The sequence below is a fragment of the Adiantum capillus-veneris genome, chromosome 21, assembly GCF_014529385.1.
Source record: "Adiantum capillus-veneris isolate H3 chromosome 21, ASM1452938v2, whole genome shotgun sequence".
Taxonomy (NCBI): Eukaryota; Viridiplantae; Streptophyta; class Polypodiopsida; order Polypodiales; family Pteridaceae; genus Adiantum; species Adiantum capillus-veneris.
Genome location: NC_140951.1, coordinates 70,121,472 through 70,265,650, shown reverse-complemented (window position 1 = coordinate 70,265,650; position 144,179 = coordinate 70,121,472). Strand labels below are relative to the sequence as shown.

Genomic DNA, 144,179 nt, shown 5'->3' with positions numbered 1-144,179 from the left:
GAGTGATGATAAGTGAGGAACTAATTCTTTCATGAAATGTTTCTTCTTCCTCTTTCCTACCCTCATTCCCCGCTAGCTCTCTCCACCTTCAAAGGTGTTTGAGGCCTTAGGATAGTTAATGCTTTCTACAAAGTTTATGTTATGCTCATGATGCATGAATCTTTCCATCTTCATTGCATCACCTAGGTCACAAGGAACACAAAGATTGTATTGTACCAAGTCTCTCTTAATGGGAGAACCTATAATACAAAAAATGCTTATTGGAGGGGGGACCGGCTCCACATAAATCTGGTCCTCAACTGTTGTCGTGTTCTCTAGACTCTCTCTCTTGCAAAAGTATTGTTCATGCCAAGTTAACTAAATACTATGTTTATGTTGCTACAATCAATTAAATTTACCCTCTCTATTCTCACAAAGTAATTTCACAAAAGTGCTTTCTCTAATTTCCACTACTCTCAAAGTTCTTAGGACATTTCCATTACATAATTTTCAGCCATACATAATGTTTGTGCTTGTCATCTTTTACAATTGATACAAAATATTCCAATCCTTTCTTAACCATACATGCTACCCCTCCTTGCCCTCTTCATTGCTTGAGATTCTTTGACCACATCAATGAATGTACATTGTAATCCTCCAAGCCGTTAATCCTTTGTGTATCATGCTCCCAAGTTTTAACAAGAAGTACAACATTGGCTTTGCTTGTTAGTTTATCAATGCCAACCCCCGCATTCCACGGTATCCATTGAAATTCCAAAATCATATTTTCAATTGTAACTTGGTCTCATAGGTCGCACATCTCTATTTGGTCGAGGGACTTGCCTCTTCCTTGTGCACATTTTCTTCATGAGACATCTCCTTGTTTTTCATATTCTTTTTCTCATATGCCTTGCAACGCATATTTTGTTGCTTAATAGTGCTATCTTTACATACAAAACATTTTGTATCCATCAAATAGATCCAACTATTATCACGGATAATCTTTCATTTGGTCTCATTCGGCATGGGTCATACAATTGGTCGTTCTCCTGAGCAAAGAGCTCATTGCTTACCCACTCTATGTGCTCCATAGACCATAACTTCAGACATGTCAAAGTGGATTTTGAAGAAATATTTGATAACAATGGAAAGAGAAGGAGGCTTCTCTAACTTCTCTTCAAGAATTCCACGAATAACAATGTTTTTGGAATGTCTCTCTCGTTCCTTCAACTCCTCCACATCCACATTCTCAACATTTTGTGTTTGATTTCATGTTGCATACATCCCGGCTCATGGTGTCAAATTTCTCCTCTTTCAATACATGGTGATGCTCTACTTTTCTCATGCGCTCCTTCAAAACATTCAAGTCCAAAAGAGAGCGTTTACATTCCTTGACTTCCTCTTCAAGTTGCATCAAATATGTTGTTTGCATCTCAAGTGTCCTCTTGAGATTCTCATTCTCAACCACGGGTACCCTTAGCATGAACTTCTCCATTACAAGTTCCCGTAAGTCTTCTCCTTGTTTGTTTACGGTCTCTTGCAACAATACCAAGTATGCCATGATTATAGTTTTTGATGTCGTTGGTTGAGTGGTTGTGTTACTATCTCCACACTTAGGAGATCTTGGATCATTTTCCACAATGGTTGTGGACCTTGTTGAAGAAGAAGAACCCTTGCGAGTGCCGAAAGACATTGTATGTAAAATACGAGATGAGAGTCAACTTATTTGAACCTGTTCACTTCAAAAATTCTGCTACAAAAACACCTTCCATAACTCTGAATTTTTTTGTCTTCACATCCATGTGTAGAGGGCGTCGTGCTCTTCGATTGAAGCTATAGATCACCTAAATCAGAGTTTGGATAAAGAAGTTATGATCAAAAGAGTGAACTATTGTACACTAGGTCAAAAAACGGCTGCTCTATTGTGTATATATATATATATATATATATATATATATATATATATATATATATATATATATATATATATATATATATATATATATAGAGAGAGAGAGAGAGAGAGAGAGAGAGAGAGTCTGAACTAGCACCCAATGTTGTTGTTGTCTATGGAAGCCTCCTTCTAAGTCGTGGCCTCTTTGCCTATACTAGAAGTTCAAGCAAAGGCTCTTTTTCTTGGGAGGATCGAGTGGAGGAGCTTTAATGGTTGTGATGTATGATCTCTTGTATTTGTAACCCAATATCAAAAACCTATGTAAGGCTATCAGGTGATTCGGCTTTCCCTTTTGTAGTTGTATTTAGTATTCATTTTGTTGCAACAAAGAAGGTATTTTGGACATCCCCATTGTTGGTAAGCATGGTTGCTTCAACAGTTTTTGTGGGTGCCTATTTACATGATAGAGTCTTAAAATGCTAAACCCGTGTGGAAGGTTGATCATGGGGTGCTTCAATGTTCATTTTTGTCTAGTGTTAATAGTGACATTTCAACAAGATGTCTGCTTCACTATGGAGATACCCATTAACTACTAGATGATCACTTATTACATGTTGATGATAAATTCTTAGAACCTTCACACTTATGATTTTAAGGAAAGGGGTAGTGGACAATTTCAACTTCCAAAGTAATAAGGGCAAACGCAAGGGGGGTCACAACATAGGCCAAGGGCTGGTTGCTAGTTGAGCAATTTTCCTACAAAGTTTAACCAAGAGGTTTGACAATGTCGATTTTAACCAAGGGGTTTGGATTGCAAAGGCAGCACCTAACATTACATGCGGGAAATTTGGGTAGGTCCCTTGGTCTACAAGTAAGTGAACACTATGTTCAAGATCCAAGTACGCATCTCATTTGGTTTTGTTTCATTTTTGAATATGTTGTGCTTGACTTTTTCAAGTCGGATGAATACACTTGAATGCTTTCATCCATTTTTGCTCTTCAGCCAGATGACAACGTCATGTAAGATTCATAAATTTTGGGCCGTATTGTCCAAGATACATTTCTGCATTACACAGTTATGGACCCACTTGTAGGGTTTTATTTGGCCACATGTCATCACATGGGATACAACATTGTTAGGAACTCAAGGAGTTTGGTTTAGCCAGTGTGGAGCAAGGCTAATGAGGGTCCCTCTCACTCCCATCGTATAGTGTTTGTAGTTACCTCCTGTTGATGGCGGGTCAACAGCACGACATAACTCAACAATCCTTATTCTCTGAGAGTTATGGAATGCTAAGGATTATGGTTATAAACATCATTTGTAATAAATAGGTAGTCTAGTAGCAGAAGCCGAGGTGCAATGGCACTTCCAGATTGTAAAGACCAAGCCATTTGATCCCTCAAACTCTATTTTTGGTAGCCTTAATATATAAGGTACCTAGGTCATTTTTGTAAAAAAACTTTATCATAATCATAAGTTTCAAGCTGCCGTCAATTGTGTGTGTGTGTGTGTGTGTGTGTGTGTGTGTGTGTGAGAGAGAGAGAGAGAGAGAGCTTCATCCTGGCGCTACTCCCCGCTCGCTCATCACAATGGAGATCCGACAGCACCATTGCGGTAGCCTTAGCAAGAGCTACACGACAATGTCAAGCATTCCTTGCGGAATGGAGCATATGCACTTGCACATCTACGAGCTGTATGTGGTCATAAGTATATCAAACGATGTCTATTTTTTGCTTGCAAGTAGTCATTAGAATCGTAGCGACATAAGCTACGTATAGGTACTCATAGATTTCAGTTTTGGGCACTTTCAAAATTTTGCTTTGTCTTTATACGGGTTTTTTGCAGATGGGTTTAGAGCTAGGGTTTGAGTGTAGAAGCTTAGGGACAGGTGTATCCTAGTGAGGGGATGGTGTTCCTTAAGTTTCATACGATTCTGGTATGATTTAGTGAGTTTCCTTCCGTTGTGTGTATGTGGCTAGGTGGTGTAGTTGAGAGCAGTGAGATTCTAGGTTGTGGTTTAGTTGGCTTCCAGAGTGTTGTATGTGTAGAATGGTCTCATCCTGACAAGCTAAAGAGATTTCCTCCATGTGCCTATCGTGTCATCTGTGTCCTTGATTGACATTATGTTGATCTAGGTTGTGTTGCATGCACTTTATAGGTGGTGTGATTCGCTCTCGCAACATTGGCGTCGTTGGTTGCCAGGGAGACAAAGATTTAGGTAGGTTTTCCTACTAACACTCGTGTGATGGTTGCTTGCTTTAGTTTTGGCTAAAGAAAGCATTTTTCTTAAGTGGATCCGGAAGAGAGTATTCCGCGATCAAGTGGATAGCCAGGAAGCGTGTGTCTTGTCGAGGGTCTTCAACTAGGTAAATTTTGTTAGGATTTGTAGATTAGAGTAGTTATTGGTGGTAGAGTGGTTTGTGAGGTGATAAAAACGTTTGTTAGTCTGTGTGTGGCACTGAAGCGTTTTTCTACTCATAGATGCAAAACCCCATATGGTTTGTAGGAGTAGCTTTAGGTAAGTGATGTGATTTTGATCTAGAGCTATTCATCATTGATTTATTTGTTAATCTCTGAAAAGTTTGCTTTTGAGTAAAAAATGCAATAAAAAGAGTTTTGTTGACATTTTTGCATGACTGATTGATGCTGTGCATATAAGAATGCATGTGCAAGGGTTCTATGGACAAAATTTGAAATTCTATAAACTTGGACATTATACGCGTATAATGTCTCAAAGGGCATTTAGAGACCAAATTTGAAAAAATTGACGCACTAGTGTGTTTAGAAGGGGGGTTTTACCCTAAGTTCACATTGAAACTAGAGTTTTGACCAACTCTTGACACTCAAAAGACAAAAGACGAAGTGTCTGAAACAAAAAAAAAGAGAAACTTGTGATTCTGAGCACATTTTTGCATGAAAATTGGTAGAAGTGCTTGAAAACCAATGCTAGCGACTTGGGGATGCCTCTTAATGAATTCTGCCCAAAATTTCATCTGTAGACATCATACGCATATGATGTCTCAAGGGTGATTCTGGCAGCCAAAATGAAGTTTTGACATTATACCCATCTTCTGCATGTTGTGTTGAGCACATACACCAAATCTCATGTCATTTGGACATATAGATTCAAAACTGGGGGGATTTTACTCCTTTTGGGGATTTCCTTCTAAAAAGTGATGGTTTTATGCAAATTTTACATCCAAAATTTGATGTGAGCACATATTCTTAATCTACACACTTAAGAGCACCTCTGGTAGAAACAGAACTAAAATCTGAGCAAAAGACAACATCATACACGTATGATGTCTTACAGGCCAAATCTGAGGTCAAAAGTTACAACTAAGTGTACCCTTGTGATGTCAGCATTTAGGAAGCATATGGGCCAAACAAAATTGGATCACATTTGGGCTTGCAAAGACCAAAAGACACATCTAGGCAAGTGAATGCTTGCATTGGCCATAACTTGCTCAAAAAGTGTCAAAATTCAGTTTTGAAACTTGTTGTAAATTTCTAGTGTAGTGAGGAACCTGTGGAGTGAAATTCACTTCATTCTGATCAGCTAGACATCATACGCATATGAAGGGCACTTTCAGATACCAAAATTGAGATTTGAGCATACCAAGGTGTAAAGAACAACAAGACAAACTCAAATACCAAATTTTGTCAAAATCTGAGCACATAGACATTATACGTGTAAGATGTCTCAAGGCCAGATTTGAAAGTCAAATTTCAATTTTGACCCCACAGGGAGTTGGGAAATTATGTTTTAAGCCTATTTGCAAAATTTCGTGTCATTCTGAGCCAAAAGACTTTATACGCGTATAATGTCTCATAGGCCAGATCAGGGTCAAAACATACATTTCAGTATACCTCAGTGTCCTAGAGCATACAAGAAGTCCCTAGCCAAAATTTCATAGAATTTGTAGCTCATTTGGGCTTGCAAAGAGCAAAAGACAGAAAACTGAAGATATATGCTTGTATAGGTCTTAACTTGCTCAAAAAATGTCCAAATTGAATTCTGAAACTTGTTGAGGGTTGCTTGAGTGATAAGGAATCAGTGGAACAAAAGTCACCTCATTCTACCACAAAAGACTTTATACGCGTATAATGTCTCGAGTGTCAAAATAAAGGTCAAATTCACAAACTGAAACTTGCAATGGGTAGAGGACATCAAGGAGAGCTCACATACCAATTTTTTTCAAATTCTGAGCACATAGACATTATCGCGTATGATGTCTCAAGTGCCAAAGTAGAGGTCAAAAGTTACATATGAGCTCACAGAAGTGTTTGCCAGCATAAAAGAAGCCTAGTGACCAAGTTTCAACAAATTTGGGTCACATTTGGTCAAGAAACAAGCAAAAATCCTTGATCCTGAAACTGTTTTGAGTGTTGTTTCAAGTGCAGTTCACCAAAACTGCTCTAACTTTTGATAGAAAGCTCTAAATTGAGTCAGGTATAGCCAAGAGAAAAGCTTGCGGGTACCCAAAACTTTTAGGGTACCCAGAACCAGTATCCAAGAGGTAAGAAGACCACCCAGAATTGACTTTTAGGGACATGACAAAGGGCCAAAGGTGCTTAAGAAGGACTAACTTGAGAGTATTGAGTGGGCCTGACATTAAGAAAGCTAAGATCATTAGGATGAAAAGCCATCCTACCAATCCTTTGGTAGATATGACCAAAGGTATGCCAAGCCAAGCTAGAAGTGTTGAAATGCCAATCTATCCGCATTTTGACACAAACCCACACAATGCACTAGAAAGAGGTGGACATTTGGTCAATGAAGGACCACAAATATCTTCACCAAGCACGAGAATTCCAAAAAGGGAGCCATTTGGATTCCCTTCTAGAGTGATAATGAGAGATGAAATGATCACAGAGATGGCATGTATGCCTCCTCAAGTGAATCTACCTAATGGACCATGGTTGGACCCAGATGCAACCATAGAACATGACTTTTATACAGGACCATATGCACCATCATCACCCCCTATAAGTTACTCCTATCCAAAGCAGAGCAGAACCTTGAGAAGATTATGATTTTGAGAGTGAGAGTGACACATCTTCTCACAGGAGTGATTCACCAAGAACCCAACCCATAATAAAGCCAGAGGTATCTAGTGAGAAAATGAAGCTTATAGAAGGATTAGCTCAGAGACTTGCTCCTCTAGTTAAATCTAACCTCCAAGAACCTCTATGGTGCAAAGTTGAGAGAAATGGACAAACCATACGAGAGAAGGATGTTACTATAACCAAAGGTATGTACAACTTGTTTCCATGGCACCTACTCCACCCAGATACGCTATGGAAAATGCGCTAGGACCAGTAGGAGTTTCAAGACCACTCCACTACCAGGTGCTAGAATGCCTGTAGACATGAGATACACACAGATGATGGAAGCATCTAACAAACAAGTGCTAGTACCAGATACAATGTGTTATAACAACCAAAGGGGGTACTACCCTTCAAAGCGATAGAAGATGAGAGAAACACATGGAGTGATGAGGTCAGTACAACCTCCACCTCTTGGGTTTTGACATGATGAAAGAAGGTATGAGATGGACAAAGGACATTGCTGTTCAATTTGAATAGAGGCTTAGCTAGGTTAGAGACTATTTATAGCCAAGAGGAATTGCAAGAAGAAGCTCCTCAATAAGAGATAGATTGTCACAAAAGGCGCAGAAACCACTTGGTCAAACAATGTCCTCAGACGAAGATCACACAAGTAAATGCCTACTGTCTTGACTATGGTGTCATTCACTTGATTCCCAAATGTCCAAAAAACCCAAACCAAGTCAGAAAGATCACAATGAATGTCTCAGGAATTGTTTAGCTACCTAGTAGCTCTGAAAATGAAAACATCGTACTAGTTCATGTAGCTACAAGAGCACAGGCTCAAAAGGAAGCTGATAAGAACCCAGAGATAGAGAAAACGGAACCTGACGCATGTCCAGAGACAGGTGAGCCAAAGACCGACTCACTTAGTCAAAAAACCAAGAGTAAACGGAACAGCTAGAAAGCTAAAAAGGCTAGGATGAAAGCACGTAAGGAACGAGAGCAAAAATCCCTAGCTGAAGAGCTTACCTAAGCTAAAGAGACGATAAGACAACGTGAAAAAATGGTTGCACCTTCTCTTATGCAGACAACTCAACCTCCAGAAGAACCATCCACATATGAGAAAACGAGAAGTGTTAGCTCATGAGGATTAGTGTTGATCGAGAAGGTTAATAAGCATTTAGACGCCCTCCTGAAAGCCCATGGGGGGCCATATGCAAAAGAGCAATGTGCAACAATGGGCTTAAAAGACCCTAAGGTTCAGCCCATTAAGACTTCCAAAATGCTAAGGTTCCAAAACACTAGGAAAATTGGATGCTTAGTCAAACACTAGGAAAATTGGATGCTTAGTGTGTGTAAAGGAAAGTCTTCATAATCCCTACATAGGAGGGGGCGAGCCTTGTAAGTAGGGGATGAGAGAGAAACACACACACACACACAAGCTGTTGGTATTAGGGTTGCAGAGAAAAACACACAGCTTGGAGAAGACAAAGGAAGCTCAAGGCACACAATAGAGAGTGTGTTTCTTAGTGTGCAATGGAAAGATAGATAGCCCTAGAGTGATGGGCGTATATACAATGCACGGGGGAAAAAACCTCCTAAAGAGGGAAAAAATGCCCTGACGGTCCTAGTGTGTTCACACACATCACTACCACATGTATATGGTAACAAATCCCCCCTGGAGTGATGCGGTGAACGAGAGCTGGCACATGAGTAAAGGGAAGTGCCATGCCCTGAGGACAGGATCAGTACACAAAGGGGAGTAAGCCCAAAGCTTTGCAAAAAGCTTCAAGCTTCTCACGAGACAATGCCTTTGTGAAAAGATCTCCAAGGTTGTCCTATGTTGGCACATAAGCCAAGCTGATCTCTCCTGCTGAGAGCCTCTCCCTGACATAGTGGTAATGCACCTCAATGTGCTTTGTGCGAGCATGAAAAACTGGGTTTCTTGCAACTGCCAATGCGCTCTGACTATCAGTGTAGATAGTGTTGGCAGTGTCCTGTCCAACACCCAAATCAGCCATAAGGCGTCTGAGCCATACACACTCAATCGTAGCTGTGAAGACAACCCTGTACTCAGCCTCACAACTCGAAGTGGCCACAGTAGGTTGCTTCTTGCTCAACCATGATATACATGAATTGCCAAGCATGAAACAAAAACCACTTGTGGACACTCGCGTGTCAAAACAACCAGCCCAATCTGAGTCCGAAAAAGCATGTAAGTCTGGCGGCAATGAGCCCCCCTTGGGATAAAACAAGCCAAGATGTAAAGTGCCACTAAGGTAGCGGAAAATCCTCTTGACAGCCTGCCAATGCTTAGACCCTGGGCTATGCATAAATCTGCTGACCTGTGAGACTGCAAACTGAATATCTGGCCTCGTGTTGCATACATAAATGAGGCAGACAACAGCAGTTTGGTAAAGAGTGACATCAGCAGGATCACCAGCATCATGTAGACTCAACTTCAAACCTGTTTCCATGGGAGTGGCAATAGGTTTGCAATCCTCAAGTCCAAACTTACATAGCAATGTCTCTATGTAACTTTTATGACACAAGGCAATACCACCATCACACTTCTTAAACTGTATACCCAAATAATGATGCAACAGCCCCAAATCTTTCATCTTGAAAGTAGCATTCAAATCAGCCTTAAATTCAGCAATATGTCTCTCATTTGGTCCAGTGATCAACAAATCATCAACATAAAGAACCACAATGAGAAGTACATCACCCTCACGCTTTACATACAATGTGCTTTCTGTTCGAAAGCCTTGTTTGACCAAATGAGTGTCAGCTTTCTCATACCAAGCACGAGAAGATTGCTTCAACCCATACAAAGCCTTGTTACATTTGCACACTTTGTCCTCTTGTCCTTTTATGACAAAACCGCGAGGCTGCGTTACATAAACTTCCTCAAATATGTCACCATTCAAGAAAGCAGTAACAGTGTCTGATTGATGTACATCCCAACCAAAAATAGCTGCCAATGCACATAGAAAACGCACAGTAGTCATACGACAAGTGGGAGCAAAAGTCTCTTCATAATCTATGCCTTTTTGCTGTGCATAACCCTTTGCAACAAGTCGAGCCTTATGGCAATCGATCTCACCATCCGGCTTGCGTTTCAACTTGTAAACCCATTTCGTACCAATGGCCTTTTTGCTAGGAGGCAAATCACATAAAGTCCATGTGTCATTTTCTATAAGTGCATCATATTCTGATTGCATGGCAGCCATCCAATTTTCTGAATTTTGTGCTTCATCAGAAGTCAGAGGCTCCTCAACATCATGTAAGCTAGACACAGCCAAAGCATAACAATCTGATGCATAAGATGCATGGCGAGAGCCTAAAGGAGTACGGCTAGACAAAGGTGCATCCAATTTACTGTCACGCAAGGTGTGCACCAGCCATTTTGGCATACCTCTAGCCTGCTCATTTCCAGCCCTTTCCTCATCAAGTACATCATGTACATCTGCATCAGTAATAGGCTGATCTAGAACATTTTCAGAAACCCCCATAGGCTGTACATTTGCCTCATTGGAACTTACATTCGTATTTCCATTACTGAAAACAGGCAACAAAGTGTCATAAATGTCCTTTGAGCTTACATTACTGTCTCTAGTACATGACAGCAAGGGCTGAACAGAATCTTCCACAAACACTACATCCCGAGAAACTAAAATACGCTTTGTTTGCGGATGATACAACCTGTAACCTTTGCTTTCAACACTATAACCAACAAAAATACATTTGACAGCCTTATCATCCAATTTTCTGCGCTGCACTTGTGGCACCAAAGCATATGCCAAACAGCCAAAAACACGCATGTGCTCAATAGAAGGCTTTCTATCAGGCCATGCTTCATATGGAGTAATAGACTGCAAAGCTTTTGTAGGACACCTGTTAAGTACATAAGTGGCACACATAATGGCCTCAAGCCAAAAAGAATTCGGAAAAGCTTGACTTTTGACCATACATCGTGCCATTTCCGTAAGTGACCTGTTTTTCCTCTCAGCAACACCATTTTGCTGAGGTGTATAAGGCACTGTACATTGGTGTTTTATCCCATGACTAGCCAGAAATGCATTAAATTCATGAGACATATACTCCCCCCCTCGATCAGAACGAAGGGTGCCCATAGTACATTTCGAGACATTTTCAGCCATAGCCAGAAATTGTTTGAAGCACATAAAAACTTCGGACTTTGCTTTAAGCAGAAATACCCATGCATGCCTGGAGTAATCATCAATGAAAGTCACGAAGTCCAGGTAATTGCCCAAGGACGGAGTTTGCATGGGCCCACAAACATCACTATGCACAAACTGCAACCTGCATGTGGCCCGAACTGAACCATCCTTTGGAAATTTAGAACACTGCATCTTACCCAAAATACAGCCTTCACAAACATGTTTGACAGGTGCTTCAAGAGGCGGCAAAGAAGCAACCATATCAGATTTTTGCAAACGCAGCAAACTGGCAAAATTCAGATGACCAAAACGTGCATGCCAAAGTTTTGCATCTGAAATAGCCCTTGAATATGCAACAGCATTTGCAAAGTTTTGTCCACACTTGTCATACAAAGTGAGTTTATACAGCCCACGACACAAAAGCCCAGATGCAACAATTTCATCACCAAAACTGAGATCATGAACTGTACATCTGTCATCCACAAATTTGACTACAAGTCCAAGTTTAGCAAGTGCGGATACAGACAAGAGATTCTTCTTGATCCCAGGTACATAAAGTGCATCAACAAGTGTGAAAGAACTGCCATCAGCAGCAGTAAGCACAATCTTTCCAACTCCCTAAACTGGATAAGAGGCGTTATTGGCACAAGTGAATGAATTCCCATGAGGGACAGACTCGAGAGAGGTAAACAATTCACGATGTGAGGTAATGTGCTTTGTAGCACCACTGTTGAAATACCACACATGTGAATCTGCAACAACTGACAAGCATGCATCATGGACAACAGGATTGTAAGTGCACTCTGCGCTAAAAGCCCATTCTGCATCAACATCAGCAACACAATATCCTTTCACAGAAGACTCAACAATGGCTGCATTTGTAGTGGAACCAGCATTTGCAGTGGAACCACCCTCTTTCTTCTTAGCCTCTTTGGCCTTCAACTTAGGACACGACTTGATCAAGTGATCATTGGCTTTACAATAATGGCAACGCATCTTCTTTTTGCCGTTATCACCAGAATTGCCAGACGAAGTACTGCCAGCAGAAACATTAGGAACAGTATTTTTGCCACTCGCAGCAGAACCATAAGAAGTGGCTGCATTACTGTTACCACCCTTTCTTTGAGAAGCAATAAAAGCCTGTTCAACTGCACGCTGCCTAGTCCTGTTTTTTCTGGAAAGTGACTCTTGCAACAGCAATGTGTATAATACATCAAACTTGACAACTTCAGGATTTCCTTGGGTCATAAGTCTCCAAGTACTAGCAAAAGTCTGGTAGGAATCTGGTAAGGCATCAAGAACAGTCTGCACAAGGGAACTATCTGAAATGACTTCACCTGCAGAAATAAGCTGCTCATTGATATCCTTGACACTAGCAAGGAAAGTGTCCATATCATCTTCCTCATGCATAATCTTCGACTCCAGCTCTTTACGCAGCAAAGAAATTTTAGCCTCATTGCGGCTTGCATAAAGACCTGCTAAAATATCCCAAGCCTGTTTTGCAGATTTTTCTAAACGGATGTGAGGAACAATGGTGCGCTTCACAGACAACGCAATCAATGCATGAGCCTGCGCATCCTTAACATCCCAACGAGCTTGTTCTGCCGTAGGCAAAACAACTCTAACACCTGCAATCCTTGCAGCAAGACCTGCAACATCCTCAACATCGCCTACATCCTCAGAACCAGGACGTACATCAATGCCCTGCACAATGTTCCAAACACCCTTTGACACAAGAACATGTTGCATCATATAAGCCCACATAGGGTAGTTGTCCCCATCCAACCTGTCCTCACCAGCAAACATCTTGAACACATATGTGTTGTTGTTGCCAGCCATGGTAAATGCTGCACCTGATGTGAAAACTACCCGAAAATAGGAGAAACGGAGCGGGAACAACCTGTGCTATATAGCACAAACCGTAGAAGACTATAAGGCACCTGTAATGCAAAAAAAGGCACTGACAAAAATTCTGCACAAAATGACGAAATAGCCTGTGCAGTAAGTAGCCTGTAGTGGAAACGGAGGCCGAAATGAGCCCAAATCAAAATTCTGAGCACGTAGCTGTTCGAGCTGTCCCAAAATTTTTGTCGACTTGCGAACACTCGCCAAAGCTCACTGAAATCGGAGAAAGTGAGCAGGCGTGTGCTGGAGCAGCTGGCGACTAAGCCCGGGAGGACGTGACCTGCTCTGATACCAATTGTTGGAATTAGGGTTGCAGAGAAACACACACAGCTTGGAGAAGACGAAGGAAGCTCAAGGCACACAATAGAGAGTGTGTTTCTTAGTGTGCAATGGAAAGATAGATAGCCCTAGAGTGATGGGCGTATATACAATGCACGTGGGAAAAAACCTCCTAAAGAGGGAAAAAATGCCCCGGCGGTCCTAGTGTGTTCACACACATCACTACCACATGTATATGGTAACAGAAATTTTTAAAATGTCAAAGAACAACTCATTGATAATAATTTAGAGAGTGAGCTAGGTAGGAAATCCACCGAGTTGACTACTTAATGTACTCCTAATCAAAATACAACACATGTAGTGGAAAGTGTCTACAAACACTGTTTTTTTCCTTTGTTTTTAATGACTTGAGTGTTAAATTTAAGACTCTAATATATTCTAACTCATAAGCCACTCAAAAAAAACCTAATCTATGCCCTCCGTAGAGGTACTACTACCCCCAAGACACCTCTACACAGCTAAAGATGACACTCCTCAACTATGTGATTTCTAAAAGATGTTGTTTTTCCCTAGGTAAACATAGAGGAAGTGATGGACAATGCGATCCAAGCACTGAGATTTTCCTTACTTTAGGTCACTTTGTCCTTGACAATGACGCCAAATGTAGGGTGGATTTCCAAGCCTCGCTCTATCTTATTGCAGACATAGCATCGGCAAGCAAATCTTGATGGTTCACCAAGCAATTGAGCTCCGAAATGTCCCAAGATTGTTTTCGTATTTTGGTTGAGCGAATGTGAGGAGTAATGGTGCACTTGATAGAAAGCACAATAAATGCATGTGCCTCCACATCTCTATTATTTCAACAACAACACTAGCACTAGGAGTAGAACTTTTGGAACCTACAATGAACGTGCTACATAGTAAAAACCATAGTAGATTGTTGAAGACGTGTTTTGTAGAAATTTGCAATGGAAGAAATCCTACACAAAAGGATGACATTGCATGTAGAGTACCTATAGTAGTGGAGACAGAGGCCAAAATGACATGCTGATGCTCACCAAAGCTCACCTAAATTGGCAAAAAGTGAGTAGGGGGTATTAGAGACATTCACACCTATGCCTAGGAGGATGCAACCTACTTTGATACCAATTGTTAGAGCTAGGGTTGCAAGAATGCACACACATCATGGAGATGGAGATGAAACTCAAGGCACACAACAGATTTTGTTATACTAAGTGGGTGAATACAAGATAAGATAGCCCTAGAGTGATAGGTGTATATACAAAGCATGGGGGGGGGGAAACCTCATAGTGAGGAAAAAAAGTGTTTCGGTGGTCCTAAGTGTGCTCATACACCACTACCATATATATGGAAACATGGACAACCTACACCTATCATATGCGACAACATCGCAGTTGAAGCTTTAGCAAAGACCCCAATGATGCATAAAAAGACCAATCACATTGAATTTTGAGATCATTTCATGAGGGAGAAGGTGCAAAGTGGAGACTTAGTCTTGTACCTTTGCAACACCAAGGAGAATGATGATGATAAGCTCTAGGGAAGGAGCTTTCTTCAAGCATTGACGAACTCTTGGCATGAAGGAGCTTCCCTTAAAAGAAGGCTTATCTACAAAGTCTTCACTTTCACCGTTAGAGATTTGGTTTCTTCATTTCTTAGATTTTAGGTTTTATAAGTAGAGATGCTTATGGACTTGAGGGAAGGTGTTAAAGATTCAAGTCTAGCACATCTTCTTCAATAAGGTGAAAGAAAGGGTTAAGCGTGTTGGCATGGTAGTAGGCAACTTAGCATAGTTCTTTGACATACTTTTGGATGGCAATGAACCTCTACATCATCAGAAATACATGTTGAAGGACTCTACAACATCCACCTAGAAGAATTTTGAAAAGAACCTAAAAGGTAAAAGTAGGTAGGAGCAATTTCATGCATGATAGATAGCATAAATTAAAGAGCTAATATCTCTCAGTAAAACCATCAACTTGTGACCTTTACAAAGAGAAAATGGTCCCTTCTATGTGGAGAAGAGCCACAACAAAGGGATCTTGAAGATCTGATTCATAGTGGAGATATGAATCCCACAATAGTGTCAATCAAGTGGTTGCATACTACACACAGGAGCCAGCATATCAACTTGGGAGCTGCCTACCTGGAGATACATTTCCGTGATCTTATCTTCATGAAGTGTGAAGAAGGATTTTTCTCCATATTATAGTACATCTACCTACCAAAGGGATCCACGACTTATGCTTAGACTTGAGAGCTACGGCTATATGAAGATATACAAGGATACTAGTTCCATAAAGAACATAGAGGGAGAGCTGAGAGACATTGTGAGGCATTAGGTCATCTTGTATAGAGTGTTTTTAGTTGAAAAAACACACTTATTGTACTTGGGACTTAAGCCTCTAGCTTGGGTTTGGGGATTAACCATTTAGTCTCTCAGAAAGTACCTACATTGTGTATCAGGTACTTTCAATTCCCGTAGAGTAACTTATGCAACTCTAAATACTTGAATTGCATCCTGTTAGGGTTCAGGCCAACTGCCTGGAAACCCATGACACTAGCCATACTAACCTTACCTATTCTTTTGATCATATGCAACAATAATTACTAGTAAGGCAATTTCAAAACCCTCACTAAGAGCTCTACCCAGTATCCACTTCTTCTTCTCCCTCGCACTCTGCACACACTGCACACTCTTCAAGTGGTATCAAAGCCGGAGTGAAGGTCTTGCATCATTCCAACGTCGCGGTGAAGATTGTAGTAAGTTGTGAATTTTTTTTTACTCTTTTGCAACAAAAAATTTACTGAGTAAAAGGTCAATCTTCAGCTTGATTCTCATAATTCTTTCCAAAAATGCCATGGTCTACGTTTGGAAAACTACATGGAAGTCGAGGGTAGATAGCTATTTGAGAAGTTGCAAATAGATATGCAAACCAGGTATGCATATTGTGGTGATTTAGAGTTCTTTTGGAGTTGACTTGCTACATCGAGAGAGCTTGGATCTGCGAGCATCTTTGATAGTGACATCCATTACAGTTCTAGTGGTTGAGCGCATGTCTTGCAACTTTGTAGCGATAATTCCATGTCTTTGATGTACGTTGTGTTGCAAATACTGCCATTGTATGTTGTTGTGCTTCCAATTTTGGCTTGTTTTGGCAGTCTCCATCATTTTTGAGACTCGATTCGGAAAAGCCCTTTTTTAGACTATGGCTAGTCATGTCTGCATAACCTTTTGTAAGGGTCATTACCTGAGCCGAGCACTAGGGGACGGGTTACCCAGTGTGAGGTGGATTAGGTTGTTGGAGATCCCCATTCATGGTCTCACCATAGGATATGTATAGACGAATATAGGTGCTTTGATGCCAAGTTGGTAGTTGTCGACAGTTTCTTTGAGTAGTATATGCTAACCTATGTCCAAAGAACACTCTTGATGCCAAGTTGGTAGTTGTCGACAGTTTCTTTGAGTAGTATATGCTAGCCTATGTCCAAAGAGCATTCTTGATACCAAGTTGGTAGTTGTCGACAGTTTCTTTGAGTAGTATATGTTAGTCTATGTCCAAAGAGCACTCTATATACTTTATACATTGATTTTGTCTTGATTTGGTTTGAGATTTTGCAGCATGTACAGAGGAGCCTTTGTCAAATTTTTCTTGCAATTCCTCTAGTTTGCCTATCACACTCTTTCGCATTGACATTGCAGTGATTTTGTTGAGTTTCTGAGGAGACTCAGCCATAATTTCTATAGATATTTGGTCATAAATTCGTAGTCTCGCTCTCTTGCATTTTCTCGTGTCAGTCATGGCTAAATTTTTTAGAAAGAAGAGTATTATATCAAGAAGTTTGATGGCACAAACTTCACGATAAGGAAGCAGCATATGCTTGATGTCTTGGTCAATAAGGGCCTTGCAATGCCATTGAAAGAGCATAAAGAGGGTGTTTACATTGTGATGAGTGGGAGGAGCTTGATGCTCATGCTATGGCAACCATTTGCCTACACTTGGTGAGTCCATTTTCTTTACGATTATGGACAAGATTACTGCAAAGGAATTATGGGAGTCTTTATTTTCAGCTTGGGATGGTAAGAGTGCATCTAACAAAGTTTTTCTCATGAAGAAGCTTATGTGTTTAAACAGGAAGAAAGGTAGCAGTGTCTATTTGCATTTGAATGAGTTCAATTGTGTTTTCACACAGCTGATTTCTAAAGTGCTGATTTCAATGACGAAAGGAAAGCCATTTTCTTGTTATGATCTTTGCGTGCATCATGGAATTTGTTTAACACTGCCATTAGTAACACTGCCCCTCAGGGCAAGCTTGTTTTCAATGATGTTACTAGTGCTTTGGTCATGAAAGATTTCAACAGCAATCTCTTGACCCTAATGGGCATGGTGATGCATATATGGATAGTGGAAGTAGCCAAAAAAACCATCAATGGCAAAAGGTTGTAGTGGTAGTCGCAATCGTTCTCAGATGGCAAGAATGCGCGTAGCAAGAGTCATGGATGTGACACAAGGAACATGGATTGCTACCATTGTCACAAGAAAGGATGCATGCAAAAAGATTGTCATTCATTGCAAAGAGAAAAGGGTAAAGCCATTGTTGTAAGTTTTACACCTCCTAAAAGCAGTGTGAAGATAGAGCAGCTCAATGTTGTTGAGTCTCCAAATGCTGCTGTTTTTCTTCACATGCCGTAGTCGTCAGATATACTAGTCTTCACTTCCAATTTGAGTCCAGAGGCATTGTTAGCTCTTGATGAATGTTATGCAATTTTCATTTTACTCCTCACAAGGAGTGGTTCTTCGGTTCCCTAGTTATGCTTCTATACATGGTTCATTTAGGTTGGGTGATTCTCATCAGCTTGAGATATGTGGCATTGGAGATGTGAACTTGTGTATACATAATGGTAGTGAGTTCATGCTGCAAGGTGTTAGACATGTGCCAAAGCTAACTAAGAGTTTGGTTTCAGCAAGAAAGCTTGATGATCTTGGATACATTACAGTGTTTGGCAATGGTTCTTAGTGGATAATAAAAAAGGTAACTTGGTCATGCTCAAAGGCCAAAAGTCTGGCTCATTGTATGTCTCTAGTGTGAAAGAGAACTCTATCTATGTAGCTAAGCTGCCCTCTACTGAGTTGTGGTATAGTCCTCTTGGTCATATGAGTTAGAAGGGAATGAAACAGTTACAACACTTTGGTTATATCTCTGTGTTAAAGTATTTTGATTTTATTTTGTGTGAGCATCGCATATATGGAAAATAGACTAGGCTTACCACTTTGCCATTGGATAGAAAGTCACGGAATCCTCTAGACTTGGTTCATAGTGATCTATGTGGACATATGCCACATAAGTCTTTGGGGGGGATTATATTTATTGACTTTCATAAATGAATCTACTCGAAAGGTGTGGGTCTACCTCTCTCTTGAAGAGGAAAGATGAAGTTTTTGCTATGTTCCAGAAGCTCCTAGCTATGGTTGAGAGACAGTCAGGCAAGAAGTTGAAGGAATCCTCTAGACTTGGTTCATAGTGATCTATGTGGACATATGCCACATAAGTCACGGAATCCTCTAGACTTAGTTCATAGTGATCTATGTGGACATATGCCACATAAGTCTTTGGGGGGGATTATATTTCTTGACTTTCATAAATGAATCTACTCGAAAGGTGTGGGTCTACCTCTCTCTTGAAGAGGAAAGATGAAGTTTTTGCTATGTTCCAGAAGCTCCTAGCTATGGTTGAGAGCCAATCAGGCAAGAAGTTGAAGGCTTTGTGAATTGACAACGGGGGAGAGTATGTCTCCACCGAGTTCGAACTTTTGTAGCAAACAAGGCATTAGGAGCCAATTTACTACACCGTACACACATGTTCATAATGGACCTACTGAGCACATGAATAGAACTATCCAAGCGCGGGCCACTTCCATGCTATCTAAGGTAAACTGAGGAATCCCAATCCTCAAGCGAGTATTTCCAAGCGGACAAGAAATCGAGCGAGCATAAGCAATGAAAAGGATTAGATCAAGATCTCAATAGTTACTCTATTGAGTATAGTGTAGCAAAGTAGCCATGTTGCATCTCAAATAGTGTCAAACAAAAGAGCCATACTCTTCCTTTAATGTGTTCACAAACATTAAAATAGTCTCAAACAAAAGATCCATACTCTTCCTTTAATGTGTTCACACACACATTGATACACAGTCATATCTTGTTTCTGTACCATCTTGCTGAGCACATTCCAAAACTCTATTTGTGCAAACTTATTCTCCATGGTAAATTCACATGTTGCAATTGTCATAAGTTCGTGCACAAAAAGATCAAAAGATGGTAACTCAAATGCCACATGTCCATCATAATGTGTAGGTAGCTCTTGAACTTGAATGATATACTTTGCTTTCTTGAGTGCCATGTGTACGTTGTGAAGGCATTGCATGTAGTATACCAACTACTCTGGAGGGACCATCGGACTATTACTAGTGTGTCCTTCATTCCAATGCCTTGTGTGCTTTCAATAGCAATGCGAACCTTCTAGAATTGACAGTGGCCATGATTGAAAAGTAGGATTTGTTCACCACTAGCAAGTTCAGTAGCCTTTATCTTCACCTGCTCTCCCATTAGAGTTAATGGATGCAAATTGAATGCATTAGTTATTTCATAATGTTGTATCACAAAAGAGACAGAAAGTGCATAGATGTTATCGTCAAACATAAGAACAATCTTGTGGCCACATTGTCGTCCATAAATGGTAGCAGAGAGGGAGTCACAAAACCTTTTGCTGATTTGAGACAAGTAAGAGAAAAGGAATCAAATGGGTGTGTGTGCAGGTGTGTGTGTGTGTGTGTGTGTGTGTGTGTGAGAGAGAGAGAGAGAGAGAGAGAGAGAGAGACAATTGATACTCCAACGTGAGCCCCTCTCCTGGATTGCTTGCTTCCTCTTTGTCGTGGATCTCTCTCTCTCTCTCTCTCTCTCTCTCTCTCTCTCTCTCTCTCTCTCTCATTCAAGCCAGATTTCATTATCTTTATTAACTGGGAGAGATGAAGGGATCGAATGAGAGGCATTTGGTAAGAGAACAGTGGCAAACTTTTGATGTAAATAAAAACCAGAACAGGCATGTTTTGTAATCAAAATTGACTCATGTCCTCAAGGTAATGCAATGAAACATGATACAAGTAAATTGACAAAACAGTAGCAGGCACAGCTTACACGACAAAATAGGACCTTCCAACCAAATAAAAGGTTTTTACGAACTTCTCAATTGGCATACAAAGGAAGTGAGTGTCAATATCTGCTCCAAGTGATGGAGGTACAACGATCATTGCTCACTTGGTCAAGAAAGCCGAGAAAACAATGTTGTGACCAGGGTTGGAAAGATGGGCGGTAAGGTTGTCAATGGGGCTAATGCCCGTGTAGATTGCTTGGAACCAAGCACCCATAACGGCCAACATAGTGAGTATGTCATTCTTTATCTCCTTAGTCCTAAGCTCCTTGATCTTCTCAAGAGAACCAGAGCCCCAGCCGAGAGGGTCGAACCAGAAGCCACCGGGATATCCAACATCTCTTCCTATTAGCTTGTTATTGGTGAAGATGGGGTCAGTATTCACTGATCCTGGAGTAATGATGTTTGCCCATGTTCGGCCCTTAGCTTAGCCTAAGAATATAAGCTCCACTATGAACAGGATAGTCGTAATTGTGAAATACTCGGCCTTTCCAGCTAAGTACCAGGATGGGGTGTTCAAAATTCCTGCTTTGGAATGAATATTTCAACAGCACCCAACATGGCCACAAGAAGATTTAGAAATATTCTCATGTAGGAAAACGGAGTCTTTTTCCAGTGTTTTTCATACCATGCATAACATCATGAGCTTCTGCTCGAGAGGCACCACATACCTAGCTAGGTATGATTGGGGGCAGTAGACCGCCGGCCCGGCGGTCCCCCCCATCGGGCCGGCGGTCCCCTGCCCCCAATCGTACCTAGCTAGGTATGTGGTGTCTCTCTCACAGAAACTCATGATGTTGAGGTAAGTCACAATGTGGGAATTATTGTAAAAATTTGTCTAAAACTTCTTGTGAGCCCACCTACAGTCCACTATCTCTGATTACACAAACCTCTTGAGAAGCTATGGCTTGGATCCAAGACCAAGGGGGTCAAATCCAATGTCCCCACGTAGGCTTCCATCAAGCCATTCCGAAGGAATGCTGCCAGGGAACCGCAAGGCCTGTCGGTTGTCGCCACCGAAACAGTGAGGACCCTCTTTGAGGGGAAAAATGTATCTTTTGCGGGTGCAACACGCAATGCCCGTCCAAACACAAAGGAGCTCCTGCTCATGCTGGATGCTGCCATAGCTATGAGACTGATAGAGGAGCACACCGCGAACGCCATAGCCACAAGCTCGCGGTGATAAATTTCAGATGTTGCTCTCTATTCTGTTGGGCGCCCACAAGCACAATGACTCTCTCTCTCTCTCTCTCTCTCTCTCTCTCTCTCTCTCTCTCTCTCTCTCTCTCTCTCTCTCTCTCTCTCTCTCTCTCTCTCTCTCTCTCTCTCTCTCTCAGTTTTTTGAAAAAAACTCTCTGAAAGAGCACGCGTCGACGCGCTCTCTTTCAGAGAGTTTTTTTTTTAAACTGAGAGACCAAACCCCCATATTCTCTCCGATCCTCTCTGCTGTAAAACTCTCTCTCTCTCTCTTCGTTTAATTATCCTGAGCAGGACCGAGTCCCAGAGCCAGAGTTGGCCGAGCAGGGGCTGCCTACAGAGGTTGCCTAGACGGGGCGGGTCTGCAGAACTGAGAGGGCCGAGCCTCGCATGGAAAAGTGAAAAGGGACGCCTGAAGGAGGCCGCTAGAGGTGGCGGGCTGTAGAGGAAGGAGAGAGAGAGAGAGAGAGAGAGAGAGAGAGAGAGAGAGAGAGAGAGAGAGAGAGAGAGAGAGAGAGCGTTCATATTGTTTTTTCTGCTTGACACTGGCGTGATGTGAGGGACTGTGAACGCGTTTTGATAGTGCCCCCACCCTTCGTTCCCGCATCAACTTGGGACCGCTCTTCCTTTGCACGTCATTGTAGGGTCATATATGATGGCACAGAATGATTCATGTATCCAAGAGTTTGAAGATGCAGTCTGGCTTGCAGAGGATATAGCAGCCTGCATTGCAGAGCAAAACTCCGTAGCCCCCTTTAGCAATGGGTCCCGTGCTACTAACAATTCCCGCCTCGTTTTTGCCACAAGCTAGTAATACATTGCTCTCTCTTTGACCTCCTATGCTCACTCAGTCATCTCTTAGTGATATTGCATGTTTGCTCTTTTGAAACTTTGTGTTGTGGTTGTCTGTGAATCCAAAATTGCCTCACTTACTAATAGATCCCTTAAAGTTGTCCATGTGCTCAATGGCACTCTGATCGTATATGATTGCTTGTTGTGTCTTGACTGCAGACGGAATATCACCATGCTTGGTACCCACCTTGACAGCCTTCAGTCCCTCTTGAGCAATCCTTCCCTCACCAAATCTTTGAATGAAAAGGACTTAAGCAAACAACAAGACAGATTTCTAAGTCTTCATTCTAGGATGAATCAGATGTCAAACAGCCTAAATTCCTCCCGAGCTTCTAACAGGATTAATCTATTGGTCAGGATGGGAGAGGGGAACCTAAAGAGAACAATATAACAACATGCTTAGATAACTATGGAATTGCTCGACTTCAATGACAGTCTGACTGATCATGCGGGAGCAAGATGATGACCTTTTGAATCATGAAGAGACAGTGACAAGCACAAAAAACATTGCCTTGGCTGTAAATGAAATGCTAGATTTGCACACAAAGCTTTTGGATAATTTAGATGACAACACAGACAAAACAAATACACAACTGAACGCTATGCAGAGGAGGCTATGCGTACTGGGGCAGAAGACAAGCAGTGGGTGTTTAGTGATGTCCCTCATCTTGATGGTTCTTCTGATTGTGATACTAGCCCTTGTCATAATTGCGTTGATCCGATATTTGTGAGGTATGCTGGCCCTCGTCATAATTGTGTTGATCGGGTACTGTGTGAGGTGTCTTTGTGCGAGCAAAGGATTGATGGTGAGGTTTCAGTATGTGGCCCTTTGGAATTCACAAGCTGTTGCTAACTTCTAAAGTGAATGCTGGCAAAAAAAAAATGGTTTGACAAATAAGTAATGCATGTAATCATCATGTCTCATGATTCTATCAAAGCCGCCTCAACATTGACCATGGTCGGTGATTCAAAAGGAAGCTATAACATAGCGTGTGTGTATGCTATGGGTAATTTCTTGTTTGGAGGACCACCTTTTATCAAGGTTGAACTACTTTTTGCCTTCTGTGTAAGCAAAGATTGGTATCTGGTTTGTTAATACTGAATACCCAGCAAGACATGAGACGTCTTATTTTGTGTTGTTTGTCTTGAATTAGAGTAACGGATTAGTTTTTTCTTTATCGAGCGAGAGAGAGAGAGAGAGAGAGAGAGAGAGAGAGAGAGAGAGAGAGAGAGAGAGAGAGAGAGAGAGTTATTTCATGCACCATGTGGGGTGCCTCGCATTTTCTTAAAATAAGAGGGAGAGGGAGAGTCAACATGCATTTTTGAAATCGAAAAGGACATGATATTAAGCTGAGACACATTTTTCCCAAACACGTAGGACTATGCCTTTCTAGAAAATTATTGGCATATAACTCTATAAATTTTTGTTTTTGTTTTTGTAAATTGATTAAAAAATTCCTATATTGGTCAATTGAGGAAAAACATGATTTTATTGTAACAAAAGAAGCCTTTCATAATTAGTTATGGTGTTTGTCAGTGATGTGTCGTGTAAGAAGGGTGTCTTTGTATGAATACAGCCTTGTAGAGTATAGATAGGACAAGACGACATGGAAAATATGATTGGTGTATAAATGAACTAATGAGGTGCAATAAATTGCTATCAAATTGATGCGTCTAAGATGAGGAAGGATGCACATGCTCTCAAGTATAAAAAATGACAATCAAGAACCAAAGTACTAGACATAGGAGCACTACAAATGACCTTACAAAAAGAAACTTACGATGACTTGAACATTAAGTACAGGGCTAGAGCTCTTATTATTCTATCAATCTTACTTTATGCTCAAACATGTGAAGCCCAAGCGAGCCTAAGAGAGAAGATAATATTTTCAAATATTGTTTTTATTTTCTTAAAAGTAAACTTTGATGTTTTGGAATTTAGGAGGTAGTCTATTCATCGATAACCCTTTTTGTTGTGGTGCATGAATATATAACAAATGATAAATAATCTATTGACGATAAAATTTACTATATCGTGTCCAAACACTTGCTCGGGTTTGTCCTTGCTCGAAAAAAATCGCTCGGTGCATGGTAACACTCAGGTAAACTTATCTCAAGAGTTTTGGGGAGAGGCTGTTATGACAATGGAAAATACAATCAATAGGTCGCTTAGTCACCATTCAACTACAAGATTCTGTAGGAGATGTAGACAAGAAGCCCAATTATGATAGATTATGTGTGTTTGGGTGTGAGGTATTCTCACATGTGTCTAAAGAGTATAAAAGCTCTGCTAGAGTGATCATACATTGTATAGGAGTTGACATTAATTCATGGAGGCTCTTGGTGCCCATCATCTTTGGAACTAGTTTCCATTGAGAGGACACAACCTTGACCTTGATTTTGTTTTTTGCTCTCCTATAAAAGAAGGTAGAGTTTTCAACGTTTCAGGCTTGCTCTCTGCAAATGCTTCCATTCTTGAATCACCATATAGAGATTGTATATCTCCCGGATTAAACTCATGATCCATATTGATCTCTGTGATAGGTGCATACTTAAAAGTCACACTACCATCTTTGTGGTTCTTGATCATTTCCCATAAAGCTTGTGGCCATGGTTTCTCCACTTCTAGAATGGGAATCCTTCCTTATAACTTGGTGTCATTAGTGGTGTGTGTCACAACCCTTGTTTCCAATGGTGTTTCTGTTTTAAGTTTCGTTTGATCAATCACTTTTTCTTCCTTGTGTTCACTTTCCCTCCCCTTTTCGCGTATCATCACTTCCTGGCTACAGATGTTTGGATGTTTTGGTTGCATTAAAGCTTGCACGGTCTCTATGAGCCGTTTGCACATTTCCAATAGATGCGTTTTGAATTCAAGATGCAAGTATGTCAACCATCTTTACTCTCTGGTTGGTCTTCAGTGTCTTCAGTCTAGCCTCATACACTTGCAATAGAACTTGAAGGGGTTCTAGTACTTTGTCCACTAAGATTGAACCACATGATGATATTTTGAAAGACACTGCTCCTTCTACCCTTTCCTTGTTTTCTTTTTCACGTTTAAGTTTCTCTCGCTCCCTAGTTGTTGCAACTCTACCTCCAAGGTTGTCTTTTCTTTTAGCCTTTTAGCTTTCATTTGATCTCTTTTCGTATTCCAAGATTTTCTTTGAGTCATGGCCGTTAAACTCTCAAATTCAATTTGATCTGGCACTTTTAGCTCTTCCTCGATCAACATATTTCGTGCAGCTTCCTGAGCCTGATCTCTAGTTACCACATTGATAGGAATCATTGGTTCAGTCTCTGATCCACTCAAACAAGGCAAAACTCCAATGACATTCATAGTCACTTTTCCTTTGTTTTCATGATTCTTTGGGCAGTTTGGAAGTAAATGGTCTATCGCACAACCATCACAAGACCCAAAAATCTTTGTGCGCTCACCCTTGTGTGGACAAACTTGTGCCCAATGCTCGGGGGGGTCACTATGTATAAATTGTCTATATCACGTGCATTCAAGAACTATTTTTAATACTCGTTATTTGTGAAATTTCAACAATTAAAATACACTCTTTTTGTGCACATCTGTCGCACGTGTCAATGCAAGAGACTTGCCAATACACTGTGTGCGAGCCACAAATGGCTCCAAGAACGCAACTAGCCTAAACTAGTAAGTTCAAAGATGGCGATGGTGTGTCACTTACCGCTCTACACTTGCTGTCGTGGAGGATTCCTCGCCACAAAGAAGAAGGAGCCGCCGATGCGCGCGCTCAATCGCTTCGCCGCCGCCGTGCCATCATTGCAATGCTTGATCGCACTCTCTCTCTCTCTCTCTCACTCTCTCTCTCTCTCTCTCTCTCTCTCTCTCTCTCACACACACACACACACACACACACACACACACACAAGGAGATGAAGAAGAAGAAGATGGAGATGGAGCAAGAGCTCTCTTCAATTGCACAAATGAGAGAATGAGTGAATTTTAGGTTTAGTAGACTTTTATATGAGCTCGCTCCATTCACACTTGGGCGCCCATGCTTAGCCAACTAATCCCTTGAATGTTCCAGTTAGAGTGCGCCTCTCATCGGCGATCACTCTTAGCCTTTTCCTATTGGACCGACAAGCTCGGTACCTGACTCTACCAAATAAATAATACGGCATCCGTCTTACGTGATAGGAATGTGCGTGAGGGTTAACATGCCCCACTTCCTGATGTAGATTCGGTCCTCGGAAGCTATTGATTTGAAGCTCGTTCGTCGAGGTGGAAGATCATTTGAGATGAATGTCCTTAGCATTCTTCAGTCACTCCAAAATCAAACAACATTGGCACAGTAATTGCATTCTCATATACAATTAAAAAGCATATGCAATTGTAGGCATACAATTTAATTGGTAACAGAATTTTAAACCATTTGTCAGCACAGTAATTGCATTCTCATATACAATTAAAAAGCATATGCAGTTGTAGGCAGACAATTTAATTGGTAACAGAATTTTAAACCATTTGTCAGCAATAAACATTAAATTGCAATATAATCAAACGCATAAACAGTTGTAAAGGTAAAAAATTAAACAAGTTTGGGGTCGTCAACTTAACGGTGGAAAGACACTAGAGATCAACTATTAATACCATGGGCAAGCTTCTCAATTTTCTCTGGTCAATTAAGGTGTTTAATCACGAGAGCCAAGTATTTCATGTCCGAGGGCTGACTAGAGGCTATACCTAGAAGACCTTGTAGTTAAGCTACGATAAAAGGAATTCTCATGAAATTATCTCCTGACTTATTTCCTTTTCTTTGACCCCCGAAAGTCTTTTCACATTGATTCAATTTTGATGTGCGTGCTTATTTTGTATGCCTTGGGTTTTTTGCTTTTCAAGGAAAAGCGCCCACACTGGGAACCTCTAGGGCTCTAGTACCATAGGCGATACATGTGAGTGGAGTACCAAATCAAGCTGAGGTTTCTCTTCCAGCTTAAGATTTTACATTGTGGCACTTTGATTTTTCTGTTTGTTCGTTTTCAGCATTTTAATTTTGTAACTTTTGGGGGTCATATAACATTGTTACCCTCCCCAGGCTCATCACACTAGTAAACTCCCTTTAAGATAAAGGTCAATAGGGACTAAGCCCACTAGAAAGCCTTAGTACATTTCACACAATGCTACCTAAATCGGATTAAGAACCTAAGTAACCATTGATTATAAGGAAGGCATTCCCCATGGTATTAAGAGAAGATCTCTAACGCCTAGCTTGGTCAAACTAGCTTAGTCGGACTGCTTGATTTTTAAACCTAGACAAGTGATTATGATAAAAAATTACATTGAATTTAATGATTGATACTAAGCAAATGTGCTAGATATTATGCTACCAATCACAATTAAAGCAGACAAACATGGATGCAAAAAGATAAGGGGCAATGCTAATGGACAAGAAACAAATGTTTGTGTTGATGGTCGTACTTGATTTGAAGTGTGAACGAGAGAAAGATTCCATGAAGGTCCAAATCCTAACAACAGCAACACGTTCCTGTACACTCTAGGAAACAAAAAAAAACTCTAGGAGGCACATCAGTGGAAAAGGTACCAACACTTATTGAACACAATTAAAAAACATAAGGAACCCTAACCTACTTATTTGCACTCCCCCTAGAGAGTCAAGAGAATAGGATATTGTAGAGATTGGGGGGAAATCCTAAGGCTAAACCCCTATTTTCATCGTCGAGAAAAACAAAGTCATCATCCGTGAGATCATATGTGTCATCCATATAATCATGTAAATCTTCATCATCATTAGAGGCACAAATGTTTACTAAGAAGGTCACTAGATGCCTATAGTCATCTTGGTCAAAAGGATAGGCTTGTGCAATGGGAGATACACTCTCTACTAAGTATGGATCGGTCGTGGTCAAGAGACGTATCAGCCATTCTAACTCCTCGAAATTCCTCTCACATGCTAGCGTGCCTACCGAATCCCATTCAGAAGTAAGCACCGAAAAGACCATGTGAAACATTTGTGAAAAGTAACGAGGGTACCTCTCACCCAAGGCAGGAGCGGATGACTCTAGCGTACTAGCCATATCTGTACACGCAAATAGATGATGGTTAGAGTGCAAATATTACAAGGGTTGTGTTCTTGTGCATAATGTGTTTTTATGATTTTGTGTTATGGCTCTTGCTTTTTTACTTTTTTATCTTGTTTTGTTGAGTATAAGGCTTTATATATATATTCCCTAAGATTGGAGATTGAGAGGTCAGGGAGGAAGGTTGAGAGGGAAGCAAGTGAATGATGGATGTTAGCACAAACACTCCCCCCTTCCTTGGGTAGATCATACCTTTTGGAATGATGTCGTCACCTTTTGAAACCAATTGTTCCAAGTTGTTATGGGTGAAGGCTTTAACCAATAGTTTTTGACCACCCTATGGGTTTCATCTAGTTGCAAGGGTGGTAAGGTACTCTCACATGATTTTATTTGCAACATTGTTGTAGGTGGTGAACTTACAACGGGAGGTGCAAACTTTTTCTTGCTTGTATGGATATGTACAATGGTAGGTGGAGGTTGTGTCGAAGCTTCTATTTCCGTATAGGAACTACACGAAGAGCAAGAAGCTTCATTTGATTTTCCTGTTTCTGAGCTAGGTGGAACAAATCGTTCTTTCTTCGGTACCCAAACTAACTCTAGAGCAGGTGTGTAGCATTTCGTGATCTTCAATTTGTTTTGGAGCCACAAGATTGAGCTCACATGGGCCCAGTGACAAGTAAGAGCACAATTTACGTTTTGGCACCAAGATTTGATCATTTTCTTCATAGTAGCCTTGGGCTTCCAATAGTCATTTAGGAATCCACCACCACGTTTCCTTACATTTTTTGGGGCGAGTGAGACGTTTCTTACAAGGCTTCTGTTTTTTAGCACTAGCTATGGTTGCTAAAGAAGTTTTAGGACCCACTTGTATGTTTTCTTTGTTATATTAGGATGAGTCTTGCCAGAAGCTATATGCATTGCTTCTAGCATATTTAAGGCTACGAGTGGTGGCATTGCATCCCCCTCAGGTGTTACCCAGGTTGTCCCCCTGTTTCCCCAAGTGTCTATGGTTGCCACTAGGTGGACCCAATCCACATTGTCCGACTCAGTCATCCCAGGTAGTACATCCATATAAGGAGAATCTTTCCCAACATCAGTGTCTGCTTTACACGTGTAACGATACTGCAATGAGACTGCAGTGGGCCGAGTGAATTGTGGTGTCAGATCTATGATCAATTATAAACGTGTTTCCTAGGGGATGTGTTCGACCAGTTACAAGACCCACTCAAATGGCAGAATCTTGGAACTGCAAGTAGACATGGTTTTTAGACCAGTCATGCACCATTTTTTCTTCTCTCGTGAAAGGACGTCCTAAGATCATCTCAGATGCCATAGTGTGGTTGGAGAAATCCATAACAATGAAGGTAACTCTTATTTTATGTCCAACGACCTTGATCTTGAGATCTTCTAGCATCCCAATAGGTTTAACAATCCATAACAATGAAGGTAACTCTTATTTTATGTCCAAAGACCTTGATCTTGAGATCTTCTAGCATCCCAATAGGTTTAACAATAGACCCATTGGCCATCTTCACTACTATGGTTGTGGTCGCAAGGTGAGGTCTTCCCATAGTTTTCCAGCAATTTTTAGTCACAATGCTAACCCCAGCGCCACCATCAAGGATTCTCTTCACATTTAATCCTTTAGTAGTGATTGGTATGGTCGCATTGGATTCATCACCCTCAAAGTATTGTCCCAACTTGTTAACTGGTATTTCTATAACAAAGTTCTCATCTAGGTTGGGTTGTGGATCTAAGTGTTCCTCCTCTATTGGCATCTCCCCAGCTCCATCCATCTGTGCAAATTGTGGTAGCCCAAACTTTAGTTCTCCATTGAGGAAGGCTCGAAGAGCTGAGGCTAGCTCATGCTCTTTATATAGTTTGGACATGATGGTGGTTCTAACTTCTGAAGACATGAAATCCATCAATTTGTCAATGTGTGACGACACCTTTTGGGCTTCAGCCCCTTGACGTGGGGAAGATGGGATCTCCATTTCTTCGATAGGATCAAGTAGTCCCTCTGTAAACATTCTTTCCATCAAGAAGTGAGTACGCCCACTTTCCCATGACTTTAAGTCATTTTCTTCTTGGATGACACTAGGTATGGCTAAGGGTCTATGGACTTGGTGAGCTTGTTGTTGCGTAGGGAACACTTTGTCTGTAATTTGGATCTGCCTAGGTGCTGGTTCTAGATCCCTTTGGGTATCTTCTACCAAACTCCTTAATTGCTTGACTCGCTCAATCTCCTCTGTAGGGTTTGGATAAGTTTCTATATTCTTCTTGGATCCTGGCCATTGTGGCTCATGAAGATCTTCCTTGTTGGTTTCTATCTTAGTGGTCGTTTTGGTCTCCATGGTTTCACCTGAATCAGAATCCTCTTCAGCGTCGTTTATATATATGGGGTCGTCACCAGTCGCTATGTTGGTCTTTGAATTGGGGTCTGACTTCGCTGCTTTTTGCGATCTCTTCCTTTGTGTTTTCTTCTTTTCTGAGATTGGGCAATTGATGTCGTGTCTCTTTACTCAAGAATATAATTTTGTTTTTGGAGCATCGATCATGTGAGTACGTTTACTGATACCACATGCGTACCTTGTGATGGCTCCTCGATAACCTCAATCAAGTTTAATACCAAGATCTTTCGTGCATTTGGATTATTTGGACATTGGGCAATCAAATGATCTATGCCACATCGATTACACATGAGTATCGGCATTGTAGACGTGCTTGCTTGATTAGTTTGCATTAGTGTGGCGTTCTTTTGTAGCCTAATAGGACACTCGGCCACACAATGTGGACCTCCACACATATAGCATTAAAGAGGTGGTCTCTTAGTAGTGTAATTGATATTTTGGCCTCTTGTAGCAAGAGCAGCTACTTGATAGACAGGTTTGACTTGTCCCCAATAGTCCTCCATGTAGTATTGTGGACTTTCTTCAAGCGCATCCATCCCATAGGCAATATTAGGGTCTATATCTTCCTCATAGCCTTCCAAACAAGCAATAGATGACTCGCAACCCACTTGATTCACATAAGTGATTCTCGGATGTGGTGGTTGCGGTCCTAGCACTGAAGGTGATAAGGGTGTTGTTTGAACAACATTTTGGGCTCTAGGGACCATGTGTTGTGCTATTTGTTCAAAAGGTGGGGCCGGCATCAATGCAGGCACTCGAGGTGTGTCTGTCCATGCTAAGGTTGGTCTATTGGCCATCGTGCGCTTAAATACTATGCAATCCTTATCTTGATGACCATACCTCCCACAGGCATTGCAGTTCCCATTGAATTACACTCTAAAAGTAGGGCATTCACTGGTACTATGCGGTCCATAGCATACTGAGCACCATTGTTGCTCCCTTCTTGGATACATATGATTGTTTTGCGGAGCACGATTGTCTACAAGACTCTCTTGAATAGCCTTGGTGAGATCTGCTAAAGTCATCTCATATATTTTTGGCTCCTTAGCAATAGGCTTTAGGGTCATTGGTTGATGCCTCGATGCTTGCGAGCTAATAGATTTAGGCTTAACAGACACTCTTTCTCCTTGAATCATTAAATTATTCTCCAATTGGATTGCATTGGTGGTGGCTGCTCCCAAGTGGTGATACCTCTAATGACTATACCATTGTAGATATCCTCATGTCGTAATCCCCTAATGAATCTATCAAGCAATTGATTATTATTGAAGTGCTCATTTGGATTACAACGAGAATTCAAATGCTTTAAGCAACTAATAAAGTCTCTCACCGACTCTCCTTCCTCTCGTTGGGCTTTCTGGAGCTGAGAGGCTACACCCCAAAGCACTCCCTCTCATATGTATTCTTTCAAGAACAGTCTCCTAAGAGTAGGGTAAATCGTTTTTTCTTCCACCCTTAGGGTTCTATACCAATCCCCAGCCTTCCCACTTAAGGTTAGTCTTAAAGCATTACTCTTATGCAGGTTATTGTGTTCTCCTAGAGAATCACATATTTGTTCGATATGCTTTCTCACATCCCCGTCTCCACTAAATTTTTGTGTGAGCTTGGCTATTTGTACTGCTTTACTTCTAGGCTCTCTATCGGGCATTTTATGCATATTCTCAGCAATAGATCGACCAATAGCTTGAGCAAATGTTGCCAAGTCACCTAAGTGAGCAGGCACCGTGGGTGAAGGTGCTCTAGAGACTACATGTGGAGTAGGTATTGGCATTGGGCTTGGCGCATAGGAAGCCCTTGGGTTCCACGTTTGGTATGGTGTTGTGCCATGTGGCAGCCCAAAGTTCATATGGGTGGCCCTGGGCATAGCAGACGTCGGATGCAACATGCTAATGCTAGCCGGTATGGTCCCATGGAAATAAGAACTTGGGTGTTGCGGTTGTGGAGCATAGGTAGTTGAAACAATTGGAGGGGTAGGGGCTACATAAGTACGAGGACCCATGGGTGTATACGATTGGTACACACTTGTAGGTACTGTTGCAGGCATTGAGCTACCATGTAGCGGTGCTTTACTAACAAATGAGGTCCATGGCTGTGTAGGTGTTAAATCTTAGCTAATAAGACATAATTGAATTTTTACATTCAAAAGACAGTTGGCAATGGAACAAGGAGTAGATAAGTACAAAAACAACTCAGTATTAGAATCATTTAAGTACAATGTTTGTGAGAAAGAGATCCCCTTTCAGTATGCAGATAGTAAAGGAACTTCCCAAGTCATAAGTGAGTGCTCCATCCAAAGTAGGATAGCTTGCCAAAGTAAAAAAAAACCTTCCAAGATAAAATAGAGTCCTTACCTACATCCATCCAAACAAGACAACAATTTAGTTAGCCTTGGATGTGTTTTACATGTATCATGCCCATCATTGGGGTAGGCATGGTAGCCGTGGTGTCATTAAGGGAAAGATAAGCTAAACTTGGAAAAGTAAAGCTATTACTTGTGGGCTCAAATTGCAATGAGACCCCTAGCGAACAACATATGGAGGATCCATGGACTTACCGAGGGAGTCTCCATTTGCGATAAGGTTGGTCGTTTAGCCTTCCCTGTATCCAAGAATCTCATGAGACCCATTGAAGGGATGTGGATCCCCTTGTTCTGTCTCTCTAGCTCAATAACCTTATGGATGACCTCACAAACTCTTTGTTGTTGATCCTCCACACTAGTAGCACCCGTTGTGGATTGTAGGACATCTAACCAACCCACGTGATAGGTGTTACCTGTGTATAGGTTAGTTAGAGTTTCCTTTTGTAGTTCGTACTCCCAGTTCTCATTTAAGAATGTTCCATCTAGGATTGAGGTGCTAGGGGTGTCCTTTGAACTAGATGCAATGTGGCTCTCTCGGGGTTGGCCCTTAGAGGTTGCTAAGTCAGGAGCACTCAATTGCTCTCCTAGCAAGGATATTGACATAGGGGCTTTTGCTTTTAACTCTCTTCGTTGCTCCGCCTTGCGTAAGCTCTCGATTTCCTTTTCCCTAGACGCAATGATATATTGCTCAACCTCTTGCACTTCGGCAAGGCTTCTACTATCAGGTAATATAACCTCAGAGGAGAATAGTTCTGAAGAGTCAGGGGGTGCAGTGAATGGAGTATTCACATGCACATTCTCTAAGGGCATAGGGTCTACATTGGTCATGAATGGTGAATTTACTTCCCCACCCGCTTCATTTACATCATTAGCTCCATGTTCGGAGCGAGTGGCTCTACTAAAGATTTCCTTCAAGCGGCTAAGCACGCTCAGCCCGGACCGTGGACCCATGGCATGCATGTCTTGGCTTGAGCTATCGGGATTAGGCATTGGAAAACCCTCCATGACGTCGTAGTCAGAGGAAGTCACTAAACGCTATATGCGGGTCCTGAGTGGTACTACCTTGGGTTTCCGCCGAGGGGCCGAAACCTAAGGTAGATAATGAGAACTCACGTAAGTCGAAATTCTCTCTAGCTGCTCTGTCTCTAGCACACGACAAGAGTGCAAATTCATGTGCCTTTGGCACCCTACAAGCGTCGATGAATAATCTCGAAGGTTAACCGCTTACTTTTTTAGGCGTCCGTTTTCACTAGTTTTTTGATGTTTTTTAATGATCGGTTTTTTTATTAAAGTGTGTGATAGCTCAAAACAAGTGTATCACTCAGAGGGTCATGGTGTGCGTTACAGCACAACGTTCGGTCACCTGAAGCTCCGTTGCTCCTCAAAAAGGTCGATCTTTAGCTACGTGTAAAGCTAAAATACGTAATTTTAAAGGGCGACTGAGGTCTGAGTCTGAGCGTGAGCTTGGGCTTGGGTCTGGGGGATATTCCCGATCTCGGTCCTACCTTTTTTTTTTGAATAAGGTCTCCGCGGCCGCGCTTTGCGCGCGAGCACACACACACCTAACCTACCTACTTACAACTAATACAACTACTGTTACACACTAACACACTACTCTAGCAACTCACTAGCTAACAGAACTACTTACTGTACTTTACAAAGAACTAACATTATGGATCTACAACCTTAATACTAACATCTTATCACAGAGAAAACACGGTACTTTATTAACAAAGAAAACACAGTACCTTTCAATTCCTTATTAAGAAAACAATACACAACAGCAAAACAAACTCCTTCTCAACGCACACACCTTTCTTCTCTACCTTTTCTACAATTAAAATTGCACCACAAAGAAGCACAAAGTGCCATTCAAGTTTAGTGTATGGCATTTTCCCGGCAGCGACGACAAAAATGTGCGCGTTTGTCACACGTGTCAAGGCAAGGGACTTGCCGATACACTGTGTGCGAGCCACAAATGGCTCCAAGCACGCAACTAGCCTAAACTAGTAAGCTCAAAGATGGCGATGGTGTGTCACTGACCGCTCTACGCTTGCTGTTGTGGAGGATTCCTCGCCAGGAAGAAGAAGGAGCCATCGTTGCGCCGCGCTCAACCGCTTCGTCGCCACCGTGCCGTCGTCGCAATGCTCGATCGCACACTCTCTCTCTCTCTCTCTCTCTCTCTCTCTCTCTCTCTCTCTCTCTCTCTCTCTCTCTCTCTCTCACGCATACACACACACAGACAAGGAGATGAAGAAGAAGAAGATGGAGATGGAGCAAGAGCACTCTTCAATTGCACAAATGAGAGAATGAGTGAATTTTAAGTTTAGTAGACTTTTATATGAGCTCGCCCCATTCACACTTGGGCGCCCATGCTTAGCCAACTGATCCCTTGAATGTTCCAGTTAGAGTGTGCCTCTCATTGGCGATCACTCTTACCCTTTTCCTATTGGACCGACAAGCCCGATACCTGACTCTACCGTATAAATAATACGGCGTCCGTCTTTGGTGATAGGAATGTGCGTGGGGTGTGCGTGAGGGTTAACACTTTTTCCAATAAATCTGTAAATTTCTTTCCCAATTCCATTTCACGGTTCCCTGTTGTATATGATAATGTGAGAAAAAATAAAGTTTAATAATTCCTTCTGTTGCACTCACATGATAGCCACATAATTATTAAGTGCACCCCCCCCTCCCCCCACATGCCCAATGATTACCTCCATATTCATAGCAAGGACCTTCCAATTGAGTGGCTTGTTGTGCCTCCATTTGTTGTCTTGTCCTAAGAGGATATCCTCTAGGTTTGTAGTTCCAATTTTCTATAAACATGAGCATGTTTTTGTCCATTGTGTAATGATGCTTCATTGATTGAGTGATATATGAAGGTCCTACAGCCTCATCTACGCTTATCCATGAAGGATAACCCTCGTTGGCTTAAGTAATTCCCTTAGGCTCTCATCTATATGTCTCTAATGGATTTTCATAATACGAAGTCGGTGGCAACATTTGTTCACTCTTGAGTGCTTCTACAGGTTGCATATGTCAAAAAATTGCCATGTTGTCTTGAGGTAAAGGAGGTTGTTGGCCCAACACGGGTTGAAGCTTATCTCCCCCTTGTGCTACATTATTTTGGCCTATTTGGTACCTCAGTAGTGGCGGCAAAGGTTGCACCACTAGAGGTATATATGGCCTTTCCCTCACGTAATTTTTGTTGTAAAAATACTCGTTGGTTTCACGATTGGTATACTTCTACTTGATTGCATGCCACTTCAAGGCCCATGATACATTTCCTACTGGTGGTGGTTGTTGTCGTAGGTTTGAATATTGTCAATAGCCTTCGTTCATTCTCCTTATCACTTCCTTGAACATTTGATCAACATTTGGTCCATTTGAAGTTGGGACATTCCGCTTTGTTGTGGATTGGCTTGTGGTTGAAGACAGTCTACTGGTAGTAGTGTTCGCATCTTCCGATACTTCTCTGTAAACCTTGCAATTGTCAACTAGATACAATGCTTCTCTAGTCACTTGTTCAAATGTGATGCACCCTTTTAAGTGCAGGTCCTTTTTTAGAGTTTATTTCTCAAGCCCTCTATAAAGAGAACTATTAATCTCTCATTTTTCAGTAACTTCCTAATAGGACATCTCTCGATGTATTGCTTGAAGCAAAGCGAAGCTTCCTTCACCTTTTTGTTCTCTTTCTGCTTAAGAGCATAGATTTGGAAAATTGTGTTATGCTTTATTCCCCTCTTTGAGAATTCCTCTGCAAAGTCTTGTAGGAGTTGCTCTATATTTGAAAAATCTTTGTTGTTCAATGGCTAGAACCACATCAACGTTATTCCTTTCAAAGTTAACCCACATCCTTAATACTAAGTGCAAAAATATGCTACTTGTTTAGCTCTCAAGACTTGCTTAAAGAGTAAAACATGTCAATGAGTACCCTGACCCATTATACTTTTTGGCAGCATAGATGGTCGCATCCGTCCTATTTCAACTACCATTCTCATCACTCTAGGTTCTCCTAAAACATCTCTAGCTTCATAACCCCCGCTAGAATTCTAGTTGGAGTTCTCTCTGTAGCTCTCTTGTCCGGTGGCACATCGTGTGCCCCGGTGTGTGGTCATAAAAACCTGCTCAACTAAATGAGTCTTCCACCCTAATTCTATCAGGACTTGCTCTTTCCGTTTAAGACAGTAGGTCTAAACGTGCCAAGAGTGACATAATACCAATGGAGTGGTCCTCCAAAGTATGTATATCTCTCTGACTATGTATGGTATATAACAGAGTATCTTTGTCCATACTTATCAAGCTTGATTTCATGGGTATCTCTACCTTCTACATATGTAAATACATTCAAGCATTTTTGCTATAAAAACTCTCCAATGTAGGGTTTGTTGCACTTATAATAGAGCATATTCTCTTCGTTGTCATACTTGTGCAACCCCACATGAGTGTTGTCCGTGTTGACTAGAGTCGTCTCGTTCACTTGCCTGAGCTTCACATTAGGAATGTCCAGGTTTGGTGGCTCGTCTTTAGGCTCTATGTAAACTTTGTCCTTGGTGCGTGTCAATCCATACTTGTCTACAATGTAGGGATTTTGCACAAGTAGATACATTGTACCCTTGTCATTGGAGTATCAATCACCATTGTAGCCCACAGGCATTGAAAGGGCATTGGGAGATAGACATGCCAATAACCACCCAACCATACCTATATATAGGCCCTTGGCCCTCTGGCTCTTTGCTATATATAGCCCCTATACCGCATGTGTATCCAGCGGCCCTTGGCCAGGGTCGTGCCCTCCTATAGTCCTACCCTTGGCATGATAGTACTCCCCCCTTGGAGAAGCGTTTTCATCCGTGAAAACAAAAGTGGTAGGATCTTCATAAGAACACTAATGTTTTCCAGAGTGGTATCCTTCATGGATCCAACGGTTTGTTTGACCAAAACACGGTGCAATAGGAGGTTTAATGAAATCAAGATAAACATCGTGATTTTTCACATTGTTGTCCTTTTGAAACCATCTAATGTGTAGACTCCATTTAGAATGCACATGAGCATGCTTAAACGAGTTATCACAACAAAGATGTACCTGAAAGAGTACCACTTTTCACTTTCCGTGAAAGTAACTTGCTGACCTAACTCATCAACCAAGTGTAAGTCCTTGATTTGTTCTCAAATTTCATTAGTAAACAACCCCACCATAACGAGTGTTCAAGGTTGATTGAGAATCTGACTTATACATGAAGAGACTAACCCTAGTCGCAAACATGCTTTAGCTGATGGTAAGCAATTTCCAAGTAGAGCCATAAATGCTTATTAATTGGATTGCTTGGTGCTAATATACGCACTTTACATATCCTTTAGCACAAGATTACACTTTGTAATCTACATATCCCCTTGGATAAGTGACAGTACTGAGGTGTGTTTCCCCCACGGTTTACGGACAGTCTTTCCATATGGCTGGTAAACGGGAATCGCAATATCGTACAACATTGCTGAGGAATCAACAATTGACTGAATAACCATCGCGGTTAACTTGAAAGGTCCACAAGCACCCAAACCGAGCCATGACCTCTATTGGTGATTGGTAGACCAAAAAATAAACTCAACGAGATACTACACATAGAGTGCAAAATGCTTCATAAGCCACTAATGTTATGAATATGTATGCCGCTCAAAATCAGCCTTTCCTAAACACTAGGGCCCATAACACCTAGTGTGCATGCATTTAGCAAAAAATAGATCTGAACCTGTACATCCATGATCATCCTTGCCAATACTTATGGCGAATGTAATGTGCATAGCACACAATAAAGAGGGATGTAAATAGTTCCAAAAAGAAACTAAATACTTTCAGTGGCAATCATTTTCAAGCCTTGCTGAAATGTTTGAACCATAATAGAAGATGAAACATTAATCACTTCTAGGGACAAACAATGAAACTTTTTCATTAACAACTCAGAGCCTTGCTATATGTATAAACAACCATCTGTAATGTTGTTTAGTATGTACCTGAACAAGTCATTCTAAGTATCCGACAATTTCTAGCCACCGAAATTGCTCCTGATACGTCGTGTTGAAAATGGTCTAGAAAACAGATGTGACCAGCACCTAGGGACTTTGTCCTAACACATGTTTGAAATAGTGGCGCCAGTGTCAGTCCCAGAGACTCATATTCGCCACATGTGGAATATGTCTCAACTAAGGATGGCTGGAAAAAAAACATCCTACAAGTACAAGATGTACTTGCATGTCAAGGTAACTGCAATGCTGCCTCTAGATTTCGTGGGATAGATTAGCTGATGTGAGTTTAAGATTATTAAAAACTCAACTTGAGCGTCGCACTAAAAGCATATAGTGCAAAGATGACACCCTAAACATCCGTAATGACAAGACTCTTGCTTGTCCATTAACGTCAATGTGTTCGATGTGTACTCCACTAGGCAGATCTGTTCGATCTTAAGAACAAGCACCCAAGGAATGCCAACAGTTGGGTCTTACACGAAATCTAACAATGAATCTTAGCGAGCGTGTGTGGCTCATAGCCGTTATGGCAATTAGTGTTCAATCGTGGAACCGATGAAGACTAATTTGGATGGCATCTTGCCCAATTTCTAGCTGAGAGTTAGAGCACCTTGGCTCAGACTGACTCACCAGCGAAACATGTATCAAAAGCTTCTTAGAAATTTTTCATTATTCTTAGAGAGAAAAAAGAAAGACAGAGAAGAAGAGCATGCTGGGCTAAGGAACTTTCCTTAAATTTCTAAAGTGTGTGCCCAGAATGTGTGCTCTTAGGCATCTTATGCCTAATTTGCACCTTATCCTTTAAGCATACCACAGTTTTCTGGTATGACGCTCTCATCGAGAGAGGTAATAGAAAAACACAAAACATATCCTGACCCACCTACCCTGCAGGGGTCGTGTTTTTTAGGTTATTCGTAGTGTTGTTGTGCGTTGATAGCAACCAAAAGTACGTGAAACAATCCAAAACTTATCTTGTCCTTGACAAAGTGTCTGGTGTTATAGCGGAAGCGTAATCCATGATATGGTGGAGTTCAGTCCACTTGGCTAGCATGCCTTGCATGTAAGGTTGTAATCCCTTGGCTACTGTGACGGTCTCAAACGCGAGAGCCAAAACCATAAGTGCCTTGCACATTGTGTAGTGGTAGTGATACATCATAACATGATGTCACAACGCCTAAAATGGGAACAAATTTTTTATCTTACCAGTTTCCCAAACTTGCGTGCCAATGCCCTAGATGTCAAGTCAATGGACAGTATCTTAGCATGATCTAGAAGCCTTGCTTCATGTGAAACTGGCAAAGCACATTGCTTTGCATAACAAACAACGTAAATATGTTTTCATGAAAAAACAAACAAAACATAAATTTGGCTAACCTGGTTGTCCTGCTGTAACCAGTTGTCTTGAGATGTCAAGGAAAAAATCGCTCAAATGTAGCTCATAGCCCTATCTTTTGTGTGAGAGAGAATTATTGTGTATATCATATACACCCTCATATATCATATACGCCCGCCTGATATGTAATGAAATAACCTGCAGTCATATTGCCAATTTTCACACCAATTTTGTATGCTCATAGCATAGTCCAATTGCGGGAATCTTTGATGCAAGATGCCCAAATCATAGTCAACAGATGCTGGTACAGACATACAAAGATCATGGCAAATGAGAATTGACCTTGTCAAGCAATTTCAATTGAAATTGGCTAGTGCCGTGTGGCGAGCATCTTTGCCGGCTTCTGGAAGCAGTGACAAGAAGTTGGTCATGCCGAGCTCTGTGCACCCTTCATGAAGTCGAGCCACAGGGTGTGCCAATCTCCTTGAGATTCCATGGGCATCGAAATTGAACTGCTATTGATCCGTGTAGCAGATTAGGACTGCAGGTACTCAAGCCATGCTTGAGTCATGTGGGCAGGTTAAGCATTGGTTCGATGCCAACAAAATTGTAATGCTTAAAACAGTTGTCACAAGCCGTGCTTGTGCTTGGAGTGCCTAAAGTGCACTCCCCTCGATTGCATGCGAGCCTTGCTAGAAGGCAATGCAAGCCTTGCTTGACCAAAATGCTATGTAAATTTCAAAGTAACAATACAGCATGCACATTATAGGCATAATTTAGTTGCTTGTACAAGTGATGATCATTCATGCTAGCAAAACTATGCAAATTAATGGAGATTGATCACTTGTACAACACCCTTGCTGGGACAAGAATCACTTGTACAACACCCTTGCTGGCACCCTTAGAAACTTTGAAGAGTGGCTACCCTTGAACCATGGGCGGCCCCCAAGTGGAAAACAGCGAAGCCAAAGGGATGGCGTGCTTGCTGCAGAGCAACGCGAGGGAAAAATTGCACATCGCAGGCGTTGTGATGATCCCCTGGTCACGTAGCAGGGTCGGGATTCACTCCCCCCGGCTTTGCGAACCTGACAAGACCGTCATCCCCGCATGCCATGCATGTTGACTGCCGGCCCCATCTCCATATTAGCGGCCCCTCCCACGTGAGTAGCTGAGTTCCTCTTCCTCGATATAAGGGGCCATGCCCGCCCTGCCTCATTGAGAAGAAGGTCTACTCAGCTTGCCCACAGTTCTTGAGAGAGAGAGAGAGAGAGAGAGAGAGAGAGAGAGAGAGAGAGAGAGAGAGAGAGAGAGAGAGAGAGAGAGAGAGAGAGAGAGAGAGAACATGCAACGCCCTACCTTCCTCCCTCCTCCATAGCTCTCCCCTCTCTTGGCGCTGATACCAGTGAAAGGGCATATGGAGACAGACATGCCAATAAGCACCCAACCATACCTATATATAGGCCCTTGGCCCTCTGGCTCTTAGCTATATATAGCCCCTATACCGCATGTGTATCCATCGGCCCTTGGCCAGGGCCGCGTGCCCTCCTATAGTCCTACCCTTAGCATGACAGGCATTTTGTCCTTGAACTCACTAGGTCTTTCTTCTAACTTTAGGTAATAGCAATCCATACAGTCTTTCTCCTCCCATGTTAGCTCCCTCTTTGAAACTCACACTTTTGAAGCCCTCAACCATGTAGATATAAGATCTCTATGGAGAAGTATCAGACATACTTTCCTCAAAAATTAGATATAAGGTCAGCATCGACTCCTGATTCACACTCTCTTCGATGGAAATGTGGCTTACCTGATCTCCTATAGCAGGATTTCTACTCTGATATAATTTGCATGATCACAAATATGTCAAGAAAAACAGTCTTGCACAACCTTGACCTGTTACCTCTTTGGTTGCTCCTAAATTCTCAAATCAAAATCAGCTTAATCCGCACACTCTAGCCCTTGCAATCTGTACAAAAAACACTTGGTAGCTATGAGTTTACAATCCCTCCGTTAGTAGAAATTTAGAATCGACAAAATTTATCGTGCTTTTGGAAAAAAAAATCAAATTTTCTTGTAGAATCCTCAAATCAAGCCCAAATTTAATATTGAAAAGACAATTGGGCTCCTTGTGACTAGCTCTAGCTATGGTGCAAGTCTGGTCTCAGTCTTATGACAAAGGAACGTGGATCGTGATCCATGTAACTTTATGGCAGAATGTGATGAAACTTGACACACAGCTTGCCCTTGGTACCCTGACCCTAGCTATATGCTTTTTGTGTAGTTTGGACTAGTTTAAGTTGGTCAAAAGTCAAACCCTAGGTCTATTCTGGCGATTTTTGGCTTTGAGGTGTTTTTACCCCTTTTGATCCACTTTTTGAATTCTTTTGGCTACCTAGATTTGTTAAGTATTGGTCACACTGACCTCTACTATAGGTTGGTACAATTTACGTCCAAAAACTAAAAAAAGGTACATGGATCATGAGTCATGTTCCATAAGATCTGAACCTAGCATTTGGCCTACTAGTTACTTCTATTGTCAATAGCCTACTCCCAAGTTTTTTTTTGGATTTGGATCACTCTTTTCCAATCAAAAGTGATTTTTTTGTCTGCTATGTGGTTTTGACTAGTATTTTATTTTTTTCTCTTTTGGTCAACTTTTTTGCTAATGTGCCTTTTTGGAAGAATAAATGTTTTAAATGGTCTCAGTTCCCTTTTGCCCAATTCTTAGCCAAAATGAAAAAGTAGATGGATTTCGATCCATAATTAACCTCATTTTGGCATGAAACATGGTTAGCTGGTTGCGTATGCCCTGTAGATGATAATTCCCAAAACTTTTTGAGTTTGGATCACTATAAATTGAAAACCCCCAAATTTTGGTCAATTTCCCAAGATTTTGAAGGTTTTGTCCAATTTCTTTGTGTTAAGTGTGTTTTTGATGTCAATTTGACCCCAAATTCTAATTTCAGTTGTCTGGAAGCAGTCTCTATCAAATAGTACTAGGATAAACTCAAACAGCCTCAGAGGTACATGGAGCGCGATCCATGTTCCTCCGGAAAACTGGATGAGAATTCTTAGTTTGCTTCTTGTGAGTTCGTTGATACCCTGTTGGCATCAAATTTCTAGGTTTTGATTAGCTTTTATGCTCTTGACCATCAAGTTTTATATTTTTCAAACTTATGGTCTCTTTTTTCAAAATATGAATTTTGACAATTTTGCCCTAAACTTTCACTCAAAAATAATGGTGGTAGTTGCTACTTACCCTTATCTTAGGTAGTAAAATGAATTTATGTACAAAAACAAACAAAACAATGCAAATTGAAAGCGAAATGGAATATGGAACAATACTTTCAAAGTGTCAAAAAAATCAAAGAATGAAATGCTTTTTGTATCTCACTCACAACTCTCTTTGTCTCTCGAGAATAGATATTGCAAGTCCGCAACTTCTAGCCTCTCCGTGTCTAGCTGCTTCACTACTAAGGTGTAAACAAAATAAGTAAGAAAATCTCTAGAAAAGAAGGCTATGAATATGATTAGGTTACTCACCACCTAAGGATCATATCCCTAGCAACGATGCTAATGTTAGCGGGTCGTCGCCATTGGACGTCTGTGCATAGCTATCTGGCACTAACATAATGTCAATACTCAGGGAAGTGACTCAGATGGAGCATGGACACTATTTGAGGGTGTCAAACTCACCATTGTAGGTCATCACGCCATTTTGTTGACCAAATGAACTCATATTGCAACGAAACTTTAGGATAAGCTATAATAGACCTAAGGGCACTAATCTACAATGTCTAGAGGTCATCTGACAAGGTACCAAAATATTGATCCATCATGGTCCAAGTCCTAAGAACTACAATCGAACAATTCAAATAGGTTGCTCTAGGGTCAGAATGTCAAAAAACAACCTTTTTGGCACTCAAATCTACAGATAAAGCTCACAAACAAGTAGTTGCAAACCACATCAAAATTGAGAATGATTATACTTAAACAAAAGACTGTGAGACAAGGAACACAATGCAATTCTCAGAACAAAAATTTGATTATTAGAAAAAGAGAAAAGTTGTTGTTGAGTAGCCACTCACAATTGTATGTACAAATGCTCTTCAAAACTTTCAGAGAATGTTACAATGTGTCCTTTCAAACTAAGGGTTTTTGAGCTTTACACCTAGGGCCTTTCATATGGCCAATGGTCGGCTTACAAGGTTTTTGTTGGGGTATAAAGCCCAATGTGGTCGCCTAGGTAAGTGGGCGGGCCGCCAGGTATGTACACATATTCTTTTGTAAAAACCTAATAAGAACTCACTATGCTCTACACATTACAGTAGAGCGAGTTCACCATATCATCGTGCTCTTCTTCTCGCACTCTCTCTCGCGTCGCACTTCCGCTCGTACTCCTTCAACTGGTATCAGAGCTCAGATCGAGGCTCGGGGCAGCACTGCAGGAGGCTAGAGTCACCAACTCAGATTGGAGTGAAATTCGACAAGCAAAGACACGGCCCCAAATCCTGTGGGAGAGCCCGAAGGGTCTAGTGTGCTCAGAATTTCATTCTGAGGTCATCTCGGTCACCGTTCAGCTTCGACAAAGGTTTGCGCAGGCCATTTTCGACTACGTGATCTCAGCGTGTGCAGATCCGACTCTGCAAATTTGGGGTTTTCGGCCTACGACTGTAGGTGCTGAGGATATCGACACTCCCAGAGTGTTGATTTGTGGCTGTCTACACATCGAAGGACGGCTCACAGTTCTTGGAGGCGTGTCACATACGACACGGGCGCATCTACACACAGACTATAGGCGACATCCACTAGTTCATCAGGTAGCTTGTGTTTGCTGCTTGATATTCCAGATTTCATCCTGACATTGCAAGTACTTCCACATGGGATGTATTGTCAGAGATGATGTATGTCTGTTGAGGGTTTGCTGGCTGTGAGTCACGCAGCAAACAACCGCCGCAGCGGTTGCAGCATACAGTGGGAAATTTGTGGATGTATGACTTTGTGGGAAGTCTATGTACTGTCAGATTTACTGTAGCCTTTGTTGAGGGTCGAGTGAGGTTTTATTGAGCTGGGGGATTCTCGAATGTTGAGATCCTTTCGGTGATACAGGTCTTGAAGCGATCCCTCGAGCACCCTTAGATAGGCAGCTAGGATGTATTGACTGTGAGTTAGACAGTTGGGATTGCATCTTTGCTTTACTGCCGTTGAGGCATTGTCGCAGTCCATGCTTATAGGACAGTGAGAGACGGTACAGGTGCACGCAGCTTACAGTGTCAGAGAGACATTGTTTTTTGAGCTGTTTTTTGGTCTGTTTTTAGTACACCAGAGCCATTTTACAAACGAGACTGCCAAAATTTTTGCAGAATCTGAAGCTTTCTTGGTTCATTTCACAGGTTGATATTGGTTCAGAGGTCAGTTTACAGGGGAAACTCTGCCGAATTTTTCCCAGAAAAGTAAACTACTGTGAAGCGTAGCTATGGCTGGATCACAAGACACTGCTCTTTACAATATCAAGAAGCTGGATGGAACCAATTTCCCATTGTGGAAGCAGCAGATTTGGCACGTGTTGGTACAAAAGAAGTAGATAAAACCTATAAAGCTCAAGGGGATAAAACCAGAAGATATGGACGAAGATGAATGGAGCGAAATGGATGAATTGGCACTTTCTACCATTATGCTGACTTTGACAGAAAGCGTTTACTTCAATGTAGCAGACGAGATGTCGGCTTATCAAGCATGGTTGAAGCTGAGTGATCTTTATGAGAAGCAGAGTGCAGCTTCACAGGTATACTGGCTTAAGAAGCTTGTTGACTTGAAGATGAAAGAAGGGACACCTATGTCCAATCATCTGAATGAATTCAACACCATCTATAGTCAGTTGTCAGCTCAAGGTGTCAAGTTTGATGAACCTGTTAGAGCTATGTTCCTCTTGATCACATTGCCGGAAAGTTGGGACACTTTTCGCACAGCTTTGAGTAATTATGCACCTCCAGATGGTTTGAACATAGCAGGTGTAGAAGGAAGTCTGCTTACCGAAGAAACCAATAGAAAGACAATGGACAAAGGCAAAGGAACAACCTTAGTTGTCAGGGGAAGGACCAAAGAAAAGTACAAAGGTGGGAAGAGGAATCAGTCTCGTAGCAAGTCCCGTAGTGCTAAAGGCAAGAGTGACATAGAATGCTACCATTGTGGCAAGAAGGGTCACATGAAAAGAGACTGCAGAGAATGGAAAGCAGAAAAAGGCAAAGAGAAAGCTGAAGACCATGGTGAGAAGAACAAGTCCTCAGTGAAGATTCAAGAAATAAATATGACAAACACTGTTGCAGAGGATGACAGTCTAGTGTCAGGAGACATCTACTTCTTGAAGAATACAATGGACTCAGCTCTTCTTACAGCATCTGATGGAAATGCACTGAGTGACTGGATTATAGACTCATGGGCATCACTTCATGTGTCTCCAAACAAGGAGTGGTTTACTTCTTATGTGACCACTAAAGATCATGTTCGGCTAGGCAATGGGCAGACATGTGAGATCTTAGGTGTTGGAGATGTTGAATTGAAGTTTCAGAATGGCTCTTCTTTCACGTTGAAGAATGTGAGACATGTTCTTGCAATTACAAAGAGCTTGATCAGCACAGGTTTACTTGATGATGCTGGCTACGTCACCACTTTTGGACAGAACATGTGGAAGATATCCAAGGGTTCTATGACAGTAGCACATGGAGTAAAGTCTGGAGGACTTTACATGATTTATGTATCAAATGTCTCTAAAAATGTAATCAATGTAACCCAGTAGCCGAACGTTTCTTTGTGGCATAGCCGGTTAGGACATATGTCCAAGAAGGGAATGGAAATCTTGTCTCGTTCTGGTTTTTTGCCTGGCTTTTCATTTAATGATTTTGAATTCTGTGAACATTGTCTGTATGGTAAGCAAACACAGCAGCCACATAAGCATAGAAGCAGTAGAAGAGATACATAGTTGGCACTTGTTCATAGTGATTTGTGTGGACCTATGCCTAACCTATCTCTAGGGGGAGCTTCTTACTTTATGACATTTATAGATGATTACTCGAGGAAAGTATGGGTTTACTTTCTCAAGCACAAGGATGAAGCGTTTAGTGTTTTCAAAACGTTTGTGACACTTGTGGAGAATCAGAGTGGCAAGAAGCTTAAATGCTTACGCACTGACAATGGTGGAGAGTATGTTTCAAAGGCCTTTCAGGACTTTTGTGAGTCAAAAGGTATAAAACGTGAACTTACTGCTCCTTACAATCCTCCTCAAAATGGTGTTGATGAGAGGATGAATAGGACCATACAAGAGAAGGTCAGAAGTATGTTGTCTAATGCACAGCTGCCAAATGGGTTTTGGGCTGAAGCTGTATCAACAGCTGTTCATCTTGTAAATAGATCTCTTAGCAAGGTTTTGTAGAAGGATTCAGTGCCACAGATGGTATGGTCAGGCAAAATGCCCTCATACAAGCATCTCAGAGTCTTTGGCTGTGAGGCATATACTCACGTTCCAAAGGAATTTAGGAACAAACTTGAGCCAAAGAGTAGAAAGTGCATCTTTCTAGGCTATGGTAATTCTGGTGAGATGGGGTACAGACTTTGGGATCCCGAATCCAGAAAGGTTGTCCGCAGCAATGATGTTCACTTTAATGAATCCAAATATCATTCTAAACCAGAGAGGGTTGAGGAGATTAGAAGAGTTGTCTTCCAAGAAGATGGACCTGCACGTGCAAGACAAAATGTTAGGGCTCAAGAGGAGCAAGGACAGGATAGAGTGGAACCACAGGTTGTGGCTGAGCCTGAGCCACCTATAGTGCGTAGATCTGGACGTGTCACGCGACCTCCTGATAGGTTTGTTCCATCTATGAACTATGTCATGTTGACTGATTGCAATGAGCCTTCATGTTACAAGGAAGCAGTGCAAATGAAGGACTCCGGGAATTGGCAATTGGCCATGCAGTCAGAGATGACAGCTCTGCATAAAAACAAGACATGGAAGCTAGTTAAATTACCACAGGGCAAAAAGGCTCTACCTTGTAAATGGGTTTACAGGTATAAGATCACCGCTCATGATAGTCAGCCAAAGTACAAAGCAAGGCTTGTTGCCAAGGGCTTTAAGCAAGAACAAGGCATTGACTTTGATGAAGTCTTCTCTCCGGTGGTCAAGATGACTACATTGAGATGCTTTCTTGCATTGGTTGCCATATTAGATTTGGTGTTGCACCAAATGGATGTCAAGACAACGTTCTTGCATGGTGATTTAGATGTGGAAATTTACATGCAGTAGCCAGAAGGGTTTGTTGAGAAAGGCAAGGAAGATTGGGTATGCCAGTTGTTAAAGAGTCTTTATGGCTTAAAACAATCACCGAGGGCATGGTACCATAAATTCCACAAGTTTATGCTTTCTCAAGGCTACAAACGTAGTGAGTTCGATCACTGTCTATATACAAAGAAGGCTAAGGATGGCAGTTGGCTGATCCTTATTTTGTATGTGGATGACATGTTGATTGCTGGCAAGCACTTGGAAGAAATTTCAGCTTTGAAGTCAAAGATGGCAAAATCGTTTGACATGAAAGACATGGGTGAGGCAAGTCATATACTTGGTATGCGCATTGAGAGAGACAGATCAAAGAAGTTGATTTGGTTATCTCAAACAGAGTATATTGACAAGGTTTTGCAACGTTTCAATATGGAGAAGGGAAAGGCATTGAGTGTTCCATTGCCACCATATGTGAAACTTAGCAAACAAGATTGTCCTGTGTCTGAGGAAGAAAAGGCTGAAATGGATAAGATTCCATATGCGTCTGCAGTGGGTAGTTTGATGTATGCAATGATTGCTACTCGCCCAGACATTGCATTTGCAGTGGGAGTAGTAAGTCGATACATGTCAAACCCAGGCAAGAAACATTGGGAGGCAGTGAAAGGAATATTGAGATACCTGAAAGCTACAAAGAGTATGCGTATATGCTATGGGAGTCAGGAGCTAAGTGTAAAGGGTTTTACAAACTCATATTATGCAGGTGACTTAGACAATCGAAGGTCTACGTCAGGGTATGTCTTTACATTGGCTGGTGGAGCAGTATCATGGCGTTCTAGATTACAAGATTGTGTTACTCAGTCTACTACAGAGGCTGAATATGTTGCAGCATCAGAGGCATGCAAAGAATCAATTTGGCTTAATCGACTAGTAACAGATTTGGGAATCAAAGAAGAGATGCTTGTGTTATATTGTGATAGTCAAAGTGCTATACAATTGGCTCGCAATCCAGTTTATCACTCAAAGACAAAGCATGTGGATGTGAAGTATCATTTCATCAGGGAAATGCTCGAGGATAAGCAACTTCAGCTTGTCAAAGTTCACACCACAGAAAATCCTGCTGATCTACTTACAAAAGGACTTCTCTCAGAGAGCTTTGCGCATTTTCGCAAGCAGTTAGGTGTAGGGTAGTACATCACTTCTCTACATCTCTTGTATATTAGCTTGTATAGTAGCTTCTCTCACACTTAAAGTACCACATTGGACTTTAAGTGGGAGGTTGTTGGGGTATAAAGCCCAATGTGGTCGCCCAGGTAAGTGGGCGGGCCGCCAGGTATGTACACATATTCTTTTGTAAAAACCTAATAAGAAATCACTATGCTCTACACATTACAGTAGAGCGAGTTCACCATATCGTCGTGCTCTTCTTTTCGCACTCTCTCTCGCGTCGCACTTCCGCTCGTTCTCCTTCAAAACTCTCCTTCCTCCTTCATTGAACTTCTTCAAACAATGATCCTTCTTCCAAGGAGCATCGATGATGATGGCCTCTACACTTTGGTTCCTTGTGAAAAACAATTTATTTTGGGATACTTTACTCTCTTAAATCAAATTTGCATATGTTCCAAAATTTACTCTCCTTCCTCCTTCATTGAACTTCTTCAAACAATGATCTCTCTTCCAAGGACCATTGGTGATGATGGAGTGCACACTTTGGCTCCTTGTGAAAGACAATGTATTTTGGGATATTTTACAATTTAAAGCTTGTAAAACTCTACAATCTTTTAATTTTTTTTCAAAACTTTACATATTTGGCATGTGTAGATGACAATTAGGGTATGTCGATGGGGTATGAGTTTCTACAACCTTATTTGGGGCTACGTATTTTGGGATATTTTACTTTCTTAATCAAGTACGTGCCAACGATTTTGATAAAATCGCTGATAGCTGGAATCTGGACAGATGCCAGACAGAGTCCAGGGAAATTAACGCAGGCGGAGTTCAGCGAAATTAACGCAGGCGGAGTCCAGCGAAAGTAGAGTCCAACGAAAACCAAGTCCCAGTCACTACATGGAAATCATGTAGTGACTGGAGCTCCACTGCGCCATGGAAATAAATTTTGTAGCGACTGTAGTTCCATTGCGCCACGAAGGCAAGTCCCATCGCAGGTGCTCTCTCTCTCTCAGGGTGGTCTCAAAAGAGCACAGCAGAGCAGAAAATTGATGTGCGTGCGTGTGTGTGACAGAACACGAAACGTGCACCATCTTTGCAGGAGCATGAAATGTGCACCATCTTTGTAGGCTGTGGGCAGCCATTCTCAACATGTACTACGAGAGAGAGAGAGAGAGAGAGAGAGAGAGAGAGAGAGAGAGAGAGAGAGAGAGAGAGAGAGAGAGAGAGAGAGAGAGAGAGAGAGAGAGAGAGAGAGCGCTTGCTGACTAGTTGCAGGTAGCCATGAGAGGGAGGGCTGACGGGTTGTGGGCAGTCATTCTCTGCGCGCGCGCGCGAGAGAGAGAGAGAGAGCGAGAGAGCGGACGGGTTGCGGGCGTGATCCTTCACCTTCAAGATTCCTTGGCATCTTCAAAGAAATGAATTTATTTTGAAGTCTACCGGTATGTAGTATGTATCAATTTAAAGCTTGTAAAACTCTACAATCTTTTAAATTTTTTTCAAAACTTTACATATTTGGCATGTGCTGATGACAATTAGGGTATGTCGATGGGGTATGAGTTTCTACAACCTTATTTGGGGCTAGGTACACGATTCACATGACACAAACCTTTGAACCTTGTGCAATAAGGGGAATTGGCGCACGAGTGGGGTGAACGTGAGAGTTTTATAGACCTCAATTTTGGAAGCCGGCGGAAGACGTGTTCAAGGAGAGAGGAGAGAGACACAGAAGAGAGGAGAGAGTAGAGGCGACAAAAACTACTCCAGAGTCCGCAGCAGCAGGCCTCTCGCCCTTTTGCCTCCCCATTTCCAACGTAATTAGCTCTGTGGGCGATCAAGCCCTTTTGATTCCTCCCTAGCTCCCGAAGAACGCGTCATCACGAAGACCATCTCTCTAACGCATAATTTTTGCACTCTCACTCGCGATCAAGCTCGCCAACGACAGCAGGAGACGCCCCGCATTGACCCTCTCGCCAAGCCCTCTCCTCTCAGACTCATCGCCAGATCTACAGGCTTGCAAACCTCTGCCTGTCGCGTCCCCGGGGACGTTTGAGGATTGTGACACAGATTTGCATTAGGTCCCGTGCTCACGCAATGACTTGTTCATATTTGATTGAAGAGGTGAAGACAGATATTCAACAATCCATTTTGCTTCTAGCCGTGCCCTGTTTTTGGAGACAGTTTATTGTACTGGATCAAGAAGTTGCTTGCTTATGAATTTGATCTGCATTCCAAATGCATTTTCTGGCAGGTCAGTAACACAATTACACACTTTCTGTGCTCTACATTAGTGCAAACTCTCTGCTTTGCAGATGAGGCTTCCAAGCTTATAACTTTAAGTCATTCATCATTTCCATATGGAACAAGGATTCAAGTAGCTACCCCCTGGTGACACCAATGCAATGGGAACCTTTTCTTGATCTACAAAAATTATTTTCACCTTTTTTTAACAGACAGAATCTGTTCGCATCAACCTACCTCTGAGAATTGACAATGCAGCATTCTTTTGCTTCTTAGATAAGGGAAAAATTAATAGTATATGTACACACACACACACACACACAGAGAGAGAGAGAGAGAGAGAGAGAGAGAGAGATGAAATGTTATTTATATTAACGTCTTCAAACGGCCAAAGTGACTTATGAGACCAGAAGTTACAATGTGGTGGATCTGATACAAAGTCTGAGTAACAAAATAAAAATACTATAGAACTCTAAGCTGCTAGATGTGAGCTAAGCAGCCAGCTGGGCTTGTGTAGGATACGGGTAGGGGGTGAAGTGAGGATACAAATACTTTCGGGTCTCATAGGTCATTATGGCCTTTTGAAGACGTTAATATAACATTTCATTTCTCTCACAAAATACATGAAGCTTGGATAATTGTAGGGTAGCTTGTATACTTGTAGTGAACACCCATAAGTATACGAGAGAGAGAGAGAGAGAGAGAGAGAGAGAGAGAGAGAGAGAGAGAGAGAGAGAGAGAGAGAGAGAGAGAGAGAGGTATTTTTACTTCATGTACCAACCTTGTAACTTGTGCTTGCAGGGATTCCACTTCAGGCTAGCTGTTAATCTTGTTGTAAAAACTGTTGTGGTCATAGGATGATGCATACATAAACAGGTCAGGTAGATTGTGGCACGTATCTTGCTTAGGGCTCCTTTCATGCATCGAAGCAAGCCCCGTTGTATGTCACATTGATTCAGTAATATGATTATATCAAGAGTGTTTGAAACCTGCCTGAGGATGTAAGGTGCAGAAGAAAGGAGTGGTCTTGTGGGTGAACACTACTGGCCGTACTCAAGGAGACTTTAAACTTTGTTAGTCAACTAATGCTGTTGACTAAATTAACTTGAGCACAGGCAAGATACTGATGCTAAATTTCCATCAGCGTCAAGCAACGCAACAATGAAATGGGTGTCTCGATTTAAGGACAAGGTTGGCCTTCAACAGACACAGTCAGGTCTATCTGGCCGTGATCAATTTGCAACCTCTGCAAATGGGTCTTTCAAATCAAGGTATATTATTCAGTTGCCTTGGTTCCTATGTCCAGTGAGAATTGTGACTGATGTTGCCAGAACTAACCCTGATCACAAAGTCTGTTCTTATTTGCAGGACTGATCATGAATCAGAGTTGGATTTTAAAAGGTTTTGGGAAGAATTTCGCTCCTCTGCATCTGACAAGGTATTGGGAATTGAGGCTCAGGCTATACAAGAACGTTGACTATAAAAGAACTTTGCATGTGTGCAGCATGCTTGTGATTCAAAGTATGATGGTGCTGTGTTTGTCTAGACTGTGATGATTAATGAGGCCGTATTCAAGCATGTAGGAAGACTAGAAGGTTTCTCATTGTTATCGACTAATATCTTGGATACTTGTAGGGTGTTGTAGGAACAAAGTTTGAGAGAGCACTTCCATGTGGTCTTTCTCTGGCACCGAATGTGTAAATAATAGCTTGGTGAACTAACCAAGCTATCATACTCTCTTCCCTACTAAGCGTAGTAACAAGAACAAATAGAACAATATATTGGTTCGTGAATCTTGCCCTGGCCTGAAATGGAGGAGAAACGGTTGTTTGAACGAGGAAAACAGGGCGGGCGGAATAGGAACACTGCTGGATTGTGTGCAAGTTTTTTGACAGGTTGAGCACTCCGAAAAACAAAACATAAGTAGGGCAAAGCATAGCTGGTGTGAAGATGTGCGTATCTGGCCAATAGCACATCGTATCCCATGAGACAAGTGGGTATCCATGTATCTGGGTCTCGTCACAAAATTGTCTTCCATAAGCTCGAGAAGATGCTCTCTGTAGAAGGCCATCTTCGTGCCCATCTCTTGTGAATTGGCTGTATCCATGTCCTCTTGGTGTCTAGCTGAGTCAGGTCCTGGCGGATGAGCCTGTTGATCTCGGACTGTGTAAGAGTCAGAGAGGGTGCATCCACAGTACTGGAGGGGGGGCAATCTGTCTATGCTGAACCCATGCGCCTGAAACCATGATGTCATCTCCCTACATGGCTAACTGTCGAGAGGACTCAAGTGCAAGGTGGGCATATCTGTCCCTGGGAAGTTCCCACATGCGGTGTATGAAGGAGACTGATTTGGTGAGCGCGTCAACCACTAGTGGGGGGGCAACTAGCTCTGCTCAGATAATGTCACGAGGTACTGAAGCCTCGGCTCTAATGAGCCGCGAGATCATAGTTACTAGAGGCTTTTCCATGTCCTCCCAACCATCAGTGCGACCCGACCTCCCGTGATGATCCAATGAAGGTCCCCATATCTCAGCTCCAAAGAGAAATGCATAAGCCACCAGAGTGTCAGAGCCAGAGCTTCGTCCGAGGCTCTTGAAACTGAACCTGTGAACACATCTTCTCCAATCTACCGAATGCTGCATGGGCTCTGGTCAGTCTAGTCTCTGCTGCTCTCCTCAAATGAAAATGCTGGTCCACTAAAGACCACTCCAAGGTAAGTGTAAGCATTTGTATACTCCACTGTCTCCTGGCCGTATGTGAATGCGGGTGCTGACCTCCTGATCCACTGTGGGGTGGTATTAAACACCATGACCTTGGTTTTACCAAGGTTGACAGACAAACCTCTTTCATGGGCAAACCTATGCAAAGCATCCAAGTGACGTTGCATCCCTTCCGGAGAGTCGGAGATCAACACAATATCATCAGCATATAACAATAGTGGAATCCATGTCCCTGCTAGTTGTGCACCTCTATCACCATCTCTCTCAATATAGTCAGGAACCTCATCCACATACATACCAAATAGAGTAGGAGAGAGCGGGCAGCCCTGCTTCACCCCAATAGTGGAGTGAACCGGTGTAGATAGACCCTTTGAGGTGCGTACATGCCCCACTACTGACCCTAATAATGCCATGATCCCCCAAATGAGCTATGTGGGTTCTCCCATCTCTTGTAGTCTGCGCGTCTATCTAGCTCTGGGTACTATGTCAAATGCTTTGCGGAAGTCCACAAAGATACAATAGATCCATCTCCCATGTGATCTGCCCTCCTCAATAATGGCTCTAGTGTTAAGATACGGTCAAGAGTAGAAAAACCTCTCCTGAAGCCCGCTTGCCTGATTGCGCGTATTCCCTCCTTTGCCCATTTACTCAGCTGCTGCTCAAGAATTTGATGCGTACAATCGTGCCAATGTGTGTCCAATCATGATAGTGCGATAATTCCTAGGCTCCATAGGGTCTCCTGACTTGAAGATAGGTACAATAGTAGATAGGCTCTAAGTATCATGCAAGCCCTCACACATGGCACGATTGAACATAACTGCTAGAAGCTTTGCTAGTAGATCTCTGGCATGCATGAAATGCTCAGTCACTAAGCCATCATGATCATATGCTCTCCCATTCCTCATCCTGTCAATGGCCTTCTTCACCATCTCAGCGGTGAAAAAAGCATGTGTGTGGGCATGGATTGGGGGGGTCGGGAAGGGGCGGCTATCCAGGAACTGTGTACAAAGATGATGCGTATTGGCCCCAGGCCTTAGTAGAGGTAATGGGTTTTTTTGGGGGGGGGGGGGGGAGTGTGGTCATGAAAGAGCCGCCGTGCCTCACGTGAGTCCTGACTCAAGAATAGTTGGTATAGATCTTGCTCTAGTTGAGCCAAAGAAGCCCTCTTCTTCAGCCGCACCAGGCATGGGGAGTGAATTTGTGTTTGTCTGAGTGAAATCCCCTAAAAACACCTCCCTCTGAAGTTTGGCTCTAGTCTCGTGGCATTCCTCATCATACCAATTGTTCTGGGGCATGCTCCCAAAACGGCGTCTCTGCTCAGGTTGGGTGGGCAGTTATGCCTCTACTGCTGCATCATGTAATGTCTGTGTCACTATAGCAGTAAGCTCCTCTAGAGGTCGCCCTGGCTCCTCAATGCACAGGCGCTTGTAAATCCCATCTATGTATACAGAGTCCGTCTCCCTCGTGAAGGTGTAGCGAGTACGGGCTGCTGCCCGCGTCCTGTGTGCTACACTAAACTGGAAAGAGATGGTCATCGACACAAGGGCATGGTCCACTGCCACACCAACAGGTCTGGGCCCAACCGTGAGATCTTGGATTCTGGAGATGAAGCTCGGCTGTGCCATGACATAGTCCACTGTGCTGGCTCCATGTCTGTGTGGAAAGCATGTAAAACCTCCCGCATCGGGAAATCTCTGTAGGCCATTCAAGATGGCCAGTCCATGTGCAGTCCCCATGTGTATCAAGTGCCATACATACTCATTACGTTTTACATTCTGTGATAGTCTGGATAGGCCCAGCTCTGCAACATCCAGCTCTCTCAGCATCTCCTCTGAAGTATCATAAAAAACTGTCTGATGATGGGCAGTCCTAGCATTGAAGTCCCCTAGAATGATAATGTCACCATCCCTACAGAACTCCCATATGTTATCATCCAAAATAGAAAAGGGGGACTGTCCTCTCGGTGATGCGTATACTGATGTACTCGGAGGAAAGTGGCAAATAACAATGTAAAGATATTTGCCTGTCTCTGCTCTCAATCTCACCCACATGTACCTAGCCTGCTCATCCTTGTGGGCTATGCACTCCCCCTGAGCCCTGCCCTCTATGCTCTGATCGTGTCTCTTGTCTGCAGGTTGTCTCCCATCTGTATCCACTGATGTGAGGCATAGACTGTCCAGGGGCGTGATGTGTCTCAATGTAGAAGATGATGTCTCTCCCGATAAAACTATCCTCAAAAGCACCCACATCAAGGCGCATAGATCCATTACAATTCCAGGTAGCAATTTTGAGTCTGGTCCCATAGGTCTCATACCTTCATGGGGAGCGTCCCTCTAATATTACCACTCTTCCATCTTGGTAAAAGGCAATCTTACCTTTTTTCCTTGCCGCTCTAATCTCTAGCATTACGTCCTGCATATGAGCGATCTGCAAGAGGGTAAGATCATCCCCGAGAAAGATGCCCGCCTTCTTAAGAGTTGGCCTCTTCTTCAAAGTCCTTCGCTTTCATGGATGGAAAACGAAGGATGAGTGCCCTTTCTTTCGAGGTTTCTCCATCGTTTCCATTTTTCTCGTTGCCCACTCTCCAATCTCTTGTGTGCATCGACTCATTAACCCCATCAAAGTCATGAGCTCTTTTACCTCTCCATGCACATTGTCTTTGTCTTTGAGGCTGCAAATTCTCACATGCAAAGTGCGCACACGTCTTCTTTGCTCCTCTTCTAGTGTCATGTTAATAATGGTAGGCGTGGAGGTTGTTTTCTTGCCTTTTCCTTTCTTTGCAACCTCAATCTATTTCTCGGCCTCATCCGCCTTCTGTTGAGTTTTTGTAGTAACATCCATCCAAGAAGTCGTCATTTCTTTGTGTCGCTCTTCCCCCTCTTTGATGGCCCACACTTGCTCTTTGATCGTGTTGAGTTCCTCTATTACTGAGGGTTGCAATTCTCCCTCTTCAAGTGTGTTTCGTGATCGTATCTCGGCGAGATCCTTCTTGAGTGATGCAATTTCTTCATCTTGGGCCGTCGCATGATCTTCCAACTTAGATATCTTGCTTTTTTGGATCAACACGCGATCTTCTAACATCTTTATTGTGCCAAGTAGGTTCCGGTTGATCTTGTTAATGGTTTCGGTCATTTCTACTTTGCACTTTTGAATGACATCCTCTAAGGGGTCAGTCTTGTCATTCTACTTCTTCTTGCTTGATGGCCGCCAAAAACGAGGGGGTACGAGAACTTTTGGCAGTAGGGACAAGTATGCACTATATGCAAAGGCGTTTCCACATTATATATAAAGCATACATGTCAAACATACATTTTGAATACAATTATCCCCCCCCCCCCCCCCCCCCCCCCGCCTTTCTTTCAATTCATGCAATCTGAACCCTGCAGCGCGTGAACTGTGCGCAGAAATTGCAATCTGAACCTGCAGCGCGTAAACCCTGCACAGAACAATCTGCCCGTTTGCTGCCTGCGCAGTCCTTGGATTCACAATCTGCAGACACCACTTCAGGCTGCGACTGCATGAAACCTAACCTGCTCCCACAGAACCACTTGCCCGTACCTTGCTCTTTGCGCCAGATCTGATTTCATGCTGGCTGCAGCAAACCCTAGCGCCGCTTCAGGCTTGCTTACCACCTGCGCGCAACTGTTTTATGGTTCCGGGACCAACAGCGCCCCCTACCTAGAAAGTCCGTGCTGTCTGCAGTAAACCATAGCGCAGCTTCAGGCATGCTGATTACCACCTGCTCGCTCGCGCGCGCGCGTGCGCGCACACACACACACACACACACACACACACAGAGAGAGAGAGAGAGAGAGAGAGAGAGAGAGAGAGAGAGAGAGAGAGAGAGAGAGAGAGAGAGAGAGAGAGAGAGAGAGAGAGTTGAAATGAAATGTCATATTAACGTCTTCAAAAGGCCAAAGTGACCTATGGGACCAGAAAGTTACAATGTGGTGGATATGATACATAGTCTGAGTAACAAAATAAAAAATATTATAGAATCCTAAGCTGCTAGATGTGAACTAAGCAGCTAGCTGGGATTGTGTAGGATATGAGTGTGTGTGGTGGTGGTGGTGGGGTGTGTGTGTGTGTGTGTGTGTGTGTGTGTGAAGCAAATGGGGAGCTAATACAACACACTGTGGGTGTATCCTCAGAAAGCGTTAAATCACAAGAGATCTAGCGTCGGTCGCTGGTGGATCCCAATCTTCTCCATGGTAAGTAGTTTGACCGGGCGTCGTGCATGTCGGGCCAAAGTGATCCGAATCCTTTGATACAGCTCCCTTCGATGCTCTGTAGTCCTCCGCAGTCTGGGGCGTCTGGATCTCCCTAGCTCGGTCGCTCGGTCGATCAGCGTGCCTCTGGTACGAGAGGAATGTGGGCTTTGCTGCGGTAGTAGCTCCTCCGGTTGCCCAATGTCTGCTTTAAAGAAGTCTGTGATCCGTCTCTGAGAGTGGCTAGTCTCTCCTCTCATCAAGCATCTCTGGTCCTCGTATCCCATGACTCTGGAGAGTGGTCCAAAGCCCTCTCTAAACAAGCAGTGGAAGCGGCCTCGTATCTCATAGTAAACTGGGTAGTGGCATGTGTAGTGCAACTGTGTCTCAGGCTCTATGTGACACAAGGGGCATATCCTCGCCTCTGCTGGTACTCCGTTGTATCTCCGAGTCTCGACCCGTAGCTAGTGTGAAGATGTGCGTATTTGGCCAATAGCACTTCGATTCCCATGAGACAAGTGGCTGTCCATGTATCTGAGTCTCGTCACAAAGCCGTCCTCCATCAGCGGGAGGAGATGCTCTCTGTAGAAATCCATCTTCGTGCCCAGCTCTTGCGCTGGTTGTATCCATGTCCTCCTGGTGTCTAGCTCAGTCAGGTCCTGGCGGATGAGCCTGGTGATCTCGGACTGTGTAAGAGTCAGAGAGGGTGCATCCAATGAGTAGTGGAAGGGAGGCAATCTGTCGATGCTGAACCCATGTGCCTGGGACCATGATATCATCTCCCCATACCAGCATGCTGTATCTACCTGCATGGCTAACTGTCGAGAGGACTCAAGTGCTAGGTGGCATATCTGTCTCTGGGAAGTTCCCACAGGCGGTGTATGAAGGAGACTGATTTGGTGAGCGCCTCAACCACTAATGGGGGGGCAGCTTGCTCTGCTCGGATAATGTCACGTGGTACTGAAACCTTGGCTCTAATAAGTCGTGAGATCATAGAGACTAGAGGCTTCTCCATGTCCCCCCATACATCAATGCGGCCAGACCTCCCATGATGATCCAATGAGAGTCCCCAAATCTCAACTCCATAGAGTAATGCAGAAGCCACCAGAGTGTCGAAGAGCGAGAGCTTCGTACGAGGCTCCTGAAACTGAACTTGTGAACACATCCTCTCCAATCTACCCAATGTTGCATGGGCTCTGGTCAGTCTAGTCTCTACTGCTATCCTCAGTGAAAATGTTGGTCCACTAAAGACCACCCCAAGGTAAGTGTAAGCATCTGTATTCTCCACTGTCTCGTGGCCGTATGTGAATGCAAGTGCTGACCTCCTGATCCACTGTGGGGTGGTATTAACACCATAACCTCGGTTTTACCAAGGTTGACAGACAACCACTTTCATGGGAAAACCTATGCAAAGCATCCAAGTGGCATTGCATCCTTTCCGGAGAGTCGGAAATCAACACAATATCATCAGCATATAACAATAGTGGAATCCATGTCCCTGCCAGCTGTGCACCTCTATCACCATCTCTCTCATCCACATACATACCAAACAGAGTAGGAGAGAGCGGACAGCCATGCTTCACCCCAATAGTGGAGTGAACCGGTGTAGATAGACCTATGAGACCAAGCTGTTACAACATAGTGAATCTGATACCATGTCCGGAATAAAAAAGAACTGAAACAAAAAATACAACTACTATATGTTGGGTTAAAGGCCTAAATAACCCCTTTTTGTACATTTTTATACTTTGTCCAGGTTCATATTTAACCTGGACACATTTTTTAAAGGTCACTTATAATAAAAGTGGGAAAACCCAAAACTCACTTATTGAGTTTTCCCCAAAAACGTGAGCTCTCTCTCTCTCCCTTTTCGTTCTGCTAGCGCTTCCCTTCTGCAGCACAGTGCCTCTGCTTCAAGCCTCAAGGCCTGCACATCTTCGCGTGCTCTATCACTTGCACACACCGCCAAGCGCTCAACAACTGGTATCAGAGCCAGATTAGGGTTTCAGAAGCTTTGCGCAGGTGGTTGGACAGCAGGCGAAAGGCTTCTCTCGCGTCAAATTCCCGCTTTCATCGCGAAGCCCCTTGCTTCCGGTGTCACCTAGGGTGATTAGGGTTTCCAAAACAGCCTAAAACAGGCTGAAATTAGGTCAAAACAGGTAAAAACCAGAAAATTACAGGTCAAAACAGCAAAACGCAGGTGTTCTAAATCGATTCCCGTGAATGCCCCTTGCTTTTCCCACTCAAAACAGGTCCATTTGATGCAAATTGATGTGCCAAAACAGTAAATTTGCAGAAAATTCAGAATTGAACTGTTTTTATGTACACAAATTGAGGTTTATGTACGCCTTTTGTGGGTTTATGCAAGTACGCATTGGGGATACTTGTTAATTGCTGAAATTTTCAGCACATTGTATGCAATGTGCGGTACATTGTGATCACTGAAAATTTTCAGATTTTGTGTAGACACTTTCTACTGCATTTTTATCCGTGCAAATGGCCTCTACTTCCTCGTCGTCTGATGCCAAGAGCTTGATGGAAATCAAGCGATTTGACGGTACAGGTTTTGACCTATGGCAGGACAGGATGCAGGGGATTTTGTTCCTCAAGGATTGTGAGGATGCCCTTTTGGCTGTAAAGCCTGTGGATATGCCGGATGATGATTGAGCCAAGCTCAATAAGAGGGCAAAGGCCTATATCAAAATGGCTGTGACCGATGGCATTTTGGTGGACATAAAGGGCTTGGACAGTGCACATGCAATTTGGCATAAGTTGAAGGCCACTTATGAGAATGCCACCCCTGTGAATCAGGTGCATTTGATGCGCAAACTGGTGAACATGATGCTTGACGAAGCCAAGTCGGCTTCTGAGCACTTAAGTGCTTTCACCAGTATTATGAGTCAGCTACAGGATACTGGGCTTCAACCTTTTGATGACAAGTTGAAAGCCATATTTTTGTTGATGACTTTGCTAGACTCTTGGGAAACGCTTGTGGTTTCTTTGAGTAATAGCCCCAACCTCACATATGATGGAGTGCGAGGCTCCATCTTAAATGAGGAAATTAGACGCAAGTCTAGTGGTGGGGAAGGTGGCAGTTCTGCTTACAATGTGAGAGGTAGAAGTCAGAAGCAAAATACAGGTACCAAGACTCGAAACAGGAGCAAAAGCAAGTCTAGGGATAAGGATGTGACTTGTTACCAGTGTGGCAGAAAAAGGCCATAAGAAGCCAGATTGCAGGTATTTCAAGAAAGAGCAAGAAAGAAAGAAGGAATCACAGGAGAAGAAGAAGACAGAGGATAAGAAAGGGGAAAAATCAGCAGGTACCTCCTCCAAGGATTCGGAGACTGTCAATGTATCCTCTAGTGTGGTTATCACAGAGTTATCCGACAGTGAGGAGATCTTGGTTGCAGCTTCATGCCCCTCAGATTTTGTTGTAGCAAATGTAGAAGACATGCTTATCTCACGTAGAGATGTCATTGATGCATTGCTAAGTGCAAATGATGGCCTTACACAGTCTTGGATAGTAGACTCGGGTGCCTCATTTCATGTGACTCTATCTGTGGAGTGTTTTGCTTCTTATCATGCAGGCAAGTATGGCAAGGTTTACCTTGGGGATAACCATGCTTGTGACATTGAAGGAATGGGCACTATGCGCTTGGCATTAAACAATGGCCAAGAGTTTATGCTTAAAGATGTAAGGTATGTACCAAGCATCAAGAAGAGTCTATTGTCTGTTGGCCAAATGGATGCACAGGGTTATACAACCATTTTTGCTGGGGGTTCATGGAAGTTGCTTAAGGGATCAATGCTCATTGTCAAGGGATGCAAGAGTGGTACATTGTACTATTTACATGGCAAAGCTTTGCCGGGCAAGTTTCTTGCAGTGGCCGAAGTTGCTTCTCATTTGGAGTTGTGGCACAAAAGACTTGGCCATATGAGCCAGAAGGGACTTGATGTGCTCTCCTCTTTGAAGAGGGTTGATGTAAAGGGCACCAAGTTAGATTTTTGTAATGACTGTTTGGATGGTAAACAAAAGAAGTCTTCTTATTATTTTGGTGTCTCGCGCAAAGCTAATGCTCTTGATTTAATTCACTCCGATGTATGTTCAATGCCTGTTAAGTCTTTTGGTGGTGCATTATACTTTGTTACATTCATTGATGATTGCACTAGGAAAGGCTGGGCATATTTGTTAAAGAATAAGAGTGAGACATTTAATGCATTTAAGAGGTTTCATGCTTTTGTGAGCACGCAAAAAGGTAGTAAGCTTAAATGTCTGAGATCTGGCAATGGGGGCGATTACACGTCTGCTGAATTTCAGCGTTATTGCAAAGAATATGGGATTAAAAGGGAGTTGACAGCCCCTTATAATCCATCTTCTAATGGTGTGGCTGAGAGGTATAACCGTACTTTATGTGAGAGAGTGCGTTGCATGTTGTCCACGGCTAATCTCCCTCACGGGTTTTGGGGAGAGGCTTTGAAAACTGCAGTTCATGTATGCAATCGCTCTCCTAACAGTACGCTGAAAAATGACATTCCAAAGGAGGTTTGGTCTGGCAAACCTGCCTCTTATGATCATTTGAGAGTGTTTGGCTGCGAGGCTTTTGTCCATGTTCGTAATGACTTGAGGACAAAGCTAGATGCCAAGTCCATCCAAGGACTCTTCCTAGGTTATGGGGAAGAGGGTGAAATGGGCTACAGGATATGGTTGCCTCAATTTAAGAGGGTTGTACGCAGCCGAGATGTAGTGTTCAATGAGGCTAAATTGCTGAAAAATGCTACATCTTATGAAATTGACAAGAAATCAGTCAAAGTTCAGCCTCTCTTGCCACCTATTGATGTTGAAAAAGAGCCTCAGGATGCATTACCGCAAGCTGAAATTGATAATCAGTCGGTTAACCTTGAGCCAGAAGAGGTAGGACATGATTTAGATGCTCCAAATGAGGATGGACAGCCACTTGTCATGGCTGAAAATGATTTTCAGGAGCATGAGCATGCTGAAAATGAGTTGCCTCCTGATGTAGAACCTGTGCCTGAGAATGTAGATCATTGGGTACGCAGGTCTACTCGTGTCAGAAGGTTGATACAGCGCTTTGACCCCTCTTTGCATCATGTTATGTTGACAGATGAGGGTGAGCCTCTTACATATAAAGAGGCAAAATCATGTGAGTTAAGCAGTAAGTGGGAGCTTGCGATGCAAGAGGAAATCAAATCTTTGCATGCAAACAATACTTGGGATCTTGTGCCATTGCCTAAAGGAAGAAAGGCTCTTCCTAACAAATGGGTTTACAAGGTCAAATGTGTTGATGGAAAGCCCAAGTATAAAGCAAGGTTAGTTGCCAAAGGGTATGCACAGAAAGAGGGGATTGACTTTCAAGAGATCTTTTCTCTTGTTGCAAAGCTTACGACATTGTGTGTCCTTTTTGCTCTCGCTGCAGTGCTTGACTTAGAATTGAATCAAATGGATGCAAAAGTAGCTTTTCTTCATGGTGACATTGATGAAGATATCTACATGAAGCAACCTGAGGGTTTTGTAGTTCCTAATAGAAAGGAACTTGTATGTAAACTAAGAAGGGCACTGTATGGTTTGAGGCAGTCATCACGTCAGTGGTACAAAAAATTTGATACTTTTATGCTGTCTCAAGGCTTTAAATGCAGCCATTTAGACCATTGTTTGTATACAAAGAAGGATAATGATGGAAGTCCTGTAATCCTTGTGCTATATGTAGATTATATGTTGATTGCTGGGAAGCATAAGTCTACCATTGATGCTCTTAAACGTCAGCTGAATTCAGCTTTTGCAATGAAGGATTTAGGTGACGCAGAGCACATCTTGGGCATGAGAATCAAGAGAGATAGAAAGCTGAAGTTGCTCTTCTTATCTCAAGAAAAGTACATTGCTAAAGTACTTGACAGGTTTAACATGGCTGAAGCTAAGTCACTTGGAGTACCTTTACCTCCACACACAAACACTTAGCAAAGCCGATTGCCCAAAGGATGACGTGGCAGTGAATGCTATGAAGGGAATCCCTTATGCATCAGCTTGTGGTTCTCTTATGTATGCTATGGTTGCCACTCGTCTTGACATTGCCCATGCGGTGGGAGTTGTTAGTAGATACATGTCCAATCCCGGCAAAGCACATTGGGAAGTTGTGAAATGCATTCTGAGATACTTGTCAGGTACACAATCTAGGTGTATATGCTATGGCAAAAGTGACATGAAGTTGCAGGGCTATTGTGATGCAGATATGGCAGGTGACTTGGATACCAAGAAGTCCACTAGTGGCTATGTGTTTGCTATTGCTGGTGGTGTTGTCTCTTGGTGTTCACGACTGCAGAAAATTGTGGCATTGAGTACTACTGAGGTTGAATATATTTCAGCCACTGAGGCTTCTAAAGAGGCCATATGGTTGGGTAGACTTGTCACATAGCTTGGTATGCCTGCTAGTACTCCTGTCTTGGGATGTGATAGCCAGAGTGCTGTCTATTTGGCCAAGAATGCCATGTTTCATGCACGGACAAAGCACATTGATGTGCGATACGACTTCATACGACAGGTATTGGAGGATGGTCTAGTCACCTTGACTAAGATTCACACACAGGATAACCCTACAGATGTTCTCACCAAGAGTCTTGCTAAGGCTCAACATGAGCATTGCATACAGCTGGTGAGAGTTGGTTAACTTAAAGGCGTCATTTATGCCTTTAAGTGGGAGGTTGTTGAGTTAAAGGCCTAAATAACCCCTTTTTGTACATTTTTATACTTTGTCCAGGTTCAATATGAACCTGGACACATTTTTTAAAGGTCACTTATAATAAAAGTGGGAAAACCCAAAACTCACTTATTGAGTTTTCCCCAAAAACGTGAGCTCTCTCTCTCTCTCTCTCTCTCTCTCTCTCTCTCTCTCTCTTCGTTCTGCTAGCGCTTCCCTTTTGCAGCACAGTGCCTTCGCTTCAAGCCTCAAGGCCTGCACATCTTCGCGTGCTCTATCACTTGCACACACCGCCGAGCGCTCAACACTATAAGCTGGGATTGTATGAATGTGTCAGCTAATACAAAGGGTGTCTAGTACAATGTGTAGTACTGTCACAAGACGGGCACCGCGTGCCAATAGAAAAGAACAAACTAAACAGACTTTTAGCACTTCAATAACAATTGAACTGAGAGAGAGAGAGAGAGAGAGAGAGAGAGAGAGAGAGAGAGAGAGAGACACGGAGTGGCGGAATTCCACCCCAAAGAGTATTGGCTCCAAACCTTGGCGCCTCTTTCGGTATTTCTTTATATTGCATCAACACAGTACAAGCTGGTACTCCAGACTCTGCACCTTCTCCAGGAAGCATGCCAGAGAATGAGCCCTAACCTCATATTTAAAGGCCCTTGGCCTGAAAAGCAGTTTACATGAAAAGCCTTCAAACTCAAAAGCTTCTAGTTCAAAAGCAATGCCAAAAAGCTGCCAGCGTAATTTACGGAAATCCGTACAACTGCCACATCATCAGTCAGCGCAAAACATGGAAATCCGTACAGCCTGCCACGTCATCATGACATCGCAATTTTTGAAAATCTGCCACGTCATCAGTTTTTGCGTGTGGATCTTACTTTAGTTTAGTTTCTTTATGTCACTGGGGCCCCATCGGACGGGGTCCCCATAAGTTGGTAGGACTTCTTCTTCTGTTACTTGTTCTTCTTAGGGTTTAGGCCCCTCGGCCGATGTCGCGTTTGCACTTCACTTGCGCCACGTGGACACGCTTCTGCCATAGTCTAGCATGAGTCTTAGCTTAGGACTGAGCTTGGCACCTTTGTGAGCCTCTAGCAGGACGTGCATGTCGAGGCCGGTCATAGTTGCATACCCTTTCTTGCACAAGAATAGTCAGTTCATCATGCAGGCATTTTAGCACGTGAACCACCTCTTATAAGTCATTTTATTAAAAGCAACTTTTGGAATTCTTTTTGTAAGTTTGTTGGAAAAGTAGGTAGGGCAAATTGCTAAAGGTCTATAAAAGAAACCCATTGGGCACTCAGGAGAAGCAGAAGAAGCAGGGACGCAAGGAGGCAGACAGAACCTCAACAGGAGCCCTTGGCGTTTTCTTAAGAAGAAGAAGAAGACCCAGATCAGGCTGGCGTTTTCAGATTTCGGCAGACAGCCCAACGTTTTCAGTTTTCAACCTTGATGCCGTCGTCGTCGACACCATCGTCATCATCGCCATGGTCATCGTCATCGCAGTCTCGGGCCCAGATCAGAAAACTTGCTGCATACATTCGGATCCAAGAAACCAAAGCCAACACTGGCTCAGCTAAGACCAGGCGGGATCCACAAGAGAGCCCCTTAATGGGCGATAGTCGCCATGCCTCTCTTGAGGCCCTACTCAAAAACATCTGATATAAGTCTCGCTCCATCTGAGCTAGGTAAGCTCGCTTCTTCCGTTGCACAAGGCATCGGAAAGCAATCCGAGACTGTCTGTAAGTGATGACTCCTAAAAGAAGATCCCTCTGAAGCTGGGCTCTCATCTCTCTGCACTCCTCATCATACCAACTATTCTGGGGCATGCTCCCAGAATGTCGTCTCTTGCCCGGCTGAGTGTGTGGGTATGCCACTGATGCAGCCCCATGCCATGTCTCAGTCAGTAGCGTGGTGCACTCCTCCATTGAGAGGCGTGTACCATTTGTGCCAGCTGTGCCTTCCAATAGACGGTCCCAGATCTCCTCTGAATAAACGAAATCAGTCTCTGGTGTAAATGTATAGCGGGTGTGTGACTTGCCTCCTGATGTCTGGGTTGTACTATACTGAAATTTAACGGATAGTGTCAGGAGAGCATGATCTACTGCTATGCCCACTGGCCTGGCTTCCACTGTGAAATCCTGAATGCAGGGGATAAAGCTCGGTTGTGTCATTACATAATCCACTGTACTGGCCCCATGTCTATGTGGAAAGCATGTGAAACCGGTTGCTCCAGGAAATCGCTGTAAGCCATTAAGTATGGCTAATCCATGTGTAGTCGTCATTTCCATGAGGTATCTCCCATACTCCGTTTGCTCTCTGTCATCTGAGCATCTGTCAAGTCCCAACTCACCCACATCCAGCTCTCTAAGCATCTCATCTTAAGTGTCGTAGAAGACTGTCTGAGTTGCCCGTTCGGGCATTGAAGTCCCCTAGGAGAATGATATCACCATCCCTAGAAAACTCCCAAATGTCATCATCTAGGATAGAGAAAGGCGCCTGCCCTCTGGATGCGGCATACATTGATGTACTGGGAGGAAAGTAACATATGGCAATATATAGGAATCAACCTGTGTCAGGTCTCAGTCTCACCCACATATATCTAGCATGATCATCTCTTCGTACAATATGCAGTAATGGTTGTAGTTCCTCTCTGAATAGCACTGCTACTTCTCCTGAACCTCTACTCCCGTGCTCAGATCTCGCATTTGTCCTGTGAGCTGTTTCCCATTTGTATCCCACCACATGTGGCATTACCTGTCCAGGGGCCTGATGAGTCTCTGAGAAGAACACAATATCCTTGTCTTTGAAACCCCTCAAATGCACCCACGTCCAACCTCATAGACCCATTACAATTCCAGGTAGCCATCTTCAGTGTGGTCCCATAGGTCTCGCACCGTCATGCAGTACGCCGCTCTAAAATCACCACCCGTCCATCTGTGTAGAAGGCTATCTTTCCCTTCTCCCTTGCCGTTGTAATCTCTGGCATTACCTCTCGCATATGTGCGAGCTGTGAGAGAGTCAGGTCATCACCGAGGAAAATACCTTTCTTTTTGAGAGTAGGCCTCTTCCTCAAGAATTCCTTCTTCTCTTCCAACGAGGGGAAGCGTAGTATGAGAGCTCTCCCCTTTGAAGACTCTCCCGTGCCATCACTTTTCTTACCTACCCTCCATGCCTTTGTGTGCAAAGGCTTCTCCATCCCCATCATGGATGTAAGGCTTGTGACCTCTTTCTCCACATTGTTTATGTCCTTGAGACCAGTCACTCTCACATGCAGTGCTCGCATCCGCCTTCTTTGTTCCTCTTTGAGAGTCATGTTGATAAGCGTCGGTGTACAAGGAGTTTCTTGACCTTTCCCTTTCTTGGCGACCTCAATCCATTTTTCAGCCTCGTCCGCCTTTTTCTGTGTCCTTGTTATCATCTCCGCCCATGAAGATGTCTTTGCCATACTCAGTTTCTCTTCCTCTGTGATCATCCTTACCTGTTCCTTAATTTCCCTGATTTCATCTATTAACGAGGGTTGAAATTCGCCTTCCTCTAGTCCATTGCTTACTCTATCAGAAAGATCCTGTTTAAGGGCTGAGACTTCTTTTTTGAGTACCCGTATCTCGGCGTTTGGGTTCTCTTGTTTGAGGGCTGAGACTTCTTCTTTGAGTGTCTGTATTTTTGCGTTAAGGATCTCTTTCACCTTCTTCCACTGTGCGCCTTCATTGAAGACCATCTGAAGGAGGTTGGCCTTCTCCTTCCACCATCCTTCCATCTCTGTTTTCCACTCCTTCATTTCCCTCTCCATGTGCGCCATTCGCTTATTCGTGAGCATGAAGGTTGCCTTTGCTCGCGGCTTGCAAGCAGGTGAGACATTGGCGGCTTCCGTGTCCTGTGCAGAGTCTTCTTCAAGTGTGACAGTTTGTGCAACACCCATTGAGCATTCATGGCCTTGACGTTGATCCATTACGGTGAGGCCCAAAGAATGAGAGAGAGAGAGAGAGAGAGAGAGAGAGAGAGAGAGAGAGAGAGAGAGAGAGAGAGAGAGAGAGAGAGAGAGAGAGAGAGAGAGAGAGAGAGAGAGAGAGAGAGAGAGAGAGAGAAGGGGGGGGGGGGGGTGGCGGGGCGCGATAGACTGGGGAGGGGGGGTGTGATAGGCAGGGGAGGGGGAGTGGGGGGGGCAGAGAAGGGGGGGGGGGGGGGGGGGGGGGGGGGGGCAATAGACGGGGGAGAGGGGGGGGGCATCGCGATAGAGAGAGGGAGCGGGGCGGTCTTCAAACGGCGGGGGCAGAGAGGGAGCGGGGGCAGCAGGGGAGCGCAAGGGGCAGCAGGGGAGCGCAAGGGGCAGGGGCGGGTTGGGAGCGCGAGGGGCCAGAGCAGAGAGGGAGCGGGGGCAACAGGGGAGCGCAAGGGGCAGGGGCGGGTAGAGAGAGAGAGAGAGAGAGAGAGAGAGAGAGAGAGAGAGAGAGAGAGAGAGAGAGAGAGAGAGAGAGAGAGAGAGAGAGAGAGAGAGAGAGAGAGAGAGAGAGAGAGAGATGATGATGATAATGTTGTATTTACGTCCTCGGGGGGCCAAAATGACCCATGGGACCACAAAAAAATCTACAAGATGCTCCCCTCATGTGTGTAGAGGGGGTAGTGGGCTAGTAGCTTTCTTGTGTGTTAGTGTTGTGTGATGATCCAATACTTTGGCAAAGTAGATGCCTAAAGCTACTGGGGAGGGGTGTGTCCGAGAGAGAAGCTCCTCAAAGGTGACATCCCCTTGCAATAGCAGTGGGAAATCAGCACGGATGTGTGCGTATGCTGGGCACTCGATGGTGACATGGGCCTCGCTTTCCACTTTGTTTAAATTGCATTGTGTGCATGTCCTATTTTCCTTAATATTCAGCCACCATCCCGTTTCAATCTTGAGCATGTGTGATCGCGTCCGCATCAAAGTAATGTCCCGTCTTGCCCGGTGGGACATAGGTGTCCTGATATGCATATGGGTGTCACCAGTCTTGTAGGTCTCCCAATATCGTGTATTGATGTGTTTGCCATAGTATTCAAATTTGGACTTGTGTACTGTTGTACTCCATCTAGTGTGTAGGGCTTCAAGTATGCTTCTGTCAAAATTCAGCCCATGCTCACGTTCAGTGCCTTCCTCTATATGCATGTCCACACGGTCTCCCACATTCCATCTAGAGAACCATTTCTGTATGTCTTCTACGGGACTGGATGTGAGAAATTTACTCTTGTAATTCTTTTGCGGTTTACATCCGGCTTGCCATGCCATGTGAGGTAGACGGCTCTCCGGCATCATCTTAACTTTCATGAGGTATATGTGTACCCTCTGTAAGGCTTGCATTTCCAAGGGTCTCTTGCCTGTCTCCAAAAGCATCAGTGGGTATGGGGTGGCAGTTTTGATCCCCATGTGTCTACATAGGAATTTTTTCTATATCTTTTCATGTCATTCCAAGTGCTAGCGGGGATACTCCCCCCCCCATACCTCTACACTGTAAAGTATTGTTTGGACCACGCATACATCAAATGCCATAGACTTGATTTCCCATCGCTTTGTGACACTTTGCTTGCATATGTTCTCAAATTCATAGTATTTCGCTTGTCCTGCATCAATCCTGTTTTGTGCGCAACTTCCCCATGCATGGTTTGAAGGTACATAGATGCCCAAGTACTTGAACCTCTCAACCGCTTGGAGTGTTTGCCCGTCATACGTGATGATGGGCTGATTCTCATTTCTACATGTGTGGACTGACATAACCTTTGTTTTGGCTACATTGATTGACAAGCCCGTTGCATTGCAAAATGCATGTACTGCATCCAAAAGTTTCTGTAGAAGGAGGGCCTTGTAGGCAAAGAGAACCACATAATCGGCATATATGAGGAGAAGAAGCGTGAAAGTACCAATGCTAGGGTGATCTCCCCCCTCTCCCATAGCCTTGTTAATGAAATCATCAAGCTCATCTATGCATAGTCCAAAAAGTGTAGGTGACAAAGGGCATCCTTGTTTAACTCCCATAGTGCTCCTGAACTCTTGTGAGAAACCTGTGTTTGTCTTGAGTTTACATCTGACCTCTTGGTAGAGACGTCCCATTGCTGTTCTGATATGCATAGGAACTCCCAGAGTTTCCATACGTGACCATAGCCCTTGACGGGGTACTGTGTCAAACGCTTTCTTGAAGTCCACAAACAATAATACAGGGTTTTGCCTTTTAGCCTGGCTTCATCCATCAAGACCCGGAGTGTAATAAGGTGGTCTATCGTGCTGTGACGAGCTCTAAATCCTACTTGTCCAATGGCACGTTTCCCGTTATTTTCAGCCCATGTGCTAAGATCTTTCTCAATAATGCTTCCAAAAAGTTTTGCCATACATGAGCTCACCATGATGGTGCGATAATTGGTGAGCAAATTGCGGTCACCTCCTTTAAAGAGCGCTCTCACCCAGTTTTCTTGCCAATCTTGGGGTAAGTATTGGTTGATTGCTTGATTCATCATATGGTGTATCCATTTCTTAGCCTCAATACCTGACCATTTCAGCATTTCAGAGGTAAGATGTAATGTGTCAGCTGCTTTCCCATTCGCCAGGCTTTTGAGCCCTTTAATGACTGCCTGGAAGGTGATGGGCTTTGGATGTTCGGCCTGAGCCCCTGTGTATATCGCCTCTTGAATCCCCGACGGGGCATACAAAGTTTGTACATAAGCATACATTTCGTTTAGGCTGAAATCTCCCATCACATCCCCTTTCTTCCCCTTCAGGTTACGCCAAGCCTTCTTTGGCTCTTTCTTGAACCTGCTCAAGTCTAGTTGTTCTTTTGAGAGTTCATACATGCGTCTCTTTTTCCTCTTGAGTGTATTGTATTCTCTAGCAGCCCATTCCCATTCATTTGAGTGTTGTGATAAGCCTCTCATCTTACGTTTGGCCTCCTTGCATTCTGCATCAAACCAAGGATTATGAGGTAAACCCTTTCTAATCTGTTTACCACTTTGATACTTGCCTATAATAATTTTTGCCGCTTCCTCCATTGCATGTCGGAAGATCTTCCACGTCTCTTCAATGTCACAAGGCATGTTCCGGTCAAACAGTAAGCTATCTAAGAGACTAGCATAGTCCTCTTTCTTCGTGAGTTGCATTTTGTATGACCAATTCGGTGTATTCATTGTGTTGACAATAGGCATACTGGGCATGGGTAGACATATATGGATTGGTGTATGGTCTGAGGTTGGTAGCCTGCTACCCACTTCAAAACTATGGACCAAGTCCAATGCATCGTATCTCACCAAGGCATAATCATTTGTACTCCTCCCATGATTTGCCGTGTAGCAAGTGTATGATCCAGAGTGTACGAACTTATCCGCACCATTCATGGCTACAAGCTGCATTGAGTTCATCATACTTATCATGGCTGACCCCTGTACATTTATGATGTTATCACTTGAACATCTATCCCACATAGAACCAAGTATAAGTTCCCTATTCTTATCCGCAAGGTGCAGTGAATGGTATGTCAATTGTACCTGTGTGTTTCGAATCCCGGCATTCAAATCCCCAAGAAGGACAACTGCTCCCTCTTGTGCATACATTGCAATGTCTATACATAGGTCAGCAAAGGGGTCATTTTTGGATAGCTGGTTTGTGTCATAAAAAGGTGACTCTCGTTGCGGGATATAGCATCCTGCGACAAAGATCAATCCTTTTGATGAGCAAACCTTAACCCATATATAGCGCTTATGGTCATCAATCTTGCATACCTCAACCATCTTTTGAAGCTCTTCCTTATACATTATAGCTACACCTCCTTGTCCTCGCATGTTGGTACCATTCCACCATACGGAGTGCTTGATATATCCACTAATGTCCGGCAGCCTGCATGTGTTTTGTTCCCATGTTTCCAATAGAAAGAGTATGTCAGCTTGTGGTAGAATATCCACCAGCCCTTCTCCCTTATGCCATGGGAAACCTCTACAATTCCAACTTGTAACCTGTATGGTCGTGATCCCATGGGTCGCATGTCCCTATGCATTTTTAGGCGGTGATGCTGGTTTTTTCTCCTTGAGACGTTCCTCATATGCTTTCCTTCCTTGCTGCCTGTTGTGCCGGTGTTCTATCTTCACTTACATAGTACTGAGTGCCTTTCAAGTAGAAGCGTGCAGTTTCCAAAATTATGGTCCTTTTGCAAGCATCCAACATTGTGCATACAACTGCCCTATGAGCATCAGTCTTCTTCTGGCCCAGTCTATGTGCCCCATATACCCCTGAATCTTGCTTATCAAGCTTTTTTGCTAACAAGGTGGTAACATCTACGTTCAATGACATGACTGTTTCCCCCTCAGGTTCTGGCATGCCTCGTATCACAATGTTTTGGGATCTTTTCTCCCTTTCCTTGTATTCGGTAGAATCCTCATTCGTATACATATTCTCATACGTATACATCTCTCGTGTCTTGTGTCCCATGGTCCTCTCTTGTTTCACTATCTGTGCCCAAGATGGAGGAGACCCCTCGGGTGCATCCGTTACATTATTGGTGACCTGTGTTATGTGACTTCCTTGTTCCAACACTTGAGTTTGCAGCATTTTCAGGGTGTCTTCTTGTTGCTGAAGCTTTAGAGCTTGCAGTGCAATGGTATGATCCAACTCTTGGTTGCGTAGTGTCAGGTTTTTGATGTCTTCATTTTGACGTGAAATCACCTCATTCTGTTGTCGTACCTGTTCTTGGATAGACAATAGCAGTCCCCAGATGTCCTGTGTAGTACATGTGATCGTCATGTCCCTTGAATCCTTGGGGGGCGTGTCCTTCGGCATTGATTTGATAGGTGATGAGCTCACTGTTCGAACGCTTCTGGATACCCTTTGATTAATGTGCGCTGATTGCATAGGTGGGGAATCATGCAATACCTGTCAGCACTGTCGGCACTGTTGCTGTCGGGCTGTCACGGCGGTGAAGGGAGTACCTTGGCGGCCATGGTGTACAGGCGGGCAGGTGCGCAAGTTAATGCGCCAGTTGACTGAGGTGCGTAGGCAGGTGCAGGTGCAGGTGCAGGTGCAGGTTAGTGTGCCAGCGGGTTGGCGCAGGTGCACAGAGAGAGAGAGAGAGAGAGAGAGAGAGAGAGAGAGAGAGAGAGAGAGAGAGAGAGAGAGAGAGAGAGAGAGAGAGAGAGAGAGAGAGAGAGAGAGAGAGAGAGAGAGAGAGAGAGAGAGAGAGAGAGAGAGAGAGAGAGAAATGAAATGTTATATTAACGTCTTCAAAAGGCCATAATGACCTATGAGACCCGAAAGTTACAAAGTGGTGGATCTGATACAAAGTCAGAGTAACAAAATAACAAAATAACCTAACAACAATACAAAACAAAGATATATACTATGGGGTCCTAAGTTGGTCGATGTGAGCCAAGCAAAAAACTAAGCAAAAAATGGGCGGCTTGTTGGGATAGCTGAATCACAAGAGATCTATCATCGATCGTTGGCGAATCTCATCAATTTCCTCCATGGTTAGTAGTCTGACCAGGCGTTGTGCATGCCTGGCCAGCGTGCTCCGAATTTTTTGTCGTAGCCTCCGTCGATGCTGTGTAGTTCTTCGCAGTCGCGGGCGCCTGGATTTCCCCAATTCAATCGCTCGGTCAATCAGTGTGCCTCTGGAGAGAGAGAGAGAGAGAGAGAGAGAGAGAGAGAGAGAGAGAGAGAGAGAGAGAGAGAGAGAGAGTGCACTACACATGAGACGAGGAGTGGCGGAGTTCCACCCCAAGAGAGCACTGGCCCCAAACCCTGGCCCCTTTTGGTAATTCTTTATATTGCTTGAACTCAGTACAACGCTGGTGCCTAGCTCAGAGAGACACACACACACACACACACACACACACACACACACACACACACAGAGAGAGAGAGAGAGAGAGAGAGAGAGAGAGAGAGAGAGAGAGAGAGAGAGAGAGAGAGAGAGAGAGAGAGAGAGATGAAATGTTATATTAACGTCTTCAAAAGGCCAAAGTGACCTATAAGACTAGAAAGTTACAATGTGGTGGATCTGATACAAAGTCAGAGTAAGAAAAATAACAATAATAACAACATAACAAAACAAGCTAAAAGTACTATGGAAACCTAGTCTAAGGTGCAGCGGAATGAATGTTGAACTTTGCTCAAGATGAGTGCTCCGAACTGTGCTCAAGGTTCCTTTTACTTACAGAAGGGAGAGCCTTCCGTTCCTTTAGTGAGAGAGTACAATGGACACAAACAAAGTGAATGGACACTGTGAATGGAAGTGCCTGAGACTGAGAGATAGAGAAGAGAATACGACAACAGAGACGTTGTAAAACCCTCCTCCGAAGGCCCCACTCTCTATGGTGAGTGCGGTCTACTTATGATTGCACAATCTCTGCAATGCTTGGACTTGCCTACGATGTCGACGACGACGAGACGGGCTGAAATCTGAAAACGCTAATGGCTGAACTCTGCAAATCTTCCATCTGCTGAATTCCGACTCTATGTTGGTGACGATGTTGATGACGACGGTACGACGACGATGCGCTGAAAACGCAGATGCTGAAATCTGCGTTCTCCGGGCTGAAACTGTAAACCTTGCGGAAACTGACCGTGCGACGAGGAACTGCTGCGGGAAAGTGAGATCTTCGACGTTCGGGACTTGATTTGCAGAGTGTTTATGCTAAAAACTGAAAACGTTGGTCCTAGGGCTGATTCCATCGCAAAGATCTGCAAAAACGCTGAGGTTGATCTGCAAACCAAAAACGCTAGGGCTGAATTCTGTGCTTGTGCAAAAATGCTAGGCTTCTGCTTTGTCTTGCTGTCGCCGGGTTGGTCTGCAATGCAAAACGCTGAGGCTGATCTGCAATGGAGAAAAACGCTGGCTGTCCTTGGCTGAAAACGCTAAGTCTTTGATCGAGGGGGGGGGGGGTCCTTGCTGAGAAGGTGCACTGTTGGATGTTAGGTCCCTGCTGCCTCTTCTGCCAGAAAGTGCTAGCGCTAGGTTTTTATTTATACAAACTTAGCAAAATTGCCCTACCTACTTTCCAACAAAAGTCACCTAAAAATAATAAGTGAAAAATGTCAAAAATAGGGAAAATAGGTTTAATGCATTGGAAAATTCCCCTGATGGATTCTGATGGGAATGCTTATGATCATGCTGTGTGCAACCAGAGGATATGCATCTAATCTAAGTGTCTTGACATGCACGGCCTGCGAACAGACTCAGAAAAGTGCCAGATCACTTCCTATTCTAGACCAACTTGACTGAACTGAACCCTTGTCGTGCTGTAGCTTGTCCACGGACACATAGGGTTGGATGTGTCACGTGACATCCCCTGCTTTTCAAAGTGAGGTACTGGTACCGAACTGTATGGCGTCGAGGGAGATCGCCAATAGCATCCGGAATCTTGGAAGGGACTCTTCGTCGGCCCACTCTGAGGTGTGGGTCGTGCGGTACTTGAACTTCATAAAGGTCTGCAACGCTTGCTTCTTTGGCCCGCGCCGGAAGCGACACAAAGTCTTCTGTGGCTTCTTCAATGCTTCAACTTTGTCGAGAGTCATGCTTCTTTCTTCTTCCAGAATCTCCATGGCTGAAAATTCCTGAAACCATTTCCAAGTTCCAACACAAAACCATGAACATACCTATTTCATGTAAAGTGATTGGAAAAAATCCTGTCGTCCTAATAGATTGTGCATGCAATGTAGATGAACAAAGAGACGGAGTGCCAAACTGTTCACCACGCACACGCAAACAATGAGATCGAATCTGTCTTATGATCTAGAGCAATCAATTGTGGCAATTCACAACGGAAATGCCCATGCTTGGTGCTCATACTTTCATGTGCTCTTTCTACAAATGTGTCATGCCAAGGTAGAGGCATACTTTTCAGCTTTTCATGAACAATCCGCATACATTCGTGCTCATTCATGAGTGAAACGTGCTCAACGTACAATATGTCATGCCTAGTAAAAGGGATCACATAAAGACGCTGACAAAAATACAGGAACCGATCATGAATGAAACACTCGAACAATGCGTGCGTATGAATCATGCGAACACATAATATCTTGTGAGGGTTCTTTGGACTGAGGCTTGAGAGCCAAGATCAGTTCTTCTTGAAGGGGTGCTTTGGACCTAGGCTCGAGAGTCAAGATCGATCCTTCGTGATTGATCGAATGTGCAACGAGGTTAGCTTTACTAGAGAAAGTATCAACTAACACATCATCCATGTGAACAATCACATCATCTTCATGCAACTCATCATGCTTGTGAGAAATCACATCTTGATCATGCAAATCATCATGCTTGTCATTGTCATCCAAATCATCATGCTCATCATTATCATTCAAATTATCATGCAAATCATTGTCATTCAAATCATCATGCAAATCATGTGTGTCTTGCTTTGGAGAAGTAGAGACTGAGAGAGTCTCCTTTTCCTGATTCTGTGCAAAGTGCGCCTGCACTTTAGAAAAAAGTCGCCACAACTCTTTCATGTGTTGATCGCTCTTCTCGTCTTGCTTTGTTCTCGCGGTCATATTCTGCTTGTCTTTCGTTGTTCTCGCGATCAAATTTGGCTTGTCTTTCTTTGGCTTCCAAGCGTGCTTGCTCACTCTCACGTGCTATGGCTGCCATTCTTTCTTGGTATTTGCGCTCTATAACTGCTATTCTTTCTTTGCTTTCTAACTTCCTGTCCATCATCCTCTTGTCGAAAGCCTCCATAGGAGTTAGTGCAATCCTTGGCGTAGATGGGGAAGGGGGAGGGTCGGAAAAACCTCTTGGTGGGGAAAATTCTTCTTCGCCTCTCTCATGCTCATCACCTCTAAGCGAAGTATCCATTCCGCTTCGAGTGATGACCATCCACTGAAGTCGTGGGTTCTTGTGGTCTTGAGTTCTTAAGTTCACGAGGAACTTGGGTTCTTGTGAGTCTTGGGTGCTTGGGTTCTTGAGGGTCTTGAGGTTCTTGTTTTGCTTGCAATCTGTGCTAGAGAAGGATCTTCTCTTTACCCGAGTTCTGCTCTTTTCCGTGAGCGCACCCCTTGGCGGCCTTGCGCTCACACCAAGGGTGCTTTTTCCCACCTCACGTCGATTGGCTGGCCGCTAAGTGCATGGTCCGCTCTCAATGAGTAAAAAGAGGCACAAGGGGAGGCTGGACAAGCCCTTCTTTCTTGGGTTTCCTGTCACTCTTCAAAAACACGATTAGGAATCGACACGCCCAAGTGAACTTGGGTTCGTGCGACCTCAACAAGCAAAACAAATTTCTATGATTTTTGTGGTTCTTTCCTTGAGTGATACAGAACACTGCCAAAGCTCTGATACCAATGTAAGGTGCAACGGAATGAATGTTGAACTTTGCTCAAGATGAGTGCTCCGAACTGTGCTCAAGGTTCCTTTTACTTACGGAAGGGAGAGCCTTCTGTTCCTTTAGTGAGAGAGTGCAATGGACACAAACAAAGTGAATGGACACTGTGAATGGAAGTGCCTGAGACTGAGAGATAGAGAAGAGAATACGACACCAGAGACGCTGTAAAACCCTCCTCCGAAGGCCCCACTCTCTATGGCAAGAGCGGTCTACTTATGATTGCACAATCTCTACAATGCTTGGACTTGCCGACGACGATGAGGACGACGACGAGACGGGCTGAAATCTGAAAACGCTAATGGCTGAAATCTGCAAATCTTCTATCTGCTGAATTCTGACTCTATGTCGGTGATGATGTCGATGACGACGGTACGACGACGACGCGTTGAAAACACAGATGCTGAAATCTGCGTTTTCCGGGCTGAAACTGTAAACCTTGCGGAAACTGACCGTGCGGCGAGGAACTGCTGCGGGAAGGTGAGGTCTGCGAGGTTCGGGACTTGATCTGCGGAGTGTCTATGCTGAAAACTGAAAACGCTGGTCCTAGGGCTGATTCCGTTTCGAAGATGTGCAAAAACGCTGAGGTTGATCTGCAAACCAAAAACGCTAGGGCTGAATTCTGTGCTTCTGCAAAAACGCTAGTCTTCTGCTGTGTCTGGCTATCACCGGGTTGGTTTGCAATGCAAAACGCTGGGGCTAATCTGCAATGGAGAAAAATGCTGGCTATCCTTGGCTGAAAACGCTAAGTCTCCTGCCCGGGGGGGGGGTCTTGCTGAGAAGGTGTACTGATGGATGTCAGGTCCCTGCTGCCTCTTCTGACAAAAAGTGCTAGCACTAGGTTTTCATTTATACAAACTTAGCAAAATTTCCCTACCTACTTTCCAACAAAAGTCACTTAAAAATAATAAGTGAAAAATGTTAAAAATAGGGAAAATAGGTTTAATGCATTGGAAAATTCCCCTAATGGATTCTGATGGGAATGTTTATGATCATGCTGTGTGCAACCAGAGGATATTCATCTAATCTAAGTGTCTTGATATGCACGGTTAGCGAATAGACTCAGAAAAGTGCCAGATCACTTCCTATTCTAGACCGACTTGACTGAACTGAACCCTTGTCGTGCTGTAGCTTGTCCACGGACACATAGGGTTGGATGTGTCACGTGACACCTAGGCCGCTCAATGTGAACTAAGTAGCTGGCTGGGATAGCTAAATAGCTAAATCACAGGAGATCTTGCATCGGTCGTTGGCGGATCTCATCAATCTTCTCCATGGTCAGTAGTCTGACCGGGCGTCGTGCATGCCTGGCCAAAGTGATGCGAATCTTCTGATGCAGCCTTCATCGATGCTGTGTAGTCCTCCGCAGTCATGGGTGTCTGGATCTCCCCAGCTCAATCGCTCGGTCGATCAGTGTGCCTTTGGTGCGAGACGAATGTGAGCTCTGCTGTATGAGTAGCTCCTCCGGCTGTCCAGTGTTTGCTCTAAAGAAATCTGTGATCCGTCTTTGAGACTGGCTAGCCTCTCCTCTCATCATGCTATCTCTGTGTCTGTGCAGCTCGAGCAAGAACAAACCCAGGCATCTCGGATCCTCGTATCCCATGACTCTGGAGAGTGGTCCAAAACCCTCTTTAAACAAGCAATGGAAGCGGCCTCGTATCTCGTAGTAGACTGGGCAACGGCATGTGTAGTGCAACTTTGTCTCAGGCTCCATGTCACACAAGGGGCATGTCCTGGCCTTTGCTGGCACTCCGCTGTATCTCCCAGTCTCAATCCGCAGCTGGCGTGAATATTATTGTAGCATCACCTAACCAACCCAAGACCAACAAAATTATCAACCCTATCAATCCTAGGATCGACAACCCGGCTAGGGCATGGAAGCATGAGCATCATAGGATGTATCAAATGAAAGGATTCAAGAGAATGCTCTTCCAGTGCAATAGAGATTAGCCATGAATCACCAACTCTAATCACACCATAATCATCAATCAAGCATTACCTACACACATTAAGCCCACCAAAGTCCGACGTGCCATAGACTAGAATCTCAAAGCACACTCTTGACAAGTACACACTAATTGCATTGGTCTTGGCCTTTCCAATCACCACATGCCAATCAAGGTACTTAATCAAAAGCTACACACACAAGGTGAATGGTGCTCGCGTTTCATTAAACCCATCCACACACGAGCAAGCAATAGGGCACATACACTAATCACAAGATTAAAAACCAACTTAATCAACCTAATTAGAGATGTTAAATATCACAAATTGAGTGCTCATAGAAAGATAGGAGTGGTCAATAAGCAAGAAGTCATCACACACATTCAAATCTAGAATAATGAGAAGGTGAAACTACTTCATGACATAATGGAATATAGAAGAATTAAAACTAATGAAGAAAGTAGAGATTAGATCAAGAAATGCTTCTTTAATTACAATGGATTAACACTAGCCATCTAAGCATGGGCATTAAGCTCAAGGCTAGGCCATTCATAAAGTGAACACTCAAGAGTGAGCTCTCAAGAGTGGATACTCAAGAATGAATCCTCTTTGCATAAAAAGGCTTTCTTATAAAGGTTTGCACCACAATCTTTTCTAATATGGGATTAAGTTTGAGCTCTCTAGCTAGTATATACAGTTTGGAACTTCCAATGAGCCCAAGACCTTATACAATGTGGATAGGAAAATATTGTGCACATCCATAGTACATCCCCAACTTGGTGCATAATCGATGTCGCATGTGTTAGCTGTTGTTAACATTCTCCCCTTCCTAATTTGGCGCACCTCCTCGTGTGCCGTTGAAGCAGAGCACGGAGACATGGGTGAAAGCACGTCCATGGAAGAATGTTGAGCTGCAAAACATAAGAAGAAGTCATGAGTATCAAAAGCCAACAAGGATGAATAAAACATGAAGTACAAAGAACAATTGTGCAAAGTGAATTTTTGCTTCTAAAAGATGGGTGAATCATAGTAAAAAACTAAACAACATAAAGCAAAAAAAACACCTAAACTATCATGAAGATTAAACCACTTGAAATTTCAATTTTTATGCATGAAACACAAGCAATCAATTAAGACCCTAAGCTAATGCAAGGTCATAAACCTACTAGCCTAAAAACTATATGATCAATCTTAATAAAGCATCCAAGCCTATCATGTCTATGGGCTAGAAATGAAATGTTATATTAACGTCTTCAAAAGGCCATAGTGATCTATGAGACCAGAAAGTTACAAGGTGGTAGATCTGATACAAAGTCAGAGTAACAAAATAACCTAACAACAGTACAAAACAAATATATATACTGTGGGATCCTAGATTGGTCGATGTGAGCTAAGCAAAAAACTAAGAGAGAGAGAGAGAGAGAGAGAGAGAGAGAGAGAGAGAGAGAGAGAGAGAGAGAGAGAGAGAGAGAGAGAGAGAGAGAGAAATGAAATGAAATGAAATGTTATATTAACGTCTTCAAAAGGCCATAATGACCTATGAGACCCGAAAGTTACAAAGTGGTGGATCTGATACAAAGTCAGAGTAACAAAATACCCTAACAACAGTACAAAACAAAGTTATATACTATGGGGTCCTAAGTTGATCGATGTGAACCAAGCAAAAGACTAAGCAAAAAATGGGCGGCTTGTTGGGATAGCTGAATCACAAGAGATCTAGCATCGGTCGTTGGCGAATCTCATCAATTTCCTCCATGGTTAGTAGTCTGACCGGGCGTCGTGCATACCTAGCCAGCGTGCTCCGAATTTTCTGTCGTAGCCTCCGTCGATGCTGTGTAGTTCTTTGCAGTCGCGGGCACCTGGATTTCCCCAGTTCAATCGCTCGGTCAATTAGTGTGCCTCTGGTGTGAGACGAGGGGGAGCTCTGCTGTGGGAGTGGCTCTTGCGGCTGTCCCGTGTCTGCTCTGAAGAAGTCTGTGATCCGTCTTTGAGATTGGCTAGCCTCGCCATTCATCAGGCTATCTCTGTGTCTGCGCAGCTCGAGCAAGAACAAACCCAGACATCTCTGATCTTCGTATCCCATGACTCTTGAGAGTGGTCCAAAACCTTCTCTGAATAAGCAATGGAAGCGGCCTCGTATCTCGTAGTAGACAGGGCAGCGACATGTATAGTGTAGCTCTGTCTCAGGTTCCATGTTACACAAGGGGCATGTCCTGTCCTCTGTTGGTACTCCGTTGTATCTCCCAGTCTCAATCCGCAACTGGTGAGAAGATGTGCGTAACTGGCCAATAGCACATCGTATCCCATGAGACAAGTGGGTATCCATGTATTTGGGTCTCGCCACAAAACCATCTTCCGTAAGCTGGAGAAGGTGGTCTTTGTAAAAAGCCATCTTCGTGCCCAATTCCTGTGCTGGTTGTATCCATGTCCTTTTGGTGTCTAGCTGGGTCAGGTGTTGGCGTATGAGCTTGGTGATCTCTGACTGTGTAAGGGTGAGAGATGGTGCATCCAATGAGTAATGGAATGGTGGCAGCCGGTCTATGCTGAACCCATGTGCCTGAAACCATGATGTCATCTCCCCATACCAGCATGTTGTATCTCCTTGTATGGCTAACTGTCGAGAGGATTCAAGTGCTATGTGAGCATATCTGTCTCTAGGAAGTGCCCATGTGCGGTTTATGAAGGAGATTGATCTTGTGAGCGCCTCCACCACACGTGGGGGGGCCGCTAGCTCTGCTCAGATAATGGCCCGTGGTATTGATGCCTTGGCTCTAATGAGCCGCGAGATCATAGAGATGAGAGGTTTCTCCATGTTCCCCCATCTGTCTGAGCGACCCGTCCTCCCGTGGTGATCCAGTGAAGGTCCCCATATCTCGGTTCCATAGAGCAATGCTGAAGCCACCAAGGTGTCAAAGAGCCAGAGCTTCGTCCGGGGCTCCTGAAAGTGAACCTGTGAACACATCCTCTCCAATCTACCCAATGATGCGTGGGCTCTAGTAAGTCTGGTTTCTGCTGCTCTTCTGAGTGAGAATGTAGGTCCGCTAAAAACCACTCCAAGGTAAGTGTAAGTGTCGGTGTACTCCACAGTCTCCTGGCCGTATGTGAATGTAGGTGCTGACCTCCTGATCCACTGTAGGGTGGTGTTAAACACCATAACCTTGGTTTTACCCAGGTTGACAGAAAACCACTTTCGTGTGTAAACGTGTGCAAAGCATCCAATTGACGTTGCATTCCCTTTGGGGATCCGGAGATCAACACTATGTCATCAGCATATAACAAAAGTGGAATCCATGTCCCTGCCAACTGAGCACCTTTATCCCCATCGCTGTCAATGTAGTCAGAAACCTCATCCACATACATACCGAAAAGGGTAGGAGAGAGCGGGCAGCCCTGCTTCACCCCAATAGTGGAGTGAACCGGTGTAGAAAGTCCCTCCGGGGTGCGTACATGCCCTACTACTGATCTGTACAATGCCATGATTCCCCAAATGAGTTATGTGGGTACTCCCATTTCCTGTAATCTGCGCATCAGTCTAGCTCTGGGTACCGTGTCGAAAGCTTTGCGGAAGTCCACAAAGCTACAATAAATCCTTCTCCTATGAGATCTGCCTTTCTCGATGATGGCCCTGAGTGTTAGGATATGGTCAAGAGTGGAGAAGCCTCTCCTGAATCCTGCCTGCCCAGTTGCACGTATTCCTTCCCTCTCTGCCCATCTACTCAGCTGTTGCTCAAGAATGGATGCATACAACCGTGCCAGTGTGTGCCCAATCATAATAGTGCGATAATTCCCAGGCTCCATGGGGTCTCCTGATTTGAAGATAGGTACGATCGTAGATAGGCTCCAAGTGTCCGGTAGGCCCTCACACATGGCCCGGTTAAACATAACTGCTAGGAGCTCTGCTAGTAGGTCTTTGGCATGCATGAAATGCTCTGCGACTAGGCCATCACGATCATATGCTCTCCCAGTCTTCATCCTGTCAATAGCTTTCTTCACCATCTCAGCGGTGAAAAAGCCACATGCATGTGGGCATGGATCGGGTGGGTTGGGGAGGGGCGGCTGTCCAGGTACTGTGTACAAAGATGATGCGTACTGACCCCATGTCTCTGTGGAGGAAATAGCCGGGCGGGGGGGGACTGCTCATGAAAGAGCCGCCACGCCTCACGCGAGTCCTGACTCAAGAATAGCTGATATAGATCCTGCTCGAGTCAAGCCAAAAAAGACCTCTTCTTTCGCCGCACCAAGCGTCGGAAGTCAATTTGTGACTGTCTGTGAGTGACGTCCCCCAACAGCACCTCCCTCTGGAGTCTGGCTCTAGTCTGGCGGCACTCCTCGTCATACCAGGAGAGAGAGAGAGAGAGAGAGAGAGAGAGAGAGAGAGAGAGAGAGAGAGAGAGAGAGAGAGAGAGAGAGAGAGAGAGAGAGAGAGAGAGAGAGAGAGAGAGCTTTATTTGGCAGGAAAAAGAAGAGGCGTTGGAGATGGCGGTTGATGTTTTTTGTAGACTTGCCAAGAGGACTGGTAATTCGACCCAACTTGTAAATACGTAAGTGTGACATTGGCTCTGGTTTTTTTGAGGATAAATACTGCTGATCTTGTAATCTGCTATTTTTACTAATGTTTTCTTTTGTGCTTGTCATCTTTTCTTATCTGGTTCTACAGACTGGTTGATGCACGGGTGTTCTCGTTTGTGGTGGCGAAAGCTTTGGTCACGGAAATGAACAAGTTGAGGAAGCTCAGCACAGATGGAGGTCAAGACGTAGAGCAGATCTTACATTTTTTCATGGAATCCCAAAAAGTATGAAGGAAATGGTTGAATGTTAATTTACTCATTCCGAACCTGGAGCTTTTCAAAATGGCAGTTCATATGTGCAGGATATAATTAGTGTTGGTGCAAATTTGCTTTATGCGCTGGAGTGCCTTGTTTCACCGGTAAGTTTTTTAAAAACTTTTTGGATGGAATTACGAAAATTTGTAGATGAAATTTTAGTTTCTACAAAAAATTGGGCATTATAACATTGATCTGGTTTGCAGCCTTTGGATGTGCAACCATTGCTGGATGCAGGACTTCTTTCATGCCTTGTTTGGGTTCTACATACTGTACTGGGTCAACCTAGATCAGAAGACGTACCTGCCGTGACTTTAAAGGAACATTTTATAGGTGGAGATCTGGAACACATTTATAAACAAGTGGTAATCTTTGAATTTTGTCTCTTCAAAAATAATTGGATATTGAACCAAGTGGTGTATTTTCTATTAATTTTTTGCCTTGCAGGTGGAACGAAGCATTATACATATCATGAAAGCTTTGGCGCAGCATCCAGGAGCAACTCAAAGTCTTGCAGAGGATGACTCCTTGCAATTATTATTTTATATCGTGGGGATGAATCCTAGCATCTATCTTCATAGTTCTGATGGTTTAAAGCCCCCTTTCTCCTTTGCTCAGCTATATCGACAGGCTTTGCAGGTTAGCTTGTATCAGATCGCTGTCTCTTGTTATATTGTGACTGTAGTACTACCAGTGAAAATTGCTGTGTGCAGATTTTGGGACTTCTTCTTAACAATGATAATGGCAGCTCAGCTCAGTATATTCACAAACATCAGCTGGTTAGTTTTTACAGGATGAAAGTCGCTACTTAACTGCCGTGTTTTTAGCGTGGAAGCCTTACTAGTTTGGAATTTTGTACTGCAGGTCAAAGTTCTGCTCAGAGTTGTACGTAATTTCGATATTAATGTCCAAGATTCTGAATATGCTGTGGGTGTGATAGATGTGCTGCTTGAATGCATCGAGCTATCATGCAGAGGAGGTTAGTTCTAATGGGTTTGTTGGATTGTTCACATGGCATTTCTAAGAAAGGTGTGCATGCTGGAGAGATATCAACACGTGTTGTTGTTGTGATGTTACAGAATCAACAGTTAGATTAAGGGATGATTTACATAATGCACATGGTTACCATTTTCTGGTCCAGTTTGCCTTGAATCTCCTAGGAAAAAGCCCTTCTTTAGGTGAGGGAAATATCGAAACAACTGATGGCTCTTACCAAGTGAAGGGGTCTTTAGCTTCAAGTATAAAGATGGAAGAAACTGCCAATAATTCAGAAGGAAGTTTGCCTCCTGTACTTACACGCCTGCTTGATATCCTTGTAAACCTGGCTCAGGTTGGAGTATCTGGGGCCAAAGGTGGCAAGGCTGGACCAACCAAACCTGCTAGTCGCTCTTTCCTGTTTTCTGATGCAGTTGCGTCCACTGATGATAAACAAGGTGAAGGGAAGGTGAAGGATGTGGAGGCTGTGCAAATATTGCAGGATATTTTTTTAAAAACCAACAATGTGAGATTGCAGTTAGAGATATTAGATAGGCTTCTACGCATTTTTGCTAGCCACTTGGAAAATTATGGCTTATGCCAAGAATTGCGCACCATTCCATTGTTTATTTTGAACATGGCAACCTTTCCTGAGATTCTCCAGGAGCGTTTGCTGAAGATATTGGAGTACGCGGTGACAGTGGTCAACTATGTTCCAGAGCAAGAGTTACTCTCTCTTTGCTGTTTGTTGCAGCAGCCTCTCCCAGCCTCCATGGCTCAGAGGATCCTATCGTTTTTTACGAAGCTTCTCTCTTTCGACAAGAAGTACAAAAAGGTTCTTAGAGAAGTAGGAGCGTTGGAGGTCCTAGTCGATGATATCAAGAAGCTAGAGTTTCTATCATTACCTGAATCACGAAAGCCCCCCTTGAGAAGCGTAGTGGAAAGAAAAGCTGCACAAGGTGGTAAAGACTTAACCAGAGAAATGAGCTTGAGGACTTTGTCATTTTCGAGTCCAGCAACAAAAGCCCAACTCTTCAATGATGATAGCACTCTGATTATCGCCTGGGACTGTTTAGTTACGCTTCTTAAGAATGATGAGGGAAATCAGATTGCATTTAGGAAGGCTAATGGGTTTGCCTTAGCTCTTCCTCTCCTGAATTTGTCCCCTCATCGAGGTGGAGTTTTACGATTACTGAACTGCCTCATTTGCGAGGATATCAACCAGGTCAGCACTCTCTGATGGCCTTTTGTATTTATCTTTAATCAAAAGACACAGAGAGTGTTCAAAATTTTTAGTTTGTTGAATGAAGTTCTGTCTTTATCATCTCTTTGTTACTGATTGGATTGTTCGCCATACAGTCTCACTCAGAAGAGCTTGGTGCACTCATTGAAGTAGCAAAAAGTGGAGTTGTTGCAAATACAATGGGTCAGCAAATTAAGGTTGATGTTGAGACAAAGCGGGATGTTTTATGGGCAACCTTTCGCATACTGAGTGTAAACAGTGCTTGCAAAGATGTTTTTGGTGCAGCTACTGGTTTCAGTCTCCTTTTCACAGTTTTACACAGCTTTCAGGCAGGCCAAGATCTAACTAAAGAATCATCTACTGATAGCATTAGCGAAGAAAAGTTTTCTATGATGACCTTGTACATGGAAGTGTTTGATGCAATGATGAATGTGGTGAAGGCTGCGGTATCAGGGAACTCAGTAAATAGAGGGAGATTGCATAAAGTAATCTCATCACAGACCTTTAAGGAGCTATTACGTGATTCTGGCTTATTTTCTGCAAGGCATGAGGAAAGACTTGCAGATTTGCTTCTCAGTCTTGCTTTGGAGAAGAAAGGACCATTTGGACAGCTGCTTGTTCTCTCACATGAAAAGGCTTTGTCTATCGCACTTTCAAGTGGTGACCAGAAGAATAGTCATGGCATGAATTCGGGTGTTGAGAGTGAGAAACCTGATGTTGAGTCTGTGGATCTCGTGCGCAATGCAGGGGCTATTGAAGTGCTGATTGATTGCTTAAAATGTTTGTCATCAAGACTGCAGCTTAAGGTGCTTGAAGTTGTGAAACGTCTTGCCCGGGCTTGCGCTTTCAACCAAGATTGTCTTACAGCTGCAGGTATACTGGAACTGTTAGCAAGGCTTAAGTGTTCTTGACATATGACATGTGAAGGTGTAGTCACAGCTAGAAGATTGTGTAGTTTTTCCGTGCATGATAAATATCGTCCCTAATTGCTTTTTTTTTTGGTAACCATGATAACGGACCTTTTATTCTCCAGGTTGTGTAAGCCTGTTACTGGATATTGCAAAATCTGCAAGTGGTAATCCATTACTCTTGGAACCTGTTCTAAGCATTGTGGAAATTCTCGGATCGTACCGGTATTATTCGCTGGCCCGATTTTTGTCTGTTTCCTTGCTTTGATTGCTCACTCTTTATACTGACTTTACTTCTATTAAATATCTGTCTAGATACCTACTTGTTTGCGCGATAAATGTAGAGGAGTCCCATTGCAAACTCACATCTGCTTGCATTATCTTGTCACACGAATATTTTATTAGAATGCAAGCAAACTTTGTATCTCATCATTTTTTGCATTGTTGCAGATTATCTTCAACCGAGCTGAGGACGCTGGCCAGGTGGGTGTGGCTGTGTAAAGATTCTACCAACAAAGAGTTTGGTCAAATATTTCTCGACTCCATGAAGAGGATGATTCACCTGGAGACCATTGGGTCTGAGAATGGTAATGCTGCACCTTTTGTGGAAATGTCACAAGTACAGTCCGGCTACTCTTGCATGCGGATCTCCCTAGGGGACAGGACATGGCCACCCACTGCAGGTTATTCGTTTGCATGCTGGCTGAGGTACAAAAATCTTTTAAAGCTCTCAAGTGTTGAAGCAGATGAAGCTTCGAGAAAGCAGCTTGCAAGGGGACGAGCGGGCACAATGGGCAGAGAGCGTGCCAAATTCAAAATTTTTTCAGTTGGTTCCGCAGAAGAAAAAAGTCAATTGTATGCTGAATTTTACATGGAAGAATCTGGTACTTTAGCGCTAGCAACAAGTGCCACAAGTTATCTATCCTTCAAGGGAGTTTTTATTGAGGAGGATGTGTGGCAGCACGTGGTGGTTGTGCATAACAAGCCGAATGCTTTAGCTGGTCTATTTCAATCAAGCAGTGCCTGTCTTTATGTGAATGGAAGGCTGAGGCAAACTGGAAAGCTTGGATACTCAGCATCTCCAGCTGGTAAAACTCTTCAAGGAACAATTGGGACACCACCAAATGATCTTGAAGTCCGCCCACTGAGCTGGAATCTTGGTACTTGCTATTTGTGTGAGGAAGTACTACTGGCGCCTTCTGTTTTTTTAATGTATGCCTTAGGTCGGGGCTATAGAGGTCTTTTTCAAGACACAGATCTGTTAAGGTTCATGCCTTATGAAGCTTGTGGGGGAGGAAATCTAGCAACTTTTGAGGCATTAGAAGTAGACCTAGCACTAGGTACCAGTAATCAAAAGGTAGAGAGCAGTTTGAAGGCAGGTGCAAGCAAAACAGAGGGCAGTGGTGTCGTGTGGGACTTAGATAGGTTGGCTATATTTGCAGCTCAATTGACTTCTAAAAGGCTTATTTTTTGTTTCGATGGAACCTGTGTGGATGCCGCTACTTTTGGTTCTCTTGCTGTTATCAATCTGGTGGACCCCTTATCAGCTGCGGCTTCTCCGCTTGGTGGTGAGTACTTATTTTCCACTGACATCTATGTTCTGCTCAATTTTACCTTTGTGGTGAAGCTCTATTACTCTCTATGACTAGCAGTAATGCAAAAGATATTTTCTATTTCTTGTTGACATCTTTATCTGTTGGGTGCAGGCTTGCCGCGCATTGCCAGGCTCCATGGAGACATCAGCATATGTTCCCCATGTGGTCTTGGTGAAAACATCAGGAAGATTGGGGGTGTTGCAGTAGTACTGGCATTGGTTGAGGCTGCGGGAAGTAAGGCGATGCTGCATTTAGCTCTTGCTTTGCTAACCAGCATTCTCTGTTGGAGTCCTTACAACGTTCGCGATATGTCTGCTACCAGGGGCTATCACCTGCTTGCTCTGTTTTTGCGTCATCGGATGTGTTTTTTTGAGATGCAGAATCTTGACATGCTCTTTCAAATTGCTGCTTGTGAGGCTTCTATGGTGAGTTCAGGAAAAGTATCAGTTTTGGAGTCGACCGTTAATTCTTCAAGTCTTGGGACTATTTCGGCAAGTAATAGCTTTGAGAGCTCATTAGGTCTCAAGGGAACTGGAGAAGGATTGTCACCTTTCGGATCTCAAATAGATAGTGCTGATTTTTTTCAGCAAGATACCATGAGTTATGTATCAGATATTGAACCGCCTGAGCTGTCTTCAGAAGTTTGTAATAGCCTTGTTCTTGCCAATGCAGAAATGATGGAGTATGTTCTTTTGGATTGGACGTTGTGGGTGGCTGCTCCTGTTACAATTCAGCTTGCCCTACTTGGATTTATTGAACGCCTTGTTTCGATGCATAGATATAGAAATCATAATTTGACCATGCTGCGACGTGTCAATATAGTGCAGCACCTATTAGTAACATTGCAGAGGGGTGATGTTGAGATTCCTGTGCTAGAAAAACTAGTGGTGTTGTTGGGTATCATTCTAGAAGATGGGTTTTTGACCTCAGAGCTGAAGTCTGTAGTCGATTTTGTTGTGATGACCTTTGAACCCCCTGAAGTGTCAGACAGGTCCACAATTCCTAGGGAAACAATGGGGGTGCAAGTTATTGTGCGTAATATGCTGCTTGAGATGCTAATTGATCTGCAAGTAACAATTTCTTCAGAAGAAGTTCTGGAGTTATGGCACAAAATTGTGTCATCCAAGCTGATCACGTTTTTGCTTGATGAAGCTGTGCACCCAACAAGCATGCGTTGGGTAATGACCTTGCTTGGCGTTTGCCTTTCTTCATCAACTACATTTTCTTCAAAGTTTCGCAACAGTGGTGGATTCCATGGGCTTGTTCAGGTTCTTCCAAGTTTCTTTGACTCTCCAGAAGTGTATTATATATTGTTTTGTCTTATGTTTGGAAAATCTGTATACCCAAGGCAGCCAGAGGTAAGACTACTAGATTTCCATGCACTGCTGCCGGATGAAGGCGGCTCCGGAGAATTGATATTTACTGATTTCTTGGAGGCAATCATAGCCATGTCAAAAGCTGCATTCGATAGGTTGATTTTGCGATTCCAATCTATAGAACAATTAGAAGATCAGGTGCAAGCAGGCTACTCCATTGATGAAATTTTCAAAGGGCTTGCCGATTCCTCAGAACAATTACAGGGGGAGGCATTGCTGCACAAAACTTATGCAGCAAGGTTGCTAGGAGGTGAAGTGGCAGCTCCTGGCGTTGTTACGTCCATCATACGATACATGGTAGACCTTACAAAGATGTGTCAACCTTTTTCTTCTGCTATGCGACGCCAGGAGGTTCTTGAGAGCTGCGTAGATTTCTATTTTTCATGTGTCAGGTAAATGTGTTTGTGTGAATGCAAATTATCTCGGTGTGATTATCAGTAAGAAGGGCATTTGGTTTTAAACGACACAATTCTTTTAACTTGTTTGTCCGACTCCTGGGCAAAACCTGCAATCAGGTCTGCTTATGCCGCTCAATCTTTTCAACACAAAGCTTTAGGAGACCGGCAAAACTCCATGGACATTGAGGATGGAATCAGTTCTCACCTGGCATCTTCGGACTCTATGAATGGACGTGCACAAGTGACAAATGTAGCCCAAAAGTTGCAAGAGCACAGGAATTTAGGTGCTGATACTGTTGTCAGCATTCCTCGAGCTATATCTTCGTCCAAGGAAATAAATATCATACCAAGCTTAGAAGAAGATACCCTGCCATCAGAAGACATTGTCTGTGATGTAAATGTTTTTGCAATGGATAGTCTTGACCATTTGGTTGCTCTTGCTGCCATTTCAGCGCCCGCTGAGAAGGTAGAGCGCGAGGAAAAGTCATCCTCACTGACGAATGCCGATACAGAATCAGTAGGATCCCACCTTGCTTTAGCTCCAGGGTCCCCTGTTTCTGAAGCATCTGGTCTTTTATCTGGCATCAAGTCTGCACATTCAATGTCCATTACTCCCTTTGACCTTTCAGCTTCATTCATGGGAAGCTCTGCTCGCAGCGAGACCCATGTGGGGGCTTCTTCATTGGCCACACTCTCAACAACCATGAGTGGATGGAATTCTGAGGTTTACTACAAGCTGACTACACCTTATCCAGAGAACAGCTTTGTTGAGATAAAGCCTGAGTGGCTCTTGAAGCTTGATTCTGTGGGTTCAGGTGGTGGTCCATGCTCTGCAGCATCTGTAGCTGTTCTAGACCTGATCGCTGAGGTCCTTGCAGATGGTATATCCGAACAGATTAAGGCCACCTCCCTTGTTGAAGCAGTCCTAGAAGCTGCGCCCCTGTACATTACAGCAGAGGCTGGTCTTGCATTTCAAGGTTTGTGCCTGGGCCGTTTGATGGTGTATTTTGAGCGCAGGTTGTTACGTGATGATGAAGAGGTCAATAAAAGGCTAGACAAGAACAAGTGGTCCTCTAATCTTGATGCTTTCAGTACTTTACTAGTGGATCGTGTTTACATGGGTGCTTTCATGGAGCCTGGTTCAGTGCTGAAAATTTTGGAATTCCTGCTTTCAATGCTGCAACTTGCAAATAAGGACAGGAGGGTGGAAGAAGCAACTTTAACTGGGAAGGGTTTGCTATCACGCAGCAGAGCAGGTCGCCAAGTTGAAGGTTATGTACAAAGCTTGCTCAAGAATGTGAATCGCATGATTATGTACTGTTTCACACCCTCATTCCTCTCTGCAGTTGGAGAGGATGATTTTATCAATTCTAACTGGCCAAGAACAGATGTGAAAAGGCTTGATGATGGAGATGGAGGCTTTTTATCAGCCGCAATTGATATTTGCACTGTGCTCCAGTTAGTAATAGCTAACAGGCAGTTGATCTTTTGTCCAATTAACCTGGATACTGATTTGGTATGTTGCCTCTGTATCAATAGCGTGACAATGCTATGGGATTCCAGGCCAAACGTACGCATGCTTGCCGTAGAAGTCATGAAAAGTTTAATAGCCTTCCGAAAACCTGTATTGGAAGAGCTCCTTGTTACGAGACCTAATCAGGGTGAAGCCCTTGATGTTCTCCATGGTGGTCTCGACAAGCTGTTGATCAATGACTTAGCTCAATTTTATGTATGGTTTAGAAATTCTAAAGAGGTCATATCAAAAGTACTGGAGCAATGTGCATCAATTATGTGGATGAAGTACGTGGCTAATGCAACTAAGTTTCCTGGAGTTCGTATAAAGCTGGGAGAGAGTCGCAGGAAACGAGAGATGTCGAGGCGTTTCAGGGATGTCTCAAAACTGGAGGATCGACATTGGGAACAAATGAGTGAGCGGCGCTATGCTCTTGATGTTGTAAGGGATGCAATGGCAACGGAGCTAAGAGTTGTTAGGCAGGATAAATATGGGTGGGTTCTCCATGCAGAGAGTGAGTGGGAGGTACACGTTCAACATCTTGTGCATGAGCGTGGTATATTACCCATGCTGAAGGTGACATCTTCAGAGGAGCCTGGCTGGGAGCTGTGTGCTACAGAGGGTCCCTATCGCATGCGTAAAAAGCTGGTCCGCATCAAACTGAAGGTCAGCATGTCTTCTTCAAACAAGCATAGACTGCAACTGGAAGCTGCACAGGAGGATGTGAAACTGAGTTCAGGAAGAGATGGTACAGGGTTAGATATCACAGACCCAGATTATGATTCATTTTTTCACCTTTTTTCTGTAGGCAGTACAGATCAGAATAACCTGAGCTACAGTAACAAGGATTTCTTGGAAGCGTATGATGACGAGGATTACGATAGGCTGAGAGAGGAAGGAAGTACATCTTCTTCAACTAAGACTGGGTTCAACACCCCTCAGTTGATGAGCGAGAGTGGCTTTGGAGTAGGGCCTGGTAGGACAAGTAGTACCTTCTCAGCTCAAACCAGCACTGTTGGAGACTTCTCACAGTCTCATCAAAGCTCTCCGAAGCAGTCTGTACAAATGAGTGAAGAGCTTAAATACGAAGATGGCAAGGCAGACAAAGATGTTAACGATGATGGGGAATATTTGATCAGACCTTTCCTGGAACCTGGGGAGAAGTTAAGGCACAGATATAACTGTGAAAGAGTTGTTGGGCTAGAAAAAAAAGATGGCCTTTTTCTCATTGGGGAAACATGCTTGTACGTCATAGATAATTTCTTTATTGATGAGTCAGGCAGAATATGCGAGAAATTCGGAGAAGATGAGTTGTCTGTTATTGATCAAGCACTTGGAGTGCAGAGTAACAGTTCAGGGGTTGGCTCTTGCCAAGAGCTGAAGCCAACTGGTTCTTGGCAAGAAACTGCAGGTGAATGGCTGGGAGGCCGGGCTTGGGCATACAATGGTGGTGCTTGGGGAAGGGAAAAGGTACAGAATGTCAGCCAAATGGCTCATCCGTGGCACATGTGGAAACTGGAAAATGTGCACGAACTTCTGAAACGTCGCTACCAGCTTCGTCCTGTTGCAATAGAGCTTTTCAGCATGGATGGCTGTAACGAACTCCTAGTGTTCCACAAAAATGAGCGGGATGAGGTCTTTAAGAACCTCCTTGCTCTTAATCTCCCGAGGAACAGCATGTATGCCACTTGAAACATTGTTCTGTAGTTTTTAATTGTTAAGGTGTGCTTTATTAATGACTATCTGGAATTGCTCTAATTTTGGCCGTGTTGTCAGGTTGGATTCCACAATCTCAGGAGCCTCTAAACAGGAAAGCAATGAAGGGGGACGGCTCTTTAAAATGATGGCAAAGTCCTTCAGCAAACGCTGGCAGAATGGGGAAATTAGCAACTTCCAGTACCTGATGCATCTAAATACACTTGCAGGGCGAGGCTACAATGACCTCACACAGTATCCTGTCTATCCATGGGTTTTAGCTGATTATGAGAGTGAACAACTGAATCTTAATGATTCAAATACTTTCCGTCAATTGGACAAGCCCATGGGTGCTTTAACTCCTGAAAGGGAGGAAGAATTTCGAAGAAGGTAGGTAATCTACTTATTTGTTAGCTTTGTGATTGAAAGAAGTATGTCTGATGCAGCCTTCCTCTTTCAGGTATGAAAGCTGGGATGATCCAGAGATACCAAGTTTTCACTACGGCTCACATTACTCCAGTGCTGGAACAGTACTATTTTATCTCATCAGATTGCCACCTTTTAGTGATGAGAACCAGAAGCTGCAGGGAGGTCAGTTTGACCATGCAGATCGCCTTTTTAACAGCGTAAGGGACACATGGCTCAGTGCCAGCCAGGGCAACACGGCAGATGTGAAGGAGCTTATTCCAGAATTTTTCTACCTACCAGAGATGTTAGAGAATCGCTTCAATCTGGACTTCGGGGTCAAGCAATCAGGGGAGAAGGTCTCTCTCTCTCACAAAAAAAAAACCCCCAAAAAAAACCCCCCCCCCCCCCCAAAAACCCCCCCCCCCCCCCCCCCCCCCCCCCGGAGCTTATTCCAGAATTTTTCTACCTACCAGAGATGTTAGAGAATCGCTTCAATCTGGACTTCGGGGTCAAGCAATCAGGGGAGAAGGTCTCTCCTCTCACCAAACCCCCCCCCCCCGCGCCCCCCCCCCCCCCCCCCCCCCCCCCCCCCCCCCCCCCCCCCCCCCCCCCCCCCCCCCCCCCCCCCCCCCCCCCCCCCCCCCCCCCCCTCCCTCCTCTCAATTCCTTTTTTGCTTTTCCTTTTTTCCGGCTATCCAAAGGACAGACGCATTTACATCGTTCCGTCTCATTGGCCGACCTTGTCCTCAAGAATACTTACTAGAGGTCTCTCTCTCTCTCTCTCTCTCTCTCTCTCTCTCTCTCTCTCTCAGATGGAAGAGTGGTAATACTGGAGTGACGCTCCACATGATGGTGGGAGACCTATGGGACCACACTCAAAGTTGCTGCCTGGAATTGTAATGGATCTATGTGCCTTGATGTGGGTGCTTTTGAGGATAGTTTTACTGGAAGAGGCATCATCTTCTACTCTGAGACACATCAGGCCCTTGGGCAATCTATGCCTCACATCAGTGGGTATAGATGGGAGCCAGCCTGCAGACAAGAGATGCGATCAAAGCACAGAGGGCGAAGCTCTGGGGGAGTGGCAGTGTTATTTAGAGAGGAGTTGCAGCCATTGATACATATAGCCCGCAGGGACGAGCAAGCTAGGTACATGTGGGTGAGATTGAGAGCAGAGACGGGCAGATGTCTTTACATTGCTATTTGCTACTTTCCCCAGAGTACGTCAGTCTATGCATCACTCAGAGGAAAGTCCCCCTTTTCTATTTTGGATGATGACATATGGGAGTTCTCTAGAGATTGTGACATTATCATTCTAGGGGACTTCAATGCTAGGACTGCCCATCACCAGACATTATTTTATGATACTTCAGAGGAGATGTTCAGAGAGCTAGTTGTTGTAGAGACGGGCATGTCCAGACTATCACAGGATGTGGAACATATTAAATATGGACGACACTTGATAGACATGGGAACTGCACATGGACTGGCCATCTTGAATGGCCTACAGAGATTCCCCGTTGCTTGCGGGAGGTTTTACATGCTTTCCACACAGACATGGAGCCAGCACAGTGGATTATGTCATGGCACAGCCGAGCGTCATCTCTAGTATCCAGGATCTCAGTGGGGACCCAGACATATATAGATGGGATCTACAGACGGCTGTGCACTGAGGAACCAGAGCGACCTCTGGAGGAGCTTACTACTATACTGACATGGACATTACATGATGCAGCAGCAGAGGCATACCCACACACTCAGCCTGAGTAGAGACGTTTCTTGAGCAGCAACTCAGTAGATGGGCAGAGAGGGAGAGGATACGCGCAGCCGGGGCAGGCAGGGTTCAAGAGAGGTTTTTCTACTCTTGACTGTATCTTGACACTCAGAGCCATCATTGAGGAGGGTAGATCACATGGGAGACGAATCTATTGTAGCTTTGTGGACTTCGCAAAGCATTCGACACAGTACCTGGAGCCAGATTGATGCGCAGACTACAGAAGATGGGAGTACCCACATAGCTCATTTGGGGGATCATGACATTAAATAGGTCAGTAGTGGGGCATGTATGCACCTCAGAGGGTCTATCTACACCGGTTCACTCCACTATTGGGGTGAAGCAGGGCTGCCCGCTTTCTCCTACTCTATTCGGTATCTATGTGGATGAGGGTTCTGGCTACATTGAGAGCGATGGTGATAGAGGTGCACAGCTGGCAGGGACATGGATTCCACTACTGTTATATATTGATGATATTGTGTTGATCTCCGACTCTCCGGAGCCCACGAAAGCGGTTTGTCTGTCAACCTTGGTAAAACCAAGGTTATGGTGTTTAATACCACCCCACAGTGGATCAGGAGGTTAGCATCCGCATTCACATACGGCCAAGAGATAGTGGAGTATACAAATGCTTACACTTACCTTGGAGCGGTCTTTAGTGGACCAGCATTTTCATTTGAGAAGAGCAGCAGAGACTAGACTGGCCAGAGCCCATGCAGCATTGGGTAGATTGGAGAGGATGTGTTCAGAGGTTCAGCTTCAGGAGCCTCTGACAAAGCTCTGGCTCTTTGACACTCTGGTGGTTTCTGCATTTCTCTTTGGAGCTGAGATATGGGGACCTTCATTGGATCATCACATGAGGTCTGGTCTCACTGATGGATGGGGGGACATGGAGAAGCCTTTGGTATCTATGATCTCGTGGCTCATTAGAGCCGAGGCTTCAGTACCACGTGGCATTATCCGAGCAAAGCTAGTTGCCCCCCCCTAGTGGTTGACGCCTCACCAAATGAGTCTCCTTCATAGACCGCATGTGGGAACTTCCCAGGGACAGATATGCCCGCCTTGCACTTGAGTCCTCTTGAGAGTTAGCCATGCAGGGAGATACAACATGCTGGTATGGGGAGATGACATCATGGTTTCAGGCCCATGGTTCAACATAGACAGGTTCCCACCCTTCGAGTACTCACTGGATGCACCATCTCTCACTCTTACATAGTCTGAGATCACCAGGCTCATCCGCCAGGACCTGACTCAGCTAGACACCAGAAGGACATGGATACTACCAGCATAGGAGCTAGGCACGAAGATGGCTTTCTACAGAGAGCATCTTCTCGAGCTTACTGAGGATGGTTTTGTGACGAGACCCAGATACATGGACACCCACCTGTCTCATGGGATACAATGTGCTATTGGCGAGGTACACACATCTTCACACCAGTTGCCGATTGAGACTGGGACATACAACGGAGTACCGGCAGAGGCCAGGACATGCCCCTTGTGTGACATGGAGCCTGAGACAGAGTTGCACTACACATGCCGCTGCCCCGTCTACTATGAGATATGAGGCCGCTTCCATTGCTTGTTTAGAGAGGGTTTTGGACCACTCTCCAGAGTCATGGGATACGAGGATCAGAGATGCCTGGGTTTGTTCTTGCTCGAGCCGCGCAGACATAGAGTTAGCCTGATGGTAGGAGAGGCTAGGCAGTCTCAGAGACGGATCACAGTTTTCTTTCGAGCAGACACTGGACAACCGGAGGAGCAACTCATACAGCAGAGCTCACATTCGTCTCGCACCAGAGGCACATTGATCGACTGAGCGATTGAGCTTGGGAGATCCAGATGCGCACGACTGCGGAGGACTACACAACATCGACGGAGGCTGCATCAGAAGATTCGGATCACTTTGGCCAGGCATTCACGACGCCCGGTGAGACTACTAACCATGGAGGAGATTGATGAGACCCGCCAACGACCGATGCTGGATCTCCAGTGATTTAGCTATTTAGCTATCCTAGCTAGTTGCTTAGTTTGCTTAGTTCACATCGAGCAGCTTAGGATTCCATAGTATTTTTGTTTTGTTATGTTGTTATTTTGTTACTCTGACTTTGTATTAGATCCACAACAGTGTAACTTTTTGGTCTCATAGGTCACTTTGGCCTTTTGAAGACGTTAATATAACATTTCATTTCATTTCATCTCTCTCTCTCTCTCTCTCTCTCTCTCTCTCTCTCTCTCTCTCTCTACAGAGACTATTTTAATTTTTCTTACCATATTGGAGGACGGGTTCATACAACGACCACGCTATATGGACACCTACATGCCACACAACTCACGGGCGGTGATTGGTCAGCTAAGAGTGTCATCACACATACTAGAGATCGAGGTTGGGCGAGGAGGAGAGAGTGTGTAGAGAGGAAGTGGAGAGTGAGGAGCATTTTGTTTGTAGATGCAGAGCTTATGCAGATATCAGAGGCCAATACGAGCCCCTATCCAGAGGGTAGCCTACCTTCCGAGATATCATGCACTCTCGAGATCAGAGACAGCTGGGGCGCTACTTGCTAGAGATACAGAGGCACATGGACACACTTCTGTAGCTACTAACAGAGACCGGCGTGGGGACATACACAACTTACAAATTTCTTTCAGAGAGCTACACCCCTTCCACTCCCATACCCACCAAGGGGAGTGACCCTTAAACATGCTGAGGCGAGCAAGGCCAAACGACGCCCGCGAGCTATCAGAGGGCAGACCCCGCGGCTCCACTGCAGACAGATCAAGGAGATCCGGACTCGAGCACATCGAGCTGCTGAGGAGAGACGTGCCCAGATGATGGCTCACCCAGAGGCATTCATCAAGGCAGCCCTTGCTCCTGACCCTCCCATGTAATACATTTTACACCCCCCATTAGCACAAGATGGAGCTAGCTAGATTGATGCATTTGCATGGTTGTACTACCCTTAGCATATAGACATGCACATATCCCTAATACTAGACTCCACCCATCCCCATAGGTCTTATCACCCACCTGTCGTCCTTCTCTCTTTTACTTTGTACCAGTTTGGATTATTTTGTCTTTTCCGATATACAGAGGACATACACACATGTATACTTGATTTTATTTCATAGGCCGACATAGACGTTAAAATGTTTTCTTTCTTCTCTCTCTCTCTCTCTCTCTCTCTCGTCAATGCATGGTTGTACTACCCTCAGCATATAGACATGCACATATCCCTAATACTAGAGCTCCACCCATCCCCATAGGTCTTATCACCCACCAGCCGTCCTTCTCTCTTTTACTTTGTACCTGTTTGAATTATTTTGTCTTTTCCGATATACAGAGGACATACACACATGTATACTTGATTTTATTTCATAGGCCGACATAGACGTTAAAATGCTTTCTTTCTTCTCTCTCTCTTGTGATTCAGCTATCCCAACAAGCCGCCCATTATTCTGCTCAGTTTTTTGCTTGACTCACATAGACCAACTTAGGACCCCATAGTATATATCTTTGTTTTGTACTGTTGTTAGGTTATTTTGTTACTCTGACTTTATATCAGATACACCACTTTGTAACTTTTGGGTCTCATAGGTCATTGTGGCCTTTTGAAGACGTTAATATAACCTTTCATTTCATTTCATTTCTCTCTCTCTCTCTCTCTCTCTCTCTCTCTCTCTCTCTCTCTCTCTCTCGTCAATGCTGAACCCATGTACTTGAAACCATGATGTCATCTCCCCATACCAACATGTTGTATCTCCCTGCATAGCTAACGGTCGAGAGGACTCAAGTGCTAGGCAGGCATATCTATCTGTGGGGAGGTCCCATAAGCGGTGTATAAAGGAGATTGATCCGGTGACCGTCTCAACCACTAGTGGGGAGGCAGCTAGCTCTTCTCGAATAATGTCATGTGGTACTGAAGCCTTGGCTCTAATAAGCCGCGAGATCATAGAGACTAGAGGCTTCTCCATGTCTCTCCACCCATTAGTGCGACCCGACCTCCCATGATGGTCCAATGAAGGCCCAACACATCCTCTCCAATCCACCTAATGCTGCATAGGCTCTGTTCAGTCTAGTCTCTGCTGCTCTTCTCAATGAAAATGCTGGTCCACTAAAAACCACCCCAAGGTAGGTGTAAGCATGTGTACTCCACTGTCTCATGGCCGTTGTGGGGTGGTGTTACACACCAAAACCTTGGTTTTACCAAGGTTAATAGACAAACCACTGTCGTGGGCAAACCTTTGCAAAGCATCCAAGTGACGTTGGATCCCCTCCGGAGAGTCGGAGATCAAACACAATATCATCAATATATAACAATAGTGGAATCCATGTCCCTGCCAGCTGTGCACCTCTATCACCATTGCTCTCAATATAGTCAGAAACCTCATCCATATACTTTACCAAATATAGTAGGAGAGAGCAGGTAGCCTTGCTTCATCCCGATAGTGGAGTGAACTAATGTAGATAGCCCCTCTAGAGTGTGTACATGCCCCACTACTGATCTGTGTAATGCGATGATCCCCCAAATCAGGTCTGTGTGTATTCCCATCTCTTGTAGTCTGCGCATCAGTCTAGCTCTGGGCACTGTGTCAAATGCTTTGCACAATAAATCCGTCTCTCATGTGATCTGCCCTCCTCAAAAAATGGCTCCGAGTGTCAGAATGTGGTCAAGAGTAGAAAAACCTCTCTTGAACCTTGCCTGCCTAGTTGCACGTATACCCTCTCTCTCTGCTCATGTGCTCCAGTTGCTGCTTAAGAATGGATGCGTACAACTGTGCCAATGTGTGTCCAATCATGATAGTGCGATCACACTAGAGGCACACTGATCGATTGAGTGACCGAGCTAGGGAGATCCAGATGCCCACGTCTACGGAGGAGTACACAAGTTGACGGAGGCTGCATCAGAGGATTCGGATCACTTTGGCCCAACATGCACGACGCCCGATCAGACTACTGACCATGGAGGAGATTGATGAGATCTGCCAGTGACCGATGATGGATCTCCTGTGATTTAACTCTTTTTGAGGATACACCCACATTGTGTTGTATTAGTCCTCATTCACTACTCTAACCCTCCTGCTCATATCCTACACAATTCCAACTAGCTGCTTAGTTCTCATCTAGCAGTTTAGAATTCTATAGTACCCCTTTTTTCACTACCTTTTATTTTTGGTACTTTTTGGTACTCGGACGTTGTATCAGATTCACCGCGTTGTAACGTTTTGGTCTCATAGGTCATTTTGGCCTTTTGAAGACGTTAATATAACATTTCATTTCATTTCATTGCATTCTCTCTCTCTCTCTCTCTCTCTCTTATTTAGAGAGGGTTTCGGTCCTTTCTCTAGGGTCATGAGTTATGAGGATCAGAGATGTCTTGGGCTATATCTACTTTAGTTACACAGATATAGACACTTTACTGTGGAGAGCTAGAGAGAGACAGTCCCAGAGACAGATTACAGATTTCTTTTCACTAGATATGAGACAACCAGAGGAGCAGCCATCACTGCAGAGCTCGGCCCACACTCATTCGACCATTATCGGCACTCTCATCGATCGAGCACTAGAGCTACGGAGATCCAGACGGCCACGATTGAGGAAAGGGGCTACACAGCAGCGACGGAGATTGCAGTAGAGGATTCTAGACATACTCTCTCGACATCCAGAGTGCAGATGAGGATGGATTCTAGTAGTAATAGTATTTTTGTACCCAGACATGGTATCAGATTCACAATTTTGTAACATTTTGGTGTCATAGGTTATTTTGGCCTTTTGAAGACGTTAATATAACATTTCATTTCTCTCTCTCTCTCTCTCTCTCTCTCTCTCTCTCTCTCTCTCTCTCTCTACACGTTACACAAGAGGAGGCTACCATGAGAGATTCAGCAAACAACCCACATCACAGAGTACGGCCATCCTTTGCTCAGATTAGGCTCTCAGCACGGTCTCGTTATTTATAACGGGATGCCCAGTGGCCCACTTCAGGAGGCTTGACATGCATACCACATGGAGTTATAGCGCGGGGGGGGGGGGGGGTGGGGTGGGGTGGGGTGGTTTACTGTGGATTACATCATGGGATCCAGAGAGGCCACCCACTTGCTTAGCTCTTTCACCATACCGCCCATACATATCAGAGCCGGCGACACCTATCTTGCACTCTCCCTCAACGGAGATGCCACACCCTCCACATCCACGACATGCCCCTCGCGCACACAATCCATTTTACACATGAGCTAGCTCCCTTATACTCGGCAGAGGTTGAGCAGGGAGTTCCTTTACTCCACCCCTCTACGCCACTTCCCATGCTCACCTCCCACATCACATCTGTCCTAGACATTGACCATTAGCTCTTTCCCACACATGCCACTCTCCCCCCAGGGACCATGCCACAAAACAATTGGTATGATGATGAGTCCAGAGACCTTTATCGCCGTGGATAGTGCCACATCACGCGCACCCTTCGAGAGCCACGCCCGATTACTACTATCGAGGACCCACAAGTATGGCATGATTATGCAGAGAGACTCTATGAGGTACCAAACCAACCTCCGACCCCACAGCCACCCGGACCTCGACCCTCGAGCTCTTCTTTCTTCCCAGCAGAGAAGACAATCCACCGACTACACCCACCGTCGGTCTTTAGATGATACATGATTACAAAGTGAGCACCTTATTTACGCATCCGCCACTCTAGCCTCGTTGAGTGCACATGTATTCAATCGGGCTATAGGGGAGGGCTTCCAAAAGGAGTGGACATTATGCCAATCCACAAATCTAGGGACACCTTGGACCCAGGGAATTACAGGACTACCATGTGAGCTCAACATTATGCCTTCAGGGGTTGGTTTATCAATATCCCAAAGTATGCAAAATCTGTTAATGTAGGATGACATATAACCTTTCCCAATGTTGCGGCAATAACAGGCAATAGATGCTTCCAAGTATTGGGAAAGTCTTGAATTTCCACCCACATTGTGCATTGATGCCTTATTACACTCTGATAGTCTTTAGTTAAAGACGAAGGCAAAACATGAATCATCTGTGTGCCATAGAAGACGAGAGATATTTCCAACAATTGGTGTTTAGCATTCACATTAGAAAGGAGGATCTCATAAAATCCTCTTGCACCAAAGAAAACACTTTGAAATGCTTGCCTTTGCAGACAATAATTAACCCATTGTGATAGATCCTGTGTAGAAGGCATTTAGCCAGGGAAAAAAAGTATAACGACACATTGAGCATGTTGCTGTAGAGGATCCATGAGATCTTGCACAGGAATCAAAATTTCTGTGGATGGCAGAGCACCCACGATTTCAGGGCGCACACGAGAAATTCTCTGTCAAACATTCATGTAGAACCTGCAAATCCGCAAGAAGCTCAGGCACTATATTTTTCCTGCGTTTGTAGACCTTGTCCAAATCGGACAGAAGATCATACATTATATTCCTTGTGCTCCAATGGAACAGAACCTTTGAACAAGAAGAGGAGAAGCTAAAGCCGAGAACCACCCAAAACGTAGGCTAGTAGGCACTCTCTCTCAATGAGGCAATAGAAAGAGTGGAAACGAGGAAACGAAAAAAAAAACACAAGCAGGTATGCGATAAAACTGGCAAGCTAAGATATCAAAATTAATTGTTAATAAACTATACAGTAGGTATGCGATAAAAGTGGCAAGCTAAGATATCAAAATTAATTGTTAATAAACTATACAGTAAGTAACGAAGGCTTAAAAAACGACGACTGACGACAAGCAAAGAAGAACAGCGCGCGGCAGAAACTCACGAACCTCTCTCACCACACACACACACACGGAGAGACACACACACACACACACACACACACACACACACACACACACCCCCCGCATGTGCGCGCACATGTGCACACACACCCTCTCTCTCTCTCTCTCTCTCTCTCTCTCTCTCTCTCACGCGCGCGCGCGCACACACACATACACACCCCTTTTTGTAAATCTTTGGGATTAATTTACAAGTGGGAAACCTCAAGGTGAGGAAAACCCACGGAAAGGATCATATACAAAAGAAAGAACACAGAAGTGTTCGACTCTGAAAAAGGCTAAAAGCGATCATAGGAGAGCTAATGCATCTTTGGGGTGATATCATCAACTTTCAAGGCAAAACGTAAAGATAAGATTGCCCAAGGGAAAGCTTGAAAAACTGAAAAGGATCTTCATTGGGGCGATGTAACATATAGCCATTACGTTGGCACCACAGGGTCCGATAAGCTTAAAATTTGACCCACATAAAGAAGACCGCAAATCGTTGTAAGGAAGGCGAGAGAATGCCAAAAGCCCAAAACCATTTGTGGAAGACCACAAAGGGGAAACAAAGTTGCATACAAGTTGATATGCGGCGAAGAAAAACGCTAGTAATGCAACAATCCCAAAGCAGGCGACTAACAGTCTCTGCTGAAGTCGAGCAACGGACACAACGAGAAGAGCAAGTATGATATGCACTGAGAAAAGTGCTCATCGGGAGAACTCCAAGCAAGCATAGCCAGAGAAACAATCGCTCCTTTAAAGGCAAATGGCTCTTCCATAGGGCAGAGAGAGGCTTTCTCCACCGGCTATCAGCCTTGTGCGTGGAGCATAGAGCATTACAATGGTCAGTAAGCCACGACCGTGGTAAAAGAAGGGCATAAACATGACTAGCAGAAATGGCCTCAAAAGTCGTATTCCTGAGAGTCCAATCAAACATGCGGGTATCATCAGCCAAAGATGGAATGGGTAAAAAATCAAAAGCATATGCTGAAGCTCACTCTAGAGCTGACGGTAATGCATACTCAATCCAAAACGAGGAGCAGCAAGGGGAAACTGGAAAGTTTAGCCCACCTCATCAACCACTGGAAGGCCACAACAAGAGAAAGTATGCCTGACGAAGCGAACGGTCAACCAAAGTAAGAGAGAATGCCCGACTCCAATGAAGACTCTCCAAACGAAGTTAATTCCCTTCCCACTGCATACCACGAAAACTGACTTGTAATATCTTTCCAAGCAAAAATCAAATCGGAAGTAAACTGACAGCTAGGAATATGCCTTTTGCCAAACACGTCCCTGAAAGATGATTGCCAATGACCAAAGGAAGAAGTAACCAACTTCTTTACCACATGCTGACATACGTAAGCAATCATAAGAGCCCAAAACTGAGTTTTTTTGCACAAGAGTAGGCAACAACATGGCTTTTCTAGCAAGAACATGTCTGCTCAAGTCCAGAATATTTAGACCACGAAAGCGCTTAGAAGTGCAAAGTTTCCCAATTGGCATCAAACGTAGGCCTTTTCTGTGAGCATGGGTGCGCCACAAATAAGACAAAATAGATGACATAAGAGAAGCGAGATAACGATGAGGCCAATGTAACAATGGCAAATAGAAGTGAACATAAGCCATCAAGACACTTTGAACGATTCACAAACGAACATGCAATGGCCATGTGGATAATTTTGAGTAATGTAAGTTTACATTTACATAACCCAATTCACTTTTTGAGTGTGCGTGACATTCCATCCAATTGGATACCTTAAATGCCTGACAATCACATTCGGAGGAACAATCGCACTTGGCCACAACAAAATATGCCAATCACAAGGATTAATCGGCAAAAGCTCCGATTTGTGGAAATTGACTCTTAAGACCAGCCGCAAGCCCATACATTTTCAAAAGTGTCTATAATCACTTGGACATCAACCTGGTGATTGCGAGAGGCATAAACAATGAGTCATCTGCATAAGCCTGCCCAATGAAGTTCTGACTAGAGGGTAACTGAAAGCCATGAAGACGACCAATAGAAGTCAAACGATCGAGATACATCAACAAGGGGTGAACGGCAATAGCATACAACAATGCAGTGAGGGGGCAGCCTTGCGTAACTGAACAGCCAAGAGGTCAAGGTTATGTCAGTTCACCTTCAAGAATCCTTGAGGATGTACTGTGAGCATACAAGAAATAAACGATATTGACTAACTTAGGGCCAAACCCAAGACACCGCATCGTAGCAGCAATGTAATCCCACTACACAACGTCAAAAGCTTTTCCAATATCACACACACGTACACGCGTACGTGTGCGCGCACACATACACACACAAATATTAACATGTATGTATCTACATGTATATATGTGTGAAAAGATGACAGGTAAATTACAGACGAGAACATGAACTTTTATATCGATAGACAAATCTTCATACACCTATGTTTTTTGACATGGCTTTTTATGAAGCTTGTTTTGACAGGCTTGACAGAAAAAATAGTTGTCAATTTTAGGCCCTGACGGTTGTCTGAGCAGGCTTGCGGGCATCCTGCAACATGGACATGTAGCAATGTTAGGGTATGTGATTGCAGTCCCGTACTGGCATCCGAAGACATTGATATGTAGCCTAATACCGTTAGGGTATGTGATTACGGTCCTGTACTGGCTGGAAGCATGGATCATGGTGTTTGGGAGCATGTGAATGCTTTAACCTTTTGTGTCGTGCTGGTACTAGATCCAAGATGAAATTTAGCCATGAACGAATCTTGAAAGTTCCCTTCTGAGCAGGCTTGCGGGCATCCTGCAACATGGACATGTAGCAATGTTAGGGTATGTGATTGCAGTCCCGTACTGGCATCCGGAGACATTGATATGTAGCCTAATACTGTTAGGGTATGTGATTACGGTCCTGTACTAGTTGGAAAGCATGGAGCATGATGTTTGGGAGCATGTGAATGCTTTAACCTTTTGTGTCGTGCTGATACTAGATCCAAGATGAAATTTAGCCATGAACGAATCTTGAAAGTTCCCTTGGGATTGATGCGTAGTCCCACGATACAAAATGTCACAAGATAGGCACCACGTGCCAATAGAAAAGAACAGATTGAACAGACTTTTAGCACTTCAATAACAACTAACTGAAAGAGAGAGACGACACGCGACACGAAGTGGCGGAATTCCACCCCAGAGAGTATTGGCCCCAAACCTTGGCGCCCCTTTCGGTATTTCTTTATATTGCATCAACACAGTACAAGCCGGAACTCCAGGCTCTGCACCCTCTCTAGGAAGCATGCCTGAGAATGAGCCCATGGCCTCATATTTAAAGGCCCTAGGCCCCAAAAGCAGTTTACAATGAAAAAGCCTTCAAACTCAAAAGCATATGGTACAAAAGCAATGCCCAAAAGCTTCCAGCGTAAATCACGGAAATCCGTAGAATTGCCACGTCAGCAGTCGAGCAAAACACGGAAATCCGTACAGCTTGCCACGTCAGCACTGTCAGCGTAATTTCCGAAAATTGCTCGTACAATTGCCACGTCATCAGTTTTTGGCGCAAGTCTTTCTTTGTGTGTGTGTGTGTGGGTCTTGCTTTATTTTAATCCTTTATGTCACTTGGGGCCCCATCGGACGGGGTCCCCATAAATTGGTAGGAATTCGTCTTCCGTTACTTGTTCTTCTTAGGGTTTAGGCCCCTCAACTGGCATGTGTAAGTTGGCTCCATTCTTCAGGCTTTGACACGTCAGCAGTTTGTGACATCTCCCCTGAGTAATCGTCCGCAATTACAGCATATCTGCAAAACAACTCAAGTTTGCTCAAAAATTTGCGAGGGTCATTCCGAGGGACAATCAGTTTGCTCTTTTTGTTAAGGAGTTAGCTTCTCCTTTCGGCTCTTTTGATCTAGGAATGCCACGTTAGCACTGTGAGTGTAATTTCTGGAAATTGCCCGTACAGCTGCCACGTCATCAGTTTTTGGCGCAAGTCTTTCTTTTGTGTGTGTGGGTCCTGCTTTATTAAATTATTTTAATTCTTTATGTCACTTGGGGCCCCATCGGACGGGGTCCCCATAAGTTGCTAGGAATTCTTCTTCTGGTACTTGTTCTTCTTAGGGTTTAGGCCCCTCAGCCGGCATCTATAAGTTGGCCCCATTCTTCAGGGCTTTGACATGTCAGCAGTTTGTGACACAAAACATACCAGGGGAACTCCATTTTCTCCCCAACCATGGTATAACGCCGACCCGATGGAACCTCCCTCTAGATTTTGTGATGTTCATCATACCTAGATATGCAAATCAAGAAGTCAAGAGGAAGCCTCTAGCCTGTGGCCCTAGCAGCCCCTCATCTTGGCATTTTTGCTGAAGCCTCATCAGCCCCTCCCTCAGATCTGGGGCTAAATAGCAGCTCCTCCTCCTATGTTTCTTCTGGTGCAGGGCAATTCTGCCCTCAGCTAGTGTAGGCAACACTTTTCAGGGTGCTTTGATCGTGGGAAACATCCTCAGATCAGTCTCTGCCAGCCCTCAGATTGAGTTATCTCCAGCCCATAGATTCTCTCAGTGAGAGCATAGAAATATTCCCGTAAGCTCTCAATTCTAGATCAGTCCATTGGATCTGAATTTTTAGCCCACTGCAGGTTCTTAGGAGTTCTGACCTTACGACATTATGTGTTTTGTCTTTCTTATCTTGAACTTGTAAAGAGTAGGTAGAACAAGGAGGTCGAAATTCTGAGCATCAAAGCATTAATTCTATTGCATTGATTCATATGCATGTTATAATCACAAATGTATGTGCGCAACAGGCATGCCTGCTCACAGGCATACCATGTATGTGTGTAATATCTTTGTTGTTGATGGCTTTAAAGGTAAGTGCTTAATTTAAAATACAAGATTGTATGTCCAAATCTTTCTAACCTTGTGACAGTAAGCGTTGTCTTTCTTATTTGCAAAAGGTAGAGAGCAAGTAGACAATTGGGGCATTAGAAGCATTGATTCTTTTTTACCAAGAAAAAGATTTTTTTATTAGTTAATAAAACTGCCCATAGAGCTACAACCACCTCTACTAGAGAGGGCTACAACAACCATAAGGGGAGACTCTCCCAATGAAAAAACAGCATATGTACAATGAGGGCTAAATCATGAGATGGGAGGAGGGAAAAGCCACACAGGTGGACGGTAGTGCCATCTGAGCTCAGCCTGACCATGGTGAAGAAAGGCCCCGGGCACCAGAGTCGAAGGAACGTCTCTTTGTGCTCTCGCATGCGGTCGGAGCTGCCCTGAAGTCTCTCGAACTGTCCCCTGAGAGTATGGATCAACTCCAGCCAAAAATCTCGAACAATCCGCCTCGAAGATGTGGAAGCAACGGGCCCGCTAGATGAACCAGAGTGTCAGGCCATAGACGAGCTCCCAACACACCTCTCTCTCATTGCACCACTCCTGTGGAGTAAGCTCTGTAGCAGGCTGGAGTGTAGGTCGACCCCCCTGTATCACTATCATCCTGCTAGTGGAGGGTAGCCCAAATTGTCGTGCAGGGCCCGTGAGCCCCCCAAGTGTACTGTCATGCTGTGGGAAGAGCTGGCATCAGCTGAAGGACCCGAAGCCAAACCTGCTGTGCCGTAGGGCAGTCGCACAGACAGTGACGCTGACTCTCCAAAGGATGGTCACAAGCTGCGCATGCTACCGAAAGGCCACTATGTTCTAGCCAGCTCCCCACGGGAACAAAGTGACTCGCCGCGACTGTGTGACGTCCCACCACCTCGCCCAAAAGGCTGACAAGGACTTAGTTATGAGACTCTCCTCTTGTCAATGAGGTGCTGTAGCAAGACGAGCATCCCTCGAGTCTCCGTGCTGCTAGTATGTGACGCCCTAGTCTTAACAGTGTACTGGAAGAAAGGGACCCTTGGATGGTCGGTCGAAGAGAAAGGGTTCCTCCAAAACCACTCTCCAAGATCCTACCGCACTCGTGCCAGTGGACAGTTCTCTCAAGCCCAAAGCCTCCAATGGCCTGTCTGAAGAGCTCCTGGGTCAGGATCGATGACACAAGTCCTGCTGCAGATGCCCACTACTCGGATCCTCTGAAAACAACACTCTGCAACCTGTGGAGCCTCTACTGAGACTCTGTGTAATCGACCCTCACCCTGTATCTCGAAGAACATGGAGGGCACAATCTCTGAGCAAGTTCGAACTATGATGAGGACCTCCAGTCGCGTGAAGGCTCCCATCCATTTGGGAGCTGCTATCTCTAGAGGTGTGAGCCACTGAGCTGGTACTGCCTCTGTGATGTCCTGACACATGCTCTGCACCCCTCTCATGCCTTGCAGCTGTATGCTCTGTAACTCCTCTGACAAACCTGAGAATTGCAACCAGTCACCTATAGTGCGTGTTGGACCCTTTGCCATGGGACCCCAAGAAACATGAGGCCTACTACCAACCAAGTGGCCTCTCTGAGTGCTGACCATGGGGTTCCAGACAAGGGGTCGTCTCAAGTGCTCCTCCCTGCAAGTGGGCTAGTGCTGCTCCAGGCCTCTCCGCAACTGCTCCCAAGAGCGAAGCATGCTCACAACAAAAGAATCCTCCAGTCTCCTGCTCATACCAACTTTGCGCATCTCTGGGAAGATCCATCTGATGGAAGGTCTCCAAGGGCCTCATGCTGGAGGCGCTCGAGCTCTAAGCCGTTGAAGCAAAAACTCCTTCCAAGGCTCCTCCCCTGGAAGCAGTCCTTTGACAACAAACTTCCCAAGAAGGGCTCTGCTCTACTGTGCTGGGTCTATGATCCCCAAGTTCCAACCCCCCTTGAGAACAAGGTAGAGTGATGACCTGCCAGGCTACTTTGGCCCGGGCCATTTGAGTGTCGCCCTGGCCAAAGAAAGTTCCTGATCAGCCTTTTACCTGGCTGATGCAGGAGCTCGAAAAGATCCAGCAAGATGTAATGTACCACATAGTAGCCAACAACACTTGGTTGGCCACTACAACTCTGCCTGCCAAGGAGAGCTGTGCCGAACTCCAATGTAACAACTTCCTCCTGATGGACAGGAGGAGGGGAGCAATCTTCTTCTCAGGAGACAAGTCCAGGACAACGTGACAGCCCAAGTAGCGAACTACAGTCCCTAGGGGAATCCATCTAAAACCCTCACCTGGTAACCAATCAGGCGTAGGAGCACTACCAACCCAGAAAGCCACTGTCTTTTTCTAGTTGATCAGTGTGCTTGATGCACAATAAAACGTCGCTAGGGCCTGCTCACACCTGTGCAAGTTGGCCTCCTAGCCCTCCAAGTACAAAGCTGAGTCGTCTGCAAACTCAACATCCAGTAGCTCATCGCTTCGAACAGGGAGCGCTAAGCCACGCAGATCAACCTGCTGTGAAACGAAGAATCTGCTCATCCCCTCAGTATAGAACAGAAAGAGGAAGTACAGCCCTGTCTAACCGAGCGTGTGAGCATGAAATGGTCTCCTCTACCTCCCGCTCGATTGTGTGCACGTCTGTAGAGAGCTGACACACCTCTGATCCAAGCATCCGAGAAACCCATCCTGCGTAGAGTGCCCTCCAAGAAGTCCCAGTCAACTCTGTCGTAGGCCTCTCAAAATCAAGAAAAAGTATCACCAGATCCTCACCTAGACGCTTCCCAAAAAGTGAAGATGTTGTCAAGGATAAACTACGCTCCTTGACAAAACCTGTCTAGGTCCCATGTATAATGCTCTCTAGAAGTGGTTGAATCCTCAAACTCAAGGCCTTGGCTAGAATTTTGTAGGTTGAGTTGAGGATGGTGATAGGTCGCCATTGCCAAATCTCATCCAAGGAGCCACCCTCCTTGGGAATGAGGTAGATCAAGCCCTCACTCATGCTGTCAAGCATCTCTCCTGTGTGCAAGATGTACTGAAAAGCGCTACAAAGATCTGAGCCAAGCAAGTCCCAGTACTCTAAGAAAAAACTGGGAGTCAAAGCATCCTCACCAGGGCAACTACCTCGGGGAAGTGCTCCGAGGGCCTCATGGAGCTCCTCTAACTGAAGAGGCAGCTCAAGCCTCTGGCGCATCTCCTCAGTCACAAGACAAGGCATCTGTGCCCAAACCTGCTCTCTGCATGCATCCTGACGCTCTGATTGAGGCTGTCACAGTAAAAGTCAGTAGCAACTGCACGCATATTCTCTGGCTCTGAAGCCACTGACCCGTCAGTTCTCCTCAACTGGTTGACACAGGTGTGTGCATGGTGGGGTCCCATTGCCTCAAAGAACGTCCTAGGCACTCAGTCACCCACCTGGGTCCACTGAGACGCTGTCGATGGAAAGCAAACTCTTGTCGCCTCTCCTCTATGCTGGCAAGCTCCGGGTGAGCCTGTTGCAACTGCTCCTCCAACCAAGGACTGTCTGGGTGCTGCTCCTGCATCCTCTGCAAGGAAGCAACGCCCTGTCGGAGATGCTCCTCCTCCTCCCTCTCTGCAGCTAGGCGAGCCGTAGACTCCTGAAGAAAGAAACTACTAAGTTGAGCAAGTCCAGAGGCCACTTTGTCAGCAGGAGAGTCCTGCGTGTCCAAGCCCTCTGTCCATAGAGCCACCACTTGCTCTTTGAGCTCTAAATCCAGCAAGATCCTCTCAGCGATGCGTAGCATCGTGCCCTCCTCTGTCTATCTGTCATAGTGAGGATCACTGGTGCATGGTCCGAACAAGATGTCCCAGCCAAAATGCAAACTGACCCACCTAAGTCACAGATGTGGTCACTGGCGTAGAAGCGATCTATCCGAGATAGATTCATTTCTCCCACTATGCGGTCCGAGCGAGAGAAGGCCAAGCTGTCTGGGGGCCTCACAAAGCCAGAGTGCTGCCAAACATCTGAAACCCTCAAAGTCATACATAGCCTCTCCCAAGCTGCCAACTCAACCCCGTGCACAGTAGCATGGCTACCTCCAATCCAGTGAGAGGGGTCCTCCAGCATGTTGAAGTCACCCCCAACGCACCATAGCTTTGCATGCGACAGAGACCACACAATGTGAGACCAAAACTCTGCACGTGCACGTGCCACATTGGACGCATAGATGTTCAAGAAGCCCAAGAGGCAGCCCTGAACCTACATAGTAATCCATTGAGCCCTGCCAAGCACAATAATACTTCTGCCCACAATGGCCTGCTGCCAAGAGTCCGCAATAGTCATACATACCCCTCCCTGGATACCACCAGATCCAAATGCAGCTGACTAAAATGTCTCATATCGCTCACGCAAAAGCTGACGACAACGTCTAATGCGGCTCTCACAAAGATGATGCTCCTGCAGCATAAGAAGATCAATCTCTCCGCCCACAAGGCATAGCTCCTGACGCAATCGACCCAGCTAGCGTTGAAACTGGGGCCCACCTAATCCCTGTATGTTCCATGAGACAATCCTCATGGAGAACGAGAAAGAATTGATGCTGTAGCAACAGCTAACCGTGCTATCTTTGAGGCTAGCTTGGATGGGGAATAATCCGCATCCGAGCGTCCCCTAGATAGGTGTGACTAGCCGAGGCCCAAGAAGAGCGTGTTGTGCGTAGGGCAACCTCCTCGGTCCAGGAGTCCTCATGTATGTATACATAGCATGGTGGGCTTTGCGTGTCAGCAAAGAAGTGTACCTCAGTGTGTCTACATCCTGCTGAGTCTGGAGGTGTCATTGAGAACTTGGCCAATGGCCACAGTTTGTACCAGGTCAATAACCCCCCAGGTCTCCCATGTGGTGAGAGAACTCGAGGGCCTGTGCTTGTAGCCACTCCATCACTAAGTCTAGAGTCCACTCGGACTGGTCCCTGCCACATAGGGGAAAGGAGAAGCCAACCGCTGTGTCCAGGACCTGTACCCCCCTAGCTGCGAGGAACAATACATGGACTCTGAAACAAGCTGCCTCAAAGTCTGGTGAAGGGTCGTCAAGAAATCGAGTGAAGTCGTAGGCGAAGAAGTCCCACCTACGATGAACGTCAAAGCTCGTAAGTCCACGAGGAACTGTTGCAAAGGGAGACGTTTGCATCAGAAGGGGGGTTCGCAAGAAAGGCTGTGTCTCTCGCCAAGCGACTCGTGGCAAAAGATCTGCCAAGAGATCTCCTAGCAACCGAGAAAGGTCCTACCCCATGGGTCGGCTGCGGGGTAGGAACGGAAGGAGATGTGGAAGCAAGGGGTGTAGTGGGGGATGGAACGGCGGTGGAAGGAGAGGGGGAAGGCAGGGAGGAAGGGGGGGGGGGGGGGGCGGAGGAGAACTCGGGAAGAGGAGGGGCTGTCGAAGGAGAGGTTGAGGTGGAGGGTGGAGCGGGGACCTCGTCTTGCTGAAGAGGGTCGAAACGGTTCTCTGTGGGAAGCCACTACTGTTGGCCAAGAGCTTGGCGACCACCCGGAGGGCCAAGTTGACGTGGTGGCCCCTGTCGATGCCGACCACGAACTTGTTGCCAACCCTCCTCTGCCTGAGCCCCAAGCTCGGAGGGTGAGGTTGCCTGAGCAACGTGTGACTCTGTCTACTGCTGCTGGCCAGCCCTAGTAGGCTGGGGTTGAGCATGAGGTGAAGGTCGGGGCCTCCTCCGTGGACGGGCCTTCGCAAGATGGCCCATCTGTCGACAAATGAAACACTGATTCAGAAGGCCCAAATACTCCACGCTCTGGCGGAGCCAACCACCACTCACTCGAGGTAGTAGAATGACCTTCGGGAGGGTGTGATTGCCCCGCACGAGAATACGTACTGTGGGATGCCAGCTGCCTTGGCAGCTACAGAGGCTGTCGTGTGACGGTCCTAATCTCTAAGCCAATCCTAGACAGGAGCGGAAGGTGCTCTCTCCTCAAGCCGGGGAAGCAGACCGAGATGGGAAGGTCTGCCTCCTCGACAAGAACATTGATAGCTGGGTCGAAACCGTGGCGCCACCGTCGAAAATGAGCTCGAACTGCTCGGATGGCGAAGGGGCTCATTGCAATGACCTTGGACGCCATTTCGGGAGTCTCAAACTCTATCTGGTAGTAGCACGTCCGAGAAGCTGAACATCGAGGATCTTGCCCACATCTGCGAGAAGGCAGGCTTGGAGGAGATCACGCACCTCCCCTCTGTTGGGTCTGGTGCTTGCAGATAACAGAGGTGGCTTGAAGGCACGCCACCTCTGCCTCTAAGCTCGCTTGCTCTATTGGCGAAAGAGAAAGTCAGATGGTGGGTTCTGCGGGGTCGGGCTAGGGGGGCTTCAGTGGAGTCCCTCTGTGGCGGAGCAGAATCCTCCATCTGTGTCTGCTGTTGCGAAGGCGAGCGAAGGGGAGTCGAGGGCGTCGATGAGAACGAAAAGAAGCGACAAGGTGACTTGATGTCGCTGGGAAACAACACCGAAGGATGGCACGAGGTGGGAGTGGGGGAATGGTGGGCAGGCTGCGGGCAGTGCGAGGAGGGAGTGTGAGGCGGGCAGGCAGCTCAGGGCAGCGCGAGGCGGGGGGGAAGTGGATGAGGCGGGGCTTGCAGGGTCAGGGCAGCGCGAGGGGGAGCTGGAAGGATTGGAGCGATGGTGAGCGCGAGAGAGAGCAGCAGCAGCGAGCGTCACCTCCCTTGATTGAACTTGGTATTAGAAGCATTGATTCTTTGATTTTCCCTGAAGCAGTTTTATTTTTTCTTGCAGCAGTGAACTGAACTTTGTTGAGAAATTACAGGTTGGTGATGTTCTTCTTCCTCCATGGGCTAATGGTAGTACCAGGGAATTCATTAGAAAACATCGTGAGGCCTTGGAGTCGCAGTATGTTTCGGAGAACCTTCATCATTGGATAGATCTAATTTTTGGGTATCGACAGCAAGGCAAGGTAGATTCCTTGTTTTTAAATAATACATGTAGTGGTTTGACTAGCTCATTTTTGTAATGTACTGTTTTGCTATTTGTCTGATAGGCTGCTGTTGATGCAACGAACGTCTTCTTCTACTTAACCTATGAAGGGGCTGTGGATATAGATTCAATACATGATCCAGCCATGAAAGCTTCAATTTTAGCCCAAATCAATCATTTTGGGCAGACACCGCGACAGCTTTTCCAGAAGCCACACCCAAAGCGCAAGTGGCAGCAAAATTCTCCCCCCGTGCATTTATTGAAACAGCATAATCTTCTTGTTCCACAGGAGATAAGGTCAGTTGCGCATCCCATATCACAAGTTGCTGTTGTTCATGAAAAGGTTTTAGCTGCAGGAGTCAACCGCCTGCTGAAGCCTCGATCGTACAGCAAGTATATAGCTTGGGGTTTTCCAGATCGAAGCTTGCGTTTTTTCTCTTATGATCAGGAAAAGCTCATTTCGACACATGAAGGATTGCATGGAAGCGGGCAGGTGCAATGTGCGGGTTTGAGTAAGGATGGGCGAGTTTTGGTTACAGGGGGGGAGGATGGAGTGGTGGCAATCTGGCGTCTTCGCAAACAGGGGGTTCGAAGGCAAAGGCATTTGCAACTTCAAAGGGCATTGTCTGCCCACACCCAGAGGGTAACATGCCTTGCAGTATGCCAGTCATATGGCCTTGTCGTAAGTGGCTCCGAGGATCGCAGTGTCATCTTCTGGGATCTTAGCAGTTTGGAGTATGTTCGGCAGTTGCCTCCTCTTCCTGCAGCTGCATCTGCTGTGTATGCGAACGAGATGACCGGGGATGTTGTGACTGCAGCAGGCACTACTCTTGCAGTCTGGAACATTAATGGTGACTGCCTTGCCAGTGTAAATACTTCTCAGCTACCCTCAGACACAATTGTATCTGTTACCGGCTCCTGCTTCTCTGACTGGATGGAAACAAATTGGTTCATTACTGGTCATCAAAGTGGTTCCATTAAGCTTTGGTGTATGGAGCATGATTCAGCGGATGGTGTATCTAGGGTGCGTGTTCGCAGTCAAAGCGTACCAGCCACGAGTGATCAAGAAAGATGGAAGGAGGAGGGCATCTTGCAGTCCACCTTGCAACTAGGAAGGGTCATTGGGGCTGGTTCGCAAGAAGAATATCATCTCGTCCTTTTCAAAGTGCTCAAGTGGCATAAACAATCAGTCACGTGTGTACATTTGACCAGTGATTTGAAGCAGTTGTTTAGTGGCGATTCAGGAGGACATTTGGTTTCTTGGCTGCTTCCAGATGAGACGGCGAAACTCGGGCCTGCTCAGGATATAGATGACAAGTCTTGATTTTGGGATGCATTTTTGCACCTGTGGAATTTGCTCTTCCAGGCCCAGGGAGATGCTCTAAGAGCTGAAAGGAGGGTTTGAATGTCTGTATGCTCATGACCAGACTGAACCCACCTCCTTCGGGTTTTGTACACCCACAGTTGCAAAAACTGCAGAAGGGTTCCCTGCTGCAGGACCTCCTTCAATCCGTTTGAAGAAAACTGTTCTGAAGCAAGAGGAGATACTGTGCTTTCGGGGATGAACATATATTTCATGCTTGAGCTGTGCAGAAGGGGGTTGGCTATTACAAGGGGCTATTGTTTCTTTGAAAGGATTTGGATGCACTGTCCTGGGCTTGAGCACTGCTTTTCCTTCGTCTAACAGCATTTCAATGAGTAATTACTCGTAAATGTTACCATACAAAGATGCTTACAGATGACAGAACACCGATTACAGAAGGGTGCTTTCTCTCTTCTGCACGTACAGGTTTGGGCCTTTGAAGCTGGATCAGGCTTGCCTCCATTTTTTGATTCCAATTTTGTCACTAACAGCCAAGGACTAACCATATAGCAATTTGGGTAGGTCTCTTTCTTTTAGAAGTTAAGTTCAAGTTAAAGTGTCTTGTAAAGTCGCATGTATCATATTCTTGCCCTGCCAAGCTCCGAAGAAAGGAAGGAGTGCCTGTAGAAATAGAAGGAATTTGAGATCATTGACACTCTTGGCTCTTGTATATTGCCACCTTAAGAAGGTGCACAAATTACATACAAAATGTATCAGACTAGCCTGAAAAGGAGGCTTTTGGAATACAAAATGTGTTGCTCTATTGTGCCTTGTTTATTGTGGTTTTGTAGTGCCAAATTTGCACCTTTGATTTTATGGGAAGTGAGTTTTGTACATGGTGGTTATCTTCTCAGTAATCTGTTCTGTTTTCCCTTCAATTGCATTTAACCAATTTCTTGTCCTTTTGTTTAGAAAGGAATTTGAAAACATTATGCTCTCCTATCATCATAGCTCCACTTCTAAACTCTTGACCAAAAACATTTGCATCACATATTGGGTGCATTTTCATAGTTTCAACTCCTGCACCGGCACCATTTTGCAACATTCAACCACTCCAACCTAGCAGGGGTGTGCCAACATTGAGTTAACTGGCCAAAACTCAACATCTTTCTAAGCCATTGAGATGCTAGATTTGTGCCAAAGGGTATAATATAAGGCCTTGGTCTATCTTATGTAATTGAAAATGATGCTAGGTCCTTTGACTAGCAATCTTCTCACTACAGTCTCCTTCAACCCACTGAGAGGACTACTCACGCTTACTTAACAAGAGAGAATAAAATGATCTAAGAACCACAGCGAATGAAAACCCGTACATACTTGTCACTTGAATAATAATATCGTGCACATTATAGTGATGACGAATCCTCTCATTTATAATGGGTATTGCCTCTATGATATGCTGACAAGATCACTCTAACCAATCATCAGCTGACTGATGGTAGCGTGTTCATCCCAGCTTATGCTCTTGCCATTAAAAAATGACAACGTATAGAAGCCCTCGTCTCATTGTGTCTATTCTAGGGTGGCAACTCTCTAGGGTGATAGTTGTTGGAGGATTTGACATCAACATGATGCCTGAGTTCACTATATTGGCATTCGGTCTCTAGCCTACACGACTTGCCCCATTTATAGTTACTTTGGCAGACCGGAGGATAATCTACCCTTCGGCATAGTGGAGAAGGTGCCTTTGCAGGTACAAGACTTCACCACCTTCAGCTTTGATTTTGTCGTGGTGCACCTTTCCCAGGTCGAGGCTAGCTTCCCCTTGCTCATTGGCAAACCATGGCTACGAAACAACAAAGCGGGGAAATTTCCGCGATGGGGATTCATACTCCTAGATCTCCATGGAACCCATTCATCTTGAAGGGGGGATGGATCCAATGATGCATCATAGTTCTTTATCAACTGTCCAATCTCGAACTGGAACAACATCCTCCACCTGAAGGCCTGCTTGTGTGGTTGGAAGCTACCAAGTCTATGCCTTTGTAGCGCGGCTAGTGTGTCATGCTCTCTACAGTGGGTGCTCCTCAGTGCAATGTGTATGACATCTCACTCAAAACAGAATGGAAACAAAGGAAACAATAGATAACAGTTGATCAACACAGAGACACAACAACAGCAACAGACCAGAACATATGAACTCGACTATCTCAAACAATCGATACGCACTCTGGCGTGCAGCACACTCAGCTCCAGTCCAGAACTCACAGGTACAATGTGGGGTGTCGAGGCTTAGATGTGCAGGGATAGTGCAGACGTGCTGTGTGTATAGACTCGCTACTTAAGACGACGACGCTGGACCATATATGAAGAAGATAACCGCTACTACTCATATGTACTACCATACAGAGCCACCGACTCCTATAAATGTCAGCCATCTAAGTCTATCTCCAAACTGAGCGGTGGTGGTAACCTGGCCACGATGTCCACTAGACCATCGTCCGTATCCTTGCCACGTGTCACTATCAAGCCCCGAGAGTCCGTCCAGTGTGAACCAAACCAGACCAACCAAACCAGACCAATTGTACTACTATGTCCTGTGAAAGTGACACTGTAGCCCTGCTACAAGTTGCCCGTCACAAAACCACTCATCATCTCGATGAGAGAACCACTAAAACTGCTAAAAGACTAAACTGCAATAATAAATGACTAATGTACTGCTCAGACTCAGGCTCAAGCTTAGGCTCAGGTTGGCATGGGGTTTGGATGGACTGGATCCGGGCCACCATTGCATACTGCAGGTCCTCAGCACTTTATGGGACTCTACACACAGCCTCCAGTTCAGTACTACAGTCAACAGTATCCTCATGGGTTTCAGTCATCGCCATTGTCCCACATACATAGCGTTCCTTGCTGCGACGGTGTTGTTGGTGCACACCGCCATGGCCGTGTCACTCGTCGTCCTCAGTAGACTATCGGACAGGTGTGACCCTCTCCTTTGCAAACAGGTGGCAGCTCCTTTCACAGGCGGCCAGGTTATGGAGAACAGAGCCCAACAGCCTCTAGTCCAACAACGAAGTTCCACTGTTTGTTTCTTTCTTAATCTGGGTGATCCGTACTGAGCATCTTCACATGCCTGACTGGTGGCATCCTTAGAAAGCTGAGAGAAGGTTCGGGTAGCAGGCTTCACACATGGAAAGGTGGTCATACCCATAGCATGGCCTAACCTTGTAGCAGTGAGTTTATGGCCCCTGACCTTGGGAAAGTTCTTCAGAAGATCATGTATCATCTCAACAGGAACAGTGGTTGGCAAATCGTCGACCAGTGCTGTGAGACCCATAGTCTGTAGCTGGTCCTTGGGGTCCTTGGAGAGGATTTCACTTAGAGATGGTCGAGGTGGATGTAGATAAACAACCAAGGAGAACGGTGTGCGATTTTTAGATATAGCCGGCCTACTGATCTCATAATGGATGATTTCATGATTGCGTTGTTTCTTTTTACTTGCTGTTTTCACATTTGTTTCTTTGGACGCGTCCGATTTAGAGACAGCTTCTGAATCCGACTTGAAGGTTGGGGAGGCTTTGTAACTTCCATCGCTGGCATCATTGGAAGTGAAGTCATCCAAATCCTGGCCACTAGTTTCTGAGTCATCGGTGGTGGCTTCTTTATTAAGCCTGCTTTTTTGGAGGGTTTGCTGCTACCCGCTATTCAAATTACAAAACTTCTGACACTAACTATAACTATGTGTATAGACCACACCCTGCTGATTGACTGAGGTTGTTTCGATGCACAGCCAGAAGAACGTCAGACACTCAAAAGCTGATCCACAATTGCATACATATCCACATTGCATACATGTGATAACTTTTCAATTACTACTGCTTACTTCTTTTACCTCGTATGTATGTATATGTAGTTATCAACGGAAGGAGCGGAAGCGAAAGAAGCCGAAGAGGGCAAGCGGTCGAATTGGGTAGAGCGGCGACAGATGTGTGTGATTAGGGCTGCTTTGGAGGGAAAGCACACTCCAATAAAGAAAGACAATTAAAAAAGGTCGACTTGGTATTTAACGAACCCGATACGACGAGTTTGTTATGAGGAGGGGTAGGGTGAATTGGTGAGGGGACCAGTTGGGTAGAGGGTAAGGGGGTGAGTTGGGAGAGGGGGAGGGGGGACGAGTTGGGAATAGAGGGAGGGGACGAATTGGAGGATAGGGGGAACGAATAGGAAAGGTACAAATTGGGGGCAAGTTGGGAGAGTGGGGAGAGGGCGAGTTGGAAGAGGGGGAGGGACGAATTGAAAGAGAGGGGAGAGGGGCGAGTTGGGATTGGGGGGGGGGAATGAATTGGGGAAGAGGGGCGAATTGGGGAGGGACGAATTGGAGAGAGGGGGCAAGTTGGGATTGGGGGAGGGGACCAATTGGGAGAGAGGGGAGAGGGGCGAGTTGGGATTGGAGGGGGGGGGATTGGGAGAGGGGGTACGAATTCGGAAAGAGGAGAAAAGGGCGAGTTGGGGAGGTGGGAACGAATTGGGGAAGAGGGGAAAAAGGGTGAGTTGGGAGAGGGGACGAATTGAGAGAGAGGGGGAGCGGCGAATTGGGAGATAGAGAGGGCCCTCTGCATAAATTTGTCGCACTTTCTTCTATCAGAGAGACAAAATCCCACTTTTGGCATCCATATCAATCAAAGCCTCTCTCACTGTGCAAAAGCATGGACATCATACGTCCTCGGCATCACAAGCTCGTTGCAGTACTAACAGAGAGCAACCTAGACATGGCTTATACCGATAAGTTGCAGAGCACAGAAAAGCTTTGCCTGGAGCCTTGAAATAAGTAGAGGTCAAGTTTGTCTTTAAGCAACTATAGCCGCTGTGAAATAAGTAGAGGTCAAATTTGCCTTCAAGACAACAAAGGATGTGCTTCAAAACACCAAGGCAAAGGGCACATGGTAGGGGGTGGGGGTAGTAGAGAGGGCAAGGGCAGGACACTAAAGACAGACAACTCCGTGCTATAGTAACTAGGAACTGTAAGCAAATTACAACTTCGTCTATAGAGAGAAGGGTGGGAACTTAGAAAAATCTCCCAATGACCCAAGTGTGATATACTAGAAAAAGGAGAAGAGGAAGAGAGTTTTAATCTTCATCAGAAATTATCACAGAACAGACCTTGCTGAGGAGTTCAACTTGAGAGACCCCAGTAAGAGCGTCAAACAACACTGATGATATAAAGGTGGTTCACACTTAGAGAAAGAATGAATTGATTTTAAGAAGTTTGAGATAAGTACCCCAATTACAGAGTAGAGAAAGGATACCTTAGGAGGAAATGTGAAAACTTCTACAGGCATAGCAGAGACTGAAAGTGTTGTAGAGACAGTAATAGAACACTTGTTTTGGTGGGAAGGTAATGGGGAGAAGAGAGATGGGAGATTCAGAACCTATTAGGCATAACAATTATAGGTGGCGAAACGGCTACAGATTGTTTACTCAGAGGGATAATAGCACTTGATTCCGGAGCCATTTACCAGCAGCAAGGAAACACCGTCCAAAGTTACTAAATGGATTGCTCCTTGTGGAAAAATTTCTTGTACCATGAATGGACCTTGCCAAGCTGGGACCAACTTCTTAGCGTTTTTTAGATATTTAGCTTGATAGAGTAGTACCATTGTTCCTTGCGTTATTTTCGGCTTTCTGAGATGGCGATCATGCCACGCTTTGCGACGAAGTTGCTCGGCTTGCAGAGCATGTGAAGCTAACATCCTGCTTTCTTCTAACTTTGAGAGACGAGAGAGGTTTGCGGAAGCAATCCCCGTTGTGACGTGAACGCTTCCCACTCTTGCTGGACCTGAGTTGAACTCATATGGTGCAAGTGCTTCTAGACTGAAAGCTAGTTGGAATGGGGTATTGTGAGTGGTTGCCTTGAAGGAGGTGCGATAAGCTCAAACTGTGCCGAGGATAGCTTGAGCCCAAGAAGTTGGATGCAAGTAACAAGCTTTCCTGAGAAGCGCGATTAGCACTTTGTTAGTGCTCTCAGCTTGCCCATTTGCTCTAGGATAGTAAGAGCAAGATTTACGATGAAAAATCTTGTAGTTCGTGAGGAGTGTGGAGATCAGTCGTTGACGAAATGACTTCCTCGATCACTGGTGATTTCCAGAGGGCACCCAAACCTGCAAAAAATATTTTCATACAAAAATTTTGCAACATTGGCGGCTGTACAGTCGATGGTAGCCACCACTTCAGCCCACTTTGTTGCATAATCCGTCGCTACCAGGAGATACTGTAGGATTTCCGGGTTGAGCAGGTGGAGTAATTGGACCAACAAAGTCCAAGCCCCATCGCTCAAAGGGCAACCACACCATATATACCTGCAGAGGGCGATTGGATTGCTTCCTAGGCTTGGGCGCACATCGCTAACAGACATCACAAATCTTGACATGAGCAATAACATCCCTGAATAGATATGGCCACCATAAGCCTGTTTGTAAGATTTTTTGCACCGTGATGTGACCAGGGTAATGGCCACCTATAGGACCACTGTGTGCATCTTCGAGAATGTGGTCTACTTCATGAGGGGAGACGCACCTGCGCAGCACACCATCTGGCCTAGATTTGTAGAGCTGTCCGCAAATCAAAGAGAAGGGTCTCGACTTCAGCAAGAGTCCTCTTTTTTGCAAGGGAGAAGCATTCTCAGGATATAGGCCAGTAGAGAGAAGATGTAACACATCTCCATACCATTTTGGGGTTGTGTCGACCTTAAAGAGATGACTATCTGAAAAGTCATCATCAACCCAGTATCGGGCTCACCTGTATGTATGCGAGAGAGATGGTCGGCCATGATGTGCCGCTTGCCTGGACTAAGAACTACTTTGAAATAGAATTCCTGGAATATCAGTAGCCACCTCCAGACTCTTCCTGTAACTTGCGGTTTATTCAGAAGATAGCATAGCGCATGATGATACATGATGATAGTGAAGTGAATCCCTAACAAGTAATAACGAAACTTTTGTAAAGAATACACAGTAGCCAAACCTTCCCTTTTTGTGGTGCTGTAGTTGCGCTCTGCTTTGGTGAGCAGGCGACTTACATAGTGAACAGTGCGATCCAGGTTGTACTCCTCGCTAGGCTGAGTCAACACAACACCCACAGCCAGTCGACTGGCATCAATATGCACATGAAAAAGGAGAGACCAATCTGGAGCCACTAGAATAGGTGCTTCAGTGAGGCATTTTTTGAGGTATGCAAATGCTTCAGCCTCAGGTTTTGACCATTAGAAGGGTACAGTAGCACTAGTGAGTCGGGTCAATGGTTGAGCCACCTATGCATACATTCGTATAAACCTGCGATGATAACCTGTGTGGCCTACAAAGCTCTGAACACCTTTTGGGTTGATGGGAGGTGGTAACTTCAAGATGGCCACGATCTTCTCTGGTTCAGGCGTTAAACCTTTTGCAGACACCACATGGCCTAGAAGTGTGTCCTCTGTGACCAAAAAATGACATTTGTTAGGATTGAGCTTTAGGCGTGCCTCTCTGCACCTGAGGAAGACAACAGAGAGCTGAGCGAGATGCTCCTCTAGATTTTCCACTGGGGTTGAACATTGAGCACCTGAGAAGGTCAAAAAATCGTCCATGAAGATGCGAAGATGATCCGTAAGTAAAGGACAGAATATGAGATATACTGCTCGATTGAAAGAAGGTGGAGCGTTTTTCAACCCAAACGACATTCTAGTGTATATAAAAATACCCCAGGGAGTCACGAAGGCCGTTTTATCTGATCACCTGGATGGATGCCCAAATGATTGTATCCATTGAACCCATCCATGAAACTGTACAATACATGCCCTGCTACATCTTCTAGCAGAGGCTCATTGAAAGGTGTGGAAAAACCATCTAGGATAGTTACCTTGTTCAGAGCGCGGTAATCTTATTGGACTGCTTCTTAGGTGCTATCACCATGGGTGATAACCACTCAGAGTGCTCCACAGGTACAATGATCCCTGCCTCTTGCATTTGTTCGAGCTCTGACTTGATAGCCTCTCCATACATTGGGTTGAGCTTGTAAGCTCAGCCTTTGACATGCTTAGTCCCTTCAACCAGAGGGATAGTATGGACACCCAATTCTTGTGGGATCCCTTCCAAATCCTTGTAGGACCAAGCAAAAAAATCTTTTAAAGAGTGTATAAAAGAAACTACCTGATCGAGTAACACAGGATGCTCCCATAACCAAGCTGCTAAGAGGACGTGCTGAGGGTTGTCAGGGTCGCCAATGTTGACTTCTTTGACTAGGTCAGGAGGTGTAATTGGAGAGGGTGCCTCGGAAGATGCAAAGTGAGCTGCCTCTTAGAGCTTCGAGACATCATGGGCTGGTGTTTGATTGATTGGAAACTCCGTATACTCCTCTTGTAACCATCCTGGTGGAAGCTCCTCGAAGGGTAAGTCTTCAACACAGACATAGCAGAGCGCTGTTGAGTGGGCGGGGTGTCAGATCCAGGAGATGTTAGAGGAAGAGGTAGAACGTTGTTGAGCTCATGCAAAGGAGATTTATTCCCCCTATGGTGATGTGTTATACGTTCACCGAGGCCGATGGATTCCATCAGAGGAACACTTGAATCATGGTAATCAGGGACTAACACACCTGGTTCTTTGATTGGCACACTTTCTGCTGTAGAGCTTGGGTCACTGGTGTCAGCCCGAGGAGCCGGGAGAGAGAGTGTTACAGGCACATGTGAGGCTTGAATAGAGACCACATAGTACGACATTGATGTGGTAGATACCAACCATTGCAGGCAGGTCTTCGTCAGACCCTCCAGGTGGGATGGGCTGCTCGAGGTTGGGGTTGGACTGTACTAACAATGAGCTGTGATGAACCACTGGATCCATACCTCCTTCGAGTCGAATTGGTTACATGGGGGAGCTAGGAGTATGTATCCACATGGAGTTGTTTGCCCAATCATGAAGTATCTTAGTATGTCGCAACCATGGTGTGCCAATAAGCAAAGGAAAGCCTCCCTCCACCTGAGGAAGACTGACCACCACAAAATCCAAGCTAAATATGAAGTCTTATAACTTCAGAGGCACCTTATCTACTATGCCCACTGGATAAACTGTCCTCTGGTCCGCCAATGTAACAATGAATAGAGCAAGGTAGGTAGGCTGTAGTCCTAAAGCCAACATAGTAAACTTTGGCATCAGATTGATCCTAGATCCACCATCCACTATGACGTGTGAGAATTGATACCCAAGAATAGACACAATGAGACGAGGACTTTTGTAGTCGATGAGGGGAGCAGCTGGATAAGAAATCATGTAGGACTCCAAGGGCTGCATAGGTAGATGCCCACCACTAGACCCTGCACCAAGATACAGAGACTAGACGATGGAAAGGGTGTCACTTTGAAAATTTGCATCAAGTTGAAACATGTCGTACAATGACACTTGCTGAAAGGTGTTTTTCAAGATAGTATTTGCTGTAGGCTTCTCTCTTTTGATCAGTGCTTGCTCTGGTATCTTATGCTTCTGCAAGTCCTCTACTGCTTCCATGAAAGCACCACCAGTATCTGATAGAGAGGTAGGTTGGCTCTTGGCACTACCTGTTGGTTTGCCAGCTACTAGGGGAGTTTGACTCATTTGTGTGAGTGGAGACAAAAAAGTTGGACCGCCAGGGAGGTTGAGACCAAGAGCAGCTCTCTATGCCCGTGTGAGCACACCAGCCGGCTCTTCCACTTGCTTCAACTCATCTCGAGAGGCAACTACAAGAGTGGAAGGCGGGGCCTGTGGAATGGTGCTTACTGTGATGAGGTTAACCTTTGGGAATGTAAACTTCTGCTGGTTATGGCTTGTGCTTGCAGATGTGGATGCACGTTGTTCTGGAAAGTTCTTACTATAGTGATCCTTAGCTTCAAGGCAGTGTCAGCAAGGGGGAGACCCCTATGGCAACGGATATTTTCTCTGATAATGTCCATACCCCCCGCACCTGTAGCACAACATTGGCCTATTGGAGGGGCGAGGTGGTCTCGGCCCTTGCTGCATGGGGACAGATGCTGACGTGTAGAAGCTTTGGAGAATTGAAGGAGCATTAGCATGATAGAAGCTGAGGGATGCAAAGTTGTTGTGCATACCTTGTATAGGTTGTCAACAGAGATGGCATCGGGTTTTGATGGCCATAGGGTGAAACCATGTTGGATGCAGGTGCCAGCCCTTGTTGGAGAGAAGGACCTATATTTTGTTGTATTTGCCACAATCCCTTGATATAGTATCAATCCTTGTCTTCATGCCCAGACTTTTCGTGGAAGTGGCAATAAGCGCGCAGGGGACAGTCCTGTGGAGGGTGTCCTGGAGAGCGACATGAGTTGCACCATACCATAGCCTTAGTCTCCTGCTGAGACCGAAGCTCTTCTAGCTCGCTCTTGATTAGATCCAAAGCCTCGAGATGTGGGGGTTTCTCCTGTCTAAGAGAGATTGATTTCTCCTCTTGAAGAGCGCGTTGTAGTTTTAGGGCTTCAAGTTCCCTACATAAAGAAGTAAATGGATCAGAAGGACTTTCCAAAAACATAGAGGGGGTCTCTATCTAAGGGGAGTTGGTTGAACAGCTTCCTAGCTCCCTCTATCCTAGTAGCAGCTGCCACAAACTCCTCTAGAGTGGCATCGGGTCGGAGACTCTCTTGGAGTTTTTGCTGAGAAGTTTTGGGAAGAGCCTTCTCCACCCACTTCTTAACCATAAATTCACTGGGTTGCTGGGGAAGCTTGGCAACCAGAGACTTGGTTTTAGTCATGAGTTCTGCAAAAGTTTCCTTTGGCTAAAGTACCATGTTGGACAACTCATCCAACACCTTTCTTGGTAGCCACCTGGCTTGAATGCTGCACAAAACTGTTGTCTTAAAGCTGCCCAAGTTGCAAAATGGTGCAAATTGACTGTACATTTGTCTGCTAAGCCATCCAAGGTAGATGGAAAGTACCAAATAAGCATATTCTCTATTAAGACCACGCCCTCTACAGAGAGATACAAACCTCCTTGCATGGTCATCTGCATCTTCTGAGAAGAGTCCCTTGAAGGTAGGAAACTTGATGTTTACCTTGGCCAAAACACCGGTCAACGCTTCCATGGCCTCTTGCTCATTGCTCAATAGCCTGCTATAACAAAATAGGAGAGAGCTTTACTGGGTAAGGTGACCTGGAAGATGTGGAACCGGATGGAGGAATGGGTGATGAGGTTGATGGACTTCTATTAGGTACCAAGGGTCATCTTCTGTTGTAGTGCTTCAGAGGACTCAGTAGTGCACTTTGACGCTCTAATGACCGCCTTGTATGTGTCATGCAGCGACCACAAACCCAACCAAGCTTTGGGCAAGAAGACCTTTAACTGATTGAACACAGGTCTAGACTCTACTAGACCAAGTCAGGTGACTAGACCACCATGCTGGACCAGGGACGAGGAGGGACTAGAACAGGGACGATGAAGGACTAGACTAGGGATGAGGAAGGCCTAGACCAGGATGAGAGCTAGTTGGACCAGGGCGAGAGAGGACCAAACCAGTTGGACGAGGGCCAGAGCGAACCAGACCAGCAGTCTGCACAATGCAAGGCAAAGTAGGCGAAGCTACGTAGAAACTAGCTAGCTTCTCGATTTGTACCTCAATAGAGAGTGAGACTTCAGTTGAGGTCCCACTAGGAGTCCCACTTTGAGTAGCGAGTCTTGAACACAGTGATACAGAGTAAAATACACAGTAAACTGCATATAACATAACTTTATTGCACAACAAAAAATTGCAAAACAACATTGACAAAAGAAAATTGTATTGTATTACTGCATCATCTGCATCATGAGTACACACGCTACAACACTCTACTGAACACAGTTCGACCTCTCTACGTACCCACATACTTTCTTCAAACAACTAATGACTAACTCCTTTTCAACTGCCATGCAGCGCCAAGAACATCATTCAAACGTCCCCAGCCATCATAGGTGTAAACAACACCCTTAGAGTTCCAAGGTTTTAACCTTGACTACAAACAAAAGTAAAAGTAAACTACGAGTGAGGCCTCAGGTCCTAACACCTGGCACACCCGGTGGGCAATGTTTACAAAACATTGTAAGAACCCACAACATCCTTTGACAAAACAAGCTTGAAACCGAAAAAAAAGTTTTTATGAAACTAATCTTGAAGTTTTGAATCTTCAGTACCAACAGGATTTCACGACTGTTCCTCCATGTCCTGAGCAGTTTCAAGCAATGCCACATCAATACCTGGTTCTTCAGAAATTGCCTCAGCACTTTTCAACAAAATTTCTTCAAAGTTCTCCTGATCCTCAATATCATCAAATTGTTTATCTGCAACTGAAATTGTAGTCTGCCCTGCCTCCTGAACTGATTCTTGAACTGCTTCCTAGACTGATTCTTGAACTCATTGGCTCAACTTCTGCAGTTTTCACCTCAGCCTTTGATTGCACCTTTTGTTGCAATTGAGCATTCTTCTCTTTCAATTCATCTAATTGTTTCTATAAGAGGAAAATTTCTTATTTGGACAACTCCTCTGCAAAAGCCTGGTATGGTTTACTCACCACATCATACATCTTAATTTTAATTTTCTCCCAGACTCCCTTCATGTAGTCCATAACTTCATTTTTCATTTTCTCAACATCCATTGAACTGACATACCAACCTTCCACATCCAGTTCTGCCTCTTACATCTGTCTAATCTTTTCTTCCACTTTTCTACAAGCTGCAACCCTGCTTAACAGTACTCTGTCTGCTCTCCAAAGATGCATTAACATTTTCCATTTCAGCTAACTGGTCTTGTAGTACCTGACACCATTCTTCTTTCCACTCAGAAATTTTTGTTGAAGTTCTTTCTCTGAACAAAAATACGTGTTTGTAAGAGTCTAACTCTTCCTTCATCAGTTTCTGAGCTTTGTTTAGGTCCTGTACTTTTTTCTCCAAAAGCTTTGTATCATTCTTCTCTTTCTTATCTCTCAAAGCCCCTTCCTTGAGTGATTTTAGTCCAGTCTCTGAAGACTTTCCTTTTCCCTAGTCAAAAAGGTGAGGTCTAGAGACTGTTGCTCTACATAATCTTTCACCAAGGTAAGTGCAGTTTATACTTCAGGAAAAGATACAATAGTAAACTGAGGTTTAGAAACTACAAGCTTCTCCACAAGAGGATCTTCATTTGCAGTTGCAGGTTCCCTCTCTGACAACTTACTCAGCTTTCTGATCTTAAAACCTGTCTTAGCAGTTGAAGGTATTACCTGCTTTTCAGTTATACCTGTTGGAGTATCAGAAAATAAATTTCCAAACTCCTTGTCTATTCTATTCTTCACTGCATCCACATTAGGAGAAATATGAACCTTGCATGGGCCTTGTAAGGAATCCTAATTTTTAGGGATTAAGGCTAATGTTGTGTGGGGTTTAGGGGGCAAGGGCATTGAAGAAGGTAGTTTTGAGTAGGCTTTTCTAGCCTTTTTTTTAGACAAATGTAGGATGTGGACCTAAAGGGTTGCTTTCTCTCTTTAGCTTTTTTTAAAGTGAAGAAAGCATAGGGGTATGTCCACATCAGCAATTCCGTGGGTCAAAAAGAGTCAAAATTTATCTTTTTTTAAAAATTTTCATTTTTATTTGTTTTTTACTTAAAAATCCCTCCCAACATATATACATATCCAAAAATCATTTTTTGACCCATTTTTTAACCCACAAGCTTAGAAAGTCCATTTTTTCAAAAATCTTTTCCCCCAAAAAGTAATAAACATTTTGTTCTCTCCTCCTCCTCCCTCCTCTCTCCCTCTCCCTCTCCTCTCCCTCTCTGCCCCTACCTTCCTCCTCCTCCCCAATCTCTCCCTCCCCTCCCTCCCTCCTTCTCTCCTCCCATCCTGCTCGGCCTCTCTACCCTTCCCCCTCTATCTTTTCATCATTTGCTTCCTCACGCAACAGCTTCCATGGTGCTCACGGACATCACAAATGGTTTGCTTCCACCACCACGTACTCCGCACACCAAAAGCATACATATTCGCTTACCCACGGCATTTGCACCGAAGACCACTAGTGAAGGTGATCAAAGGTCATCACAGGGACGTCGCACCGCTTGTGAGACCAATGTTGACATTTGGGTGGATGGCCATTTGTACCCTTACGATCCTATAAGCCGCTTCCATCCACCGTTTAATAGCCTTTCCACATTTCTTCAATTTCTTGGGAGGGGAGAAGCAGGCTTGTTAGGCTATTGCAAGCGGCTGTGTATGGGTGCAGGTGCTTCTTTGCAATGTGGATGCACGAATGTCAAGCTCTTCACCTCAAGACGACGGCATTACAAGAGAGTGTTGCCTCTTCGGAGAGGGTAGTTAAAAGTCTTGAACAACAAATGCAAGAAAAGGAGTCCCACATCCAAAAGCTTACCAACACCATCACATACTTGAAAGAAACACCCCTTGGTGCAAGGGAACGCAAACGCCCGTATTCATCCATTGAAACTCTTGCACATTCCGGAGGAGCACGCAAACGACGAGTTACAGCCACAAGGTGATTTGGTCTTTACGTGCATGCTGCATTCTTACTTCACACTATTTTCTAACATTTATGTTTATTTGTTGCTAGAAACTTCATCCAGGAGGCATGCGGTGGAACAAGCCAAGATAATCGAGTCAACCTTCTCACTAGTTGTCTCAATACCGAGGACGTTATTTCTATCTTACAATCACCTGGAGGTAAGCACATTAAGGATGCAGTCACCAAGGACCTTATGCGTAAATTAAGAAATGTGGTTAATGATGATGACGTTCAACAAGCTTGTGATGAGGCTGGAATCAGCACCAAAGCCTATCAGGCTATTTTTCAACTCCTAAAGGATGCCCTCAAAGAACATGGCATTGTGGAAAACCTATTTTCCGTTCCTCACAAGGTCAAGCTCGCAAAGAAGGCCACAAACGAAGATGTGTTCTCCCGCATTGGGACATACCTACACATTGAGGACACAATGCCAACTTCCCTTTATGCTTCGTGCGCAACAAAGACAAGGGGAAAAGGTAAGAAACAATCCATAAGACCTTCGAATAAGGGCTTTCCTTACACAATGTGGAACAATATTTTTGTGGATCTTAGAAGGCTTCAGGAAGCCATGCTTAGATTTTACGAGTTACCTGAAGAAGGTGACACACTTTACTTTTTTCTTTGGTATTATTCTTTTCATAGAAGCTGAAGTTTAAGGTCTTAGCACTATTTATTTTGTAGTGCTTGGCACAAAAGTCGCTTTTGTGCTGAAACTCGATGAGTGTCAAATAGTGAAAGGCCGAAGGTTAGAGAGGCTAAGTGTCACTCTAATGAGCGAGGCCCTTCTGCAAACCAAGCGAAGGGATTCAGTCGAGCCATATCCCACCCTATCTTTTAGCGTGCAATCAGAGAAAGACATTTGGTGGTTGGGTGCTATTGAGGTGCCCAAAGAGACCAATGGAGTACTTTCGTGGATTTTTGAGAGAACTCCATGGATCACAGAAGCAATACACTCCCAAATTGCAGGTCAGAAGTTGGAGATTGAGGGCTTTGGTAGTTATGATGTGGAGTGGCACTTAGGTGGGGATTTGAAGACCATAAAGTGTTTGCTTGGCTGCAAACAAGGGGCTTCTTCTCTCATGCCTTGTCCATTTTGCACTCGAGGGTACAAACCTAATGGACAAAAATCACATAAGAGCACTGCAAAGGCCAGTTACATGCTTCCATGGCAAGGGCATGGAGAACAAGGGTTAGATTGTCATGATGTCGGAGATGAAGGTAGAGAATGGGAAGCGTCTATTCTGAGATGTCCCATGCTCAATGCCCCAGACCGTGATCAAAAGGACCACACTTGGAATCCAATCTTTCGATTTCCTCTATCGAATGTACATTTTTGTACATTACACGCATTCATGCGTATTTTTGATAGGCTATTGAAGCTCCACATTGACTATGCTTTCACAATGAAACCGTTGGAAAAGTCCCAGGAAGCGATCGAAAGAGTGGAGGTACTCTTGAATTCCATTGGCTGTCACGGTGGAAATGTGTCTATAGTTGCTGCAAAGAACACAGGGGAGGCCCATGATATTGCTCAACAAGTGTCAATGAGTGGACAAAAAGCTAGACACTTTTTGAAGAAAGTTTCCCAAGGAAAGCCAAGTCGATATGATGCTCAAAGCAGCTCCAACCAGCAGGCAGGTAACCTTTGGGAGCTTTGGAAGGAGTTATGCAAAGCTACTACTGACAATGATTCAAATGGCGAGCTTGCAAACAAGCGCAAGCAAGTTGGGCCCATTTTGATAAAATGGTCAAGCTTATGAGCCTTAACAGCACAACAGAAGAACAACGGCAATCATTTCAAGAAGCTTTGGCGGATTTTACCAAGGTCTTCACCCTTTCTTGGGGTGAAAATAGCATCACACATTACATGGTAAGTCATTCATGGTGTATTCATTACAAGGGATTGTTTTTATTTACTAATGTGGATCGTTTGCTCATGTGAACAGCATATCTTGTTTGCGCATGGTGCATTTTTTATGCACAAGTATGGATCGCTTGAAATTTTTAACACTCAAGGCATGGAGAAGTCCCATTATCGAGCAAGGGGAGTGTACTTCAAAAATACTCGACATGGTGGTGGAATGGTGCAATCCAATTATTTGGAGGAGATGTTCAACTGGTTTTTTCGCACAACATTTGCTCATAAGCTCACAATGGAGCGTGCGCGACAATCCAAGATTGCTATTGAAGTGCGCAAATGGAGTCGTCAAGAGCATAGCAACAAGTGGCAAATGTCGCAAGGTCCCACCAAGCATGCTGCATGGCGGCGATGCAGAGTGCGACAAGGATCAAAGTGGATACTGCGCGAGTCACTAAACGTGAACGCAGGGTCCAATTCTTAGCGACATGTTTATTTAAAAAATAATACTTCTTTTAAAAAAATTAGTGTGAACAGGGCCCTTTTTAAATGGGCCCTTATAAATATTGCATGCTCTCATAAATCACTCATTTCTTAAGAACAGGTGAGCTCTTACCAACGAAATGGCGCGCACCAAACAAACCGCGAAAGAGCATTCGCCTGCCAACAAAAACACCCTCCAAGGATGTGAGAAGCCGTCATGGCTTAAAGGCACAAGAAAACGGCCACGAACACCTGGCCATTCCAGGAACTCTTCTGGTAGTGGGCATGGTGGTAGGGCACGAGAGTCATCAAGGACTGTTGAATCTCCACCTCCTCAAGATATAACACCTAGAAAGAGAATGAAGCAACGTGCCCAGCGTTGGAGAGAAGCAGAGGGCCAGCAAACATCAGAGTCCGATAGGGAGCAGCCGTCGCGCCCCCAATCACAAGCAGGACCATCCAGGACTCGGGTGGCCAATACAGACACCGAATCAGAGAGTGAGCCACCATGGCTGCGAGAAAAAATACCGCGCACACACCGGGTGGCCGTTGGGGGGAAGACATTGCCTCAAGCATGTAAACAGACGCAAGTCTAAGTTTTTCAAGAAGCCTTCACGCCGCCCGCCAACAAATGTGCAAGTGCCCCCAAGACAACCGCAGCAGCGCCGAAAAATAGCAAGGGCATTTGCAGAAATCCGCCACTACCAGAAGACGACGTAGCTCTTGATTCGACGCGCCCCCTTTGCTCGCACTGTGAAGGAAGTGCTTCAAAGCTATGGAAATCAGTATAGAATGCAAGCAATAGCGCTAGAGGCTATTCAAGAAGCTGCAGAGGCCCACATCATTTCAGTGTTGGAAGATACCAACCTATGTGCCATTCATGCAAAGCGAGTGACAATACAGCCAAAAGATATGCAGCTTGCACGACGATTGCGACGAGACTTCGAGCATTAGTCAAAGTTACCCCTCTTTTTGTATTGCACACCCTTATCTTTGTAATGATTTGACTTTCCAATGACAATATGATCAACAATTGTGTCTACTCTGTCTATTATCTTTGTAATTTCAAGTTCTGTATGTAATTGTAGTCAATTTCAGTAAATTTGTGCATTTTAAGTACCCTTAGGGGTAGATAAGCCTACAAGGGGCAGAAAAAGGCATGGCCACAAGGGCGCGTAAATGGCCCATCCAAAACTGATGGATGGGCCATTTGTGCGCCCTTGTGGCCAGGCCTTTTTCTGCCCCTTGTAGGCTTATCTACCCCCAAGGGTACTTAAAATAACCAAATTTACTAAAACCTATTGGTTTTACATCAATATTTTATATGGATCCTTATGGACACCTTTTTTTGGTCATTTCAAGCTTTGAATTCATTATAGGATATCAAAACAAATAACATATTGTGAAACCAAGTGTCCAATGCAATTTGACTTTTTGGTGCAAGGGTGTAGTAGGTAGAGCTAAAGCAAGTGATAGTTTGCTAGAAACTTCATTTCATAATTGATTTGAGCTTTTCTAGTGTCCTTGAGTGTGAACATATACTGGAATTGCCATAAAAAGGTTGCATTTAAATGAATGATGCAAAAACAATCCATTGCAATGGGCTTGGGGAGTAAATTCATTATGGATAATGGCCACATCGCCAGGGGGGAGTTGTCCGAGGTAATGCGCAAGGGAAGCTTGAGGTCCAAAGCTCGTTCGCTTGCCACCCGTCCTTGCAGCAAAATCATCAACCTCCACAACATCCTGTCATAAACCGATGAAGGTTGAGAAAAAAGACAACGAAGGATAAAATAGTAACATGAAAATTAGGATACAGTTTACCTCCTGCTCCTTGTCGTCCTCCTCCCCGTTGCCCTTTGCATCCAAGTCAATGCTCCCATGCACCACAGATACAAGCTTTGGATCATCAGATGGGAGGTTGCATAATGGCATAGGCATCCTAGCAGCCTCAACCTTGGCTTGCGTGGCTTGGAAATCTTCATCAGCCACGTGCAACTGCTCTGCTGCCAGGACCTCCGCACATACAACTGCAATAGTGTCAGCAACAGAGTCCCCATCTAGCAAGAGCTTGCTTTCTAGGGCATCCGTATTGTCTAAGGGACATTTGCTGCTGTTGCATAGCACGCTCAAGCATTCATCCATGCGCAGGCCAAATGCTTTTTCCAAATCATGCAGGAACACAAACTCCTCCCCATCCACTAACACTGAGGAGAAGCGGCTAATTTCTACCTCTGGGATAGCCACATCCGTCAGTGGTAGTGGCACTGGAGGGTCACTAGGGCCAGCCGCAACTATGGATTTCTCAACCACTTCCTCAAGACCCCTAGGGTACTCGAGCTGGTGTGCTTTTCCTTCCGCTGCAGGGTTCATGGGGATAACCTGCTGCTCCTTGGTGTCCTTGATAAAGGACCGAACTTGAAGGTGTGGTAAGCGGAGCTCCTCCAAATCAGGTTCCTCGCTCACCAAGAAGATAAATGTTGCGAGCCGAGAAAGGTACTCCACCCCCAACTTGCGCTTCTTGAGCGCTGACACCCCAGGGGCTTGCTCGTCCAAGTAATGGCCTGCATTGGTTGCAATTTCTTGGAATCGTTGCAACCGCTTGGAGAATGGGCGATCACCTTTGTGTATATAGAGCAAAAGATCGCAAGGCACCCAGATCCCTGCATGTGGGGGGATAGATACAAAATATTTTATGATGTGCTCCTCCATGAACGCAGAAATCTCCTCAAATGCATCCATGTGAAGGGCAATTGTGGCGTCAAGGTCAGGGAGACGAGTAAAAAAGGTGTGGAGGTCCAACTTCCCTTTGTATTTGGTGTCCTCGAGGAAGAGGATGAAGCGTGACAAAGGGGTGGATGTGGGTACAGATGCAGAGGCTGTGGCAGCATCCATGTTTAGCCTGGGGTGTGGATAGAGAGTGGAGGAGCTCAAGAGTTGCAAAAGTGAAAATAGTGAATGAGTTAGGTGGCCCCCCTTTTATAATGTACCCTTTTTTTAAGACATTAAAAAAAAGGCACTTTCACCAAAAAATGATTTCTCATCCCAATGCAAAAAATTATATTCAAAGGCATGATTTTGCCGAAGCAAATCATGTTGATTACAGCGGGGATCAATATGAAAATTGCAAGAGTTACAAAGTTATAAGATCGATAGCATAGTTCCATGTATCCCCCAGTCCTCCTCGACCTTCAATTTGTCTTCCATTCTCTTCCCAATCTGCGGACATTCATTACAATAAGCATCTAATGATCGACAAACCATGATGTATTGAAAATGTGGTGGAAGAATTCTCACCTTGTGACCTTGTAAACGAAATTGTGCTTGTTGAAGGGCCTCAAAACCCATAATAACCAAATGTTCTCAAACATTACTGAGAGTCCAATGCTTGTTCACTTGGACTGCCTCCAAAGCATCGTTGGGCATCTTCACTGCAATGTCAAAGCTTGCAATTGCGCCGTCTACACTCTGTAAGGGAGTCCACACTCCAAGCTTGCACATCCAACGATCATAGTGAAATCGTATGTACAAGGAGGTGCGGGATTTCAAATAGCGCATTCCAATACCTGAAGCTCCAACCTTACAACGGTACCGGTCCCCGTTGTGCATGCCCTCCACAAAACCCCAGTCCTCTTCTAAAAGCCTTCCTAATTCCTTGTAATGCGCATCTTTACATACAAGCATTGTGGTAGTCTCCATAAATCCAAACTCTTTAAAAATGTGCACAAAACAATGAATAGGCAAACATCAGCTCAAGCCCACAGACCTAGAAGCTTTAGAGTATTTCAAAGAGTTTTGGACATCCATTATCATCTTTTGCTTGAAAGATGCTACCGACCACAAATATGGGACTGGCCACTCCATACTTAATAAGGAAGTTACTTTGATGGGTTCAAGCGTTCCAAATGCTTGTGTAGAAGTAGGGACAATATAGGAGTGAGAATAGAAGAAAATCCTTCTTTGAACCAGTTTGGTTGGGCAAAGATGCGGGAACATTATTGCTCCAATATCCGCATGTATAGCATTGAATGTGCCGGAGAGACTATGTAGTGGCTGCTCCTCCACCAACGTGGATGGAAATATGACTATAAATGCATGACAAATGTTAAGTATGAATCCATAATAACATTACACTGTGATTTCACACCTAGCTTTGTATTCTCAAAACATGTACTTACAATGTGTTGGAAATCGAGGTGGTTGTTGCAAGTGCATGGTTGACATTGAGAAAACATGTTGCACAATGGCTATGGTCCCCTTGTCTTTGCGGTTCTTGAAGCCAAGGAGCTTTCCTTTCCAATGAAGATCCAAGTTTGCACGATTCCGCACACGATGAGGGCCAACAGTAGATGGTTGCATGTATACCCAAGCACCTTTGGTGAACTCTTGTGGCACCCACTCATCATCTACACCTCTAGTGTTGTGGCATGCAAGTGCTGTGACCTCATCCTTTGGTCACCTTTGCGAAGTAGAGTTGGCCATGGTTGAGCAAAGCAAACTAGGAGGAGGAGAAGAACCTTGCTTGTTGCTACAATGTAGGTGTGATAAAGTGATATGAGAAAATGGTCAACCCTTGTGGCAATGGGAGGAGAAGGTGGACAACCCTTGCTTGGTGTGGCACTGGGAGGAGAAGGTGGATAAGCCTTGCTTGGTGTGGCAATGGAAGGTGGTAGGGAAGGAGAGAGGAGCTTCCTTGCTGCAGCAATGGAGATGGTGTAAAGAGAGAGAGTGTTGGAGTAGAGGATGAGTGTGATGGTTGCAACCAAGGAGGGGTTGGAAAAGGGGTTCTAGAGAGAGAAAATCCCTTTTTGCCTAATAACTAATTTTGGGGGAGCTCTGGATAGCAAAAAAAGATTTTTTAAAAGTTTTTAAAATTTTTTGAATTTTAGGGTTTTTGGATGCACGTTTTGACTTTTTGAGATCAAAAAATGTTTTTTTGACCATAAAATAGTTTTAGGGGGGTTTTCAGAAGATGAAATTTGAGTTTTGAAATTTTTGAAAAATTTCAAAGTTTTGGGATTTTTTCAAAACTGGATCAAAAAGGAGGGAAGTTGGAGGTTCCATATGCCCCCCCCCCCCCCCCCCCCCCCCCCCCCCCCCACCCCACCTTCTCACTAGGTAAGAGCCCATTTAAAAAGTGTAAGACTACTTTGTCTCCCTACATTTTTGAGGGCATAGAGTGTGTCCACCACCCTCTTCTCATTGGCTGGCCTCTAATTAACCTTAATCCCAAAGGGCCCCTAGAGGGTTCATATTTTTCCTAATGAAGTATTCCTGCTGAGAGTAATCTACAGACACCAGATCTTGGATCTCTTTATCCATTTGCAATAATCTATGATCCAAAAATAATTTCTGTCTTTTTTCTCTTCCTTCTGAAGAACCCACATCTTCAGTGATCTGTAGTAAGTTTTGTGACTGCTTCCCCTGCAAAATGGTTTTGTTGTTTACATATTGAAAAACAGCTGCAAGGTAAGGTCCAACTTTAGTAGTTTTATCTTTCCTCCTTTGCTTCGTGTAAATTTCAAACTTCATCCTGTCAAACAAAATATTAGCCCAGCACACTTGTCTACCACTTTCTGCAGCTAATAGAATACCATAATTCTCCCTGCTTATGTATTCAGACTTCACCAACAGAAAAACTCTTTCAATGAACCACTTGATTTGGTGCACTCTTACTGCATTCTTCATTCATGAAAGCTGGTAATAGTGCCTTTCACCCTGAGGTGGACCAAAAGCCCTTGTCATATCATTCTCAGTTGCCTTGCTGAATTCATTATCCTCTACAGTAGAGAGATCAAAGACTTTGGCTACCATCTCTTCAGTCAAATAATCATCCCTGAAAACCTGTCCATCATTAACTGCAACTGCCTCAAGTAAACTGTTGCCATCTCACTATTTCTCCAACTTACCCATGGGAGTCTTGAAAAATCAAGAAGACCTATTTTTTCCAGCCATGCATTGTTTACTTCATTATTTTCTAAGTCATACCTGAAATCCAGAAACGTATAGTCTGACAAAGCTTCCTCCTTCGGCTATATCAACGTGGTAGGGGTTACCATCTCTGGTTCATCCTCAGAGCTTGGGTCTTGCACCATGATGCCTTGAAAACGAGTTCTTCTTGCAGAACCTCTCAAAGCTGAGAGAATTTCATTATCGGCTCTTGCTTCCTGGCCAAAACTCGCAGAGGAGTTGCGTACTGTAGACATTCTCAGCCCTTTTGTAAAACGCAAGAGTGGGTTGTACCTCGCAAAGTGATTACGGGGTATTCTTTCACACGCGTAACTAGTCATCGTCAAAAGCTCATCATTTATAGGACATCCTTCTTGATTCCCGACCTTATGCCCAAAAAATGGTTTAAGTTGAAATCCGTTAATGGGCTTGGGAATAATTATACCCTCCTGATCTCTCAGTAAGAAAGTATCGGGTCCCACTGTTTTTCCAATTTGGAATGGCCTCACATACCTAAGTTTCAATTTGGCTGGCCTCAAACCCAATTTTTTATTGTAGACCAATACCCAATCACCTGGAGAAAAAAATTTAAATTTGATATTTCTATTAATCCAAGCTTGTCTCCTTTGTTGGATAATGTCAGCAATGTACTGGCTATGGATTCTATCCTCTTCCAACTTCAGTAGAGACTCTCTCTTGTAAACTGAGTGAGTATTCAGGGGATTATTTTTCCTGAACTGCAACCCTGAGGCTTGGTACTATGAATTCCATGGGTACTACTGCTTCCAATCCATACACCAACTTGAATGGTGTCATCCCAGTAGTTACTTTGTAAGCTGTTCTAAAAGCCCACAGTGTAGAATCTAATTTTTCATCCCAATCTGTCCTGTGTTGATTAACCAACTTCTTGATAATCCTTACCAAAATTTTGTTGGTACTTTCAGCTTGTCCATTAGCCTGGGGATAGTACATTGTTGACTTCTTATGAAAAATCATATGTAGTTCAGTCAGTTTACTGATCACTTTGTTAATAAAATGTCCTCCCTCATCAGAAACTAACTCTATGGGACAACCAAACCTGGTCATAATGTTCCTGTACAAAAACTTAGCTACGCTTTTGGCTTTATTGTCTCTCAAAGCCACTGCTTCCACCCACTTTGTACAGTAATCAGTTGCAACTAAAATATATCTGTTTTGTGTAAATCTTGTAGGTGGTTTGATTGGACCAACAAAATCCAATCCCCATTTTTGAAATGTCTTTAGAGGCAAAATAGGTTGTAATGGCATTCTGTCCACATTCAATGGCCTACCGTCTCTTTGACATACTAAACAATTTTTGTTGAATTCTTGAGCATCTTTGATCACTGTTGGCCACCAGATTCCTGCTTGAAAAACTTTCCTTGCAGTAACCTCTCCTGAGAAGTGACCTCCTGCATTCGCTGCATGAGCTTTTGCCAAAAATGCTCTTTATTCAAACTGTGGCACAAACTTTATTATCACCTGATCCATGACTCTCTTATATAAAAATCCTGCAATCACTGTAAATGGTTTACTTCTCAATGCCATCCTCTTCTTGTGATCTTTGATCATTGTTTCAGGTAATATTTCTTCAGTCAAAAACTGAAGCATATCTTCATACCAATCCCTTGACTGTTCAGTCACCTACACTAAAGATAAATTTACATCAGGTAATTGATCAGGTACTCTTGAAGCATCTTCTTTACTTGTTTCTAATCTACTGAGATAATCAACCAAAACATGAAGTCTTCCAGGAGTATGGATAATCACATAATCAAATTCCTATAACAGCAGTATCCATCTTGCCAACCTTCCTGACAAATGTGGTTTGTTCACCAAATAAATAAGAGCCCGATGATCCACATGGAAAATTACCCTATTGGCTAAAAGGCAATGTCTAAATTTCTGCAATGCATAGATCATCCCCAAACATTCTCTCTGAGTCCACTGAATAATTCTTCTGTGCAGGTGTGAAAATCCTGCTGGCATAGTAAATTGGTCTAAACCAACCTCTTCTTGTTTCTTGCATCAATGCTGCACCCACTGCCACATGAGATGCATCTACAAAGATATGAAATGGTAAATTCCAATTAGGAACAATCAAAATAGGTGCTATAATCAGCATTTTCTTTAGTATCCTGAATGCTTTACCCTGCTCTTCTCCGCATTCAAAGACAACATCTTTCCTTGTAAGTTTGGTTAGTGGTGTACAAACATGTGCTAAATATCTCAAAAATCTGTTATGCCACTTCACTTGACCCAAAAATCTACCCAATTGCTTGATAGTCTTTGGTTCTGGTGCTTTATTAATAGCTTCCACCTTATTTGGGTCAATTGACACTCCCTCTTCAGAAATCACATGTCCCAAGAGAATTCCTCTCTTAACTGCAAACGCACACTTGGCTGGGTTTAGTGACAATCTAAACTCCCTGCATTTCTGAAAACATA

At 44.4% G+C, this 144,179-nt stretch overlaps 5 protein-coding genes and 1 pseudogene across 5 annotated transcripts; 2 read left to right on the top strand and 4 right to left on the bottom strand.

The window, feature by feature from the left end:
• Window positions 1-20,627: 20,627 nt before the first annotated feature.
• Window positions 20,628-21,688, bottom strand: LOC147431134 (photosystem I chlorophyll a/b-binding protein 2, chloroplastic-like; annotated as a pseudogene).
• Window positions 21,689-68,886: 47,198 nt separating this feature from the next.
• Window positions 68,887-70,030, bottom strand: LOC147431133 (uncharacterized). The gene has a single exon (XM_086494511.1). The coding sequence runs from the start codon at window positions 70,028-70,030 to the stop codon at window positions 68,978-68,980; it is 1,053 nt and encodes a 350-aa protein (XP_086350637.1). The 3' UTR covers window positions 68,887-68,977.
• Window positions 70,031-72,027: 1,997 nt separating this feature from the next.
• LOC147431132 (uncharacterized) lies at window positions 72,028-73,872 on the bottom strand. The gene has a single exon (XM_086493628.1). The coding sequence runs from the start codon at window positions 73,870-73,872 to the stop codon at window positions 72,028-72,030; it is 1,845 nt and encodes a 614-aa protein (XP_086349754.1).
• Window positions 73,873-74,016: 144 nt separating this feature from the next.
• Window positions 74,017-75,114, bottom strand: LOC147431131 (uncharacterized). Its single transcript, XM_086494544.1, has one exon. The coding sequence runs from the start codon at window positions 74,933-74,935 to the stop codon at window positions 74,126-74,128; it is 810 nt and encodes a 269-aa protein (XP_086350670.1). The 5' UTR covers window positions 74,936-75,114; the 3' UTR covers window positions 74,017-74,125.
• Window positions 75,115-85,818: 10,704 nt separating this feature from the next.
• On the top strand, window positions 85,819-96,585 carry SPI (BEACH-DOMAIN HOMOLOG A1). Its single transcript, XM_086493627.1, has 16 exons — window positions 85,819-85,883; window positions 86,000-86,135; window positions 86,213-86,269; window positions 86,372-86,530; window positions 86,613-86,804; window positions 86,879-86,944; window positions 87,030-87,144; window positions 87,245-88,365; window positions 88,500-89,256; window positions 89,417-89,516; window positions 89,742-90,859; window positions 90,998-92,654; window positions 92,778-95,852; window positions 95,950-96,258; window positions 96,329-96,494; window positions 96,577-96,585. The coding sequence occupies exons 1-16, from the start codon at window positions 85,819-85,821 to the stop codon at window positions 96,583-96,585; spliced, it is 9,102 nt and encodes a 3,033-aa protein (XP_086349753.1).
• A 136-nt stretch (window positions 96,586-96,721) lies between these two features.
• On the top strand, window positions 96,722-119,717 carry LOC147431129 (protein SPIRRIG-like). The gene is made up of 3 exons (XM_086493777.1): window positions 96,722-96,805; window positions 117,425-117,571; window positions 117,656-119,717. Exons 1-3 carry the CDS (start codon window positions 96,752-96,754, stop codon window positions 118,913-118,915), a joined length of 1,461 nt encoding a protein of 486 aa, XP_086349903.1. The 5' UTR covers window positions 96,722-96,751; the 3' UTR covers window positions 118,916-119,717.
• The last annotated feature ends 24,462 nt before the right edge of the window (window positions 119,718-144,179 follow it).

Bases quoted from the DNA above. Each gene is read 5' to 3' on its own strand.
- SPI (XM_086493627.1), top strand. From the start codon at position 85,819: ATGGCGGTTGATGTTTTTTGTAGACTTGCCAAGAGGACTGGTAATTCG. The intron at 95,853-95,949 runs GTATGCCACTTG...CCGTGTTGTCAG, and splicing joins AATCTCCCGAGGAACAGCAT to GTTGGATTCCACAATCTCAG. The intron at 96,259-96,328 runs GTAGGTAATCTA...TTCCTCTTTCAG, and splicing joins GAGGAAGAATTTCGAAGAAG to GTATGAAAGCTGGGATGATC.
- LOC147431133 (XM_086494511.1), bottom strand. From the start codon at position 70,030: ATGGATCAACGTCAAGGCCATGAATGCTCAATGGGTGTTGCACAAACT.
- LOC147431132 (XM_086493628.1), bottom strand. From the start codon at position 73,872: ATGCGAGGACAAGGAGGTGTAGCTATAATGTATAAGGAAGAGCTTCAA.
- LOC147431129 (XM_086493777.1), top strand. From the start codon at position 96,752: ATGTTAGAGAATCGCTTCAATCTGGACTTCGGGGTCAAGCAATCAGGG. The intron at 96,806-117,424 runs GTCTCTCCTCTC...GAGAAATTACAG, and splicing joins TCAAGCAATCAGGGGAGAAG to GTTGGTGATGTTCTTCTTCC. The intron at 117,572-117,655 runs GTAGATTCCTTG...TTTGTCTGATAG, and splicing joins GGTATCGACAGCAAGGCAAG to GCTGCTGTTGATGCAACGAA.
- LOC147431131 (XM_086494544.1), bottom strand. From the start codon at position 74,935: ATGCAATCAGCGCACATTAATCAAAGGGTATCCAGAAGCGTTCGAACA.